Below are 101190 nucleotides of genomic sequence, written 5' to 3'. Positions count from 1 at the left end.
AAGTGCAATGACAAGTGCGTTTTAAGTTTATTAAGTTTCAACACAGATTAATCTATTTGCTTGTTAATATTTAATCATTTTAATTCAGTAAAGATGAAACATAGGCAGCACAATTAGACCGCTATATAATTTGAAAGCTGTTGGTGCAGCCCTCAGTCTGGTTTAACTCTATTCACCCACCTGCTTTGGTCACACTGTTGATTCCATATGTATTCAATTTCATTTAATCCATTTGAGAAAGAGTGAATATGCATAAACCCCACAAATGAGACTATTTTAGTTGTGCCGTATAAAGAGCATTTGTCAGTAATACTGTAAACCCTCCTTATGCTTGTGTTATCTAACATTTTATTTCAAGTGTCATTTCAATATACAATATTCAATACAAAATACAATTATGTTTACTTCTGATATGTTCTTGCTTCAGCTTGAGTCTAACTCACTTTCTTGTGATATTTAAAGTAGACAGGGGGTGAACTAAAGCTTTTTCTTTAAAGCACTCATTAGACAGCACTAGATACAACATCAGCATTTCTTTCTTTTTTTTCCTTCTTTTTTTGATGTAGGAGGAAACACTGTGTTTGCTTCCCCTTCTACAAAGCCGAATTCTCTTTGTGGATCCAGTATGGGGGTTTGGACCTCTACTTCTGTGGTTTTGGCAAATTTGTGGTTCAGCAATCACAAGTGTTCATGTTCTCCGAGCATTAGGTTGATTTGCACTCCTGTGGTTTAAAAGAAAAGTGATTACTGGTATTTATTCTGTTCTTATAACTGTTTATAGGAGAAATAATCTTTCTTAAAAATGTCTTATTTGGGGCTGGTTTAAAGTTTGGATAGAATATGAATTTGCAAATGTAGGGATCAGGCCATTGGAGTGGAGATCTCTCAGTGGAATGTATAATTAGACAGAGGCCTGTGAAGGGAGAGTGGTACTGTAGGCATCTCTCCAGCCCTTAGGCTACCCGCTTCAAAACATTCATAACTCCATCCAGTACGCAGTAGCTGGAACATTCCACATTTATTTGGGTATATGACAGATTTTTTTGACAGATAAGCATATTAAAGGAATAGTTCATCCAAAAATGAAAGTTGCTGAAATATACTCACCCCCAGGACATCTAAAATGAGTTTGTTTCTTCATTGGAACAGATTTCAAGGAATGTACCACTTGCTTACCAACTGATCTTCTGCAGTGAATGGGTGCTGTCAGAATGAGAGTCCAAACAGCTGATAAAAACTTCTCAATAATCCACAAGTAATGCACATGACTCCAGTCCATCAGTTAACGTCTTGTGAAGCAAAAATCTGAAACAACCATCACAAGGTGTTTTAACTTTTCAGCGTAGAACATCCTTCCCCTGTTGTTCTCTCTCATCAAAACCACTGGCAGCTTATTTGTTTGGAAATGTTTTGGACTGTTTATGCTTGTAAATGGTGCTCAATCTGTGCATATTTCAGACAAAACTATTTTTGAATGATGGATTTGTTAATGACATACATGCAGCTTTCACTTCACAAGAAGTTCATCGATGGGCTGCAGTCTTGTGGATTATTTGTGGATCATCGTGATGTTTTATCGGCTGTTTGGACTCTCATTCTGACGGCACCCATTCACTCTTGAGGATCCATTGGCAAGCAAGTGATGAAATGCTACATTTCTCCAAATCTGACGATTGCCTGACCAGTTTTATGTTATTTTTTAGTTTGGTGAACTATTTCTTTAATAAAACATAATATTAGTTGAGCAACAATATAAAGGTTAGAGATTATGGCACTAATATATTTGATTAAACTAATTATTTTAAATATGTTTGTGACCTGTCTGTGCTATCTCTGTATCTTTGCCGAATGCAAGCTGTAACTATGTTTTAAATTGCTTAATATCTCTGCAAAAGGAATAACTTCAAAGAATGTTTGAGGTTGATGCCTCGCGTCCTTCCTTATAAGCATAGGCTAAATCTCACAGTTGTCATGCCTGATACAAATTTGACGCATGCAGCCGGAGCAGACGAATAAAACCAACTAATGAATTGTCATTCGAGACTCATGATATGACAAATACACACTGGAGACCTGTGGCTGTTACTAATCCAGTCTGTCCAGTCCGAATCTGAACCAAAAGAAGAGCCGCTTCGGTTTAATGTGCCTCATTCATTTTCAGTGGATGTCTTAATAAAGCACTAATGCTCACAGTGTGACTTGTGATAAAAGCTCTTACGGGAAATAGGAGCTATTCTTTTCGTTGCCCTTGACTAGCGAACAATAGAGGCTGCATTGTGGAGAGAAGGTCAGGTTGTGTAGCAGGTAGTGTCTGTGGCAGGTAACCTGGATGGAGCATGGGGCTTTTGTCTGTGTTTCTGGCTCTCTGTCTGGACTCCCATGGCACTCGGTTGCCACCTACCCCTCTACAGCAGTGACTGGATACATCCTATTAGGATGCAGCTCTCATTCACTGCCTCAGCTCACTGGTTGAAGAGAGAAACCCACGGTTCATTTTCGTAAGGTATGTCCTGTGTAGAAATGTCTCAGTATGTGTCTTTAAAAAAAACAAAAAAAACAAGCAAGACAACAAAGATATTTAACTTTTATTCCTTTATTGAACAGAGTCAGGTCAAAAGCATTTTACAAGAAATAAAAGAGCGCATTTCTTTTGCATTCTGTGTGTGTGAGAGAGAAGCAGAGCTAGAGAAAAAGACAGAGAGAGTTTCAACAGTTTTATAATGCATCTAATAGAGTGTGTCTGGTTGTACTTGGCAGTCGCTGTGGCAGCCCGGGAACTCATTGACCTCTCAGCTCATCTGCGCGGAGATGTGCTAAGTCTGAGGAGCTTTTGCTTAAACATCATCGGCTGCCTGCAAATGAAACACACGGCACAGTTTCAGCAACAATCGCACATATACATCATTTCAAATGGCCCTGTGGTATTTCAGTTCGAGCCGAAACCACACATTCACCATCTTATTAGAGGGTTTTAGAGATTGGCGCTCGACTCATCTGCGGTAAACCTACATATCGGCCATAAATAACGGCTTCATTTCCATATGAGGCACAATATGCACAGTTTTTCGCTAACAGAGAGAAATGACGGTCAGCATTCCGTGAAAATACCCCTACAATTATAGTGAAGTTAAAGCTCAGTATATGAGACATGCAGTGAGGTTTTCCTGCATTGAAGGATTATTTAGCCAGTTTTAAGAAAACGTCAGCAAAATGTGACCTGGTGGCTAAGAAAGTGCAGACAAACTTAATCATAGGATATCGTGTATTCAAGTCAAATAGTGTCCGTGCACATCGTGTCTGCTCAGTAGCTTACGGACATGAGGGCTACTGCCTTTGGGAGACAGACTGCTAAGAGAAAGTGACCTGGGTGGTGCCGATACAAATAATGCCATGGTGCACCACGTTGTCGCTTGCGAGCTGAAATATGGGTGCACAGGGATTGGGTTGTCATGGCAACTCCTACAAAGCAATGCAGTAGAGGGCGCCAAGTAGACGGAACAGAGTTGAAGGGGACAATGGGAGATTTGGAGCCAGAATATCATTTGCATCAGTTACAGACTGGATCCAAATGACGACACTAAAGTGAATCTCACAGAGGCTAATGGCTGTCTGATGGCGCATGGTTAAGATTAGCCGAAAAAGATCATAAAATATATTTATATCTTTGCCTTGCAACAGCACATTTTCAAGAGATTATTACAATTGTGCAAGAAATTGAAATGTGAAAATGAAAGGAAAATGTTGTCATCTATTGCGTTTTTTAAAGCAATGGCGGCAGGGCTCTCAAAGATGGAGTGAGTTTTCAGGTGACTGTCTGGGCGCCTGCCGCAGTGTCTGAAAAACCCAGACATCAGCCAACTCTGATCACCCCCCAAGTGTGTGCCTGCAAATACGTGTGTGTGTGTTGTGACATAATAAAAGGGGGAAAGGCAGATAGAAAAGAGCTGCGACTAAAGTAACTGATGTGTCTCTCATTTAGTAAATGGGGACAATAGCTTAAACCTCAAACATCTTTCTTGCAATGTCTGTCAAGAAATTCAGTCACTTTGAGCCCTTCCTTGACCTCCATGGGAGTACATATTTAATGCATCACTTAAATTGGGAAGAAATCGTGCCAGCTCTGCACTATAGAAATTACCCGCAATTCATGACTCATACTGTTCATGCCTTTGCTGGTAAATCACTGTAAAAGTCCACAATCAACATCTTTTATTCAATTTGTAATTCCAAATAAATCAGTTTGTGATTTCCAAAGAAAATGGTCCATCAGGCCTCATGATTTACTGCCAATTCCTTCCCCATTTTGATTTGTAATTTTCACAGTACATAGTAAAGAGCACACTCTACAGTTTCATAAACCACTCACCATCTTATTACCAATATCCAGCAAGCTGTAAACTATCAAGTATAAGTTTTTCACTTTGAAACCCTCTGAATAGAAACCCAAAAGTACGTAACTTCTAAGAAAAGTCCTCTTTCCAATGTCTTATTTGACTCACACACAGTGGCTGGTTTTTAGTGGGCATGCGCAGTAGGCCGAGTGACTTCAGGCTTACTGTGCCATGCCTGACTGTTTTGTATTCATGGTGGATGACTATCTCGCTACTGTTGCTGGGGGCTCTGTGGAGCAAGCACCTATTAGCTGGAAAACTGCCACGGCTTGGAGTGAAGTTTAATAAATATATAAAACCATACAGTGGGTAATTGGATGGTTAGCGTCAGAGGACAATCAATTTTGTTGAGGTTGCATTTTTAGACGCTTCTCTTTTCTTCTCTAACTCATTCCAGAGAGCCAGGGGTTTAAAAAAACTGACAAAAATGGATCAAGAGTAAATCTGAGTGATGTAATCATATATAATAATTACTGTATATATATTTATTTTTCTTGCTTATTAATAGTAAAATCTTACTAAGCCAGTGGCTTTATAATTGCACCTCCACAATAAATGTAGGCTAATGCAAATGAAAAGCAGGTACTGTAATAGAGAATTATTCATATGAATTCAATATGAAGCAGGGCATTCTGCAGAATTATACTAGTCATCTATAAATGGTTTGAAGACTCGCTCACAGCTGTCATAAACCCAAGCAATGACATCTTGAAGCAAAGCAATTATCCTCAGACCTGGAGTCTGATGGGAAACTCTATCAACGAGTAAAATATTTGAGTGATGGTCATAAATCCCACCTGCTCCTTAGATAAAAAATGCATTTCTAATCCTCCTTCATTGTTCACAGACAGCACATGGGCCGTAATGGAATATACTGACCTTTTCAACCTTTTATTTCCATTGTACGTCTCTTGCCTCCGTGATAATTCCATAATAAAGGAGCCAACCTGCTTTTAATTAATCTGGCAGAGAACTTCTTCGAAAAAATTATTGAAACCAGAATTTGCCCTCCCTACACTCTTGACAATCTCCGTCTCTGCCAATATACTGTAATAGTAACCATATGCCCAGCAGGAAGCAAACCAAATGCATTACCTACGTATTAAATTCCCAGTAAATTGTCTTTTTGATACGCCTTTTAATGCATTATCTGTGCTTGTGAAAGAGCCACAAGATACATCTCGGTTTACCGAAACTACATATAAGAAACGTACATTTGGCTGCATTTAATTAGACTTTTACTATAGTATTGTAATAAATTGATGCTCTCATCTGAGAGCTTGTTAGATGAAAAACCACCTAATCAGACACCTTAGCTGCCAGATGTGTGGTATTCCCTGATTTACAAACCAGTTGTGCTTTAAGTTGATTTAAAGTGTCTGAAATGTTATGTCAAGTTATGTCATGTCGAGTTCAGAGTTTAAAATACTGAAATAGCCTGTGGGATATTCCCATTCTAAACCCCGGGTTAATATAATCCCAGGATCAGTTGTTTCACTTGTTGGTTATTTTCATACAATATATTTGGAAAATAAACATTAACATTCCTATTTGCAAAATCAAAACAGAACCTGTGATAAGGACAGCACGTGAACCTGTTTAACCCATGCAAATGCCACATAAACTGCTATAAAATCTTTTACAAACTACATAAACTACAAGAATATACAATAATTTGTAGACCGAGAGTATACATTTCCCCCCTCAAATGCTTAAACTCTGACTGTTAACTGACTGTTTAAATATCATGAATATTTAATGAGTTAAGCAGTGAAGCAATTTATGATTGGTTGTGTGATGATAAACTTTCTCAATACAAGAGCACAGCATTGTTTACCTAGTATACTTTTTGGTCTAAACTGGCTTGAGAAACCCGTTCTAAAAGACTTCCTTTTAGACATTATTTTATTTGCGTAGCACACATATTCCTGAATGCCTTTGGCAGAATTCAAATGAGTCATTTTAATCTAGATTTAATCTAGATTAATTTCAAGATTACAGTGAGATTAATCTAGATTAAAAAATTGATCTATGCCCACCACTAGTTTCTTCTAAAAAAAAAAATATATATATATTATATATATATATATATATATTTAATTATTTATTTTTTTCTTGAGCGCCAAATTAGAATTTTGATGATTTATAGAGGACCATACACAAACATACATAATCATACATATACATATACACATCAATACATAAACGCACACTATATCACAGTCATTTTTACTGGAATACAGAAATGCTAATTGAAAAGGAAAAAAGTGTGTACATTAATATAGTAAATACAATAAGAGACTGTCGTAAAACCAAACATATGGTGTAACATATGGATCTGTACTGTATGGTACTGTATCTTGTTTGTAAGTGTCATGTAAGAATGGGTATAAATAAATATTTCAAATGTATGTGTGTGTTGCAGACAGATGGTCAGGTACACAGACGTCTGAGTGTGAGTGCCAGTCAAAATGAAGAGCTGGAGCTGATTAGCTGCCTACTGCCTGATGATGTGTTGGTAGAGATCCTGTCAGAGAGACTGCAGGTGTGTACATTTTTTGTATATCCTATACATATACGATATATGGTTGATAATTTGTGTCAATCACAGGATATGCAGACATATAGTAATTTTGTCCTGCTTGCCCCCGTGCCACAGCTTAGCGACTGTCACTGTGGTGTTGTGATTGACGGATTGGAGACAGTGTACTGCCACTCACCAAGTAAAACGCTCCAGATCATCCTGAAAGCCTTCGACAACCGTCGCCATATTTATGTTATTAACCTGTTTAACAGCTACAGTGTCTTCAAGCTAAGGTGCTCTACACTGTTCTGATACAAATTCAAGATTCTTCTTATATTCTAAACACTGCTTTTTATTTTTATTGATTATAATATCATATTCCAGAAGATACATGCACCCTGATACATTAACTTGAGTCAATTAAAAAAAAAGTTATTCAGGCTGCTTTTCAGATAATTTTCCCCAGGTTTAAATTTAGATTTATGTTTGATTTATGCTTAAAACAAGAAAAAGTAACTTACAAACATGATAAGACAAATATGTTTATTTCAGGATGTATTCTCTAAAAACACATCTTAATATCTTAAGACTATACAGTATATATCTTTGCTTCTTATTTTATTTTGTTTATTTTATTTATCTTCAAAATAAGAATAAATTAAAAAGATTTCTTGAAGTGTATCCTATAAATTAGATTTAAATGAGAATACAGGTTTCTTAAGTTTTAGTAATGACAGAAAATATTTATATATTACGTTCTTCTCACTCACTCACTCACTCAATTTTATTTAAAGAAAAAAGAAACTGTAGGTAAGAATGAGTTTGTGAAATTGAATTTGTGGATTACTTTAGAGAACAGGACAAGTTTGAGCAAGAACAAGAAGAGAGAAGACAACAGGAGCTTGAGAGTTTAAGAGAAGAGGAGATGACACCTAGTGAGGACTGGGATACAAAACCAAAACATGAAGACCCCCTGCCACTTTCTGAGGACCTACAACAAGAAATGGTAGGTTTGAGGGTGTATGCTTACAATCAGAAGACTCCAGAACATTCCATCAGAAATCTGTTTTGAAAACTATATTTTGTTGTTGTTCTTTAACAGTCCAGTGAGAGTGACAGACAACTACTGGCCCGATTCCATCTGTACGAACAGAATCAGCCAGAACTCCAACACGTTCTTCAGTTCTGGGACCGAACACAGACTCTCTTATTGCAGCCCATGGCTGCCGAAGCCCAAGAGACTGCAGACATAACGAACTGTCCTCCTCCCTCTGCCAAGAAGAGCAAGAAGGAACGAGAGAAGGAAAAAGCTGAGAAGGAAAAGCTGAAAGTGGAGGCTGCAGATATGAAGTCTCCAGCTCCCAGTCAGACCCAAGTGTCAGCTGATGGTGCCGAGGTTTTGGAAAAGATAGTGGTTCCACAGCCTATCCCCTACATCTGGCTGTCTATAAAAGAGAAGGAACAACTGGATGGATTCAAGATCATCAGTAGCATGAAACTACCCTCCCATGAGGAGGTACAGTATAGTAATTTGGTTCGCCTTTATGATGGAACAGTTCTTTGTTGTTCAAAGTTTGTATCCATAGAATATCAAGTAAATCTTTTAAATGTTTTTCTCACAGGTTTTGGATGGGTTAGGGTTAGGACCTAAAGGTCCACCCATTCCACCACCTATAATATTCTCCATAGTCCCATACCCTAAGACAAGATCAGTGCCCAACACACAGCTCTCCAACAGCTCTTTTACTTTTTTGATGCCCACGTCTTTTGAGGATCTGCCAGAAAAGAAAAAAATAGAACTGAGATCGGAAATCATTAAGGTATCAAAGCCTTAAAGAAATTCTCTTGTACATATATAAGGTATTTAAGTGATTTTTACAGAATGTAATCTTAGTTTTAACATGGAAATATCTTATTAAAAAGCAGTTTACTTGTCTTCCTGCAGGAGGGCATGACGATTACTAACACATCTAATCCTGGCCAGAGTGTACCTTCTGAGGAACCTAACCCAGAGTACATCCAGGGGTAAGGAGGTCCCTCACACATATAAACCTCATGTACAATCACAAAGAAATAGAACCATTTCACTGAAACCTTGAAATCTGCTGTTCTTTAACAGACTCACTAGTTTCCGCTGGATTGTACCATCAAATGGAGCCATCACTCTAAGGATCAGGTTTTACTCTTCTGTTCTTGGAAATTTTGATCAGACTTTCAGCTTTGAGGTGATGGGGACTAAGCGATGTTATCAGCTATTCTGTAGAGGAATTTGTGCTTACCCATCTATAAGCAGAGACCCCAAGTGAGTTGAGTAAGATTTCAGTAGAGAAATATACAGTAGTTATCATTGTCCTTGGGCATGTACTACATAGTGTCTGTGTGTTTATGTATTAGAATTGTGTTTGCACGCTGCAAAAAGAGTCTGCGGCCTGAGAGTGGACTTCAAAAGACTTACATTATCCAGTCAGAGCTGTATGAGTTTGGACCGCTGCTATGTGGAAAGACCAGGGACAGGTGCTGGCCTGTTGTTCTCTGTGCTAAATGAGCTCTTTTGTCATTATTTAGTGTCTCACCAGTATTTTTCTATTAAAGTTATTCTATAATAGATTTGGTCTTAGTAATATTAATGATGTTATCTTGATGCAGGTATAAAGAAGCGAAATATCCCGAGAACATGGACAAGTTTGTAATTCACAATACTTCTAAAATGGAGGCAGAGATCCTTTTTTGCTTTCAACATGACACCAAGGCCACCACTTTCCTTCTTGACCCTCCAAATATGACACTGGAACCCAATGAGCGAAAAGTAAGCACATTTATATATATGCAGAATGTAATTTTGGGATTGTTTGAGCTGGAAACCATTTTTTTGTGATTAAAAATATTAACTAAGCTGTATTTGCTCTAAACAATCTAACTAGCCATTTCTTCAATTTGTTACCCACCTTTGTGGTTAACTATGATGTGCCTTATGAAGACCGTCTGGTTGAAATGATGCAATCATTTTTGGAGCTTTAATTTCAGTGTGTTTGTGGACATATTCCTTCTTTGTTGTACACACTGAAACCTTTCTTTTTCAGACACCTTTGTACCATCTTCAGACTCAGTCTCATTAAACTCAGTTTAACACCAAAAAATGCATAAACTTAAACTCCATTGTCATTAATGTTTGCTTTCCTCCTGGCAGCTACTGATGGTGTGGGCATACCCAAATACCCCTAAACGTATAGAGGACAGTTTGGTGTGCTGCATCAAGGGGAACCCAGAGCCTGTTGTTTTCCGTCTGTCCTGTATAGGAGTCAGGCCTGAACTGGAGCTAGACCGCAAGCTGCTCCAGTTTGAAAAAACTCCACCATACAGGTCTACTGTACTACACTCACTTCAACATATACTGATTTTTTGTTAATTGTTATAATTAATCAGATGTATAATGGGTGAAAAAATCCTTTTCCTAAATATTTCATATTTTGTCTGCAGAAAAGAAACCCAGAGTTTATGTCTGCGCAATAACACCCTTATGCCAGCTGCTTGGAGGCTGAGGGGTCTGGAGATTCTTGGGGATGAATTCAGCGTGTCTCAGAACAAAGGCATCATAATGCCTCATTCTGACTTCAGGCTGCACATGTATTTTATAGCCAAGAACCCTGTCAAACTGAAGAGGGCCATTTGTTTAGAGGTACTGCCGAATTAAAAACAAGTATTTGTAATTGAATCATTATCAGTGTTTACAAATGTGAAGATGTTTAATGCAGATAAATAGTAAATGTAATCATAATTTGTGTACATGTACTGGCATGAATTAGTTTGTCTGCATGTGTCTGATTAGACATTTATGTTTACCAGGTGTCAGATGTGGAGAACATTCTTGGCATTGTTCAACATTCAGAGAACATTCAGATTATAGCAGAGGCCTACGATATTGCATTGGACATAACCATTCCAGAAGGTATAGCTCATTGCCTCTTCACACCATCAGATCATTTTCCAGCCAGAAATAGACAGTTAAATAGTTCATCCTAAAATAAAAATTCAGTTTTCATTTACTCACCGTCATTTTGTTCTAAACCTGTATGACTTTCTTTGTTCTGTGAAACGCAGTGACCAATACAAATTCCCTTTATTCATTTGATGCTGTTTTTGCTTTTGTTGTAGATTCTGATGGTTCAGTAGACTTCGGAACAATCAAAGTATCAGAAGAGGTCAAGCGGTCTATTAAATTGGAAAACAAAGGCAAATATGACATAGCCTTTAAGTAAGTTACTACAGTATATAGATAATTATCGATAGATATCATAAATAGATATTTTCTATTAAACATCAAAGATGTCTTGAACATTTCTTCTCCTTCCTTTTGTTAATAATTTTTCACTTACAGGTTTACTCTAGTGGCCACAGAGCCAGGAATGCCAGATCTGAACTCAGTGTTCTCCATCACTCCTCAGAAAGGCTCATTACGCCCCAACAATAAGCCCAGTGCTGTCCAGATTATTTATCACCACAACCAGGAGATGTCCATCAGAGATAGCCCAATCCTTCGCTGTCAGGTCTTTTAATCTTACCACTTAATAGACTCTTTATCATGCAGTATTTTTTATTGTAGTTCTGCTGTCATCAGAGACGAAAATAATAAGTTGTGTTGTATTTTCCCCAGGTTATTGAGCCCAGTTTAGATGGTGGCGAGACCATTAACACTATACCAATCAAAGTGTCCGTCCAGGCTCTTTTCACCAAATACAGTGTCAATCCCTCTAATGATATCAACTTTGGCCCACTGGTGTATGGCTCTCGCAAGAAACAGACTCTCATTGTGGAGAACAGAGGCAGCTTTGAGATGCGTTTCACCATTAGGATGTGTAAAAACGCCCCAGTTCCTGCACAGAGGAGAGGGTATGGCTATTGTAAAAATATAATTAATGTAAAAAAAAATAATTGATTAATTATAAAAAAGATTACAGTAGAGTTTCAGCACTGCATGCTCAAAGCCCTAAAAAAACATATATATATATTAGGGCTGGTAATTTAACATGTTAATTAGATAATAGATAGTTAAAATTATTAACGCATTTGACGCACTTGCCCCGCCCCAGACCTACTGTATGTGGATCATCTGCCCTTTCATACAGTCGATTGATGACTAATATGAGGCAGGGCAACAACTTACTGCGTGATTGAGCCTAGAGAATATCCCTTAAATTCAAGATATGGGGCAAAATGCCCGTTTGAAATTTTCTCTCATATTTACATCACTAAGAAATATCACACAAGCTGTAGGCTAAGTGCACGATCACACGAGTGAAAATGTGATACTCATCTTATACAACAGTTCATTAAGAAGTTAATATTGTGTTATTTTAGACACAATGTTGTCTGTTTTGCTCAGTTTTGCCAATCAGAAGATAAAGACAAATCAGAACTGTTCATCTCCGAGCACCACCACAGCATTTTTTCATTTCCACATTTTGGGTGAACCATTTGACATGTTGAACCACTAGCATATGCATTGGCTTTGAAGTGGCACTGCGTAGACCGATCAGTGTATGACATCAAAGTACCGCAAGGGCGATTCAAAAGCACGAGTAGCCGTATGCACTCTCGCGGTTCTTTGATGTCACACACCGATCGATCTGATGGTGATGATCCGCTTCAAGTCGAACAAGCCTAATGATTCACTGATCCATTCATAAAGAACCATTTACTTCACTCCTGAATGAATCAGCCATTTGAACTAATCAAACGAATGAATAAATGACTCGATGACTTAATCATTAAAACATTTACCACTACCTACTGGCAGTTTTAGTTTATCATTTAGAGTATCATTTCATTAAAGAAATAATCTAATATTTCCATAGTAATAATAATAAAGTTAAGAAAATAAATTATTGAAGTTATAGTTCACCCAACTAAATTATGACAGTTCTGTCATAATTTACTCACATGGTCCAAAAGAGTATATATAATACATTTTATCAAACAAAATATTTCTTGCTGAACCTTTTTGTAATCTCTGTTTGATGCTTTGCACAACAATGACTTTAAATGATATTTTCAGAGTAATTTCTACTTAATTTTCTACTTAAAACTAAAATGCATTCTTGTCTTAAGACAACTTGATTAACGTTTTTGATCCACTTCAAATATTGACTACTATATATAAAATATATATATATATATATATATATATATATATATATATATATATATATATTTTTTTTTTTTTTTTTTTCATTTCTCTTTTAAGCTTGGGAAGTAAGAAGCCTTCAAAAGACAGTTATGCTACAAAACCACCCAGTGCCAGTGAATTACGACACACTGTGCAGAATGAGACTGGCATATCAACACAGGTAGGAAAAGTATTTCTTTATTTACAGTTCTTTATAGAATGTACAGTAACTAACTAAAATTTAATATATTATTAATAATTTGGATATGTTTTTTTTTACAGATACATTTGACATGTGGCATTTTTTCATTGTCTCCGTGTTTTGGGGTTCTGGTACCTGGAGCCCAACAAGTGGTTACTGTGGATTGCAAGGCAGAGCATGTAGGCAGTTGGGAGGAATGTCTAGCTATAGACCTCACTGACAGAGACCCCTCTGACAACCCTGACGGGATTCCATACAAGCTAATAGCAGAAGTTTGTATGCCAGGTTTGTGACTATGAATGATTCTATATAATGTTCTATGAAGTATTTTTCTTTCTTTTTTTCATTCTTTGATGGTTCATAAGAGTTGAATATTTTGATGTCTCCCTAATGGCATAAATTGTCCTCTTTATTGAAGAGTGGTACCAATTTTATGTAATTTATTTAATCTTAATTTATACAATACGTCCTCAATGTGTAAGGATTCGTATTCGGGTCTTGAAATGCTAAACTAACTTTTTAATATTTTTTACCATCAGTTATTTTTATTACATTGAACTCTACCCACCATTATCCACCTTTTGGTGCATGCCTTTGGGTTTAGTGGGCCCTTTGGTGTTGTGGGTGCACCCCAGGGCTCAGTAGGTCCTATGGTGCAGCTCCACCTCTAGGCTCAGTGGGCCCCATGGTCTAGCTCTGCCTCTGGGCTCATGGAGTCTTTAATTAATGGCTTGCTGCTTAAAAATAACGTTTATTACACTAGTATGAATTATAGTGTAAAATTGATCACTGTATTGTTCACAGGAATAGCGAGTACAGACATTGCTTCTATCTTTGAGGAGCACCGAATCTGTAAGAACAGTAGCATGCTACAGTGTGAGCAATACCGGGACAGTATGGGCATCTATGTACAGGACGAGAACAAGTTTGTCTTCAACAATGTACTGGTGGGTCATTCAGCCAAAGCCCAGTTCCGGCTGACCAATCCAGGAAAAGTGTCCTGTGAACTCAGCCTGGTGATCAAAACTGCCAAGGTGTGTATGTGAGAGGTGGTTTTTCCACTATTCATGTTATTCTGCCGAATTTGTAAAAAATGTATAGCAATTGTATATGTTTTGAAATATTGTAACCATTAATTGTTGCTTAACTGTCTCTTTGCCTAACATTTCTGTTTCTGTTTTTTTTTTAAGACTACAACGCACAATGCAGAGGTTTTTGAGGTGACCCCTACAAAGTTGTGTATCCCCAGCCACTCTCATGCTTTTGCCACCATCACCTTTTCTCCTTTGACTATGCACACATATCATGCTGTGTTTGAGGCACTTCTGAAAGGGACTGCAAGGTAACTGTTTTCAATACAGGTTTGAACTGTTTAGATGGTTGTTGATATTTTGTCGAGGCTTTACCCATTCTGTTTTATAACCCAGTCAAGCTTCTGCCACCAAACCCAAAGCTCTGGTGTTTGATCTAATGGGCGAAGGCAATTTGCCCTGCATCACAGTTCTGAGACCTATTCAGAGGACTAATCGAGGTCAGCCAGTGCTGCAGTTTAAGCGCTTATTGGTGGGACGGAGGCAGACTCTTCCATTAGTGATCAAGAACAATGGCAATGTGCCTGCACAAGTAAGATCAGTAGTTTTCAGCTAAGTTTCTGTTTCTCAGACTTTCATTTTTATTGTAGTAATCCATTCTTTCCTTGTATTTGCAGGTTAGCATTGTACTACAGTGTCACCTGGATGTTTTCGCTCTAAAAGCTGCTCCTGGAACTGTTTGCAGACTGGCCTCCTCACAAATAGAAAGCAATCCCAGAGAAGGCAAGCCATAAACACAAATGAAGAGTCTGCATAGACATTCATTTCTGCAAAATGCTGTTTCGATTTGCTTTTCAAATGAGCTATGAAGCTAGTAACACAAACAGTAGCAGATTGTTTTGGACCTTCATTAGACTGGGTGTCATTGTTTATAGGTTAAAGAGATCAATTAGAGGCTGTTTTATTACAAAATGCAATGATTGGTATATTGATGTCAAGTGGTCATGTTTGAGCAAAGAATGCAGCCATTGACCAATCAGAATCATATATTCTAGAATGTCGTATAATAAATTATATGAATGTTTTAAAATTTAATAAAGTCATTTCAAGCTTTGGGGGTTATTACTTTTTTACAGAGTGCTGTAGTGTAGGAGAAGGAACAAAGTGCTATTTCTTCTATGACTTGTGTATAAACATTTAGCTTGAGGCAGGCAACCATAAGCAGGAAATTGAAATAAAGAGAACATTAGCATGAGATATGCAACAGAAACATATTAAAATCAAATGTATGTGACATAACTGCACTTTTGATCCTCTTCAGAGACAAAACTAGTGCATGTAGCCTCCCTGAACCTCATGGCTGGACAACAAGCAGAATTCCAGGTTGGGTTTCACCCAAAGGTGGCTCAGAAGTTTGAGGCCTGCTTGAAGTTAATGGTAAAGGATAACCAGTATGATCAGACAGTGGTGCAGCTTGTGGGTGAGGGTTACCATGATATCATCATCCTGGACAACATTGGCAGCAGAGTTCAGCAGGACAGCATTGAAAGTAAATGCAAGTTAATATTGGGATTTTTGCTAATCATGTCTAAAGCATGATTAAAATAAAATTTGTACCATTTATCGAATGTATAGTTTTGGTTTCAGTATCCACTGTTGGTAATTATGTTAACTATTCCATCTTAATTCTTTCCTCAGGTGTCTCTGACCTTCTGAATTTTGGAGACTGTCACGTGGGCCGCACTTACCAAGAAACTTTCACCATGACAAACCCAAGCAGCTCCAAGGTGCTACGCTTCGAATGGATTCCCTGTGGCCCACAGCTGAGCTTTTCTCCACAAGTTGGTCACTTGCACGCTGATTGCTCCAAAGTTGTGACCGTGAACTTCTGCTCAGAGGAGCCCATTGTGCTGAACGCACAAACAATAAAATGTAAACTCAGCAGTATTACCTTTCAGCAGCCTGTAGACCAGGTCCCAGACTGGGATGACTGTCATAGGACTGTTAAATGGATGGATGTAGAAAAGTCACCACGACAACCAACCAAACGCAAGGTGCGTTTCGTAGAATCAGTGCTAGAGATGATCTGTTTACTGGAGATACTTCATTAATTTGATTTTTTAGTTTAAGATATAAAGTCAGATTGTAAAATAAAAAAGTCACAGGAATACCAGTCCCTTATGAAACAAAAATATATTGCAGTATATTGGAAAATATCATTTAATATATTAGGCATATATTCTTATATATATTTATTTTTTCCAATATATTGCAATATATTAAAAAGCGGCAATCATTTGTATGTTTTGCAATATATTATATAATATTTGTATCATCAATATATTATTAAATGTATTCAAATATATAACATATTAGAAAATAAAAAGGGAAAATAATATATTACAATATATCACAATATATTTTAAGAAATATATTGGTAAATATATTTTCCTTTCGTAAGGGGTTGTAATTAGATATGAAGAAAAATAACACGGTAATTGTTTGGTATATAGTAGCAATTGGGAGATATGATGTGGCAGTTATTACATATGAATTCACAATTGGAAGATACTCTATGAAGTCACAACTGAGAGATATACTGTGAAGTGTTAGGTATTAAATATCAAGTGTGAAATATAAAGTTGCAATTGCTATAGAAAAGGGCTGCCCTTGCCAAAAAAAAACTCTGGTTGACTACTAGTTGTTCATTTGAAGCATTATTCGATGAATCACATGTTAAGATATTAAAGGTGTTAAATTTGAACTTATAATCTTGTCACTGTGATTAGGTGGTAGCGACAGACCCGGAGCCTCCTCACTCTGTGGTGGAGAACTCCTCAAGAGAGATGGAGCTGATAGTTAGTGCCACATGTGATTACGCCAAATACCAGTGTGATACTGGACCCATCCGTTTCAAAGACACGATGCTGTACCAGACCAGAGTCTTTCAGTAAGTTTAAATGCACTCATACAATATTTGCTTGTTGAATTTTCAGATTTTCATAATTCATGTTATGTATTTTTTAGCTTCAAGATGGAGAACAAAGGCAGTGTTAAACTGGAGTATTCCTGGCAGGTTCTGATGGAGACATATGGAAAGACTGCATGCTTTGAACATGGAGGTAAACCTGCAAACCTGCAGCCTTAAAATGTTTGTGGTCTGATGTACCACAGAAGTATGTTTTACATTTTCATTAATATATGTGACGGATCAGGTAGGACATCCCGCTCGGCTCAAGGGAGTAGGACACCAGAAAGACCAGCGAGCTCTCTGCAGAGTGTGTCTTCTCTACTGCTAGGAGACCCAGAGCTTCCTCCCTTCAGTGTTGAATCTGACGTAGGGTTTATCAGCCCAGGAGCCAGTCAAACTTTCCACATCCGGTTCTCCCCTCTGGAAGTAGCTGAGTTTAAGGCCAGCTTGATCTGCAGGTCAGACTCTCAGAGGTGAATTTATTTACTGATTATGACTTTTTGCTCAGTTCTAAACTTTAGATTTTTAATTTGTAGCATCGCTAATCTGAAGGATCAGCAGAGTCCAGTGATCACCGTAAGTGGTCGCAGTTTGCTGCCATACTGTCATTTCCACCTAAAGGATTCGGACTACCTCACTGGAAACAGACGGAACCCTGAGCCCCACAGTCCCCTCACTGTGGACCCCAATACCAGGGTTATAGAGTTCACCTCAGTGGGTATTGGCATGATTGTCCGGAGGTAAATCATTTCATTAAATAGTTCTGACTTTGATTGAAATAATGTTGTTTATATTGCAAGCGAATATAATATGCATATAATGAATATTTCTATATACTATCCTATATTTTATACACTTAAATTATATATATTTATAAATATACATATACTGTAGTGTGCATGTATTTGATCATACTTACAAGTATACGGTAGTGTTGAAAAATGCTAATAAATAAAAACTGTTTTGTTTTATAATATTTTCAATGTCTTTTACCTATGTGACAGCTGAAATTTCAGTATCCATTTCTCCAGTCTACATTGTCACTTGTTCCTAACAGTATACATTCTGTGTACTATATCTAAGCAGGATACTGACGGGTGATTTATTATTGCATAACACGAATAATGGCCGCATTATTATCTCTCAGGGAATTTGGTGTTATTAATCCCACAAACAAGCCATACTCTTTTATCTGGAGATGTGAGGACTTGGGCGAATCTTCTTTCAGCTGCCTTACACCAAACAAGTCCATTGAGCCGGGGAAAGAAGTGAAGGTGTTTTGTCTGAGATTTGAACAAGTCATGTTGCAGATATTCTTCTTTTCAGACATGAATCGATATTAAATTTTAATCTCTGTTTTCAGGTCTCATTTGAGTACCAGGTTCTTAACCTAGATTTAATGGAATCCTTCTGGACCTTCTCAATCCCTGAGCACAACTTGTCTTTGCCCTTTCTGCTAGTGGGCACTGCTAATGAGCCTGTTGTCTACATTGATCGAGCCCACCTCAATCTGGGCAGTTTGCTACTAGGTGAGGTTTTAATAAAACGCTTGATTCTACCATGTTAAGAGAATAAGTTACCCCAAAAATAAACGTTGTCATCATTTACTCACCCTCATGCTGTTCCAAAACGTGCATTGGTTTAATTTTTCTGTGGAACACAACAGAAGTTATTTTAATGAGTGTTTCTGCCGTTTTTGTCCATACAATGAACAACACAGGATCCTATTGACTTTCAATGTATGGACAAAAGGCTCTGAGACTTAATGCAGATTATGACAGCTATGACTGAAATGTGAGGAACTGGTTTAGATATAAAGAAAATTGACATTTATTTATTTTTTATTGATGTTATTAGTAACACATGCCAGTCTTTTTAACAGGAGTGTCCATGTGCTTTTGTGTGCAGGTTTTGAAGCTCATCAGACTGTGTTTGTGGTGAACAGAGAAGATCAACCGTTCCATTTTATGGTTCAAGAGTCTTCGTGCCACTCTGAGGGCTACCAGGACAGCTTGGTGCTAGAGCCTATGGAGGGAACAGTTCCACCTAAAGATAAGTATGTTATTTCACTCATATAAAGTCTAAGACATGACACAATTATATCCTCTTTAAGTAAAAAATAAATAATCGTGAATTTTAACTCTAATCTTGTCACACTTCTTAACATCTGCCTCTGACAGGATCCCATTGGTCATACGGATCACTCCCACTCGGGAAGGAGATGTGGCTTTTAATCTAGTAGTGACAGTACGGAGGAAGCTCCAGCCGCTGACCATGAACGTGAAGGGAGAGTGTTACAGCATGAACGCTCATGTTCGATACGAGAGCCCCGAGGGATCCATCACAGAGCTCTCATCAAACCAGATCCATCCTGTGGACTTCAAACAGGTTCAAATTTATGTGAAGTTATTTATGCACCCTTGGTTCGTGTACATGCCAGTATGTTGTGTTTGGCAGAGGTTTTGCCTTTGGCAGAGTTCCAGCACCAAACGTTTAGATCAAGCTTTCTGTCACTTCCTGTTATCTGTTCCCTAAATAGGTGGAGCTAAACGATAAATCCACATGTACGTTTGTGGTCTCTAATCCTGGGAAATTCAGTTTAGATGTAGAGTATGATCTGTCTGGGCCGGCAGCGCTGCAGCCCCACCTGCAGGTGGAACCTAAGTTGGACACAGTGGCTGTAGCTGGACAGAGTTCCTGCATCTTGACCTTTTGCCCTCAGCGGAAATGTGCGCTCAAAGATCTGACCTTTTCTGTTAAGGTAGACCCTGTACTTAACTTTATGTCCTTTCTATCCTTCTTATTGAACAGAATATTATTTACATCATTTGTCTTTTTCTGCATTAAATTTTTTTCTTTCTACTGTTTGTAGGTAAAGAATGGGCCGGTATTCTGTTGCGCAATAAAGGGCTCGGCTGTGGCTCCAGATCTGGAATTTTCTTTCCTAAAGCACAACTTTGGAAGGCATTTCATATATTGTGATGGTATGGTACCTGTTACACACACACTGGTGATTAGCAACAGAAGCAGCAGGGAAATCAGGTAAAAAAAAACAAAAAATCATATTTGCATTTTAATGTGTGTAAAGCAAAGTTTCATGGTCTGTTTTTATAATACGATTGTATTTATTCAGTCTAGACTGCTTGTTCTCCAACACACCTGTCTTGGAGGTCAGCTTTACCCCTCAAGTCCTTTCTCCTGGCGGCTTCGTCGAGGTTCTCTTCTCGTTCTACCCACGCAAAGCAACTCGCTATCGTGAGAAGGTCGTTTTTGAGATGAACATGTGTGCCAAACAAGTGGTGGAGATCCTGGGACAGGGTGTTGAGATGAAGGTGACACATTTTTGAGTTTTGAATAAACCTACATGTCTACATCCTGGTGTAATAGACATTCATCCTCCCCTGTTTTTGTCTTAGATTCATTTGGAGGACTCCGCTCACAAGGTGGTCAATTTTGGAGCTCTGCAGATTGGCCAACAGAGTCGGAAATTGATCCCTCTGGTGAACAACAGCCACGCTTCCCTGACTTTTAGTCTTCGCAGACACTCTGATAACCTTCTTCAAGACTCGATGGTAACACATGTACACTTGCTTTCTTTCTTATAAGTCACTTTTTTTTAAGCTTTTGACAGAAGTTTCACATGATCCTCCAGAAATATTTCGAATGTGCTGATTTGGTAATCAAGAATTATTTCTTACTACCAATGTTGCATTTCTTTCATGATTCTTTGGAGAATACAAAGTTCGAATGAACAGCATTTGTTTGAAATAGAAATTTGGACCTGAATGTAGTGAATAAATGCATGCATTCCACTGCACTGCGTACATTACATAAATAAATCATTGTGTTTTTACAGCTCTTGTCAGTGCGTCCAGAAGGGGAGGTGACACTAAAAGAGGGGGGTGGCCGCTGTGTAGTGGAGCTTCTCTTTTCTCCTGAACAGCGCACACCCCCTTTCACTGAAGAGCTGCAGCTGGAGTGTTTAGGTGCTGTTCGCCCCCTGCTGGTCATGAAGGGATGTTGTCAGGGAGTGGAGGTCAGACTGGACACAGACTACCTGCAGTTTGGAGCAGTTGTCCAACGCTGCCAAGCCAGCCGTCGCATTATAATGCAGAACACAGGAGACATTGGTGCAAGGTACACAATGCAAAACCTTAAAATTCAGTGAATGGTTGCATCTAAAATATGTAGCCGGTTCTGTAAATGAATGAATCTGAGTGACAATGCTATTACATGGCTTTTCCATGTTCTCTATAGATTCAAATGGGATGTAAAGAGTTTTGCTCCAGATTTCATCATTTTCCCCGCTGAGGGCTACATCACTCCAGGAATGGAAGTATCCCTTGAAGTGACTTTTGTCCCAACCGAGCTGAGTCAAGATCTGCGCTATGATGATCTCTGCTGTACTATCGAAGGGGGCAAACCATTAAAACTCACCCTCACTGGCTCCTGCATTGTCCCTACAGTTGCAACAGAGGTAAGCTGTTGCAGAGACAGAAGAAAACACTGAAAGTCTGAATGTTACAGCATGTCAGAATTTCCGATAGTGAGCACTGAAACCTTACGTGTTTGCTAATATTAGATGTGCTGATGAAATGCTGAAGTTAAAAAGCGAGGCAAATTCAACGTGTCACTGTCTTTTTCTGGCTTCCTTTCTCTTTTGTGTGAGCAGGTGGTGAATTTTGTGTGTCAGGTGCGCTGTCAGTGTACTCAGTCTCTTGCTCTACCCAACCGCATTAACCAGCGCTGGACTCTGAAATGTGTCATAGAGGGAGAGCACTGGAGCGGGCCGCCCACTCTCCTCATTGAGCCCCTGCAGCAGAACACCTATGAGATCACATACAAGCCACTGGTCATGACTGCAGACGGGGAAAGGCACGAGGTATGACACTCTCTCCACAAGACTATTTCAAGTAATTCTTTTTGAAACAATTGTTCGGTCAATGGTGCAAATAGCCATTATAAAAAACAATTTCAGTTCAATAATAATAATAATAAATAAAAAAACTATGTGCTATTTTGCACTGTTAATGACACCTCCCTTTGCTGTGCTGCAGGGCTCCGTTTTCTTCTCTTTTCCTGATGGCAGTGGAATACTGTACACATTGCATGGCACATCTGAGCCACCGAAGGCTGAAGGCACAATAACCGAAGAGATCAAATCCAAGAGCCACCACACACAGACAGTATCTGTCCACAACTGGCTGCCCAGACCTCAGAGGTACCTCATCTACAAGAAACATATAAATACAAATGTAATAATCACAATTCAATATTACACAGTCAAGAAATAGGCATTTTTTCTGATTTGTTTAAAACAAAAACAATTCCAGGCAATTAAAATTTAGTGCAAAGATTTCAAAATCAACAGATAATGATGCTAGAGTTCACTAATAGAAATTATATTATTTGACACGACATGCAAAATGTACTATTAACCTGTTTAATAAACATTTTTTGTCATAATCTTGATTCATTACCCATAAACGTACCGTTATTGCACATGCATAAACATTGTTAATCATGAAAACTACTCATAAAAAAGCCACACATACAGTGCCTCTTGGGAGATGCTTTGGAATGATCGTAAAATCTTTCATTGACATTAAGCCTCAGCTGCAGATTATATTCTGCTTCTTAGCATAATTTATGTTTTATCATTCTGTGATTTATATCCTGTTGTGTAGGTTCCGTGCTGTGATGGAGCTCATCAAACCAGATCGTTCAGATGGCATTGTTTCCCTGAAGGGCCTGGAATACATTGATGTGCCTGCACTAGATACGAAGAATTACACACTCTCCTTCTTTACTTATAAAGAGGGCCAGTACAATGCTAAAGCAAGTGCCATCATACACCCATAAAAATTTGACAATACAGACTACTTTGGTTATAAAATACATTTATGGCCCATAAAACATCATCATATTGCTTACTTACACAGTTGACTTTCAAGAACGAGACAACAGGCGAGTACCTCTTCTATAATCTCAACTTCAAAGCAATGGCTCCAGGAGTGATCAGCACTATAGAAATGGCGACCCGGGTGAGGCAGATGACATCAGGGTCCGTGGAGGTGGAGAACCCACTTCTTGTGGATGTGTCGTTCTCTGCAGAGTGCCAGAATGCAGACATCTGCATTCCTCCACAGTTCCTTGTGCCTGCTCAGTCTAAGGTAGATGAGCTTTCAAAAACACAGAGCTGCTGATATATATGTGGCCCTGGACTCTTAAGTCACTGGCGTATATTTGTAGCAATAGCCCAAAAAAAACATTGTATGGGTCAAAATTATTGATTTTTCTTTTATGCCAAAAATCATTTGGATATTTAATACATTTCCTACCTTAAATATATCAAAACCTAATTTTTGTAATGCATTTGCTAAGAACTTCATTTGGACAACTTTAAAGGTGATTTTCTCAGTATTTTTTGCACCCTCAAATTCCAGATATTCAAATTGCTGTATCTTGATCAAATATTGTACTCTCCTAACAAACCATATATCAAAGGATAGCTTAATTATTCAGCTTTCAGGTGATGTATACATCTCAATTTCAAGAAATTTCCCTCATGACTGTTTTTGTGGTACAGTGTCACATCTTAGCGTGAGACTGCAGTCACATATAGGCGCGGAAGGGAGTGGAAGGTTCAGTGGGTGATCTACTGACTGATCGGGTGTGGGAAATGAACTAAGATGCAAAATTGGTTAAAACATGCTACTTTGGGCATTAAATAATGGTGAAAATACCAGTAAAGTGACTACTGCAAATTTTAGTACAGTAAATCACGTTGCATGATTTGTTTAAATACCATACATTTTGTGTTTGAAAGAAAAACTCCTACAAATACAAATGCAATAAGGTCAGCCACAGAATAACTTTCTCTATGCCTTTTTGGTGCTAATTTTTCCCGACAGTAATTTTTTTTTATGCCAACAAAAGGTGCAAACTGTTAATAAATCTACTTCTACATAGTTGAATAATCAGTTTTGGAGCATTTATGCATCCAAAAAAAAAAGAAAAGAATTACAAATTTGTTTCCATAAAAGCTCAATATCTCATTTTTTCTGCTTGTCACGTGTGGGGTGCCATAGGGTTTTCCATTCCAAAAATAACAAAAAAATTTTTTATTTTGATAACCAAACCTTGAAGAAAGTCATAAAGGTTTAGTTGACATGATGGTGAGTAAATGATTACAGAAATGTCATTTTTAGGTGTACTATCCCTTTAACGTTTGACTTCCCCTTAAAATTATTTAAAAATGAAAAGAAAAAAAAATGTCTATCAAGGCAAATGAAGAACCCTGTGGTGACCCTCGTATTAAATGACTTTTTTTTTTAAGAGTGTTGTTTTTTTATTGCTTAGGTTACATTGACTTTTGAATATCAGCCTCTGTGTGAGGGAGAATCCACAGCCCGGCTGGTGATGTACGCTACTGAACTCGGACACTTCTTTTATGAGCTTCAACTGAAGGCCCTGCCTGCACCCTTTGAGAAGCCTCTATATTTCAGAGCACCACTTGGCAGCAAACACAGTGTCATAGCTAAGTTCACCAACTTTTCTCGTGTCAAGACTGAATACATATGCAAGGTAGGAGCCCTATTCCCATTAATACCTAGCTGACTTTGTAATAAAATACATGAATGTTTCAATTGGTTTTGTCTAAAATAACATTGAACCACAGTAATTTCACTGTATTGACATTTTTTATTTATTTTTTTCAAATTATCCTTTTTTAACAAAAAGAAATAAAGTCATGATTTGGAATGACATTAGCAGCTTAAAATCTAATGTCTTTTGTATAAACATTCAATTCAAATCGTGTTTCTAATTCAGACGGACAACCCAAACTTCACTGTGGAAAAGAATGTTAAAGCAGCAGCGGGGAACCAAACTGGCTCAGATATCAGTGTGACGGTGCATTTCGAGCCTTGCCAGGTGGGAGACATCCAAAGCCTGCTCAACATCTCCTCAGACTTTGGAGGGGAGTACGTCTTCCCTCTGTATGGCACCTGCACCCCACCTAAAGCTCAGGGTCCCCTCATCATCAGCTCAGGTTCCAGTGTCTCGATTTCCTTTAAAAATGTCTTTCAACAGACCACCACATTCTCCTTCCAGGTGGACAACCCTGCCTTCACTGTCAAGGGTGCTGAGACTATTTTACCTCAGAAAACGCAGCACATACAGGTTATATTTGACAGCCCACCTACGGGCTCCAGAGGCCCGTGTCATGGAAAGCTGACGATCTCTTGCCCGCGTATGGAGGGCCATGGACAGGGCATCTTCTGGGTTTACTACTTGAAAGGTTACTGTCCAGAGCTTCCTTCAGAGAAAAGAACATCATGAAGAAAGAACCATGCTGGATAAAATAATTCACGGTAGTGGTTAAAAATGGCTAAAACTTTATTGAATATTGTTTTTGTTTGGTTTTTTAAATATAGTAGGATTTCCTGGGCAAAGTTCTTAATTAAAAAAAAAAGTTTTCATTTATTTTTTCAGTCTTTCGGTTTTGAGAAATATGCTATTTTTAACAAAATACAGATTTATTGTAAAAACTGAAAATGAACAGAAAAAAAATAATAAAAATGTCTGCAGCACTCAAGTTAACTGCTGTTGCTCCTGGGTGCTCTTTTTTTAGTCCACCAGGAGGTGCACTTGTTGCTCCTACATCACCTTTAACATGTTCCATCTACTTAGGCATGATAGGAGGTACATTCCCTCTAGGTTCATGACTGCGATACAGTTATTTGATTGTATGTGTGTGTATTTGTGCATATTATGTGATGCTTGTTTCATACTCATTTACAGAATGAATGTGTGTGAAATCTCTTGCATTTATCTCTAATTTTCCCTGCCAAGCCTTCCTGTATGCTTTTTGCATTTTCTAGCCATATTGAGATCTCAGAAAGACAAAGTGGGTGGGTGAATGAATGCAAGGATATGCAGGTTGATATTAGATATCTTGTTAAACTTGTTGTTATTGTCAACTAAAACTATTGAAAAAATTTGTTCATTGAAATAACAAATATACTTTTTCATTATTTTCTTTTATTCTACCAGCTTTTTATATAGTATAGTATCATGCATTTTAAATATTTAAAAATAGAGTTTAAATATTTTTATAGTCACCTACGCAATATTTACATTTATCAAACGCTCTCATCCAAAGCGACTAACAATGCATTCAGGCTATAATTTTTTTTAAGTGTACAGAGTGACAGTCTGTCTGTGTATCCAACCTCAGATGCAGAGGAACCAGAGAAAACGTTCAGGAGTGTCATTTTATCCCCTGCTCATTTCGTGATATACCACTGAGTTTGTTTACGTGCTGAAAATAGAGGCCTGTCAGTGCTACGCACAAACTGGCTGAGCATGTCCAAAGACAAGGGATTACTGCTTGTTGTAATTATCTTAGCACCCTCTGTGGTGAAGAAGGAGTAACAGGTTGCTGTGAGTTGCCCTACATTAAAGAGATGCATCCAATCACTTTTTTTTCTGTTTGCCTAAATGCCTCACTATAGGAACGCTAACTGTAGGGGGGTTGTACATGGTGCCAATTAAATAAAGGCCCTTTTAGCTGGGATGACTTAATCACCCCTCCTAAAGGGCAGGACCGGGGAGCCTTTCAGCAGTCTTTCAACTCTCAAAGGTCATCTCAGACCATTATAGAGACAGTGAGGTAATGAGGGATTTTCTAAGCGAAGGGGTACCCACCCCAAAAATTGTCAAGCTGCTGTTCTTTTCTGACCTGATACAAATTCCGGTTTCTGACGTAAACAACAGACAGCAGACTGTATAGATCAGAGGTGCCCAAATCTGGTCCTACAGGGGCTGTGTCCTTCAGAGTTTAGCTCCAACTTGCTTTAACAGACCTGCTGGGAAGTTTCTAGTATGCCTAGTAAGAGCTTGATTAACTGGTTCAGGTGTGTTTACTTGGGGTTGGAGCTAAACTCTGCGGGACACCGGCCTTCCAGGACTGAGTTTGGGGACCCCTAGTATAAATGCTCAATCAACATGAGTTTAGTGAGGTCAGATTTAAGGCTTGAACTTGAAGTCCAAAGAAAAGGTTAGGGGGTCTTAATAAAAGATGTTTTTTTGAGTAATAGTAGCGTTTATTTTTAACTGTCACCTAATGGAAGCAAGAAAACTTGCATTTCCACTGCAATTCAGCCACTACGTTTATAAAGCATGACAAATTCAGTCATATATGTATCACTTGAATAAAGATTTAAATATTACAAATATCACAAATGAATTTAACTGTGTCAATTATAGTTTGCACTGAACCATTATAAATAACATATTGCTGATTTTTTATATCTTATAGCAATAATTGTTCTGTATAAATGCACAATTCCAATAAATAATCTACAGTAAAATGTATCAGCCGCTGATACATTAATTATTGTAATTGTGCATATACAGAACTGTAGCTAGTGTGGGATACTTGTATGAACGGATTCTTTTGGGAGTTTTGTTGTATTACAGTTAGACTGTACAGATCATTAACCATGGTTTTACAAAAAAAAAAAAAAAAAAGTTTAAAAAAAAAATCATAGTTAACTATAATTTTGCTACACTAACCAAACATGGTAGGCTATTTGTAAAAAATATGGTTATACATATGGCAATCAATCTTCCAAAAACATAGCAAAGTACACTTTTACTATAATAAAACCATGGTACTTTTCGAAAGGGATATCCACGAATGCTAGATCTAAATAACTACGACTGAGAGTTACTTAAAAAAAAAAATAGACCTGAACAACATTAGAATAGTTTATTCAAAAGTTGTCTGGGATCAATGGGCATTAACATTGATTTCTACTTTATTAGCTTCTCTCTCTCTAAAGTGCAAATAATGCTTTTCTAGTTCATTTTTCTGCGTCTGAGCTAAATGGATGGCATTTATTGAACTGCTCCAATTAGGTGTGACAGGAGGGGTGAGTTTTGGGGATCTGCTGCTGCTGACGTCATAGAGGAGGAGGGATCGCCCCCATAGCGCGCAGCATGAACGCTCCGCGGCAAAAGGATGTGTGAACAAGCAGCGCGCTACTGCAGGGACGGTGTCCAAAAACTGCTCCACAAAGAACAAGCCAAACTCCGGGCACAGGACAGCAAAGACCAGCCCAAACCCGGGGCTCAGGACAGCGAGACAGCGACGGCTGCACAGTCCGGAAACAGCGGCACTCAGCCCGGTGGAATTGACGGGCTCGTCCGCTGGATAGTCACCAAGATGAGCGACAATAAAAGCATCTCTACTCGGGAATATGAGAAGGAGGAGGCGGCAGTGGCTCAGGAGCAGTTCTTTGCACCGGAGCCCCGAAAGGGCATCTCTGTCATTTTGGATGTAGGTGTTTGATATTTTATTAATGCAGCATGTTAAAAAGAGATATGAAATGCATGCACTCGTTTACAAACTTTATTTAATTGTCTTAATTAATTAAACAGCTCCAGAATGGTGTTGAGTAAACCCATTATAAGACAAATAATATCAAATTGATAACTCGCCAACCTTTGATACTCGATTACAGCAATTATGCATTTTTGACATCGACCTACTTAACTTTTTATGCAATCCAGCCATTTTGCATAATTTGACACTTAACTATCATCCCTGTGTAATATAGCCTACTTTATTACACAATAAAAATATAAAGTAATATAGCTTACTTTATTACACAATTCTCTGGAGTACTTAATTCTGAATGGCTAATCGTGGGCAATCAATTTTTGTATAATAAACGAAATTATAGCCTGTGTTGTGCCGTTGGCGACACACCGGCGTTTCTCTCGTGCATAGTTCCGCGCACTGCATGGCTCGATTTTTGGCGCCACCGTACGACTCGAAAGGCTTTCGTTTGTCGCGTGCAATAAAAATGGCCTGTCTTAATTTTAGTAGAGTCCTACATTGTGAGCTTACAACCTTTGAAAAGTAAAGAAACAGAACTGCACGAGAAAGCTACAGTTGTGTCTAAATCATAGATATCTATAAAAACTTTTAGTACTTTTAGTATAATATATTGCTGCAGAGTTATAATGTAGCTATATGTAATGAACTGCTTTTCTTGGTGGAAGCTTTAATATGATCTACAATAACTGACAATGTAGCATAAACTCAAATCAATATTCGCAAATATTGATAATAATAAGTGGGACAATGTACCTACAGCCAGATGGAGAGTATTGCAAAATAACACCGTTCAGGATCTGACAAAGTACTTACCACCATAATAGGACACTTACATACACAGTCATATCGACATACTGTTGAGCTTTTTGATATGTGCATCGATAATCCACCTATAACTGTAAAATAATCTAAACATACTCTAGATTCTCTGGTATGAAACAGCAGCTGAACCTTTCAGCACCTTAAGGTTACACAACAGTTCTTTCGCACAGATTTTAGGGCCGTATCTCCGAGAGAAGCATACTTGAATCTAAATAATTGATTGCGCTTCTCCTGTGAGCCCAGCCAGTTGTGCTTTGTGGTTGGCTGCTGTGGCGAGGTCTCAGCAGTATTGATTTAGTAGGTCAAAGTATTGCCTCAGTATTGTTCATCGGTGCTGGATAATTATGTGTATCTGGTGGTCAAACCTCTTGAGATTTAGGGGGAGAAGTTAAAACATTTAAGAGAGTGATAAGTAGTTCAGTCCCAGACCCAGATACAGTCTCAGGTAACCAGACTATAAAGTAGAGGGGACAAAAACTAATTTAAAACCTCAGAAAAAGACCAGAGGCATCCTAGTATAAATACACAAGTGAATGTGGAGGAAATGAATAAGGGAGGGGTTAAGCAGATAATGAGGTGCTGTAGATCATTTGTCTTTTATGGAGATTGAGCATGTGCACACGATTTCTCCCGGAGACTTCGGTACGGAGCGCAGGTGCTTGTAGGGGAATTGATTTCCCCTAAAGCTTTGTGAGAGAAATTCATTTCTCAACTCAATCTATCTCTATCTCCAAATAACACGTCTGCTGCCACGACTGTTCCAGGATCAGCCATCAGCCCTGACCGAGCTTTATAACTGCACTGGTGAACAACAGAGCCATAAAGCGCCATCCAGCATGCAATTGTAAAGACCCCCGTTTGCATTTCAGAAAGCTTTCGATTCACCGGCTAGACCGGTTATGGATTCAGGGTGTATTGAATTCTCTCAGCACGGCTTCCCCAAACCTGACTGTGAAAAGTGGAGCACTAACAAGCTGTCGTGAAGAAGGCTAAGTGTGTTTCCCAGTTCACTATATTTAATTCTTCCATCATCACGTCTCAGGTCCCAGACCTCATCTGGCTTAAGGGAGTAATTAAGTGAATTTAATGTTTTTTTAACATTTCTTTTCCACTGGGGTTTAATGCTGTGCACTAAATTGCAGTAGCGCTCTAGTTCACGCTTAAAAAGTGAGGATGCCGGATGTGTGAGAACAGATGATCAGATGGTCACCGCACATGACATTTACAGTACTAAAGACTTCATTGCACTATTGATTTGAACTTCAAAATACAAATATATTTGCCATTTGTTCAGCGAACTGGATTTGAGCCAAAGCATGGAGAATCAATCCAATTGACTTAGCAAGTCTAAATCTGAGTCCACATATTAGTGCCTATTAAACAAGTCCATTCGTTGAGTCACACTCTCTCCATTCTTTATAAATCTTTATCTCCTTTTGTCTTAACACCTCCTCTCTTTCTTTGTTCCATCTTCTTTTGTCAGCACAAAGACTGTGTTATTAAGAGTCTTTTAGGCTTTATGGGCCAAAGAGGAAATTTGGGAACAAGCTTAATTGTCGTAAAGCAGACAATTAAGCTATTTTATCCTGTGTTGTCTGGATTTGGTCCAGTTGCAGTATTTGATTTGATTATTGTTCTGGATAGATAGTAATTTGGTTCATTTGCTCTAGCTGTTCTTTGTTTTGTAGCTGGTTTCTCCTAACTGTATTTTTCAAGTTTCAAAGATATATTAACTGTGAATATGTCTATATATATTAACTTTAGTAATTCTTTTGTTTCTCCCTGTCTTTTATCAACTTGTAGCTTTGTAGTTCACACTGCACACTTTAGATCTTTTGGTGGCTGTCCCCTTTTCCTGTCATACAGAGATATATCTTCTGAGGTGCAAACAAACTGGGTCACCTACATTAAGTGACTTCATATTGTCAGACCATAGAAATACCTCATACCTTTAGTGCATCTGCTTGATTCTCAAACTCTTCAAGCAGACAATCACAATGAAGAAAGAGTGATGTAACTCCCAGCTAATGGTGGTTCTGTTTTTATTTTTTAACAAATGTTAACACTATCAACTTCTCTTTTTACTTTTTCTACCATCTGGTATTATATGCTACTGTTACTGTGATCTAGTTTTGTATTCTGTCGTTTAGTGGTTCTCAGCTGGTTTTGGTTTTGTGTACAAAAGTAAACAAAAAATATGTTTCTTTAAAGTATAATATGGACCACTATTAATAATAAAACCATGCCATACCATTAATAATCCCAACATTATGTCCAAAATAGGCACAAAAGTTATTAACATGACATAAACTACTATTCAAACGTTTGGGGTCAGTGAGATTTTGTTTTTCTTGAAAGAAATTGATACTTTTGTTCATTAAGGACGAAATTAATAGGTCAGAAATTATAGTAAAGACTTAAATTGTTCAATTAAAAAAATAAGAATCTTGAAAAAAGAAAAAAGTATTACAGTTTCTACAAAATTATTAAGCAGTATAATTATTGTTATTTATAATAATAAGAAATGTTTCTTGGGCAGCAAATCAACATATTAGAATGATTTCTAAAGGATCATGTGGCACTGAAGACTGGAGTGACGGCTGCTGAAAATTCAGCATTGCCATCACAGGAATAAATTACATTTGATTACAGTTATTTTAAATTAAAATATTAATTCACAATATTTGAATATTGTTTCTATTCAGATTTTCACCGTTTCACAACATAAATCTACACACTAAAAACTCATACAAAAACAGACATACTGTAAACAAACATGTAATAAACAAAAAAATAACAATATAAAATTCATGATTAATGACAGAAAACAGGTCTAATTCTAAACCTAATTCTATACAAATTAAGGCAGAAGTGAGCCCCTCTGACCAAGTAGAATATTCCTATAGTATTTTTGATTAAGCCTCGATGAGCATAAATTGCTTATTTCCAAAAGCATAAACAATTCTTCTGACCTCAAAAGTTTTGATTCATATTCTGGGCCGCCAATTATTAATCACACATTATTATCCTTGTTGCAGGTAAACCTCAATTTAATAGAATCTGATAATCCCAGTTGTTAATCTGTAATCCAGTTTAATTTTTATGTATTTCAGTATACTTGGTTTTATTATTTGTGTTGTTTTTCTTCTTCTTTGCAATCCACAAAATCCGAGCAAACCAATTTTTGGGTTATGACCCACCAGTCGAGAACTGCTACTGGCGGTTAATGCTGCAGACACTTTTGCTTTAAGATATAAAGGAAGATTGAATACCAATAGTGCTTCTCATGCGCTTTGTAAAATACATTACAGTATTGATCGAACATGGCTAATGTCACTGTTCCCACAGTCACTCTCCTCTTTAAATGGTTGCGAAATATAAGCCTAGTTGAAAAGAATGAAAAAACCTCATTGTTGTTCTGTTGCAGATGTCTCAGTGGTTATCCCGATGTCCATTTATCCCTTCTGTGTGGCTTTTGCGTTTGTTCTGTGATGGTGAAGTATCCTGACAGGTGGAATGCTGTTAGCTGTCAGGATTGAATGAAGCAGCTGGCTCATCCCATTGAGAAGTGATTTAGACCGTCAACAGAAAGTGATTACTCATATTGAAGCAAATCAAATTGTGTGCTGTCAATATGGGATGTTCGACACACGCTCCCCCTTCGAGACACAAACATGCATGTCCAATAATAAACATGCACCTCTATTCTTGTTTGTGCAGCATGGACAACATGATCTGATCACAACAATTCACGCTTCACTGTATTTATTTATTTAGAAAATGAGAAAGGCTGGAAGGATCGACTGCTGTAAAATTAGCCCGTAGCGAGTAACGCTTCCCAGCCCATTCTATTGACTGTGATTTTCCTCTGCTACCGGAGAGTCTTAAGTGGTCCATTTCACATCTGACTGGACCGTGTGATCAAGTTGCTCTTGAGCACCTTACTCAATCTCTCACAAGTTCAACCAATATACAAATTTCTTAGTCTTGATTAAAAAAAGGATCTTAAAGGTTGTAATGTCATTTGTGCTGGTGGTGTTCTGAATGCAGTGTAAGGATTAATCATTGCAACGTTAGAGGCCGAGATTTCATGCAATTGCAATGCAGTCAGCCTTTCTGTAGAACCAATGTCTCCTTTAATAGCTTTTCTGAGAAGGCTGACTGACACTGAACTTTACAGAGAGGCGCTTTTTTAATTACTTCTATCCTTCTTTTTTTTGTACTTCAGTTTTCTACAGCCAGTGTCTAATGATAATTGTTGTATGTACATTTTAGATTAGACAGCTGTTTAATAATAAGTTCGGTTCTGAAATCAAACAGGTTTCTGTTAACAGTCAAGTTTATTTAAGAGATTACACTGTAGAGAATCCTGGAGACTTCAATTCTAATGATAATGTGAATTTAAAGTGAATAATTTGTATTAATATATTGTATTTCTGTATGTGTGTATGATTTCAGATTTTCCGGAGAGCTGATAAGGATGGTGAGTTTAATCTTATTTATGTGTTACTAAGACTCTGTTATCTATGTTTTGAAATAAATGTTTCATTCATCTCGCCTGCACTAGAGCTCAAAAGTTTAAGGTTGGTAAGAAAAGAAGTTTCTTATGCTTGCCAAGGTTGCATTTGTCTAATAAAAATACAGTAAAACATATGAAATATTGTGAAATATTTTGACAATTTAAAATAACTGTTTTATATTTTGACATATTTTAAAATTGTAATTTATTCATGGGATTCAAAGCTGAATTTTCAGCAGCAATTATGCCAGTCTTTAGTAACATGATCCTTCTAGAATAATTCTAAAGCTGTCTTTACACAGCCAAGTTAAGGTTGCTCTCTGCCTGCTCAAAAGTTTGTGTAAAGACACAATGCCTCATAAAGGCCAGACTAAATTAAGCCTGCTCTGTGTCGAAGTACAAAGTCGAATTGGTGTGTAAATGCATTCATGCCACCTCTGAGCAACATTGAACAGTATGGAAAGATGCCTAAATGCCATTTCAGAGGCACTTCTGTGCCACCTGTGCAGTTCAATATGCTGATTTGATTCTCAAGAAATATTCTTCTCATAATGTTGAATAAAGTACAGTATTTATTTGAAATAAAGACCTTTTGTAACATTATAAATGTCTTTACTGCCACTTTCATCAAATTAATGTGTCTTTGCTGAATAAAAGTAATATTTTCTATCAAAAGAAAAAAAAATACTGACGCCAAATTTGGGACGGTGGTTTGCATCATTGCATAATATAAAATCTATATCTATTATAGCTTTTACACAGAACTTGACCATCTGTCCTCACACGTTTCTGACAGCTGAAAAGACAGACCGTGAAGAAACATTCCAGGAAAGGCAATGGAAATGTGCTGCCTTGTGCATAATCTTTTAAATAATTCCCATTTGTGAGGCTTATTAGAAGTTTAGGGGGTTTTTTTTGTTCTCAGATGCCTAACCAGTATGATTTCTGCATGGTATTATATTAGTACAGTTTTTTCCCTATATTGTAATTCAAATTAAATTGCAGCAAAAAATTCAGATGTATTTGCTAATTGATTTTAGATTAGTGTCATTATGCAAATTAGCCTCTTTATTCATATTCATATCCTGTGTCTTCAAGACATTTATGATTATGAAGAAAGGATCTGCTACATATAAATTCATGAATGAGAAGATGCATATTACTCTACAGTAAATTTCATCCAGTTGTATTGTAATGTATTTTCTGTATGATTTCCGGTTAGCCTTGAGCTGTTGAACATTATTATTGGCACAGGCCTGGTCTCATCTAATCAAAATTTGGGATTGCGATGAAACTTACATGAAACTTTTTTTCTTTATTTTAGCTTTTTAAAAAGGAAAACTCCACTCTTGTACCTGGGCTCAAAAGAGAATCGATACAAATAGAAGAGAGAGAAAACCTGCAACAAACATTGTTAAAAGGAGTAGTGGCTATTTGATGTGTGGTGCTAGTGCAATTTGTGTTATTTTTAAACTACTCCCATGGGATCAACTTGGTGACCGTTTTAATGAGAGAGAGAGAAAGCAAGAGGGTGGAGGAAGAACAAAAGCATGAGTCGGGACCACAGGAGATGGGTGCCATGTTTTTCAATCACAAAACTGTCTAACAAGAAACCGAGCACAGCGGGCTAATTTGCCTCCAGCGTTAGGAGCTAAACTCCTGGAAGTGAAACATTATCATTCTTTCTTTTCGAGCAAGGCTGCATGCATAAAAGAGACGGTTCTTTGCAAAAATGAATATTTTGACATAATTTACTCAACCTAATGTAATTTTAAACCTATACTACTTTATTTTTTCCTTTAAACACAAAATAGAAGTGTTCTCATTTCTGATAGTTTAATCATTACCACAACTGTCAAGCAACTATATAATATAATAAGCTACAGGTCAGAAAGTTTGGAATAATTAAGATTTTTTAATGTTTTTGAATATGCCGACCAAAACTTTTATTTGATTAAAACACCGTAGAAATAGGTAATATTCTGAAATATTATTAGAATTTATAATATATACTTCAGTCTTCAGCGTCGTGTCTTTCTGAAATCATTTTAACTGAGGATTGATTGAGAAGTGACAAAAAAGACATTTATAATGTTACAAAAGTTTTCTATCTCAAATAAACTGTTTTCACCAATGATAATATTAAGAACTAGAATTCGTATTTAATTACCAATAATAACATAATAATTGAGCACAAAATCAGCATATCTGAATGATTTCTGTATGACACTGAAGACTGTAATTGCTGCTGAAAATTCAGCTTTACATCAAAGGAATAAATTACATTTGAAATACATCAATACAGTGAACAGTTATTTAAATTTACAATAATATTTTGCGAAATAAATGTTATAAAAAATAAATAATGTAAAAAAATTATATAAATAAAAGTACATCACATGACTGATGCACATATCAATGCCTTGTAAAGTTTAAAACAATATGGTATGTGAATAATTAAAATTTTGTAAATGGACTTTCTTTGAAATCATGGTTTAAGGATCAATTTATCTTCCAGACTAAACCATCATATTGAGCACAAACAACACACAGAGTGTCATGCCACCCTGCCACATGTCTCATACTGCAGAAGTGATTGGTTACATCATGTGTGTGGAGCAGGCAGAGAGAATCATTAGTGTCTTTTTTATAGAGGAAATGACATGCTCTTTTGACCTAAGAGCCTTTATGCAAGCTTGTTCTGGCAGGCTCATCCTCCTGCTTTTTGATTACCTGGTCTGTGACCATACGTCTGCAAGGGCTGTTGACATGAGAGCAGCCTGGCAGAGACCTGCATGACCCATTGCCTTATCTGCATCTGCAAAATATATCACTCAGTTTAAGGGAGAGAAAGAGTGGTACGGGTACATGTAATGGAAATTTAATTGGTTCTTTCAGCTGTTTTAAATTCTGTTCAGTTTCTCTGTGCAGCATTTTTTTTACATCTAAAGATCTCACAGGGGGAAAGAGAGCACAAGTGCTTCAGAAAAAAGAGCCAGCCATTGGCTACTAGAATGAAACATTTAGGAGTCAAATTAGTTTTTCGTTGACAAATTACAGAACCGCTCTGTGCAGTAATGAATGGGAAGTGTATATATAGGCTAGAGCTATTTAAGAAAAATGGGGAAAAAATAAGTATAGAAATAATTTTCTTTCACACATTGCTAGTAAATTCCACAAACAATTACAAAGAACAGCAAGTAACAAACTGGTTGCAATTAGGGATGGGACGAAATATCGTTTGACAAAATATCGCGATACAAAACATGACGAAACGCATCGAGGTCGAAAAAAATGGATCACGAAATAAAGATAGATGGCACTGCTGCATGATTTGCATAGTATATAAATAATTTAGTGTATTATATGTGTGTGTATGTATATGGGGCAGACATACAGTCTATGGTGGCAGGATGGCAGTACCATCTGCTGATCAAGCAGGGTAAAAAAACTAAATGGAAAAAAAAAATTATATCCGGGGAACGCTGCGGTACGTCGTTTTATATATAATATTTGAAATATATTTTTGTTAGCTGAACCTCTTTCATCTAAAATATTTACAGTGATTTTAGGTTAATATTTTAATAATTTAACAACCCATTTGCATGTCCACAGTTCTCCGATTTTGGTTAATTGTCATATGCTATGCAGGTAAACATATTAATCTTCTTCATAATGTGTTTTATTTCAATTTCAATTTCTTTCATTTTTTAAAATTATTTTTGTACTGTAGGCCCGGTTTCACAGACGGGGCTTAGCTTAAGCCAGGACTAGACCGTAGTTCAATTAGGATTTTTAAGTAATTTTTATAAACATGCCTAGCAAAAGCTTCTCTGGTGTGCATCTTGAGACAAAACAAAGGCACTGACACACGTTAAGATCAAACAGTGCAAGTTTCTTTCAGTTGAAACAGCTCAGACTTACATATCAGTCGGGGACTATAGACTTAAGCCTTGTCTGTGAAACCGGGGGGTCATTTTTAGCTTTAGACTCTGACTCCATTCATTCAGAAAACATCAACAGAGAGTTTGTTGCGTCAAAAACAACTCGATCGTGTATGATCCTCAGTTGTTTAGTGTGTGAGACCCAGTTTTTTCTTTAACCATTTACAAAGTCAGAAATTTTTATGATGCTTAGGGTTTTAAAATCTATTTAGGTTGTAAAAGTTGTGAAGTGTATTATAGCCTTGTTTCACACTGACTCCTGAGCGAACAAGTTTGAGATTGTGAATCCTTTTTACTGATTCATTAAAAAGAATTCGGTTCTTAAGAGCCATTTGTTCTAAATCAGACGTTCCTCTGGTGTTTCAAGAGAAAGCAGAGATTTGGAGAGAGAGTTTGTATACAGTAACCAATTATCACGCTTAGATTTCACTGAAAGCGCTAATTAGTGGGTTTGAATGTATAAATACAAGCTCCTCTCCTCTCTATACTCTCCCCCTCTCTGCTCTAGATCTGCGGGTTCTCACTGGCAGTAAATGAGTGTTTGTGTGTGTGTGCTCACTGAAAATAAACACGCTGACAGCAGCCTCCTGCACAGCATGCAAGCATCAAGACGTCTCGTCTCTAGATCTTATCAATCTTTAAAGTTGTAAAATGGCCATGATGGGTAAATAATGTCTCCGGTTAGTTTTCAGTCATGAATATTCCTGGTAATAATCTTGTAGATCTTGTTCCAGTATGTTTCCTGGAAAGTGTTGTGTACTGCTAAATAGTAAAGTCCTGAAGGATTTGTTGATGAGAATGTAGATTTGTTTTACTTAAGTTTAATGCTTAGTGCAGTCCTGCATAACCTCATTAATAGTAGAGCTTTTGGACACTCTTTAGATCAATAGATGCATATTGCATGGTGTTCTTTGATATTTCATCATGCTTTACTTGTTAGTGTGGATGAGCAGCTTTGTCTTTATGCAAAAACAAGGAGAATGCATGTGCCATTTAGTGTGATTAAGCTTCAGTTAATTCAGTCTCATGTTTATTTGGTGCTTTATTAAATTACATTAACGATAATTACATTGTGCTGTTTGATCCAGGGTTATTACTGTTAACTAAAACTAGAACTAAAAATACATATATTAAAATAAAAATATAAATGTATTTCAGTTTATTGCCAAGACCACTTCAAATTTTCATTTAGTTTAAGTTGAAGCGCCAACTTTACTAACTAGAAATATATAAAAACTAAAACTAAAAATGTATGTAAAAGTAATCTTAATCAAAATAGTAATGTTTACAAAAACTATTATAAATGATTGAAAAAAAGCACATAGCAAAATGACTAAATATTTAACTAAAATAAAAATAAAAACTGTAAGTATAAAATAAAACCTCATACAGAATTTTTATAAAAACTACTAATAACACTGCTGATAAAATAAAAGCTGAAGTCCAGTTCATTTTTTTTCCATTTTCATATTAATTTTAAAGTTTTAGTTTTTTTGTGTGTTTTTATCATTTTAAGTAGTTTTTTTTTAAATACTGTATATATATATATAGACCTGTGTCTGTATAGTTTTTATTCATTTCAGTGTTAGTTATTTTAGTACATTAAGTTAAACTAAACTAAATCTTTTTTTTTTTTAATGATTTTAGTTTTGGTTTTAGTTTTAGTTAACCATGATAACCCTAAACTGGGAACATTGCTGTCACTGTCACTGTCACTGTTGTATAGTATATTAGAATGTAAAAACTAATTAAATGAGTGCATTTTTTCTTGCTTTAATGTCTATTCCTGTCTTTAAGACCACTGGACACACAGCAATACACATACAGTATTTTGTTGTTGGAATGTACTGTGTGAGGGCTCTTTACACACTAGGCAGGGCCATATATTATTTAGCCATATTTGCGATGGCATTTTTGACATGCTGCTAAAACAAGAAATGCGCACCTATGCTGATTCAGACTTAGGCAGAGTGGCACATTTTAAGTCAGCTCTGAAACAGAAAAACACATGTAGATGTGGCTATATCATACCATAAATACTGTGATGTTTTATGCCTATATGAGGTCAAAATACTCTTCTTTTAATGTATCACCTCCATTTACATAAACTCATACTGTACACTATAGGTTTGCGTTTCCATGGCAAATAACTGTCAAGCATTGGTATGTGCTGCACTATAAATACCTGTCTTAAACCAAAAACTTGCTAAGATTGAATTACTACTCTTGATGCTCCAGCAAGTTATGTGACGCCATGTCCTAGACAAATCGTGTCACTCACGTTGAAATACAAAAAAAAAAAAAACAGGACTTTATAGTTGAATACATTAGTTGTGCAAATCCTGGGTGTGCTAGACGCATAAATCTGTTAATATACTGTATGTATACAATTGTTTGTGGTCAGTAAGTTTATTTTTAAATGTTTTTGAAAAAGTTACTTATTTTCACTGAGGCTGTGTTTATTTGATCAAAAATACAGTATTATTGTGAAATATTACAATTTAAAATAATTGTTTTCTATTATAAAATATAACCGCATTTACTTGAAGTAGAAGTCTTTTCTCTCACTTTTAATAAATTAAATGCATCCTTGCTCAATAAAAGTATTAATTTCTGTAAAAGTAAACAAATAATTCCTTAAGACCTTTATAATATAAAATAAATAGATTTTCAGAACCATAAAGCATTATATTGTGTGTGTGTGTGTATATATGTATATATATGTATATATATATATATATATATATATATATATATATATATATATATATATATATATATATATATATATATGCGTGTGTGTGTGTGTGTGTTATCTATACTATATACACACAAATAATATTTTATGTTGATTTTTTTTATGTCATTTACAGCATTTATTTAACTTTTATTATAGTTTTGCTTGCTGTTGTTGTCAGTAGGTTTAAAGGCCATCTGTGTACTAAACTAAAAGTTAACAAAACAAATGTCTATTAGATATAGTTTTTAAATATATAACAATTTATATTTTAATATATATTTAAATGCTCTTAATGAGAACATCCCCTTTCCTTTAATGGCAAGTAGAAAATTGTGTTTATAGCATGAAATAAAAGCTATTGGGCTTTAAAAAGAAAAGTGATGAGCCTTCGGTCATGTCCTACACTTTCTGTCAACAGCTGTGCTCATCTTTTAAACTGGATCTGGGTTTATCACTCAGTCTGTAACAGATGAGTAGGAAAATGTCATGTGCCAAAGTCTATATAGCATAATTATCCTGATGTAGGACACAGACAGGTGTAAGCATAGCTAATGCTTTTCACAGTGGGCACCATCCCATTTATGAATGCATTTACAAATAGCCAGCTCTTACATTTTCCTCAGGATGAACCCTGCTTTGATGGGAGCTGGCCTGAGATCTAAGACTCCTCCTGTTCTCACTCTACTAATTAAAGCCTGACTGGGACTTCTGGACAGATTTCTGCATTAAAAGATGTCCCTCTGAACTGCAAAACACAGTCTGATGCCAGCTAGCTGCTGCCTTAAAATGGATCTGGAAGATAAATGAATATCCCAAGCCCATATGCTTCTCTGGGCACACCGTGTCAGTCCTCACAGCAGTCAAAAACAGCTCCTGAGAGGCAGCAGGTAGAGAAGGTTTAATTAAAGCACAGAGGAGTTTACAAAGCATCTCAGTCACTGTGAGTTATGAAGGTAGTGCTTTGTTATCTTTGTTTTAGATGCATTTTTCTGGCTCTCTCTTACAAGCTGCTTGCAAGTTTTTCTGAAATGTTAAGCACATCTAAACGGCGTTGCTGAAGATTTTCCATAATGCTTAGATATATTTTTAGAGAAGTTTTAAAGTCACTAGAATTCATTGAGAGAAGAATTTTCTTTGCTAAGATCATTCAGTTGAAAGTGCAACATTAAGTGAAGTCGGCAGGGAATCTTTAGTATTTGAAGTATTTGAAAATGTGTTCGGTTCCCGCAGGTCTGTTCAAATCACAACGTTCCGTCCCAGGTGACTCTGCCTAATTAAAAATATTCAAGGCCTCCAGCTAAGAGATTTGGTTTTGTTCCCATTTTTCCATTGTTTTGTCTTCCACCTCCATCCCACGTTCACTTTTTTACCCCGATCCACTTCTGTCCTTGATGCTAATGCCAAAGTTTGACTAATTGAGTTTGGCTAAAATGTTTGACTTTTTAAAGCCCTCCTGTTGTGTTCCACTCATAATGACCCAGAGAGGATTTCCTTTTTCTCAAATACTAGTTAATTTCTCACATTGCTCTAAAGCTTACTGACTTTGCCTACACAGGATATAATAACTTTCCAAAAACATCCTTTTCTGGGACTTTCCCCCACCTTGTTACACCTGTGGTATTCCAGGTTCAAAAATGACCAACCTTAAAAAAAAACATTTCTTGTTATAAACAAATATTGGGTTCAATGTTTTTATCAACGTGTTCTCTCGGTTGTCAAAGGTTTTGTATTTATTTTTGAAACTTACTGATTGTAGCCTTCATTGATCTGAGCTATGCACCTCAATTTCTTTATGCAATTATCCACAAATAATTATTTTTTCACTCAAAACTGAGGTGCGCAGTTCAGATCAAAGAGAGCCACGATCAATCACTTCCAAACAGAAATATAAAACCTCTGCTAATTTACTAAAATTTGACAAAAAGATTGAATCCAAGATTAGGTGATAATGTAACCTAATGTGAGGATTTGCACCAAATGAGGTAAATGATTTTCAACATACTGTGGCACAAGGGTTAAAGGGACACTAAGTAGGCATTACTCCCATCTAGTGGTGAAATTGTATTTTGCATTCAAACTAATTTTGCTCTCCAGCGCCTTGCTTTTTCAAATGCACGTTGCATCTACGGTAGGCGATATGTACCAAAAAGCTTTGACAGGATATCTTCTAATAGCACTTCGTTGAGTTTTCCTTCAGGTGAACAGGTGTGTTATTTCAAACAAACTGCAACATGACCATAAACAAACGAATGTTACAGTATGAATTACTGACTATGGAAAACATGAAATATTGTAATTAGTAGTTATGTCTTCTTTATTCGTTATATTTTCTGAATTATATGCATTGTTAGATATAAAAAAATATTGTAATATAGATTGTAACACTGACTTACCTGTCGAGAAGAAAACTGGCCACTTCAGCATCTCTTTTGAAATCTTTATCAAGCATTAGCTCTTTCCACCTAGAAAAAGCTTCCCCGACATTAACTCTTGTTTTCTGTAATCTACGGTCACGTTTCCTTTTACGTTCTATTTTTGACTGTTTTGGCGACGATGTTTTCTTCTCCTGTGGCGCGGCATATGTATGGTCCATAATAAGAATGCAATCCAGACTTTTAAACTTGCCGGTGCAGTTTCAAGCGCCTCTCACTGCTCTGCACCTGCGTTTCTGGCTCTGACCGAAAACCCGCTGTGGAAACGCGTTGGCTTAGTACTTTTTGTCCCTCTCTGCTCTTTTAGTTTTGCAAGATGGCGGAACTACATGGAAGCCTCCGTCGACCTACCCGTCCCATGTATATAAAGATAATAAATTCTTCATTTACGAGGATTAGTTTAAACATTGGCATAGGTATTTGTACACCATTGAGGGCATATTTATGAATAAAAATATTGATTTTAGATAATAAAATACCTAAAAAGTTACTTATTGTCCCTTTAAAAAGGTATCTGATTAGTTTCCACTTTTTCACATGTAGAGAAAATGAAAAAGAAATATTGAATGTGTGCTAGTCTTTAAATTAAAGTAGATAAGCACATACTGTGCCCAGTTGAGGAAGCGGTTGCAGTACTTTGTTCGGTGTGAACTGAGGGTTTTTCCCCACATTTCTCCGTCTACCCAATCGCACGCTGCCACATCAAAGGAAACACTCTCTTTAATGCTTAAGAAAGCGCCGCAGTCACAGGACTGCACTGCAGATAGGGAAGCAGCATGCCAGAATTGTTTTTAGGGAATCCTAGTGCTTTCAGAGGATGTCCCAAGGCATTATGGGAGAAAGTGGATTGGATCCGAGGCAGTGGAGATTGGCTGATTTTTGATGTTAGCGGAGACTCGGGGGAGTTCACCTGGCTGACCTGGCGGCCCACGCTTTGTGCTAAACTTGGCTGCCTGACAGAGAAGTGTTGACGTGGCATGTCAGGGTTTTTCTACAAAATGTCTTAGGCTTTCGTTTTGCTGAGCATTAAGGGAATCTACAGTTTTTATTTACAAAAAAAGGACTACAGTACAGAAGCAGTGTTCTTGCTATGTTATTAGTGGTCACACAATACACAATACGCATAGCATTTCCTCATTTCTTAGTACTGTAAAGTCATTGCTGTGTACTAAAAGAAAATGTTAACTGTCACTCTTAGCAGTTGTTTCACAAGGGAGATGCCAGTTGTAACACAGTGGTGCAGCCTGCCAGGAGAACATGGACAGAATGCTGACAGCATTATCAGTTTGCTTCCACAGCAGCGGGAGTGAGATGGCGATCCGGTGGGACTTATTTGAGTGGAGAAGGTGCTCCATATGAATCATGTGCTATCATATGCATTGGGGAATTAAAATGGGACAAGGGGTGCATGATTTAATTGTTTATACACCCCAGGTTTAGAGAGGTAAGGTATTTGTGGTGCATGGACATTATGGGAGATCTTTGTTCAGCATCTGGTGCCAGGCAGTTGACTGTAGTTGGGAATTGTGGCAAAATGATTGGTGTGCATGATGGGTGCATGAGAAGGAGACTGAGTTGGGGTTACACCTTCCTAGGTAATGTAAAACAGATTTCAGAGGAGTTTTTTTCAAAGACCTTGTCAAGCCTTCATTCAAAGTTTCCTTTGTTGAATGTTCCTTTTCTAATTAAAAATTATTCGTATTGCACTTATGATTTTTTAATTCAATTTTGCTTTAAATTCAGTTTAAAACTGGAATTACGCATGATACTTGCTACGTCAGTTGTAATTACATTTCAATTAAATTGTAATTTAAAAAGCATTCTAATTCTGAATAGTTTGCAACCCTGTTGGATGCAGCACCATAATCATTTTTATTCTCAGTTCTGTAATTTCTATTTATTATTTATGGAAAGCAGCAGAAATCTCTCTTTTCAGCCATTAAATATAAAGTCATAATGGGAGCGATTTGCTCATGTCAGCAGTAGCATTGGTATACAGAAACAAACTGGCAAATACATGCAAATAACCTCAAAATGGTTTCATTTTGGAGTGTTTTCAATTTCAAACTCTTGTCTAATTATTTGCTTTTTTAACATTTGTTGGAGATAATGTTGGCTGTTCAAGAGTCCCATTGCAGGAATTAGAAACCATTATTGTTTTTAGTTATTCTCCTGTTGTCTCATCTTTGTTTCTCTCCTGTTTTCACATCCCTCTCAAAGACCAGCTGCTCACCAGAATTTGTTGGGTTTTGGAAGTTGGTGTACTGTTATCTCCACTAATGTCTTAACTAGATTAACTAGTGAGACTGGCTTGGTTAACCAGCCTTAGACTGTGTTGGTTTACAAGCATTATAGCTGGTGAACAGCATAACTTTGCTGATTTGCTAGGCAAAAGACAGATATAAACCAGCCTGAATCAACAGCATCAATGTTTTGTTTTTTTTTCGGGCAAAGAGCTATTACATCTTATGCTACACTATTATTTATTACTATTCTATCACTATTTTATAACATTTATTAATATAAATTAGGTGTTATTTTCTATATTCAGTGTTCATATACATTTTAGTTTAACCAATTTCATTGGTTCAAATTTAATGTTTTTCCACCATTTTTGAGAAATTGTGATTTTGATTAGAAATATTACCAAATGTTAAAATTAGATACTGACAATATGCCAAAGATAACTGTAAAAATAAAAGAACTATCCAACCTCATGCGCAGATGCGACGTGGGAAGTGGAATAGTAAAAACATGCAAGTCAATTAGAGTGAACTTCTTTTAACTTTAGCGCCGCATTTTTAAACTGCCGTTTCATGCATGAGATGCTGCAAGAGTGCAACAGTCAAACACATCCATGTTTACATAGAAAAACAATGGAAAAGCAACACAAGAATAAAAAAAAACTGTAACTACTACTCATGTCTGATATTTCATGTTTGCATCATGGTGACGGACATGGTTTACAGTAAATGTATAGTTAATAATTATCTACTATACCTGCAGTCATTTTGAATTTTAATTAGCTACTTTGACATTTGAGATTTTTTTAGGCACTTTCCTCGTATTATTTCTGAACATATAATATGTATAAGACAAGTTTGTAGAAGAAATAGTTGTATAGAAGATATAGTTCATGCATCTTTGCTGTAAAGATATTTAACAAGTGATTTGTTTTACATTGACATGTTGACAGCGCACCTGTGGTGAACTTGGAATAGAACTAGAGAGTTAATAAAGAAAAATGACTTGAATCATGTTGTAGTTACATTAATTTCAAGTTGAGTAGTAAAATAAATAAATAAATGTCTGTGCCTGTCTGTGTCAGGATCATGTACGAAGCTCTTGTGCTTGTGTTCATGGTGCAATGAGGTGTAGCACTGCAATCTCATGAGGGATGCAGTTTTGAGGGACTATCTTCCCCAGGCTTACCTAAAGTAAACCCACTTCACCCACTATTCTTTGTAGAAATTCAGTTAATTCAGCTTGTGACCGCAGCTTTTGAATGAAAAAAAAGACATTTACTTTTAGTATGCTTGCATGATGTGCATGTATTGCCTGACTCAAATCACTCAGAGCTTCACAGCAGTAGCACATTGCCTGCATACCTATTGGAGATTATTTCTTTCCCCCTCACAACTTGAGTCTTTAGATGCTATTTTCAGAAAAACAGAAAGTGCTATCTGGTCTGCACGACTCCAGTGTGTAAAGTGTAAAATGTTGGACTGAATCATTGACCTGACCTTTCCGTTAAAACCTCTCTCCACATGGATGTCACCTCTGACATTCATAATAATGAACCAAATACACAAAACCAAGCACACCGCTATTAGAATCAGGGGTGAACTCTATGCTTCCGTTTATGGAAAACTGAAGACTTAAAGATGAGTTGAATGAAACAGCAAGCAGAATCTCTGTTAATCAGTAATAATCACAACTGTACCTTTGTTCATAATCCAAGTCTCGGTCTCAAGCACCTGCTGATCACCTACCACCATGATTATGACTGCATACACAGCCTTTGAACAGGTGTTGATACAATGTGTGTGTGTGTGTGTTAGTCAGTAATTGCTTCGAGTTCACTATAACTTGTTTTCAATTCTCAACTGCTCACTGCAGACCAATGAGTATGTGATTCATTTGTGAGTCATTTTGAGTGATTCCTTAAAAGAACCAGCTGATAAAGTGTCATTTATTCTCGAATCAGACAACAGTGATTTAGTTACATGCATCTACTTTAGACAATGCTATAAAACATGTTATGTATTCTTTCTCTCTTCTTTATCATGTCTGGTAGCTCTCTTATCACCTTCAGTTGATAAAGCAAGCTCAAAATTCAGCTTAAGCATCATTCATTTTTGTTGCATTATAGAAAACACTTTGTGTCAGGATTATTTTACTATAGTGACTTTTGTTTTTGGCATTACTGCAAAATTGCAACTGCAAATTATGCAGTTTATCTTAAAGCAGGGCATCTAATTTATTAATGAATACATTTATATGATAATATCACACTGGTTGTTGTAGCGATAACTACCATAATAACGGTATCCTGCGTGCATATGTGAATTTCTGGCCTTTCTCTGTTCTAATTAATGACAGACAGTTAAGCTGTTAGTAATATGGCAGACTCCAAATGTGCAGCTATAGGCTTGTGATATCGTTGTTAAATAGCATTTAAATGTCAGCTAATTAGTGCCTTTATATACAGTATGTTAACAAGGTGTATTGTATGTTCCTGTATGAGTGTCTTTTGAAAGTTGACCAGCGTATGATCTGAACAAGGGTCTTTTCTTTCTTCCGTGGAACATAGAAGATATTTTGATGTTTTAATTACAGTGAAAGTCGTAGTGAAAACTGATAACAATTTTTCAAAATGTCCGCTTTTGTGTTCCACAGAAGACAGAAATATGGTTTGGTATGACATGAGGGTGAGTAAATGATGACAGAATTTCATTTTTGGATAAATGATCTCTTTAATCTTTGGGATCTATTATTGTTACCAAACAGAGAAATCCGTTCAAAGTCGACATGGTTTTATTTTATCAGTGGTGATAAAACGACAACTCATGCATTGCATCAGGACAGTGACAGCAGGATTTAGTGTTGTGGTGGCAGCTTTCCTCCATAAATCAGCCTGTAAGTCAATTACTGCTATTGAAAAGGGGTTTGTCAAGAGAAGCTTGACACTGTGTAACACTGTGTTGATATCTCCCAGATTTTTCCTATTGTAGCTTCCAGTGTTGTGATTCTTGACTACAAATAGGGTGAATTCCGTTTTTCCACTTTTGATAGTCAGGGCATCAAAGCCACTATATAGGAATGTTCTCGAGCACATTTAGCAGAAATCAGCAGGTGTGTAATATATACAGTTTTTCCCTACCAACCTCTGTGTAGCCAGTTACCCATGGTTACAGCAAACTGTGATCCCTATATCCCATTTGGCCTCTGGCTTCCAATGTTGCCATGGTGCCATCATCATCTCCCTAAGCTTGTTTCCTCAGATGCCTGAAGGATTTAATCAAATGGAAACCCAATATGGGGTCACATCCATGTCTTCATCTTTTTCACGCATCCTCTGAGCCCTTAAAGGGATAGTTCATCCAAAAATTGATGTTTATCTGCTTACCCCCAGGGCATCCAAGATGTAGGTGACTTTGTTTCTTCAGTAAAACACAAACCAAAATTTTTAACTCAAACCATTGCAGTCTATCACTCTTACACTTATCTTGTAAGTGGATGGGAATCACGGCTAAAACAACTTCTTGCTTTATGGTGGATTGCAGACTTATAAGTGCATTACCGCCACCTATCTCTCAAGTGGACCATTGACACTCCTAATTGAGATCGTAGATAGAGTGTCAATGGTCCATTTGAGGGATAGTGGCGGTAATGCACTTATAAGTCTGCCATCCGCCATAAAGCAAGAAGAAGAAGAAGATGCCTAATGTGCCTGCTGCTGAGGCCCTGTCCCAAATGGCACACTCCGGACTTATTGTTATGTTTGAGATATCAACCACTGCTCGATGACCATAATGTTTGTATAAACTGTAGGTAACAAGTGGTAAAATGTACACCTAGGTCATAAAAACTGTAATGAAACACTTAAATATTTTCTTCTCACCCATGTCATCCATTGCTCTTGAGCGAAATCTCCTCCCATGCGTTGTCTGATTGGCATTTCTGGAGGGTTCCTGGGTAGTTAAAGTGTGCGGAGCCTGCATCTATTCGGGCTTTGCGGAAGACAGCTTCTAGGGGACAAAGGGGGCGCTGCTGAGCACACTTCAGAGTGTTAAAATCCTGAATGGGATGGCCTCCAGACTCGTAGACTCGGCGAGCACGCACAATTTCAAGTCCATAAGACCGAAGGTCCACATGAAGTACGCAGTTTGGGACAGGGCCTGAGAACGCCCTCAGGAGGATGCACCCAGAAGAGTTTTAACAATTCGGACATTGTGTGAATCAGAGGTAAAAAACAATATAAATACTGTTCAGTTTCTTGCACAGACCGTTCGTTTTGTGTCTTTACACATCAATGTATCGTCACGAAACGCAGAGTTTAATTTGGTTTTGTTTGTGTATGTTTTTTTGTTTGTTTTATTGTGTTTTAACCATGATTTCCATCCAGTTACATTATAAGAGTGATAGACTGCAATGGTTTGAGTTAAAAAATCTTGGTTTGTGTTCTACTAAATAAACAAAGTCACCTACATCTTGGATGCCCTGGGGGTAAGCAGATAAACATCAAATTTTCATTTTTGGGTGAATTATCCCTTTAAGTCGGCTGACCCAGAAGTGTTCAATTATGTTAAATGTCTATAAAATAAAAGACAAATATTTCTTCTTAGGCTCCCACCCAAAGCCAGATCTTACGTCCCTTGAAGCATAAAACAGTGAAAATTAATTGTGAATTTCCAATCCTCAGTGGAAATAAGACAGACTTGCTTGATTGCTACAGTTGAATGTGGGGGTGTGAGGCGCTACTTGCAATGAACTCTCTTCTCTTGCTCTTCTCTTTCTCTTCTCTTTCTCTTCTCTTCTCTTTCTCTTCGCTTCTCTTCTCGTCTCTTCTCTTCAATTAAAATGCATAGTATTTATATTGAATATCATTATAAGATTTTTGTGTATGCACAATAAGACAGTATTGCAAAATATAATAATAACAATAAACTTTCAGTTCAATGTTAATTTCTTAAACAGTGAACTCTAGTTATTGTATAGCATAATCTAACTGCATTGAGTAATATACAATAAAATTAGACATGTCAAAGAGACCCAACTCCATGCAGTTAACAAGTGAGCAACAGCACACATTAGCATACTAAATGTCACTTTTCTTTTTACCATATGAAAAATATGACGTTGACAGGAGGCACAAAGAATCACTGTGCTGGCATATGCAGAGTAATTGCTTTTGATTTAAGCAACATCCCCCTCCCAAGATTTTAAGAATTTCAAAAAATACTCTCACCATTCAACATCACCCTCATGTCATCCCAAACAACATGGTTGACTTTCTTTTATGGAACACAGAAATAAGATAAATAAATAAAAATATGGTACAAAAAAGTTTAACTATTCTTTCTATAGGGCACAATTAAATCAATTTTTTTCCCAAGTTCCATTTTCTTTTTTCATTTGTAATTTCTCTGGATGCCGTTTTTTTTCTTCTTCACATTTTAAGTTTTCTGGATTTAGTTTTTCCAATAAAAATTTTCTATACTCTGTTTTAATAATTAAATTAAATTAAATTAATCAAAAAGCACATCTAATTAATTTAAATCATGAAACTTAACAGAAATGTATTAAAAGTTGAACGAAAAGAAAAAATTTAAGCCCTATGAAACACTTTTTTCCCCCTCAAATTCTGTTTTCCATTAATTTTATGAATTCCATTTCAGTGGATTTTCTGTATGTTTTTCTGTGTGGACTCAGAATAACAACTAAACATTGCACTTCTGTAAAATAAAGCAAACAGGATGCACTTTCTTCCATCTCGGTCATGTGAATTTGCATGAGAAACTTAAAAAAAATATATCTATAGAGTGAAAAATGTCTACTTTAAATTGAAAAATAGAAATATGGTGTTTTGATGAATGATTTAAATGAAATTTAATGTGTGTGCAGTACACACTGTGCATTGTTTAAGCTGGCTTTCAGTTCAATAAAATAATAAAAAACTACATTTTGGATTTTTATTCAACTAAAGTGGGCATACTGCAATTTGTACTGTATTTTTTTTTTTTTTTTTTTTACTGTAACTGACAGATTCCGTCCAAAAAATAATAATCCAACACGTGAGTGAAAGGGAATGGGAGTAATTCTTCTGGGATTGGGACAGGATTTTACCCCAGTATTTTTGTGTGGTTGATACGGGACTGAATTTTTTATTTGTGTGTGTGTGTTGGAAGTAAGAGGTTTGAAAATCCCCTCGCGTATCACCCTCTAGTGTAGTGTGTATACTGCAAAACATCAGAAAAGTATAAGTATGCAATTTGGGATGCACCTCATGTTTATGCGTTCATCTTTATATTGATGTGACAGAGGCTAAAAACTCTGAGGATTCATATTTAAATAGCCTTTGCAGCTAAATGTTCACAGACACGAGTCCATATTGTGTTTTGATTTAAGTGTGCTAAACTATTTATTCATCCAAAATTTGGCAAATTTTACAAGAAATGACTATTTAATTCACTTACTAATTAATTCAGTGCAATGTTACTTGCCATTCTTTGTCATTATTTGTGAAATGTAGTTAAAAACAGTGAAAATTGTTTAAAAGTAAATCCTACACTACAATTTTTTTCTGTGCATGCTGTAAACTGGAAATCAGTTTTAGTAATGCTATATATTAATTCCAGCCTAAATTATTTATGTAGTCTCAGTGCAAATGCATGAAGTAAACCTCTGTTTTACAAATTTAAATGGATTGAGTGCAGTTAAATTAAGTTGTGACAGAATGCTGAATAGTTGTGTTGCATTAGCTCAGTTTAATTAAGTAAATTGAGCAAGTAGCACAACTCATTTTTAAGTGCAGGGATGAATTTATTTTCCTAACCTCCGTTCAGCTGGTTGGTGGGAATAGCTGTGATTAGTTAGCTGTAAGATAGAGCTTGTAGATGTAAGATGTAACTTTTTATAAGTTCATCTTGGATATTCTCCCTGTACCAGTACTGCCTCTTTTTAGAACCTTTTTTTCCTCCTTTAATTTAATAGCAATTCTATTAATAGATCTCTGAAGGAAAGTACTCAGAGGTTTCCTCCCTCAACCTTCTTTCTCCAAGCAAGCTTTCAGAGCAAAACCCCTCCAGGATACCTAAAAAAGACATGTTATGCATTCCCAATGAAATATACACAATGGAAGGGATAAAACACCTACTGACTTTATACCCAATTCTATACTGATGCTGAATGTTGAAGAGTGAATTTCAGTCTGTGTCTGCTTTTAAAATCCAGATGGCTTTCCTCCAGATTGAACCTCTGAGTATATCAAGTGGACAATTGCCAGTGCCACATATTGGTGCAATGCAGATGTCTTTCTAAAAATAAAGAGAATAATTATGTACTTCTATTAAACCAAACATTGCACTTTTTTCTGATTTGTATTAGCAAGCAGATCCATTCAAACTAATGCATTTTAATAGGGAAACCCCCGTTATAGTTGCTACTTTTTGGGTGGGTGGGGTAGGGTTGCTTTATGTCAGTTGTTTAATTTTTTTTTAATGGTCCCTTAGCATTTCTGGTGATCACAGTCATGAATCTGCTCTCCTAATAATTAGTCAATTGCAGCATTGAGCTGCATATACATCATACTGCAGTATGCATTACATTAGAGATGGGATTCATGAACTTTATTGACCACAAAACAGGCTGAACTTACATTAGTCGCTTGGCAGACTCTTCATCCTTAACTGATGGCATTGCTTTGAATGGTGCAGTACTAATAGAGCCCCACCCATTTTCCACTCGCCCACATATACACTCACTCATAGACATACTCAGACAAGCTCCACTTTGAAGCATGCATCTAACACTCATCTGAATTTGCCCTTTTGTCTGAGAGGCAGAAAATTATGCTTTCTGTACTTATAACAGGCTCTCCGGTTCCAGTTTGAAGAGTTTGTCGATTGTAAAATAAGAATGAGACAGCAAAGCTTATTAAAACAAATCCATTGAACCTAAATTATATATTTATCTCACTATCCTTAGCCCTCCACATTAAGTGTTAGATAACTTGTAGTCTCCTTTTTTTAATTGAAGCATGAAGTCTGTGCAGTGAATAGGTGCCACCAGAATGCGAGCCCAAACATCTTATAAAAATATCACAATAATCCAAAAGTAATCCATTTTATCAGTTAAACATCTGGTGAAGTGAAAAGCTGATTGTTTATAATAAGCAAGTCCTTCCAGTGAAAACCAGTTCTAAACAAATATGTTTGTGGATTTTTATGTGATAAGTTTATTATGGATTTTGGACACATTTTGAACAGAAACAATAATTTAAAGTTAAAATACCTTAATGATGGATTTGTTTCCTAAAAACACAGCTTTTGGCTTCACAAGATGCTGATTGGTGGATTACTTGGATTATTGTGATGTTTACATCAGCAGTTGGGACTCTCATTTTGATGACACCCATTCACTGTTGAGGATCCTTTGCGCAAGTAATGTAATGCATCATTTTCCCAAATCCGTTCTGATGAAAAAACAAACTCATCTACATCTCGGATGACTTGAGGGTGACTGAAGCTATGGATGAACGATTCCTGCTGATTTTCAGATAGTGCTCACCAGTTTTGTGTGAAATCTGCATCAGACAGTGAACAAACTGTGGGTGGTCTGTGGACAAAGCTCTAGAGACCGAAACTCATTTCTACATGGCTGTTTCTCTTGAGAAGGTCATTGGTTTGGTGCAGAGCTACAGTCTTTCTGAGAGTGTTGCTTTCGAGATTTGCAGATTTGTAGCCCTCGCTTGTCTCTGCTAATGCACTTTTCTGGTGGCTGGGTCACACTAATAGGATTTCCACGTGAAATGCCCACTCAGGCAGCTGAGGTTAATGACTCATTTGAATGAATTGTGATTGAATCAGGTTTGTTAGATGAAGCATTAATTGATTCTGTCAGTGGAGCTGGGGATTAGGATTCACTCTTATTCAATCAGATTCTGACATACTTATCTTCTCCACAGAGATAGAGTGTGGTTGGCTTTTACATGTGCTGTAGTAGCGGATGTCTTCATAATGAGAAATTTAAACATTGCTCCTTAATAGTTTGCATGTCATTTGTTTGACTTATAATTGTTGAGATATTGTTTTGAGTTATTGTGTAATGTCTATACATTCCATTTGACCATAAGTGCCCTACAAAGTGGACTTTACAGGGTATTCCATCATCTTTAGTCAAGATTCCAGTGTTCAGTTTGTAGGGCCACTCTGACCAGCAGGGATACATCATTTCACAGGAAGCAAAGAGGAAAATGTACCCAATAGTCATTGCACATCACTAAAGCACTTAAAGAAATTTGATTCCGTGGACGAAAAAAAAGTTGAAGTTTTTTTTAAACATTTTTTTTTTTAGTTTAATTAGTCCCATGTGTGTTTTGTACATTGTTAGCTGATATAAAATGTTACAGTGCAAATCTGGTTAAATAAGCTAAAATATACATATATAATATAATGTAATATAATCAAATTAAGTTTATTTTCATATTAAAAATGGCATCAGACATTTATCAGTCAGGTGTGCACTTTTAAATATGACAGTTTAATTTAATTAAATAATAACTTAAATAATTTATTCATTTATAAGATGTGCTTTAGCCAGATCGTTTTTAATCGCCTTTTAGCACTTTTGGTAAACAAAACCACATGTGTGGTCGAACCAAACAAGACTGGTGTGAAAACACCCTAATCCTAAACAATTAGTCTGGCCAATGGGACATTATTGTAGAGTGCCTCCCATCCAATTCATCACAATAAGCTTTGTTACTTTTGATATGAAGCAAAATCTCAGATTTCAAATTCTGTCCATTTTATAACAAAATTCTAACAATAAATACCATTTTGGCACTGTTTAACATGGATATAGTCTATTTGCCAACAGGATTTATGAGTAGCAGAGAAAAAGCTGAAAGACTTGGCAGAAGGATTTAAACGCCAACTATCCACCAATGAGCTTGAGGTTACACATTGCTGAAGTCTGTCAGAACAAAAAGTTTGAGTGTGATTCCTTTGGTCCAGATCTATCTAGGATATGTGCTATATGCTATTCTCCAATATTGTTTTAATATGTGAAAGAAATGATGACATCTGTAACACAACCTTGTAAATGTTGTTGTTGTAATGCCAGGATTCACATTCTGCTCATTTGAGTTTGCTCCGTGAGATTGTTTTCTTCTTTCTTCTCTTTAGTTACAGTAGGATACCGCCCAAGAGCCTGAGCATGTCGTACAGTCTCAGTAACACCTATTTGTATTTTGGCTCACTGTGCACAGTTACACCGTTAGTAAAACATGTCAGTGCTGGAGACATATGGAAGTGGGAGGAATGAGTTGAGTAAATGTTTGGCATGTGCTTATGGATCCTCTCAGGTTTCCATCCCACTGTTCGGACATATGGCTGAATCAAATCCCAACAGACTTCAAAGGTACTGGTGTCCACCTCAGACGGGCAGACACACAGGCAATCTGAAGCCAGATAGATTAAATGATGCTTTGAAAGACAGGCTTTCAGTGCGACAGGCAGGTAGGGCTAGCTTTTTTCCATTCTGATCGATGTTACTGAGCAAGAGAAACTGACAGGCCTGTGAAAGGCTCTTTTACTGTTCATCCATCATTACTCTCAGAATGGTGTCTTTGGGACGGGCCAGAGGGAGTGTGCGACTTTCATATTAGTTTAGCTTTTGCGTTATTTACTGTTCTGGTAATGGAGAGGGGGGCTGGGCAGTGCAGAGTTTATACAGTCTTCTGCAGCAGAATCTCAACAATCTCCAGCATCATTACACTAGGGTCACAATATATGTGATGATTTGGGTGATTTTTTTAGATGGAGGTTGTTTATAACCATGGGCAGAGTCGCAATGACAAAGTGAGCTTTGGCAAATGAAAAATAATAAATACTTTTCTTCTACAAGGTGATTTGAAAATAGTGTAGATCAGGGATATTTTCTAATTTTATTAAATAAAAGATCAAATTGTCTACCTTTTTTCTAAGTTAAAACTTTTTTAAAATGAAGTTAAAATTGACTTTGACAAATATATATCTATATCTATCTATCTATCCATCTATCTATCCATCTATCTATCTATATATATATATATATATATATATATATATATATATATATATATATATATTTTTTTTTTTTTTTTTTTTAGAATAATCTTAAAGTTTTAGAAATAAGCGTATGGTATTGTTGTTATTATGTTATGTTGTTATTTTAATAAGAGTAAAAATGCTTAATGTTTACAAGCATAACAATTTGGATATAAGATATGAAAATATTTTGCTAGGTTTCTTGTTTTATTTTATGTAGGGATGCACAGTATGTGTGTGTACGTGTGTATAGCAGTTGGTATTTAATTGTTTACACTGATTTCTCCTATTTTATATTTAGATTCTTTACCGTCATCTAATACTCACCTAAAGTTATTATTTTAATAACACTATTCATTCAATAACACTGTTAATAGCACTGTACACTAAGATAACAGTATAGAAACAATTATTACTCTGAAATTGCTTGTAATTTTTTCAAAGAATTACAAAGAAATGGCAAAGTAACACATTGGATTAAACTAAAATAGTATTTTCTTGTAAAACAAGCATCAATAATGTTTTTTCACAACTTTGAAAAATTAATTTTACATTATAAATTAATCTTCATCTAAATTTAAAAGAACAACCAGTTTAATGCTGTAGATAATAGGGTTGTGATTTCTACATTTACTTGTAGCATTTAAATGACTGATTGTATTTTTTTGTGACTTATTTTCCATTTATGTAGAAAAAATATAGATAATTTTAATAGCAGCCTTTTATCAGTGCTAAAATGAAAATAATTATAGATTTTTATTGTATCTGCTGTCATTTTATTAAGTAAATTTAGTTTAATTGAATTGTAATTAATTTTAATATGATTACAGAAGTCAACCACATGCCGCTGATGTGGATCGTAGGAGAGGACAGGTGAGACAAGGAGATAAACACAATGAAAGAGAAAAAAATGAGAGTGAGCGTATGTACGATTAAGACATCTCAGATCCCAGAGGTCTGCTCCTGTTCTTTTGGTTACCATGGCAACATGTACCCCAGTTCTTCCCCGAAATGTGGCTTGAGTTGTGAGAGATGGGAAGAGACGTGTTTGCAAGGAGGTGCTAAGATGTGCTGGGGCCATTGGTTGTGAAAAGTGCTAATTGCCTCTTTTTCATGGGAAGTAGGGAGGTCTGTGACGGTGTCCAGTCCCTGCAGACTCTTGCCTTCCTACACACATTAACTAAACTTCACCTCTTGGTCCATTTCCACCTCTCAAAACCAGTCTCATCAGTCCCTTATCCTGCTCCCAAAGCAGAGCAACAATAGAGATGCCGGTTTGTTTTTCTCACCACCAAATTAAACTTTGCACTCTTTAGTCGTACTGAAATACCCATATGTTATCTAGAAGGATGAAGCATTTCTGTCAATCAAGCAGCATCTCTGGAGAATATAATGGCGACAGAGAAAATATGAACAGAAAGAACATTATATAGGGTCATCATTACATGAAGTACAATCCATTCCTTTACACTGCAGACAGAGGCATATTCTGTAGAGGGAACATGTTTGCCTTGCCCAGTGTTCTGTAACAGTGGTCAATAGCTGTCCATCAACTGACTAGTTAGTGGAAAAACATTTTACTGTCTATATATATATATATATATATATATATATATGTGTGTGTGTGTGTGTGTGTGTGTGTGTGTGTGTGTGTGTGTGTGTGTGTGTGTGTGTGTGTGTGTGTGTGTGTGTGTGTGTGTGTGTGTGCCTGACCCACAAAACCAGACATAGAGGTCAAGCAAAATTTATTCAAGAATTTGAGTGAACTTCAAGGAATGGACTGAGGCTAGGGTCAAGGCATCAAAAGCCACCACATGCAGACGTGTCAAGGAATTTGGCTACTGTTGTCGTATTACTCTTGTTATGCCACTCCTGAACCACGGACAATGTCCGAGGCGTCTTACCTTTTCAGATGAGAGTAAGTTTTGTATTTTATTTGGAAACCAAGGTCCTAGAGTCTGGAGGATGGGTGGAGAAGCTCTTAGCCCAAGTTGCTTGAAGTCCAGTGTTAAGTTTCTACAGTCTGTGATGATTTGGGGTGCAGTGTCATCTGCTGATATTGACCCATATTGTAAATTTTGGAGCATTTCATGCTTCTTTCTGCTGACCAGCCTTTTGTAGATGCTGATTTCATTTTCCAGCAGGATTTGGCATCTGCCCACACTGCCAAAAGCACCAAAAGTTGGTTAAATGACCATTGTGTTGGTGTGCTTGACTGGCCAAAGAAACTCACCAGATCTGAGCCCCAGAGAGAATCTTTGCGATATTGTCAGGAGGGAAATGAAAAACAGGAGACCAAAAATGCAGATGAGCTGAAGGCCACAGTCAAAGAAACCTGAGCTTCCAAACCACCTCAGAAGTGCCACAAACTGATCACCTCTATGTCACGCCGAATTGAGGCAGTTATTAAAGCAAAAGGAGCCCCTACCAAATATTGAGTACATGTACAGTAAGTGAACATACTTTCCAGAAGGTCAACAATTCACTTACATTTTTTTTTATTGGTCTTATGAAATATTCTAATCTGTTGAGATGGGTTTTTGTTAAATGTGAGCCAAAATCATCACAAAGAGTTTCACAGTGTGATCTATATATGTTACAAAAGATTTTTATTTCAATTATGTTCTTTTAAACTTTATATTAATCAAAGGATCCTGAAAAATAAAAAAAGATTTCTAAAGGATCATATGAAACTGCAGACTGGAGAAATAGCTGCAGAGAATGTAGCTTTGCCATCACAGAAAAAAAAAGAAACATTTTAAAATAAACTAAAATGTATAGCAGTTATATTTTAAATTGTATAATATAATGAAATGTAATGTTTCACAGTATTACTCATAAGAGATTTTGAAAAACATAAAAAATTCTTACTAAACCCCAAACTTTTAAACAGCAATGTATATATTCATTTCCATTGGATTCAAGGCAGTAAAAGAGTAGTGTTAAGTTTCAAAGCTTTGGTTTTAAGGCTTCGGTTCTGAGTGAATGAAAAGCTGTCATTGTCATGACACTCTTACTGTGTCAAATGAGACATTGCACTTTAAAATTCCACTGAAAGGCCATTCACATTATTTGGAAGATAAACCATTTCTGTCCATCAAGCAGCATTACATTAGCCCACCTGCAGTTTAGGTAAGTACAGCAATTTCCAGGTAATTGCACAGCAGGACCATTCGCTCTCTTAAATACTGTAGCTCTGCAAGAAGATAAAAATCATTCTTTACAACCAGCATCATGCAAACAATGATCATCAACATAAAATGCTGGTCATATAAGATTAATTTGTCAACTTAACCCAGTACAGGGAGGTTTATTGACTCATTAAGATATATTACAGAGGTAATGTTACTGTTACGCATCAGCTGTCACTAGAGCACAGTGCTGAAATTGGGCAAGAAAATGTCTGTTTTTTAAGCAAGCACTCCTTCCTGAGGAAAAGAGAAGAAAAGTGGGTCACTGCCTAATTAAGGGCTAGGTTCCCCGTGCTCCTCAGCCTTTGCAAAGACACGGGGAAAAACAGAAACACACACTTCATTTGTAAGCTATGGTTCAGAGAAAGATCTGCTTTTGATTTTGCTTCCCATCCTACCTTCACTTTCTAACCATGACAAAGAAAGGATGAGGACATTATGGAGCTAGAGAAAGAAGAACACAAATGCACAGATATGTTAGGGTGTTTTTCTATAAAGAGAAGAATAGATAAAGGTCATGTATAAATACAAGGCCATGTGTTGGAGGTGTAGAACTGCACTGACAAGCCATAAGTGGTTCTCATTTCCAGTAAAAGCTTTTGGATTTAGAAACTACAATCCAATACAATCTTTGGAGCCACTGATTGGCTGCACTTCCATACATATTGTATTTCGGCTCTACTTTGTCCAATAAGCGCAGGTCTAACTTCAAGGACGAATCCAGGGTGATGAATATTTCATTTCTCCCAGCATTGACTCAGCTGAGACTCTTATTGGTAACATCCCCCTTCTATCACCAACCTTTTCAGTATATTTTCCTGGTAGCCTCCTGTTTCTCATCAGTGGTGATGCTTTAAAAAAAATTCAGTAAGATTATTATTTGATTTTTTTATTAATACTTTTATGTAGCAGAGACATGTTAAATTGATCAAAAGTGACAGTAATAAAAATGTACTACAAAAGATTTCTATTTCCTTTTGGATTTCTTTTGGACAAATAAACGTATGTTTGCAAAGAGTGACAAAGGGATAAACAGAAGAGACTGTGCAGAAAATCTATAGATAGTGATGGTATAGTAACATATACCATATGTTATTTACTAACCTTGGGCTATGTTCCCTCTTTAAGAATAATCCGGATTCATAAACATTAGAATGAGGGTTAAGAATAAATGAATGTGTCTACGCACCTAAACCCATCAGTTTTCTGTCCATATTTGTATGAATGCTTTGTTTACATGTAATTATTAGGGAACAAGACCCATGTTAGTGTATGGAACCCACACATACAGAAATAACCATGATGCTGATACACCGTACTAAAGGCTTGCAGCTAAAATCTGTTTCCTCCTGCAGATGATGGAAAGCTCTCCCTTGATGAGTTCCAGGCCTTCTTCTCTGATGGGACTCTGAATGAAGAGGAGCTAGAAAAACTGTTTCACACCATTGACTCTGATAAAACCAGGTGATTCTACAGACACACTGCGCTGAATACACGTCCAGTGAATCACAATACAGGACAGAGGGGCAATAAAAATAGGAAACAATAAGACATTGGTTAAATTGTCAGGGAATGAAAAAAAAAATGGATTGGAACTTTTTTCATTTCATTTTGTGTTAGTATACCATGGTCAAGTTGTTATATCTTCCAGTATTTAGAATTATCTCAGTAGTGCAAATGTCAAGAAGTATTATCCATTTCTCTAAAAGAGAATCTAGTCAGTGGCGAAGCATGGATGAGGTGATTTCGCCTAGGGCACAAGCTTCACCTCATGTAAGCTGCTGTGCAAAGCACTGTAACTGTTTCATCAGATCTGGCCCTGTGGGGTTTCAGAAAATAAATTCCAACTTCTCACACTGTCTCTAATTTATTTAATTAGTCTGCTTTTTGCTAAGGCAAATTTCATAGGTAGCTTTTTATGTATTTTCAAGTAATTAATAAAAAAATATTTTCACAATATTTGTAAAAAATGTATAAAATTACAACATGTCTGGAAATTACACAAAATATTATAAAATAAAAATATATTTAAATGTAATAAACATAAAAACAGATCATTATAAACAATGTTTGTTTTAAATAAATATAATGTATTTATTAATAATATATTATATTGTATAATTCATAATACATTTAACACAATACAGTATTTTCACACACAAAAGATATATACCAAATACTTCTGCATATTATAATTTTAGCATACTTTCAGAATTATTTTTTATCTTAATTATTTGACAATAATAATTTTATGATAGAAATGTACATTTCAGATTAAAATTCTGGTTCTGTGTAATAAAAATCACTCCCTGGGACAAAAGAGTATCCGTAGCATACTTTTTGAAGAAATAACCATGTAAACAAGACCTTCAGATCCCCTGATTATAGGTAATAGTTTCTCAAGAATCAGGCAGAAAAATAGGACAGATTTCTTCTCTGGTGGACATAATGAAGGATAATGGATTGTAAGAAAAGGTGAAAGGGGAAAGACAGTGACTGATGAGGGATAATAAAGAGATGAGGTGAACATTAATAGGAAAAGACCCTTTAGAATTGCTTATATATTTGTTTCTAGTCATATAACATTGGATTACTAGCTTTCTCTCTCAGTCTCTCTTAAAGTTTTGTGTTTGGAAAGTTTCATCATGCCTACATCTGTCTCATCTATAGCGTTCTACTACCAGATCTCTTTCTCTTTCTGTTCTTTGTGTCTCACGCACCCCATTTCCTGATGTTTGTGTGTATAGGTGTGTGTGAGCTTGTCTCTGAAGGCAGAACAGCTCATGTGTGTGTGTGTTGTCTTTAATCACATTTCAGAATGAATTATGTAAAAAAGGAGAAGTCTGCAGCTGCTAGGATGCGGTCACTTCTCTGCAGGTCCAACATTGCCTTCTCTCTAAATAATGAACCACCAGAGCCCATAAGGACTGGTGCAGAGAAAAGGATGGAGACAAGAGGGCTAGATGATGAGATGGGGGAGGGCTGGAAAGACACTGGGGTGCGGAGAGAGACTGAGGTGGTGAAGATCGAATGGAAGAAGAAAAATGAGAGCTTTATGCATGTCCCCTCTTTGTACTTGTTTCTCATTTACACTTATGTTGTGGATTTGAAATGAAACATGAGCCTCTCAGCTTTCGTCTTCCATTCATCCGAATATCATGCTGACATTCGCACACACTTTTACATCATTCTTAACAGGTGTGACTATGAATTCAGGGTGTCCGCGGGGTTTTAAAAAGTATTAAAAAGTGATAAATCAAAATAGTCAAATTTAAGGCCATTAAAAGTGTTAAATGTGGTCTCAGAGGTATTATTTTTTTCCAAATTAGGTATTATTTTTTCAGACTATCAGGTGTCCTATTCTGAAATTCTATCTGCGTTCGCGTTAGTTCGTTTAAATATGGGCTTTAGCATATCTGGGCAGATAATCAAAGATCTTTCGTCTCCGTCTCAACGTATGTTTGATGCTGACGTCATATTCATGGGTCGTTCGGCATCATCTCAGAACACTGCGCGCTCAACAGAAGTGGCTGGCTTCCGTTTTATTTTAGACTTGCTTCAAGGCATATCTTCAAAGACTGGACAACCATCGTCGTCTTCATGGGCAAATGCAAGTTTTCTAACAGATTTACTGATAGCGCTGTTTCTCACACATGCAAAGAGAGAGAGAGCGAGAGTCTTACCACGCTGAATCAACACGCTATATGTAAACTATTCTTTGTTGTCTTCTCCTGTCAAAATAACGGAGTTCATTTAGAATTATTCATATTCATTTTCAAACAAGCAGAAGACACACCGGTTTCTCCGGTAGTGGGCGGAGCTAATGGCAATTTCATTGGCTGGCGCTGATTTAGTACCGTCCCTGTTTTGATTTCAGCAAATCAGTTTGACCGAACGCAGACAACGTGATTAATATTCATGAACCCAGCAGCTCATCAATTAATAGTGCATTGTATATACATTAGTATGATAGTAGAATTAGTAGTAGTATTATCTTTTAATAATAATTAATTTGATCTATTACTATTTTGTTACAGAAACCCTCAATGACCAAAAATATCTTAAGCATCACCACCAGTCTTAAGTTCAGTTAAAATGACAAATATGCATTCATTAGGCCTAAAAGTAAATTTTTACATAAGGGCATTGTGCTAGAAATATTACTATTATTTAGTAAAAATGTATGTGATACTGCTACTACTGTTGAAAAAAATTAAAAAACTTTATTTTTTGAATAAAAAAATCACAATATTTCTTCCATGTTTTAATTTTAATAGCAAATCCCCTTTATTTACCAAAAATAAAATGTTTAAATTTCATAAATTAAAAGACAAATTAAATTTGGGGGAAACTTGTTTACTGTTTTTCATAATTATATAACTTGTAGAAAAACTTTAAACACAATAAGTATAAAGAATGGCATTGTTTTTATTTTTATTGTAAAAAGTAAAAAATCTGTGTAAATTATAGAAAGGTCGCTGATTAACACTTGCAATTCAGTGTCGTGATGGTTTTAAAAAATATTCTGAAGGTAGTAAAAAAGGTATTAAAAAGTAGTAAATTTAACTTAAGGATTGCTGTATATACCCTGATGATGGAAATCTGATTTTTGTTGCTCTTACCATTTGATACCATGATGACCAACAGGATTAGCCCCACTGTGAAATCTCATTGGTCAGAATCATGCTTTTCATATCTGTGTATTAAATCATTGTTAATTTCTGTTTGTAAATCATTTTCCTCTATAACTTGACAGATTTTTAAGAGATGCATGACATTTGAACAAAAAAATAATAATTTTATTCACTGAGGATCAATTTATGAAAGTTGTTACATATCAGAATTAAGCGAGACTGAATTCAAGTTTGTTAAACAGTGCTTTTATAGCTATTGTTTAACATGGTCTAATAGCATTTGCAGCCTAAGTGACATCAGAAAAGCCATTTGATGCGAAGAACAAGCTATTATTATTTTTATTAAAAATTGCAGACATTTTTTTAAATAACATGCATAGATGAATCATTCACAGTGAGACTAAGTTTTGAAATCCTTTTATTAACATATTGGATGGAAATTAATCACACTGATGAATCTGATCACTAGCTGATCTAGCACAGTGCTAATGGGTATGAATGAGATCAGCCCCTAGCAAAGAGAGAGACTCATGACATTCAGCCTTCCCATCTCTTCTGTCCTCTGCTGAGGGGGACATACTCTTTATTTGACAGGCCAGGCATCAAGAGCTCAGTACCAGTGAAAGGAGAGAGGATTGTTAGCCATGTTCACTCTCAGTGCCCACCATACACCTGTAAATGTCATACTTTATATCTTTTTTTTGTGCTTCCCTTTGCCGGGAAAGTATAAAGAAGTGAGAGATGAAAAGTCCAAGAGCAAAAATAAGATAGAAAGAGGATAGGATGAAGCCCAGAAAGGGTAACAGCCAGGCAGTAGAAACCATTTCTGCAGCTAGTTTCTTTTCTTTTTCCTCTTCTTTGTTTTTGTCTAGTAGTGCCCTGTATGAGTACACTTTATAACATTACAATAGTCATTTTTGTTGGAATGTTTGGCCTATTTTTAAATAATCTAGTCTATTAAATAATTTAAAATGTCAAATGCTTGGTCTCATTTGATTATTTCTTCTTTTTGTTTTTGTTTAGAACTAAATGCAACTAAACTAAATGCAACCTGAAAGATAAGATTATTAATATCCAACTGAGTCTGGCTTCAGTATAAATAACAAAATGTCATATTTTGTAACACTTGAGTTAACCTTTTGGGGTGTGAGGTTATTTAGGGGCTCTGGAGAGGTTTTGACCTGCTCTGACATTTGTGCTTTTTTCAGTTGCTTATAAACAAATAAATGGCTAAAGTCTGATAACACTGTAATCAGCACACACTTGGCTACAAGTATATGTGAGCAGTATCTATGTACATGAATGTGTTTTTGAGAAAGCAATGTTTATGCGTGGTTAGTAAAAAACGAGGGAACGAGACACTGCATCTCATTGCCAAACAGGTGCATCTCAATTAATTAGAATGTCATAGAGAAGTTCATTTATTTCAGTAATTCAACTCAAATTGTGATACTTTTATTGGTCTTATGAATTATTCTAATTTCTTGAGAGAGTGAATTGGTGGGTTTTTGTTAAATGTGAGCCAAAATCATCACAATTAAAAGAACCAAAGACTTAAAATACTTCAGTCTGTGTGCACTGAATTTATTTAATACACAAGTTTCACAATTTGAGTTGACAACATTCTTATTTATTGAGATGCACCTGTAATGTTTGATTTGTGTTAGGTCTTCCCTTGTTTCTTATCTCTTTCTTCTTCTGCTTCTTCTATTCTGTTTTTCTGTATGCTTCCCTTTTCCTGCGATGTGTTAGTAATGTAGACACCAAGGAACTATGCGGTGAGTATCAGTATGTTGGTATGTTACAGTGGCAAAGAATATAATTTTCTTCACAAACAAATATTTTTATTTGAATAGATTTGGTATTTACGTGTACAATATGTGAACCTACTCTATGTGTATACTTTCAGTTTTAATATCAATGTCAATGGATAGTGTAACAATTTCTAAAGTATTTAAAGTATTTTTGGGTCATTTTTGTTGGCAATTAAATTTGTCTATGTTTTCAGTCGTCTGTATGGTTTGTGAGTTTGGAGAAATGCATAATTTTGTTCTGCCTCATTTCTCTGTTCGTCAGACTACTTTGCCAACCACATGGGGGATTATGAAGGTGTTCTGGCCTCCCTAGAGACACTCAATCTGGCCATTCTCAAAGCCATGGACTTCACCAAAAAGGTTAGTGTGCCAAAAACTAAAAATTAAGTGTCTCTGCTTCAGTGGCCTTTTGCATTTGCCATTCAAAGTCCAATAACATGGATTCCGATTTTTAAAGACGTGCACATTTCCATTTAAACATCGCTGTTTTTGCTTGGCATCTGCTCCTGAATTATAGCTTCATATGTATCTAAAACATAAAGTCATCTCCTATAAGCATAGTACAGTAAATCTTTCCTCAGATGAGAAACAGATATTGAGAGAGGAGTGTGAGCAAGTTATTGCAGTCTCTTCTACTCGTCTAAATATAACCTTCCATTTCAAAGCTTGGCTTGCATATTCTGTTTGTGGTTTTCTTCTTATTAGCAAGCTGGTGCTCAGATAGACAGCACTGCAGATTACAGAACTGTGGCCATCCCAAATATTTGCCATTCTCTTTCTTTCAGTTTCTAACTGAGTGTGTAATCTGTTTTATAGAAGACGTAAAAACCCAAACGCTCTATGTTCTTTTTCCTTCAGCTCTTCTTGTATGAGTCTTTGAGTGTATTCCTCCCTGCTCCTTGTATTTCACACTCCACACCTTTTGAATATTGCAAGTTAGAGTTCTTAAATACCTGGCTGAGTGATGGTTATAAAATATCTGGCCCGATACGAACTGAGTTAAAATATATAGGCCATTTGGGGTACAGTTATTAGTGTTTGTTGTATCTGTGCACACATAAGATTCACAGCGATGGTTTCTGGGATCGAAAACCTGCTTATAGCCCAACACTTTTGTTTTAATGCGGTTGGCTGATTGCAAACAAACCTACATTGATTTCAGAAAGCGAATTATAACACCCTGTGATTCTTCACCACCCCTACATTTGCATTTCTGGTGCTTTCTTAACAAAGCCACTCACAACTGTAAGTGTGAGTGCATAATTTTGTCTTTGAAATCTCCTTTAATCTTTTTTCTCTTTTTTCTTTTCAATTTCAATTCACCGTAGTGCCATTTTGGAGAATATGAGCTGACACAAATAGCGTACATTCTTCTGTGTCAGCCGTGCTGCACAGATGTGGTGTTTTCATTCAAATCAAAGCGTAAATACATGTTGAAAACGTATCTTTGTGTAGCAGCTGCCACAATACCATACACAGTTTGCATTCACAGATATTCTCCAAATGGCGTTGCGGCGATGCGGAGAGACACAGAGGAGACACATTTTTGTATAAAGTCCTTATTTTTGTTTTCTTTGTGTATAAAAAGTATTCTCGACGCTTCATAACGTTACGGTTTAACCACTGATTGCCGATGGACTATTCTGACAATGTCTTTCATGCTTTTCTGGACCTTGACAGTGTAATTTACTAGGCAGTCTATGGGACAGTCACAAGCCTCCCGGTTTTCATCAAAAGTATCTCAAATTGTGTTCCAAAGACTAACGAAGGTTTGGACCGACATGGGAGTAAGTGATTAATGACAAAATTTCATTTTGGGGTGGAGTATCCCTTTAACGTATTAAAATTCAGCCTTCTAACTCAGAATTTTTTATACGGTTAAAGTCTTCTAAGGACTAATAGTGATGAACACATGCTGCATTCTCAGGATAACATAAGGAAATAAGGTTTCCTTTCATTACTGTCTTGACCAAGTGCATTCCATATGGCTAAATTATGACACACAGGTGCCCTTCTCCCTCCAAAATCCTCACTTCAACGGTTTTACGCAATATCTAGCGCATAGGGATCCTCACTTCTGATTTGGACTTTGTCATTGGCCTGTCACACAGAAGCCTGTTTATATTGTGAATTGCGATTATATGAAGTTTCAGTTGTAAAATATTCTGTTTATTTATTTACTAGTTTGAGGTGGAAATGGGTTTGGATGTAAGATAAACTTAGGTTTTATAACTCAACATCAACTCTCTGCACTGTTCTTCAGAATCTAAACAGTTGGCCACGCAGTAACATCTGTTGTCTGTGAAACATCACAATATTATTTGTTCTAAAGGTTATCTAGTTGTTCAGTTTCCCTAAGGAAATATAAAATGCCTACTTTTGACTGGATTAAGCACTGAAATGGGATCCTATTTGGGGACATGATGAAGAAACAAATGACAAACTGTCTACTGCACATAAATCTCTTTTCCTTGTCAGGATATCAACAATGGATCCTTCAGACAGTTTGCTAAAATAATAGAATTGCTGTCCACTTACTGATAAAATGTAACATGCTTTATAGAATTGTTAACTAGCCTGTTTTTCAGCTATTTATAACAAAGATCAAACTACAGTAGTTTATATGACATGATTAACATATTTTCAACAGAAGCTAAACTGCAAACTACATTACAAAGGAATATGCATAACTTCAAATGACCACTGACAAATGGCATGAAATTCATACTTGGATGAGAAAGTTTGGGCTACCAAAAATAATTTTATATCTCAGTGGACATTATTTTGATTACAGTCATAAAACGCAATGCCCATGCAGAGGTGTACACAAAATTACTGTAAACTACATAACTAATAAGTTTATACATACGTTGATCTGGGGCCAGTGCATTTTAATTTTTTTCCCCTAACTAGCTATTTATATATTTATATATATATATATAAACACACAAGTATTATGCAATCATTTAATAATTTTTCCTTCGAAACTTAAGGAATAAAAGGTTCTTTAAAAGTGAGTAAAGAACCCTAAGGTATATAGAACCCACTGTACTTTTTATGTAAAGAGTGCACCCTCAGGTTTTTGTCTTCTAGTGACTGGGGTACCAGCATCTTTGTAATTGATTTAAGCAGCCCCTCCCTTGATGATGACATCACTTAAAGCCTATAAAGCCATTCTAATAACTATATATTAAATCTTTGCAAGACAATTTTTTGCCTTTAAAAATACCTTTTATTGATTTGAGCAGTGTTTCAGTATAGATAAGAGATTAAAGTTGAGAAAATACTTAAAGAAAAGAAAAGTTTAATTTCAGAATAACATTTGTAAAGATAAGATCAGAACATGTAAATGTAGTGCAATCACTGACACACAAGTAACTGAGGAACAAGATGACTGTATGTGATCTCACAGGTGTTTAGCGCAAACATAACTCAGTGAGGTTAAACAGGCTGCATCGTTCCAGCGGTTATCTATGGGGTGAAAAAATTAAATATGTCATTCTCAAAATTATCATGTTAGAATCAAAATAAAGTCAAATGTTTAAGACATGTTTGACAAATGAACCAATTCATGTTACTGGTTGATGTGAAATTATACAATTCTAAATAATTATTGTAAATAAATAAAAAATCACACTGGATTCTTACTCTCATAGTTGAACTCTCCGCAGTTCTCAACATTCAGATTGTCAGGTTGTCCACGGGCCCAGTAGGTGAAGTCAAACGGAGTTCCATCAGTCCAAAACCACTGTCCATCCTAAAGACCAAAGACAGTTATTATAAGACTCAATTAAGAAGGTCATTTAGTTTGGCTTTGAAGATTAATTTAGTTAAGTTTAGTTTAGTTTATTTGTATCAGGACAATGTGCAGATACATTAAAAAAGTTGGCTGCACCAGATTTAGCATTATGCTAATTTCTATCTGTAGTCCTACACAATTAAAATGACATAACAGAGTTAAAATTACATAACAAAGGCAATTAACATATAACAAATTATATAACAAAGACGGTTAATACGATGTAAAAGATGTCAAACCATCTTCATTACAAATTTTGGAGATTTCAGTCATGACAAACAAACTAGACAAAGCAAAACAAGAAAATCCACATGATTTTACTTACTTGTTCACCATCATGAGTACCAAACCAGCAACGTGTGGAAGATGAAGGCACCAGACTCAGGAGAAAATCTTGTTGTATTTTATTATGTACAGATGCGAGATTTGCATCCAGACTTAGGCAGTTCTTCTAAAGAGGGAGAATGTTTTATTGTCAGTACAAAATAGTCTTTTTCAGCATAAAGCATAAATTACTTTTTAAACAACATTTTGAGTCAAGCTGGGTCTGCCTGATTATTTGCTCAGTATTATTTTTCTGTCAAATCTATTTACGAAAATAATAATAATCACCTTGTAATTAACAATTTACCTCTGCTGTGGCCCAGTTGACTGTCTGAGAGAAAAACTTGTAGCATTCGACTCCAAAATTTGTCCATCCATAGGGGCATCGTTGAGCTAAATCTAGTAATTAAACATAATAAATATTATAATAATATTATGATTAATATTATTTGGTTGAATATCATACATTTCCTGCTATTCGTCTTTATAAAGCTACAAAACGTCAAATGTTTGGCAGAAAAGCTTTTAAAATTAACGAGGAGTTTTTACAATTAAACATTTGTTACCTTCTGCGTTCCCCAGAGAGAACACAGTGAAAAGAAGCAGAAGACTTCTCACCAGTGCCATGATGAAACTGAAAAATAAAAGTTAACCTAATGACGTCATTAGGATCTGTTATTCAGAAGGTGTATCTCAATATATTAGAATGTCATGGAAGATTTCATTTATTTCCGTAATTCAACTCAAATTGGGAAACTTGTGTATTAAATAAATTCAGTGCACACAGACTGAAGTAGTTTAAGTCTTTGGTTGTGATGAATTTGGATCACATTTAACAAAAACCCACCAATTCACCAAAAGTTGGTTAAATGACAATGGTTTTGGTGTGACTGACTGGCCAGCAAATCACACCAACTCTACCTAGGAGACTCTACAGAGTATTGAGTACATGTACAGTAAATGAACATACTTTCCAGAAGCCAGAATATTCAAAAATATTTTTTTTTTATTGGTGTTATTAAGTATTCTAATTTGTTGAGATAGTGAATTGTTACACAATTGTTATCACAATTAAAAGATCCAAAGATTTAAACTACTTAAGTCTGTGTGTATTGAATTTATTTAATACACAAGTTTCACAATTTGAGTTGAATTACTGAAAAACTTTTCCACAACATTCTAATTTATTGAGATGCACCTGTATACTGCACATTGTGGATTGTCAATGTATTTTAAAGACAAAGATACTCTGAGTAAAAAAGGTTATTCAGTAGGTCTCTGTGCCAAAACTCACCTTGGTTGCCTTTAGAATCTCAGAGGAAGATTTTCTGAAGTTCCAGAAAGAGCCCTGCTTTTATACTTTACTTGTCAAGCGTTTATGTCACGAGAATGATATTGGATATGATTGTTTGATATCTAACTTGTGTACATATAATGCAAATATTTAGTATGGAAACTTGGGTAAGATAAGCCTGTCTAGAAAGACAATATTAAGTTAACTAAATATTAACTGAAGGAGATAGATTTTAAGGACAAGGAGAAAAAAATTAATGCAAATTGTAAATTATAATCCTTTTTATATAAACTTTTTTTTAGAAACATGCAGTGTTTCTTGTAGAAAGGAAGAATGACAAAGTGTCTTGAGCGTGGCTAAAACACAATACTAACTACTAATGTAACACAAGCAAGCCTTTTTGTGCATGCCTTAGGCAGTAATCATTTACATTATATTTATTCATTTAACAAACACTTTTATCCAAAGGGACTTACAGTACAATGCATTGTGAACAGTAGGGGGTGGGAATCACCAAAGGCCTCACGATATTATCACAATACCAGTGTTAATTTTGGAAGGCATTTTTGATTTAGTCTTAGTCTTAATCTTGAGACAAAAATGCTTAATAGTCTTAGTCACATTTTAGTCATTTGAGTCTTTCATAGTTTTAGTCTAGTTTTAGTCGACGAAAAGTCCTTGCATTTTTGTCAACTTTAATCACTACTTTTAGTCAGCCAAACGGTAGTTACCAAAATTTATTTGGTAAGTTTATTTTAAGCTTATGATGAATTTGAATGAAGGAGTGAATTTGGAAAACCTTAAAAAAATTATATGACAGTTTTCATTTTTGGGTGAACTATCCCTTTAAGTGAAAAAGGAGCAACTTATAAAAATATTATAATATATATATATATGTATATATTAGGGGTGTAACGGTTCACAAAATTCACGGTTCGGTTCGATACGATACACTGATGTCACGGTTCGGTTCGGTTCGGTACGTTTTAGATACAGCAAAATGCAAAAACATCTCAACTTTTCAGAATGCCGCAAGCGCACCGCGGGTCATGTGACAAGAACTAACCAATCAGCTTCATCCTTTCCCATAACAACGTTGAAAACTCAGCCAAGATGAAGGAACAGCTGATCATAGTTGTATATGGATTGCAATTTTGAAATAAATTTAGTAGCAGAGCTACTGCAAGCGATTTTTAGAGCTGCAAATCCATTTATCCTTCGCTGAAATTTCCGCGTCTCATGGAGAGAGCACGTCATTGTTGCTTAGCAAAGACAGACGCCTCATGAGCGCTTCTGCCCGAGCGCTTTGGAAAGGAGGAGAAAGACGTGCTTAGCGTTTTCCACGCGTTTTTAGGAGCGATATGTGAACGGACCCTAAGGCGCTCGCTCACTCAGCACGCGCTGAAGGCTCATTGCAAAATGTCTAATGCATTTAACAGACCAGAAATATAAGATCCTAAAATAACCAACAGGTCTGGTGTTTGGGTGCACTTTGGATTCCCTGTAAGCTATAATACTGGTGTCTAAATGCTGCAGGCATAGTTTGTTGCGTGCATGTTTCTCCTTTTTTTCGTCTTTTTTCCAGATACTGACACAATAAGGTGATGTCGGCGTAAATGAGTTGACATGTTTCAAGTATTCACGCTGGTGTTTTTTTAAAGCAATGAAGCAACCGCGCGAAGCCCTCACTATATAGGATTTTAGAAAGAATGCAGAGCACTAGTGTAGTGTGCAAACTTACCACAGTGTGGATTTCAGAAAGTGTGCAAAGACTTCACGTGCACACTTACCATAACATGGATTTACAAATAATGTTCTAAGGAGGGGTTCTCATGTCACTCTGATCGAGCAGCTCATAGATGGAATCATGCATCTCAAACAATATGTTTGAGAGTCATCTTCTTTTTCTAGTCTGTTAAACGCATTGGCCATTTTGCAACGAGCCTTCAGCGTGTACTGAGTGAGCGAGCGCCTGACTGAGTCATAACATAACATAAACATAAGTTGGTGTTTTTTTCTTCTTCGGGAGTGTCAGGGGCGTTGCCTGTTACGTCGTTTGGGTTATTGGGCTACCTTGTTGAACGCATATCATTATATTTCTCTTTTTTTTTTCCAAATATAATTAATTAGTCCAACGAACCGATACGCGTATCGTTACACCCCTAATATATATATACACACCTTCTCATTCAAAGAGTTTTCTTGGTATTTATATATATATAAAGAAGCACAATAAGACAAATACAATAGAGATACAAATTAAACTCATTTTTCAGATACTGTAGGTTTTACTTAGCATGTATGCATTTATTTAATATCTTTTGTTAGTTAACATTAATGACAGATAGATGTTTAATTTGGAATGCGGTCCCTATTTCTCTGCAAATGTCTTCATGGCTAAAACATCCTACTACCACAACAATATTAAAAGCTGTTGTGATGCTCGGACACTCTTCAAGACTCTCTCTTCTCTTCTTAATCCGCCACCACCACCTCCTCCATTGACTCTTACAGCGGACGACTTTGCAGATTTCTTCACAAATAAGACAAGAACCATCAGTGACCAATTCTCCACACCGCAGACTGAGAACAACTTCACAATGACCAACGCACACACTTTCTCCTCCTTCTCCCCACTCTCAGAGATGGACGTTTCCAAACTTCTACTGTCCAATCATCCTACTACTTGTCCACTTGATCCAATCCCAGATCACATCCTTCAAGCGATCTCTTCTTTAGTCATACCTTCGCATACTCACGTCATCAACTCCTCCCTTCACTCTGGAACATTTCCCTCAGCATTCAAGCAGGCTCGGGTAAGCCCACTGCTCAATAAACCATCTCTAAATCCAGCGCTTCTTGAAAACTACTTCTTCCATTCATTGCAAAGACACTTGAGTGAGCTGTGTTCAACCAGCTTTCTATGTTCCTTGTACAGAACAACCTCCTGGACAGCAACCAATCTGGCTTCAAAAATGGCCACTCAACTGAGACTGCTCTGCTCTCGGTTACTGAAGCCCTGCGACTAGCAAGAGCAGCTTCAAAATACTCAGTGCTCATCTTACTGGACCTGTCTGCTGCTTTTGACACCGTTAATCACTAGATTCTCCTGTCCACCCTCAGAAAGATGGGCATCTCTGGAACCGCACTCCTGTGGGTTAAGTCCTACCTCTGGAAGATCCTTCAGTGTGTCTTGGAGGGGTGATGTTTTACAACACCTTGCTACTGGGGTTCCTCAAGACTCAGTACTTGGACCACTTCTCTTCTCCATCTACATGACGTCATTAGGATCTGTTATTCAGAAGCATGGCTTTTCTTATCACTGCTATGCTGATGACACCCAACTCTACTTCTCATTCCACCCAGATGACCCGACGGTAGCTGCTCGCATTTCAGCCTGCCTGAGTGACATTTCTAGCTGGATGAATGACCATCACCTTCAGTTTAACCTTACAAAGACACTGGCATGGCACCAACATACCTAAACTCACTGGTTAAATCTTATGTGCCCTCCAGAAGTTTGCGCTCTGCAAGTGAACGATGCCTTGTGGTGCCATCCCAAAGAATTTCAAAATCACTCTCACGGACCTTTTCCTGGACTGTGCCCAGCTGGTGGAATGACCTCCCAATCTCAATTTGTACAGCTGAGTCTTTACTCATTTTCAAGAAACATGAAGGTAGATGAGAACTGAGGAAGTGGAGCGTGTGTGCGCGAGCAAGAGAGAACACTTCTATCAGCGTGATTCCACCTATCCCGTCTCCACCTATCCCGTCTTCCCGTCTTCACGTTTATTAGCCAAATAAAATTATAGTCCAGTCTCGTCTAGTTAATAAAGACGCGGCATACATTTCGTCATAATTTCTTAATCTTAATCATAATCTTGTTTTAGTCACATAAAAAATTTAAACGAATATATTTTGTCATCGTCTTCGTTAACGAAATTAACACTGCACGATACTTGTGTCACAATACAATATTATTGTGATTTTAAATATATTGCGATATTCTGTGATATATTGTAATTTATTACCTTTTTCCAACTTCAAATTATGTCCCCAAAGGAAAACTTTGGCAACATCTGTTTTAACTAAAGAGAAACATTCCTCAGTTTGTTTATCTCACTTCAGTTCTCTTTCTGGGACCGCCTCAGGGCGTGTCCGATCGTGGAAACACCTATAAAACCACCATGGCAGACCATTCGCTGCAGCAATCAGGGAGTCTTGCCTCCCTGTATATAAACCGCAGCTACCTGCTATTACGTCATTCTCGCTCTATGCCCCGTGAAGATTTCGGAAGCTGTCCTCAGCAGACTTTGGGAATTATTGCTAAACAGTTTATCGACGGAGCCACAAGGTAACGTCCCAAATGCAATAAATCCTTAACATTTGTCCAGTGACTCGCCACTTAGAGTAAGATAACTAATGTGTTAAAGCGAGTTTTCTACTTTAGGTTTTTCAATTTCTTTTTCCAAGTTTTTGGCACGCTCGCCACCAAGCTCTCTGTCACAGCACAGCTCCGTACTAGTTGTCATGTTGTGGTGGGCTTACCGTACAAAGAACTTGCAGGCTTCATGGCCACTACAAAAGAGCCGGAGAGCCCCAGAGGAAAGCGCCATCCTCCTCATCCGTGTGCGTGCGGAATGTGGATTTCTGCGAGAGATTCACATGGTCTCTGCATCTCCTGCTTGGGCACTAAACACACTCAGGCAGCATTGTCAAACCCCGAGAGCTGTCCCCACTGTACGACGTTCTCGGTTAAAACCCGAGAGCAAAGGCTTTGCATTGCAGTAGAGCTCACCCTCCCCTGTGCAGACGGATACAGATCTTCTCGAGGTCTGTCACAGGGCCGTGGCTAGACTGTCAATCGACAATCCATCCCAACCAGCAGATAAAGGAGCTGAAAGAGACATGTATGACGGAAAAAGTCTCCCTCCTGCGAGGCAGTTTATTCCAGCCGTCCTGGCATGTGTGGCTGAAATGAAGAGGTTTTGGGATAAGCCTTTTTCCCACCGAGTACCTGTTAAGGGCTTCTCGAGGCTAGGTGTCCAGGGAATGGAGGATTTGGGGATGGCAGATCCTCCCCCCATAGAATCATCTGTGGCAGAAGTGTCGAAGTCGCTGTTCCTGCCCTGGGACCTGTCCGTGGTTCTGAACGCGCTCTCAAAAGCCCCTTTTGAGCCCACTGATAAAATTGCCTTGAAGCTACTAGCTCTAGGCTCTGTTACTAGCTCTCACTTCAACAAAAAGGTTGAGTGAACTTCAGGCTTTATCAGTTCACTACTCATGTATGATTTTCAATCCGGGTGTTCAAAAAGTCATTTTTAGAACTAACCCAGCATTCGTACCCAAAGTGTTTGATCGCGCTGGTGCAGTTCAATCAGTACACCTGCTAGCTTTTCATCCACAACCCTTGGCATCCCCAGAGGAGGAAAGGTTACACAGTTGATGTTATGTTCGTACTCTGCATATGCATGTTCAGAGAACACATACACTTCGTAAGCGCAATCAGCTGTTTGTCTCTTGGGCTGACTCTTACAGAGGAAGACCTATCTCCCGTCAAAGCCTTTCTCATTGGGTGGTGGAGGCTATCGTTTTATTTTACAATAATTCGAATATGGAGCCCCCAATAGGACTACAAGCACACTCTACTAGAGGCATGTCTACTTCCTGGGCTCTGTTTAGAGGCATCTCTATTCAGGACATTTGCGCGGCAACCAGCTGGTCTTCTCCGCACACATTTGTTTGTTTCTATAGACTGGATGTGACGAAACCCTCTTTCGCCCATTCAGTTCTGGGAGTGAGTAGTCAGGTTGTATAATGCAATTTTACTAAAGGACGAGTTCCTCATATTATTCCAATTTCACCTCCGTCGGGAGCTATGATTCAGATAATTATACAGCCTTTCTTAGTTTGCTTCATCAGCATATCGGCAATATGGGAATGGTCTATATCCCATAGTGAGATACTGAACGAATGTTAGAAAGAGAATATTAGGTTACTGACGTAACCCCTGTTCTCTGATAACATGAGTGAGGTATCTCACAAACATTGCCCTCCTTGCCTTTCCTGCATGGAGAAGAGATATGCAGAGAATGACGAAATGACAGGTAACTGTGGTTTATATACAGGGAGGCAGGACTCCCTGATCCCTGCAGCGATTGGTCTGCCATGGTTGGCAGACATGGTGTTATAGGTGCTTCCACAATCAGCCATGCCCTGAGGCGGTCCCATAGTGACATACCTCACTCATGTTATCAGAGAACCAGTGTTCCGTCAGTAATCTAACATTTTTTGGCTGCAGTGCAAAGTGGGATTGTCAAACAGACAAACTGACAAACACTTTCATGAAAACCTGTCATAACGTTCTCTGATAACATGAGTGAGGTATCTCACAAACGTTGCCCTCCTTGCCTATCCTGCATGAAGAAGAGATATGCAGAGGTGAGTAGGTGTTAATTCCAGGTGCGGGTTTTGTGGAGTTCACTTTGGTGTGATACAAGTGAGTTTGTCAATTGTCGAAACGTCAAAGCCACACAATTCCAGGACACTTGTCTCTTTTGGTTTACAGGGAAAGCCACTGCCCAGAGAGTCTTACGAGAACACAGGAGATATCGAAGCTCGTAGGGAATTCAGGTAACTGGTTTGTCACAGGCGTCCTGGAGACACAGAACAAAGACACACAGGTTAGCTTCTCAAAGGTAAGTATACGTTACTTCTGGAGGTTTTTCGAAGTCAGGGTGAGTTGGAGACAAGATCATGAGTGTGGCGAGTGGGGCGGGGCCGAGAGGCGTGGGAACGAGGAGTGAGGCCAGGTGTAGTGATTGGAGATGAGCTGCACCTGCGCCCACCACCGGTATCGAGTCCCACGTAGGAGATGGAGGGATATAAAACTGGAGCGACTATAGTGAAGGACGAGAGAGGACCAGGCCTGACGTAAATACACTTATGAACAGAAAACCATACACCATAATAAAAACAAAAGACAACTATTTATTCTCAGGTGTGATATTTGGTAACACTTTATTTTAGGGTCTCTTAACTAGTTGCTTATTAGCATGCATATTAATAGAATATTAGCCATTTTTTTTTAATTATAAAAAAAAATATTTTTTTATCATATTTTTTTAATTTTCTAGTGAATAAGTTTTCCCCATTCTAAAGTGTTACCTGACATCTTTGTAAGCTAATTGGGATTAAAACCATTGATGATTGAGATAATATTATTTGTTAATGTCAACATATAAAGACATTAAATATTTGCGAAATGTGATAACACAAAAAGTTTGTGGGGAATTAACTTGATTAAAAAAACATTTTGGCAGCATCATCTAAATTTGCTAAAGAAACAATAAAGTGTTTATTGGATTTTGAAGAAGTATGGTACGAAAATATGCTATATTCTATTTCATTATATTCACAATTTAAAGGTTTAAAAGATAGGACCTTTGTTAGAGTACTCAATTTCTTTATAGTTATTGAAATTTAATAATTAAACATCTCAGCAAAATTATATTTACACTCATGAACAGGAAACTTGATCCTGTCATAAGATAACGGTATTTGATATATACGGTCTCCACCTTATTGTTCAACAAGTAAGCAAGGAAGTGTTTTCTGTGAATGGGTGAGACTTATGATTTATTAGCCACTTCTGGAAAATAATCAGAAGAATAACAAGGTCTGAGAGCCACAGGAAAAAAAAAGGTTTAAAAGTTGTATTTTTCGTCTGGTCTAGCTCAGCAATCTAGCGACATTTAACAATGTTAAAAAGATTAAGTTGGGCCGAATTCCACTGTAAAGCATCAGGTTTAACATTGAAAGAGAGCTAGGTAAAACTTTAAATTTTTGACATTTGTTTTAAAATATGTTAAACAGCTGACAGTAATATCAAGTAATGAAAAGACTTTTCCTCAAACTCTAGACTTTTCCTCAAATATTGCCATTTTGAAAATATGGTACCATTCATGTGATTCGTTTATTTTCAAACTGTATGTCATGAGACATTCAATATTTTGTGTTGTCAACCAATTGGGCATACAAAAAAGATTGAATTTGAAAATAGTTTAAAATGATTACTTATCAATATACTATTGGACATAGAATTTATTGAGCCTTTCACATGACATGCAAGGAAAAAAAATTCTGATTCATTTCCTCAAACAAAAATAATTTCAGTAAGCTACTTATGGTTCTAGTTTAAATGACATTATATTTTTGGGAAAGAAAAAAACTGCAAACTAAAAAAGAATATGCATACCATCAAACAATCATTGATTGGGCTGCTAAATTATTAATCAGAAATCACCATGCCCTGTGCATCATTTCAGCCAAATCTAAACAATCAATTTCAATGCAATTCAACTGTCCAAAATGTTATATTTTTATATCCACAGTGGAAATAATGGTGATTACAGTAATAAAACATATATAAAACATAATAAAACACAGTAGTCATTATTAGGGCCTGAGCACAAAAATGACACAAACTGAAATGTGTTCTTCATGATGAGAGGAATGTTCCCCTCAAATTTTAATGAAGATAAAAGCAACTTTATCCGAACCATGGCATGCATTTTTCGTGAGGTTTCAAGACTGACCTACTTTCCATTGCAACTTGTTACAAAGAATTTCCCAGTGTGGTTCAATAAAGTAATTCTGATAGTGATTATGATATTTAAACAGACAGTGTTTCTAATGCTAAAGGTTTTTATCTTCTTTATTAATCTTTTACATCCATGCAGCACTTTTATTATGCAATAAGAAGTCTTTATCTTAATACATGGTTTTGTTTGAAAAGGGAGCTTTACACACAACCTTAATAGAGCTAATGATAATGACCTGTATTGTTATACATTTATGTAGTCTTCATTTGGATGTGTACAGTGGTTTTACATTTAAAAGGGTTGTAAATTTGGTTCAAGTAATTTTTAGCACGCCATTGTCAACTTTTATCAGGTAATTTCACAACAACAAAAATGTGGCTAGTAAAAATGCTGTGTGGCTAGTAACTTTGGAAAACCACTAGCCACATTGGCAAAAAAGTTAATGTCAAGCCCTGGTCACCATACTTGGCTGCATGTCTGGTCACTTTTCACTTTTTTTTTTTTTTTACTTTTAATTTTGTTGTTGTTGTTGTTTTGCTTAGCAAAGTTTATTAATGGGCTTGTATTTTACAAACACAAGTCATTGTTTTAATGATGATGGACACACACTGAAACAAATTAAATGTAAAAATACCTTTAATTCACAGTGATAAAATCTATCCAGCTCTGCTCGTTTACCCAAAATTATACTCATTTACTCATATTGTCCTAATGTGAGCAACAAAACAGTTGCTTGTCACCATTGATTTTTGAATGGAGGAAAAAAAATATTTTTTACAGAATTTCTTTAATAAAAGAACAAAACACAGAGAAAAATCAGTCACTGCTCTGGACTGAAGAACTTAATACAGTTGTTTTAATAAGAATCAGTCTGTAATTTACACAGTGAAGTGAATAGTGTTTTATTTTTATATGTTTTATTCAATTTCTTAAAATGTACTGCTAAATACACCTACTGTGCCTGAAATATAAAGCACTGTTTGTTTTATATTATGTGTATGTTTTTTTTTTATAACAAAGAAAAATTAAAGACAGATATAGATTTTTACCCTACTTTGGCCTAAATATCTGCTTTTCTTTTTTACTTTATATTTTGTTACCTTATGATGCTTTGGTATTTATCAATATTCTATATTTTCTATACTACTCTAATTTAATATTTATTTTACTCATAGTTAAAGTTTATATTATATTTACTCAGTTAAAGTTTATATTTATACATAAATACATATTTGAGAGGTTTGAAACCCCCTGTAGTATGGAATGTAAAATGAGGCAGACAGAATGTTTAATATCCAAGGATGTTGTCTTTTGGTTTAGTTAACACACATTTGTATTTTACAAACTAATAAACATTATTAATTAGGTGAGAGTGTGAACAAAACAACAACAACAAAGCAGCTCTTCATAAGGCCAGTAGATGTTGCACTGGATGTGTAGATATGTGTTTGTGTGTATCTGAGTGAATGAGATGGAAAGAGAGACAGACACTGTCATTTACACAGAAGTGTAATGTGATATATACCAGATGCTCTGCTAAGTGTAGGTGTAACAGCAACTGTCATCTAATACACAGGGTAGCAGCAAATCCACAGACTGCTTCTCCAGCAATGAAGATGGCAATGTTGTAGAATATATTAGGGCTGAGAAACACTTTCACCTCATAAGAGATCAGCATTTAAAAAATGTAGAACTATTAGCTACTCAGAGTTAAGTAATATCACACACAATTTGGTAAACAAGAATTTTAGATTTAGATTGAATAACTTAGATTCAGGTAAGATGTGTCCGGTTTGTTTTTAATATGTATGTTTAATCTGCTGACAAAATAATAATGAATGAATTTTTAATAGCATAACACTAAGCTTTGTGTGCCAAGTAAAGCATGGACTGGAACGAAGTACTACTGTATGTGAGTGGACTGGAGTAAAAACAGCATTCTGTAATCTCTCTTTCCCATTACTAGATATGAACCTTTGACATTAGACTGAGGAACATATGCTACAGCAGCTTTGTTTATTCACTGTCTTCTCCATTACTGCCAAGTCTCTGGAGATTCAAACCCATCCACTAGCTGAGTAGCAGAGCCATGAGACTGATGCCTGTCTGAAGGCGGATAATCAAATAGCCCCATAACAAAGCAATGTTTGCAACAGGCATATAAGTGTTGGTGTCCCCTTGCGCCTCTTCATTACTCAAAATCTAGTCCTCTGTTCTCTGGAGAAGGTTAAAGGCTGCTGCTTGTTATTAATGTAAATGTGTTATTTTCATACAGCCTATAAAATATTAATGTTCTTGCACACCGGGCATCAATTTGCACTTATGTGCATTCTAGTGGTCTGTGGTGTGTATGGAGGGACACACTTCTATTACAACAATGGTGGAAATTAAATTAAATTAACTAATTAACTAAAAAATGCCTAAAGCAGATTTTGATTTTTAAAATGCTGTGTATAGATTACCATTCTTTTTATAGTCTCTAATAGGATCTTATGCTTTAACTATGCCATGGTGACTCCACGAGATCTGACGTGTAGCCATTGGGCTAATATTTTTTATAGATTATAGACAGCAATATCCACTCCCCACTCAAAGCAGTCTGTAATTCCTGTGCTCTATTTTGCATTTACCACTCTAAGTTTGCTCATTCATGTTGCCTTTATATCATCACCAAAATGTTTGTGTAAGTATTATGGCTGTCAGATAAATGAATCATGCTTAATCATATCCAAAATAAATGCTTGTATTTACATAATATGTGTGCTTACTGTGTATATTTATGTACAAAGACACACAGTACACACATACTATGTAAACACAAACGTTTATTTTGGATGTGATTAGTCATGACACCCTTATGAGTTTATGAAAACTATTATGTAGAATCAGTTTAACGGATTATTGGATCACTTCATTCTAGATCAACCAGTACTGAGTTTTTATGAGCAAGACTGATACTGTATATTTTTATGTTTATGCAAGTATCCGATAACTGATTCAATAATGCAGAAGCAAATTTTAATTCTAGTTTTATTCACACATTTTCACTCACCATTTTTTTTTTTCAAAAATCATCTCCATTACAACTATACTGTATATATAACTGTAACGCTGAGTCAGAGACGTTATGATCCATAAGCAGCTTTATTTCAATAATCCACAGAGTAAACAGAAACAGGTCAATCAGGGGCGTTAGATACCACGTAGATAAATCAGAATCATAAACCTTGACAGAGCGTAGAATCAGGGCTGGCGGCTGGCAGGCAGAGGCGAGAGAACAAGGCAGAGGTTGATAAGGCAGGCGGCAGAGAATCAGAGTCCAATAATCAGTCCAGGTCATACACGGAAGATCCAACAGTGGGAAAACGCTCGGTAATGTCTGCATGGGCAAAACAAGACGTTTGAGAGAACAGAGTGAGTTCCTTAAATAGGGGATGAAGATGAGCGACACCTGTGCAGGTAATCAGCCCCAGGTACGGGGTGTATGGGAAATGGAGTTTGAAGGAGGTTAATACTCGGGTGACGGTTCCCTCTGGTGGTGATCGGAGGGAGCCACAGAGGCTGTGTTTGTGACAGAGCCCTCCCCCTGCGAGCGGCTCCTGACGCGATGAGGTAATCGTCGCCGGGGTCTTCCTCGGGGTCTAGGAGCGGGTCTGTCTGGGTGATTTTGATGGAAGTCCGTGATGAGAGTGGGATCCAGTATGTCATCAGCATTGACCCAGGACCTTTCCTCAGGACCGTACCCCTCCCAATCGACCAGATACTGTAGGACTCGGCCCCGGCGACGTGAATTCAGGATTTCGTGTACCTGATAGGCCTCCTGGCCATCGATGATGAGGGGAGGCGCTCTCTGGTCACCAGCCTCCTCTAGGTTCTCCGCTCCTCTCGGTCCACCAGCGGGCTTGAGCAAGGAAACATGGAAAGTGGGTGAGATACGGTAATGAGATGGGAGAGATAGTCTAAATGATACTGGGGTGATTTGACGGAGGATTTTGAAAGGGCCCACGTACCTGGGACTAAGTTTCTTGGATGGTAGTCTGAGGCGAAGATCCCGTGTGGACAGCCAAACCCATTGTCCGGGCTGGTAATCCGGATGAGCTCTGCGGTGTCGATTGGCCTGATCTCTGGTCCGACGAACTGCTTGGAGAAGGTGAACATGAGCGCTGTTCCAGGTCTCCTCACAGCGTCTCAGCCAAGCATCAACTGCAGGTAATTCGGATGGTTCGCCAGACCATGGGAAGAGAGGAGGTTGAAATCCTAAGATGCATTGGAAGGGAGTCATGCCAGTGGAAGGTTTTTGAAGGGAGTTTTGTGCGTATTCGGCCCAGAGAAGGAAGCGACTCCAATCATTTTGATTATGGTTGCAGTAGGATCGAAGGAAACGGGAGAGTTCTTGGTTAAGTCGTTCGACCTGTCCGTTGGATTGTGGGTGGTAACCTGATGTGAGACTAACATTGATGCCCAACTGTTGGCAGAATGCCGACCATACTCTGGAGGTAAACTGGGGGCCCCTATCGGAGACAATGTCCTCCGGGAGGCCATAGAACCGGAACACATTTTCACAAAGTGCCTCTGCTGTTTCGAAGGCAGTTGGGAGTTTGGGTAATGGGATGAAGCGGCAGGCCTTGGAGAAGCGGTCGATCACAGATAGAATTGTGGTTTTGCCCTGCGAGAGAGGCAGATCAGTAACAAAGTCGATGGCTATGTGGGACCAAGGACGTTGAGGAACGGGTAACGGGTGAAGAAGACCAGCGGGTAATTGATGGGATGATTTGTTAATGTTGCAAGTGATACAGTTTCTAATGTAATTGATGGAGTCTGCTTGCATTGAGGGCCACCAGAAGCGGTTAGATAGGAGCTGGACGGTGGCGGTTATACCGGGGTGTCCTGAGCTTGGGGTAGAGTGGACCTGATGTAGTACTCGTTGTCTCAGTGTTTGAGGGACGAATGTGCGATTCTGGGGAGTCTCAGGAGGTGGAGGTTCGATGCGTTGGGCCTCAATGATCTCAGTCATAATGTCCCATTGGATGGGTCCAAGAATGATCGTGGGAGGAATGATGGGTTCGTGGTCTGGAGTTTTGTCGTTGGTTTCGTAGAGACGAGAGAGTGCATCTGCTTTGGTATTCTGGGAACCCGGACGATAAGTGACTTGAAAATTAAATCTTGTGAAGAAGAGCGACCACCTGGCCTGTCTGTGATTCAAGCGTTTGGCTGACCGCAGGTATTCAAGGTTGCGGTGATCCGTGAGGACTGTGAAGGTGTGTTTAGCCCCCTCTAACCAGTGCCTCCATTCCTCGAATGCTGCTTTCATAGCAAGGAGGTCGCGATCTCCAACATCATAATTCCTCTCGGCTGCGTTTAGTTTCCGAGAATAAAAGGCACATGGGTATAATTTCGGTGGATCTCCCTGACGTTGTGAGAGTACAGCCCCGAGACCTGAACTTGAAGCGTCTACTTCCACAATGAACTCCTGCTCTGGATCAGGATGATGTAAGATGGGCGCTGTGGTGAATCTATCCTTTAGGGCCTGGAAGGCGTTGAGGGCGGCGGAGGACCAGTGGAGACGCTGAGAGCCCTTCTTAACCATAGAAGTCATTGGTGCTGCAATGGAGCTGAAGTCGCGGATGAACCTTCTATAGAAGTTAGCGAAACCCAGGAAGCGTTGTAGTTCCTTGAGAGTCTGGGGTAGGGGCCAGTTGACTACAGCGCGAACCTTCCCCTCCTCCATGGCTACTCCTCCAGCGCTGATTACATAACCCAGGAAGGAGATAGTCTGCTTGTGGAACTCACATTTCTCCAGTTTAGCATACAGTTGGTGCTGGATTAGGCGTTGGAGGACGGCTTTGACCTGTTTCACATGTTCTGTATACGTTTCGGAGTAGATGAGGATATCGTCTATGTAGACTATGACCCAACGATTCAACATATCCCTGAATATGTCGTTCACAAAGGCTTGAAACACGGAAGGACTGTTGGAAAGGCCGAACGGCATGACCCGGTATTCGTAGTGCCCAGTGGTGGTTGAAAAGGCCGTCTTCCACTCATCCCCCTCTCGAATTCGGATCAGGTTGTAGGCGCTTCGGAGGTCCAACTTCGTGAAGTACTTTGCTCGGCGTAGTTGCTCTAGAGCCGCTGGGACGAGTGGCAAGGGATATCGGTACTTCACCGTAACGTCGTTGAGGCCACGGTAATCTATACAAGGGCGGAGGCCTCCGTCCTTCTTTTTCACGAAGAAGAATCCTGCAGAAGCTGGTGAAGTGGAAGGTCGGATGAATCCCTTGGCTAATTCCTCCTCAATATATTCCTTCATGGCTGTGGCTTCGGGTTGAGATAACGGAAATACTCGGCCCTTGGGTGGTTGAGCGCCTGGCATCAGTTCAATGGCGCAATCGCCTGGTCGATGAGGGGGTAGCTGCGCAGCCTTGGTTTTACTGAAAGCCTCCTGGAGATCGTCATACTCTGGAGGCAGTGGAGAGGCCGATGGGGAAGTAAGAGTGATCGTGGGTCGGGTGCAGGAATGGAGACAATGTTCTTTGCAATAATCTGACCATTGTGATATCTGTTTCGTGGACCAGGTGATGATTGGATTGTGTTTTTCCAGCCAGGGCAATCCTAAAATGATGGGGTTATGAGGAGATTGGAAGCTGTAGAGGTGGATCTTTTCAGAATGGAGAGCCCCGATGGTGAGTTCTAACTCCTCAGTGATGGTTTGGATGCGACCGGAGCCCAGCGGTCGTCCATCTAGGGCTGCCACTGCCAAGTGAGAGGTACACGGGATACAAGGGATGTTATGAGTCTCCATGAAAGTGGTATCAATAAAATTTCCCGCAGCTCCGGAATCAATCAAAGCCCTCACCTCGATGCTAACTCCCTTTACATATAACCTGACTGGTATCTCTAACATAGAAGAAGATTTAGAGGGATAGCTCACCGCAGCTGAATGTCGCGGCGGTCGAGTGGGGCATGAAGCCCGTAGATGTCCAGCCAAGCCACAGTATAAACACAGGTTGTGCTGTCGCCTGCGTGACCTTTCCTCCTCGCTTAATCGGGTAACTCCGATTTGCATGGGTTCTGGATCCGGGCTTGAGCTGTTGATCGGGGTGAATGATGAAGCTCGGTAACGGAGCCGACGTGCCCGAATCAGATTGTCTATCTTGATGGACAGATCGATGAGTTGTTCGAGGGTTTTGCCTTCGTCTCGGCAGGCTAGTTCGGTCTGCAGCTCAGCATCCAGTCCCCTCCTGAAGTGCAGGCGTAAAGGGTCGTCTGGCCAGCCAGTTTGTGCAGCTAGGGTGCGGAATGAGAGGGCATAATCTGCGGCCGATCTTCCTCCTTGACGGAGTGTGATAAGCTGTTCACCAACCTCCTTTCCTCCCGCGGGGTGTTCGAAAACCTCTCTGAATCGGAGTAGAAATGCTGAAAAGGTGGTGAAAACTGATCGATCACCGTTCCAGATGGCTGTGGCCCACTCTAGTGCTCTCTCCGTGAGCAAAGAACACACAAACGAAATTCGGCTGTCCTCTGTGGGATATAACGAGGGCTGCTGGTTAACGAACATCGAACATTGTAATAGGAACCCCTTGCATCTGGTGGGTGATCCATCGAATTTTTCTGGGAACGCCAAGCGCGGGTTTACTGAAGCGGGAGGTGTGGCCATGGCGGCGGCCATTTGCTGAGGTTGAGGTGCTGCTGGAATGCTTCCCTCCGGGGTTTGCAGGCGGAGTGATTGGAGGGTTCGGATCATCTCTTCAGAGAGAGAGGTGAGTCGAATCAGCTGCTGCTGATGTGCTGTCAGCGCCGCGGCTTGAGCGGATACTTCTGCCGTGATCTGGAAGAAAGCCGCTGGATCAATATCTGGCGAAGTCTTCTGTAACGCTGAGTCAGAGACGTTATGATCCATAAGCAGCTTTATTTCAATAATCCACAGAGTAAACAGAAACAGGTCAATCAGGGGCGTTAGATACCACGTAGATAAATCAGAATCATAAACCTTGACAGAGCATAGAATCAGGGCTGGCGGCTGGCAGGCAGAGGCGAGAGAACAAGGCAGAGGTTGATAAGGCAGGCGGCAGAGAATCAGAGTCCAATAATCAGTCCAGGTCATACACGGAAGATCCAACAGTGGGAAAACGCTCGGTAATGTCTGCATGGGCAAAACAAGACTTCGCGTTTGAGAGAACAGAGTGAGTTCCTTAAATAGGGGATGAAGATGAGCGACACCTGTGCAGGTAATCAGCCCCAGGTACGGGGTGTATGGGAAATGGAGTTTGAAGGAGGTTAATACTCGGGTGACGGTTCCCTCTGGTGGTGATCGGAGGGAGCCACAGAGGCTGTGTTTGTGACAATAACATGTATTTTAAATGTATTATTATTAGAAATGTATTCCAACAGCGATCAACCAAAATTGTCTTTTTATGAAAAATACTAATTGCGGGTTATTTTTGGTATATGATATGTGTATGATTATAGGATATGCAGAACCAAATCAAATTTTCTTTCAAAAAATAAAAATAATAATCTATGAATAATACCAGTAGTTTAAAATATATACATGATTAGAAATAGTATTTAGTTATATTTATAATATTTAGTTTAGTGCTTCCTGCACAAATTATTAAATTATTACTTTTATTATGAAACAAATTATAGGTCTGTCTGCTGTAATTGCTTATTTTTCCATGCAAAAGCTATAGTTACAGCCAAAAATAAGCAACATCTGTGCTCTTCCACAACATTCACACACTCTTTGTAACTGTGTTTTTGCAGTTTTTCTTTTGGGAATGCGTGAAGAAAGAACGATTTCTTCTCTCGGTTTCTTCTCTCTACCATGCTTCTCATTAAGTCTCTCAACCGCATTTGCTGACATCCCACTGAACAAATGAGCTCAACAGAAGAGCGTTGATGTCAGAAAAGAAGACAGCTCTCTCTTTCTGTCTCAACCTGTCAGAGCAGAGAGCAAAGGAAGTAGATCAGAGCCAACGACTGCGACGAAAACACTGTCAGCAGACTCATGTTATCTGTATGAGCAACTTCTGTGTCGTTCACACATCATCTTGACATTACCGGCTTGCCGCTTGTCTTCTACATATTTTTCGAAATGAATGGGACTTGTCTAAAACATAGTGTATTGTCAGTGTATTTCCGGAGAACATGCAGAAAATTTCCCAAATATCAGCCACACTACAGATCACTGACTGCACATATAGAATGGCAGATGTTCTATACTAGTCTCCCGGTGTGCGCTTTCTTTCTCTCACAAAACATGTATGATTTACTGTTGTAAATATGAAGAATGATGGCAATTAAAATATCAGAAATCCTACTTTGAGAGAATTCTGCAACTGAAATTAAAGTTCAACATTTACTGAAGTCAAAAACTCCAGGAAGTGAGCCAAATCCCACCCACCCAAAATCCTATCATGCAAATTAATAAAGGCATTTGTTTTTCAAAAAAGTGGACGAGTCATCATCATCCCTACCATATAGTGTGCTGAAGCTTCATACGTCAAGAACGTGTTTTTAATTGGCCATTCAGAAACTGGAGGTGGCTGAAGCAGGATGCCATTGGAGGGAAGATGATAGGAAGGAAAGAAAAGCAAGAATTCATTAAACACATTTCATGTTTCCTCAGCCTGTCTTGCACGCACAGTTTTAATGAGCTCTTCTCATTAGCCGCTGCTTAGTTCAAGCGCTTGGACTTTGCTCACACATTCACACACTGTGCATCTTGTTAAGTCTTCAAATAGAGAACGCTTACTCTTCAGCTAGCAGTTTGCAGTTTTTTTATTATTATTTTTTTATTTGAGGATATGATTTGGGTTTAGCAGTGTTAACAATGACACATAAGTTGACACAGATGAAATTTCTTATCATCGCTTCTCAAATCGTTCTGTAAGGTTTCCGTTCAGTTGCTTTTCTTTTAGCTCATTTCTGCCTGCTTCAATTATGTGTGTTTTATCATGCGCTAAAATGAGCACACTTGTCAGTGGATGAAAATCAGTTGTTGTAGGAGTTTCTTTTTTAAAAAATGTAAATGTAGAAGTTAATTAGCATGCCAAGCTGGTAGCTGTCGCGTTTTGAACAGGTTGGCTGTGCAGTGCACTCTGAAGCCTTTGTTTGATGCCAGAGTTGATATTAAAGAGCCTGTCACATGGCAAACAGTAATTATGCTTACAGGAGGAGATTTTGGCAGGTAAATGAGGACTGGGGACTGTTTTACACCAGTTTCCAGTTGTTTTTCTATTTTGACAGGATTAGATTGAGGACAGCGTTAGGTTTTTGGACCCTGAGTTTTCCTGCCAGCTTTGATTCTCTGCATGTTGAAGGGACTGGATAGATGTAGGCTATGGAGCACATCAGCTGGGTTCATTATTAATTTTATCCATATAGACATACCATAAGATACCATAAACTCTAAGATTGTAAAGTGATTATATTACTTTGAGTAATCAACAAATCTGTGTGGCATACACTACAATTAAAACCCAAACTTTTTTGTTACTTTATATGCTAATATACTTAACCAAAATGGCTTTGTTTATGTGTATTGGTTGATGAAAGACAAGTTAATCTCTGTGCCTTATTTTTTATGCTCGGTCAATACATACAGTTTCTCATAGACCCCTGCTGTGAGAATCTGAGGCCCCTAATCTGAAGCTAATGTTTTCTTAGCCACAGAAGATGCTATAGATCTTCTCTCCCCTTTCATTTGATGTTGACCTGAGGTGAGGGGGTTTGGACATTGTCATGTTGTAGACATATATTACACATCTCCTGAGTTCAGTCACTCTCACATTTGTTCATTTGTTTCTGGTAGCACAATGTTACCCCGGTTACCTAGTTTCCCTGGTAACCACTTATGGCAATTGAGGGTTATTTTGGAGAACATCATATGGTGTGCTTATAGATCTACTTTGGGTTTTCTTAGATATGTTTTGTCATGACAGTAATAAAATTGATTAGTTGATTCAAATGTTTCTACTCATTGCCTTAAAATCTCTTACTGTAATTTAATAATTGATATCCATGTCCTTATTGAAGGGGCACCCATTTTGTGAATGATATATTTACTTTTGCATTTTACTTCAGTAATACAACCCCAAGTCAGCACTTACAACCTCTCAGATCTGGCAATACAACTTCATATCCTGGCAATTTGACTTTTGCTACTCATTTCGCAGTATTCCTGTTGCAAAACTCAATTGTGCACTTGTACATGCAGACATGAGAGAGCTGAGCCTAAACCATAGATTGTATAAAAATGTGGACATAGTGTCCGTGACGTCACCAGTAGTTTTCTGAAGAGCATTTTTGAAGCTCAAAGTGGGTGGAGCGGGCTGTCGCCATCTTGGCAGCGCATCACCACACATCCAAAATGGGTAAAAAGGCGGGAACTGGTTGCTGTAGCCGTGCCACCTGGCTCAGTGGCATATAAATAAATGTAGAAATAATTTAGTACGTTCTTCAGTGATTCAACATTCATATCTTCACTGTACCCTACAGATAGCACATTATATTTTTTTTCATTAACATTATAATATTCCACTGTAAAATACTGAGATTATTAAATGTGCACTGCTTAATGTTTTCACTAAAAACTGTGCCTGGTAGAAGTTTAGTTGTGTGATGTCCTCATTTAGTGACTACAGCAGGCTTAAAGGTCCTATGACATGAAAATTACACTTTCTGAGGTTTTTTAACATTAATATGAGTTCCCCTAGCCTGTATATGGTCCCCAAGTTTATAGAAATTTGAATCGGTGTAAATTGAGATTTTTCTATCTTTCTCTGCCTTTGAGAAAATGGAAGCTCAAACGGGCTGATCTTGAATCTCCTCGTTGTGACGTTGTAACGAAAATTGTTACCTCCCCTTTCTCTGCTTTGCCCGCCCAAATATTTACATAATTCAGTCGCAATGTCAGCACAGGCGTTTCAAACAGACTTTTATGATATGGATTCGACAGCACCGGCACAAACGGTGAGTAACAGTGTTCATTAACCTGTTAAATGTCACCCCGTCCCGTATACGGGACACCTACGTTGACTATACTATATTACAATCTATACTATATATCGTTGGAAAGGTCTAAGACTCCCAAATATATATTATACCAATATTTTTTGTAAAAAATTATGTAGGAAAAGTAATAGATCAATTTATGACAAGAGTGCACCCTCAGAAATCTACATTACAAAAGGAGCTTTGACCTTTGTTTAAAAAAAAGACTTCCTCGTTGCCTTTTTCTCTATCACATTTTAGAAATCATCAGAAGTTATATATCACTTGAAAACATAAAATCTCAAAATTCATCCTTCAAAACCCATTTTAAAATCAGACATTGCATTACCATGTAAATGGCACATCAAAATCATGTTACAAAATGTTTTCAGTCATGAAATATAAAAATTTAGGTTTGTATCATGCACATTCAAGTCTATCTTCAAAAACGTGAGTGACAGTTATCAGGTTAATGCCTGATCTGTGATCAGTGATTTCTGATGGGTAGCTAATCATTCAAGTTCACACAGACTTTCTTTCTAAATCATTTAATACTGTTTATGCATCAGTGAATCAAGCCAGTGACTAAACGATCAACTTCACGTTTTTCTCTTAGTAGCATGAAACAAATCTGTTATTAGGGCCCGAGCACCGATGGTGTGAGGACCCTCTTGGAATTGCTCCGTTTATTATTAGGGCTCAAGCCCAAAGGGCGAGAGGCCTATTGTTTTCCTTAGGATTATTTTTTATTAGGGCTCAAGCCCAAAGGGCGAGAGGCCTATTGTTTTCCTTAGGATTATTTTTTATTATTATTATTATTATTATTATTATTTTTTTCCAACGTCTCGGGGGCTTTTGGGGCCCTTAACGTGCTTAAAAAGTCTTGAAAATTGGCACACAGATTGGAACCTGCGGCCATTAGGGCCGGGCAGAGACTGATACACGGGCGTGGCACAGGGGCTCTACAGCGCCCCCTGGAATATGGAGGGCCATATATCATACATTCTTGCTCGTAGACGTATGAAACTCGGTACACATATAAATCTCATCAATCCAAACAACTTTTGTATTGCATATCATAGGCTCCGCCCAACAGGAAGTTGGCAATTTAGGGTTTAGTATTCAAATTTTTCGTCAAAGTTGTGGGGGCTTTTGGGGTCCTTAACATACTCAAAAACTCTTGAAAATTTGCGCACACTTTGGAATCTGTGGCCTTTAGGAGCCTGTAGAGGCTGGGACCCGGGCGTGGCACAGGGGCTCTACGGCGCCCCCTGGAACACAGTCAAAAATTTTGATGTATAGCTCACACATACTTGCACATATTCATATGAAACTCAGTACACATATAGATCTCATCGTGCCGAACAACTTTCGTATTGCATGTCATAGGCTCCACCCAACAGGAAGTCAGCTATTTAGAGTTATGTAAAAAGCGCATGCTCTGGAATTTGAAATACTTGTCATAGGATTTTTTCTCGATTGCCGCCAAACTCGGTCAACATGATCTCAAGACACTGGGGATGAAAAATTGCCAGGGGATTTTTGATATCTCGAAAGGTTTGCTCGTGGCGAGGCGTTGAAATTATGGCGAGAAATTAGAAACAGGAAGTGTCTAATACCATCCACATACATTTCCTGATTTTAATCAAACTTCATCAGATTATTCGTTGTATGATGTCGATCGCATATATGTGACTATTAGGAGTCAAAGTTATAGCGCCACCAACTGGCAGAAGGAAGTGTGTCATTTTCAAAATGATTTGAATTCAGCATCTTATTATTACTCGATTTGCTTCAAACTTCATCAGAATAATGTTAAAACACAGCCGATATAAATCTGCAAGGGGGATATTGATATCTAAAAAATTGTTGCCGTGGCAACATGTCAAACTGGAATACTTCTCAGGTGATTTTGAGGCAAATAACATACTTAGAATTTCACAAAACTCTGAACACACATCAGTATTTCTGATAGGAACTTAAATTGTGAATGGATTTTGGATAGCTTGAATGGTTTTGCCGTGGTGATTTTTTTAAATGACCTTACAAAGGGAATCATTATTGCATTTTTAAATTGCAGCTTCCAAACACGTCAAATAATTTTTTCATACAGATGAAAAAGTCATTCTGAGGAAATATGCATAGTTTCACGACTTTACAACACTGTATGGATAACAGAAAATTAAAAAAAAAACTGTCAGACATCTCATCTCACTCTGTCCCTCTGTTTGAGTGTGTGTGCTTAGACTTCCATTGTCTGAGAGAAATAGCGCCCCTACAGGTTCAATTCCCGGACTTTTACTTTCACTTTTAAATCGGTTAAAAATACAAACAAATACTTAGATTTAATTCACACTGACAAGCTAAACCAACATATATGATTATTACCGGTTCAGGTTCAGGGCTCATGGATAAATTATTTCTGGCCAGAGATACGTGAGAAATAGGAGAGATGAATCACCGCTGTGATCACGAGCGTCTGGAGTAAAGAGCTCAGAGAAAACGAATTTATTCCTGTTTTATAGCTTTTAAAAATAAATTATTACAGCGATATCACACAATCAACCAATTAGAACACACCAAGAGCTAAATTCAGATGTTTTTGAACTGTTTGTGTGAAAATGAAATATTTACAGCTGCCTATCTGAAATCACGCCTCCGATCAGCGCGTACAGTGTCTAGCTCAAAACAAACGAATTTATTCTTGTTTAAGAGCTTTTTTAAATAAAATATTACCACAAATGCACACAATAAACCCATTGTAACACTACAAGAGCTAAATGCAGGTGTTTGTGACCCGTTTAAGTGTGCAAGACTATTTGAAAGCGCGACTGGCAGAATAACATATCTCTCGAGCTGCAGGATTCTGGCTTTCGTCGTACGAACGAACACATAACGGACAAGATTATTTCAAAATACATAATAGCTTGGCGAATATAAACGAAAACAGCCACGTGAACATAAACTGGATCTACTGGATTTGAATATTAAAGTGACCACATTTACCACTTGCTTCTGTCTTCAATTTTAATCTATATAAAAAAGGAAACTCATTCGACTTGGCTGCTTTTTTAATGTGTGCGTATTTATTTATTTATCTTTTTATACATTTTGTATAATTTCATAGTTTGTGTATTACAATTATAAAAACAAAAATAAAATTAGCCACTCACATAGAAATAGCTTAGGCCTTAACCTTTTTCTGACAGTTTTAGGGATTTTTAAAAATCCTAAAAAAACCTTATTTGTGCTGCAAATAATAATTTCAAACTCATTTGATACTGACCTATGACATCCTGTGACATTATATTTATTTTAATTTACATAATCTCATGGATGTAACAGTAAATCTGTTCAGCTCACAGATCAATACTAAGCTGTAATACAAGCAGAACTTTCACAAATGCTTATGAGTCATTTAAGGATTTGATAACACTGTAAAATAATGTCTAATTTGTTAACATTAGCAAATTCATTGATAACACTTTATAATAACTGCACTCATTATTAAATAGTCAGTTCATGCTTTATAAAGCCTTGTCCCAATATTAATAGTCAGTAGTAAGCAGTTTATAAATACAGCTATAAATAGCTTGTCCTTGGTTTATAAGCACATTTATTAAAAAGGAGAGTAAAGGGTCAGTTATCTTCCTATGAAAAATAAAAGATAAAAATAAACAAACAACAACACAGATTGATACAGAACTCAGAAATTTTATTGTGGATTTATGATAAAGCCTGCAAATGAATTCATACTCCTACTCATACTACTCCATACTCCTTTTTCAACATTATGCCTATATACTGAGATGTTAAATTGTGAATGGGTTTAGGATAGCTTAAATGGTGTTGCCATAGAGATTTATTAAAGTAACATAAAAAAATACAATAGTTATTTTACTATATCTTTACAATTTTTCATTCTAAATCTTCATAATTTTTTATATAAGTAGAAGTCCTCATTTGAAGGAAGCACAGTAAGTTTCATAGCTTTATCACTTTCAAGAGCCAGCATAAAATTTAAACTATCATAACTTATAAATCAAGCTTGCAATTCTTAGTACCTATAATGGCCACCAGAGGGAGCTATAGGATTACTTTTAAATAATTATTGTAGAAACGAGTATGATTTAAATCATTTATAGAAATCTTTCAAAAAAAAATGAATTGTATATATTTTACTGATAAAAGGACCCTCACTTAATTAGAATAACAAGCTGAAGTATTTTGAACTGTATATTAAGAATAATTCTTTATAGGCTTTATGGACAGATACGTTTTGAGTGACTCTTGAAGGATCAGCACCACATCCTCTTTTACCACTGTTTAAAGAATTAATCTTACAGAATAGGTGTGAATGAATTTTGGATAGCTTGAATGGTTTTGCCGTGATGTTTTTTGAAATAATAGTAAAAAAGGAACCAGTAAATGTCTTTTTATTTTTTTAAAGTGCAGCTTCAAAACACTTTAAAAAAAAAAAATGTACACATAGAAGATAGTTTCATGACTATACAACACTATATGGATGATAGAAAATTAAAAAAAAACTATCATACATCTGATGTCACTCAGTCCCACTGTCACTGTGGGTAATGTGTGTGTGTGTGTGTGTTAAGTGAATTAGGTGTGAAACTATCAGGGTGCATTTAGTCTCCAGCGCCAACATTTTACAGAACTGCCACTTTCCTGGAGTCTCCAGAATTACTCGGTGTCGGACTCTGAGAGACTTAAGATTCCAAAAAATGATTTAATTAGAATACCATGAAGTATTGTGAAATACTATATATTAAGTCTTTATATATAGGCTTTATGCACAGATTAGAGTGACTCGTGAAGGACCAGCACCACCTCCTCTTGTTCGATGGTTTGAGGAATATATCTTCCAGAATCCAGGATTAAGATTTAGGAGCTCATTTTTATTCCACCTCCTTTCCTGAAAAGTCTGTCTTGCAGAATTGACTAAAAATTAATCTTCACATTAATTACTAATTATTTTGCAATTCTTTTTGTCAGTTCTTCTTGACCTGCTTTTTTCTTCTTCTTTTCTGACCTCATGACCCAGTCAGTATTTTTTGTACAATGGTCAAGTCTTAACTTATCCATTTCTGTATTGCATTTGTGTTTGATATTTCTCATTGGTATTTCATAATTTTTGACCTTACAGTTTGAGTTAAAAGTCTATTTTAGCACATTTCATCTGTAAAAGAAAACATGCCTAATAATTCTGCACACATGAATATAAGGAGTTTTTCTCTTCCAGCTTTCCTGGACTATTGTATAGCACTCATAAATGATTAAATAAAAATAATGGTAGTTATTAAGATTTATATGGTTTGGAATTGGTTAAATGTACTTGGAAAAAAATCACAATAAAACAATGTTTTCATGTTTAAGTTTGGAATATTAACTGACATGAATGAATGCTATATAAATATTGTTCATGTTAACATAATGTTTATAAATGAAATCTTTTTGTACAGTGTTACTAATATATATATTGTTCTGTGAATGTGATTTTAAAGTCTAGATGATTCGGATTAACCCTTTAACTGCTGTATCCTTTAAAACCTCACTGCCAGAGGGATATTGTGAATGCATGTGCCCGCTGGGCACAGTTTACCTGATGCCACCGGGGTGGCGATGGCATTGGTGGCTTGAGCCCGCCATCGCTGCTTGCAGCTATATTTAGGGCTCAAGCCCGAAGGGGCGAAGAGCCCTATTGTTCCCCTAAGGATTATTCTTTTTCTTATTATTATTATTATTTTTTTTATTTTTTATTAAACCTTCCGGGGGTTTTTGGGGGCCTTAACATGCTCAAAAACTCTTGAAAATTGGCACACACATTGGAATCTGCGGCCATTAGGACGCCACAGAGACTGGGACCCAGGCGTGGCACAGGGGCTCTACAGCGCCCCCTGGAACACAGTCAGAAATCTTGAACCATAGCTCACACACACTTGCATATATTTATATGAAACTCAGTACACTTGTAGATCTCATTGAGCTTAACAACTTTCGCGCTCTATGTCAAAGGCTCCGCCCAACAGGAAGTCAGCTATTCATGGCTGTTTAAAAAAAGCATGCTCTGGAATTTGATATACTTGTCATAGGTTTTTTACTTGTTTGCCACCAAACTCGGTGAACATGATCTCAAGACATTGGGGATGAAAAATTGCGAGGGGATTTTTGATATCTCGAACGGTTTGCCCGTGGCGAGGCGTTGAAATTAGGGCAAAAAGTGAGAAACAGGAAATGCCTAATAACATCCACATACATTGCCTGAGTTTGATCAAACTTCATCGGTTTTTTTCGATGTATGATACCGATCGTATATATGTGACTATTAAGAGTCAACGTTATAGCGCCACCAACTGGCAGCAGGAAGTGAGTCATTTTCAAAATGCTTTGAATTCAGCATCTTATTTTTACTCGATTTGCTTCAAACTTCATCAGAATAATGTCAAAACATGGCCGATGTAAATCTGTTGTGGGGATATTGATATCTTATATATTGTTGCCATGGCAACGTGTCAAACTTGAATATTCTGTTATGGTGATTTTGAGGCAGATAACAACCTCAGATTTACATGAAACTCAAAACACATATCAGTATTCTTGATAGCTAGACAATGGAAAAAGCTTTTAAAAGGGCGTGGAAGAGGCACTCTATAGCACCACCTTTTGTCAAAAGTGGGGGGGTTAGTTTTAGCTACAGACACCAAACTCGGTACAAAAATTGTTCTTATCAAGACGGACAACTTTCTAATTCACAGTCATCAGCTACGATCAACAGGAAGTCAGCTATTTTGATTTGAATGTGGATTTTTTTTTTACATTTAGCTGTGAATTAATGCATACTGCTCAGAGGAGAGTAACACTATACACACCAAACTTTGTCTACATGATGCCAAAACATTTTAAACAACTTAAATTGCCAATGGATTTTGGATAGCTTGAACGGTTTTGTCGTGGTGATTTTTTAAATGACAGTAAAAATGGAATTATTAATTGTCCTGCATTTTTAGATTCCAAACACTTCAAAACCTTTTTTCATACAGAAAAAAAGTCATTCTGAGTAAATATGGATAGTTTCACGACTTTACAACACTGTATGGATAACAGAAAATTAAAAAACTGTCAGACATCTCATCTCACTCTGTCCCTCTGTTTGAGTATGTGCTTCAGACTTCCATTGGTCTGAGAGAAATTGCGCCCCTACAGGTTCAATTCCCGGACTTTTACTTTCACTTTTAAATCGGTTAAAAATACAAATAAATACTTAGATTTAATTCACACTGACAAGCTAAACCAACATATCTGATTATTACCGGTTCAGGACTCATGGATAAAATTATTTCTGGCCAGAGATACGTGAGAAATAGGAGAGATGAATCACCGCTGTGATCACGAGCGTCTGGAGTAAAGAGCTCAGAAAAAAACGAATTTATTCCTGTTTTAAAGCTTTTAAAATAAATTATTACAGCGATATCACACAATCAACCAATTAGAACACACCAAGAGCTAAATTCAGATGTTTTTGAACTGTTTTGTGTGAAAATGAAATATTTGTGGCTGCCTATATGAAATCACCGCCTCCGATCAGCGCGTACAGTGTCGAGCTCAAAACAACGAATTTATTCTTGTTTTAAGAGCTTTTTTTAAATAAATATTACCACAAATGCACACAATAAACCCATTGTAACACAACAAGAGCTAAATGCAGGTGTTTGTGACCCGTTTAAGTGTGAAAGACTATTTGAAAGCGTGACTGGCAGAATAACATATATCTCTTGAGCTGCAGGATTCTGGCTTTCGTCGTACGAACGAACACATCACGGACAAGATTATTTCAAAACACATAATAGCTTGGCGAATATAAACGAAAACAGCCACGTGAACATAAACTGTTGAGAAATAAATCTGAAGTGGATCTACTGGATTTTAATATTAAGTGACCGCATATACCAGCTGCTTCTGTCTTCAATTTTAATCTATATAAAAAATTAAATTCATTCATCTTGGCTGCTTTTTTTTTAATGTGTGAAACGTATTTATTTATTTATTTATTTATTATTATTTGCTCTAACAACAATTAATCTATATTTAATTAAATCAATTACATTTTATTTTACATTTGATTTGTCCATTTCTGCATCTAAACGCCTAAAAACCTAAAACATGCTCTATTATACTATTGTTAGCAATTTCTTTATCGTCCAATTTATCTGGTGTACACTTTTATTTTCATAATAAACTTGGTTTGTTAGATTATACACAGTTACAGTGGTCTATAATAAATATTAACAGGTTTTATTCAAGCTGTTTAGAATGATTGCAGTAGGCCAATTTTTTTAAATGTAAATAAAATAAAATTAAAAAAATTAAATAAATAAATAAAAAACATTGGAAAACAATACTGTTGTACATTTTTATACATTTGTATAATTCATAGTTTATGCATTATAGTTATAAAAACAAATACATTTAGCCACTCACATAGAAATCTTAAAGGCCTTATCCTTTTCTGACAGTTTTAGGGATTTTTAAAATCCTAAAAAACCTTATTTGTGCTGCAAATAATAATTTCAAACTCAAAAAGTAAATAGTCAGTTCATGCTTTATAAAGCCTTGTCCCAATATTAATAGTCAGTAGTAAGCAGTTTATAAATACAGCTATAAAAAGCTTGTTCTTGTTTATAAGCACATTTATTAAAAAGGAGAGTAAAGGGTCAGTTATCTTCCTATGAAAAATAAAAAAATAAAAAATAAACAAACAACAACACAGATTGATACAGAACTCAGAAATTATTGTGGATTTATGATAAAATCAGCCTGTAAATGAATTCATACTCCTCCAAGAAGACACAAGTAGTTCACACCAAACTTTTTTAACATGAAGCTAATATACTGAAGATGTTAAATTGCGAATGGGTTAGGATACCTTAAATGGTGTGGCCATAGCGATTTATTAAAGTAACAAAAAAAAAATACAATCGTTATTTTACTATATCTTTAAAATTTTTCATTCCAACTCTTCATAATTTTTATATACGTAGAAGTCATCATTTTAAG

General features: G+C 37.1%; 3 protein-coding genes across 3 annotated transcripts; 2 read left to right on the top strand and 1 right to left on the bottom strand.

The window, feature by feature from the left end:
• Positions 1-6798: 6798 nt before the first annotated feature.
• LOC113073593 (hydrocephalus-inducing protein-like) lies at positions 6799-26351 on the top strand. The gene is made up of 43 exons (XM_026246406.1): positions 6799-6936; positions 7051-7208; positions 7768-7921; positions 8018-8431; positions 8538-8735; positions 8861-8940; positions 9035-9217; positions 9310-9429; positions 9562-9721; positions 10103-10275; positions 10393-10591; positions 10759-10861; positions 11068-11167; positions 11291-11459; positions 11567-11802; positions 13157-13259; positions 13361-13565; positions 14085-14314; positions 14471-14622; positions 14708-14903; positions 14989-15094; positions 15633-15860; positions 16010-16365; positions 17101-17261; positions 17339-17433; positions 17527-17740; positions 17819-18022; positions 18430-18556; positions 18646-18811; positions 19191-19338; positions 19463-19670; positions 19822-20043; positions 20155-20324; positions 20416-20614; positions 20699-20854; positions 21139-21419; positions 21540-21759; positions 21955-22164; positions 22340-22503; positions 22970-23120; positions 23225-23455; positions 24645-24869; positions 25116-26351. The coding sequence occupies exons 1-43, from the start codon at positions 6802-6804 to the stop codon at positions 25623-25625; spliced, it is 8220 nt and encodes a 2739-aa protein (XP_026102191.1). The 5' UTR covers positions 6799-6801; the 3' UTR covers positions 25626-26351.
• Positions 26352-28248: 1897 nt separating this feature from the next.
• LOC113073594 (N-terminal EF-hand calcium-binding protein 2-like) lies at positions 28249-66488 on the top strand. The gene is made up of 5 exons (XM_026246407.1): positions 28249-28629; positions 33973-33997; positions 61009-61117; positions 66040-66065; positions 66364-66488. The coding sequence occupies exons 1-5, from the start codon at positions 28312-28314 to the stop codon at positions 66486-66488; spliced, it is 603 nt and encodes a 200-aa protein (XP_026102192.1). The 5' UTR covers positions 28249-28311.
• Positions 66489-69235: 2747 nt separating this feature from the next.
• On the bottom strand, positions 69236-70879 carry LOC113073592 (galactose-specific lectin nattectin-like). Its single transcript, XM_026246404.1, has 5 exons — positions 70791-70879; positions 70532-70623; positions 70226-70351; positions 69750-69858; positions 69236-69572 (listed from the first exon to the last, which is right to left on the bottom strand). The coding sequence occupies exons 1-5, from the start codon at positions 70849-70851 to the stop codon at positions 69508-69510; spliced, it is 453 nt and encodes a 150-aa protein (XP_026102189.1). The 5' UTR covers positions 70852-70879; the 3' UTR covers positions 69236-69507.
• Positions 70880-101190: the final 30311 nt, after the last annotated feature.

Source organism: Carassius auratus, unplaced genomic scaffold (genome assembly GCF_003368295.1).
Source record: "Carassius auratus strain Wakin unplaced genomic scaffold, ASM336829v1 scaf_tig00012435, whole genome shotgun sequence".
In the NCBI taxonomy this organism is placed as follows: Eukaryota; Metazoa; Chordata; class Actinopteri; order Cypriniformes; family Cyprinidae; genus Carassius; species Carassius auratus.
The sequence above is the reverse complement of the archived record's forward strand: the minus strand, read 5'-3'. Positions and strand labels throughout refer to the sequence as shown.

Coding starts and splice junctions, on each gene's coding strand:
- LOC113073594 (XM_026246407.1), top strand. CDS start 28,312: ATGTGTGAACAAGCAGCGCGCTACTGCAGGGACGGTGTCCAAAAACTG. Junction 28,630..33,972: donor GCATCTCTGTCATTTTGGAT/GTAGGTGTTTGA, acceptor GTATGATTTCAG/ATTTTCCGGAGAGCTGATAA. Junction 61,118..66,039: donor ATTGACTCTGATAAAACCAG/GTGATTCTACAG, acceptor GCGATGTGTTAG/TAATGTAGACACCAAGGAAC.
- LOC113073592 (XM_026246404.1), bottom strand. CDS start 70,851: ATGGCACTGGTGAGAAGTCTTCTGCTTCTTTTCACTGTGTTCTCTCTG. Junction 70,624..70,790: donor CTCTCTGGGGAACGCAGAAG/GTAACAAATGTT, acceptor TTTAATTACTAG/ATTTAGCTCAACGATGCCCC. Junction 70,352..70,531: donor TCAACTGGGCCACAGCAGAG/GTAAATTGTTAA, acceptor CTCCCTCTTTAG/AAGAACTGCCTAAGTCTGGA.
- LOC113073593 (XM_026246406.1), top strand. CDS start 6,802: ATGTGTGTGTTGCAGACAGATGGTCAGGTACACAGACGTCTGAGTGTG. Junction 20,855..21,138: donor ACCTTCTTCAAGACTCGATG/GTAACACATGTA, acceptor GTGTTTTTACAG/CTCTTGTCAGTGCGTCCAGA. Junction 23,456..24,644: donor TTGTGCCTGCTCAGTCTAAG/GTAGATGAGCTT, acceptor TTTATTGCTTAG/GTTACATTGACTTTTGAATA.